At 56.1% G+C, this 128,833-nt stretch overlaps 3 protein-coding genes across 5 annotated transcripts; 1 reads left to right on the forward strand and 2 right to left on the reverse strand.

Moving 5' to 3' along the window:
• Positions 1-8,708: 8,708 nt before the first annotated feature.
• Positions 8,709-75,970, forward strand: TBXA2R (thromboxane A2 receptor). 2 transcript variants are annotated; one of them, XM_054013679.1, is made up of 3 exons: positions 8,709-8,817; positions 70,579-71,595; positions 75,379-75,970. In XM_054013679.1, the coding sequence occupies exons 2-3, from the start codon at positions 70,786-70,788 to the stop codon at positions 75,646-75,648; spliced, it is 1,080 nt and encodes a 359-aa protein (XP_053869654.1). In that variant the 5' UTR covers positions 8,709-8,817; positions 70,579-70,785; the 3' UTR covers positions 75,649-75,970. The 2 variants fall into 2 exon arrangements, with proteins under 2 accessions (XP_053869654.1, XP_053869653.1); XM_054013678.1 differs by lacking the exon at positions 8,709-8,817 and adding an exon at positions 29,716-29,896.
• Positions 75,971-78,681: 2,711 nt separating this feature from the next.
• On the reverse strand, positions 78,682-89,445 carry GIPC3 (GIPC PDZ domain containing family member 3). 2 transcript variants are annotated; one of them, XM_054013695.1, is made up of 7 exons: positions 89,325-89,445; positions 88,245-88,904; positions 86,242-86,427; positions 83,981-84,161; positions 80,821-80,933; positions 79,738-79,819; positions 78,682-79,394 (listed from the first exon to the last, which is right to left on the reverse strand). In XM_054013695.1, exons 2-7 carry the CDS (start codon positions 88,539-88,541, stop codon positions 79,243-79,245), a joined length of 1,011 nt encoding a protein of 336 aa, XP_053869670.1. In that variant the 5' UTR covers positions 88,542-88,904; positions 89,325-89,445; the 3' UTR covers positions 78,682-79,242. The 2 variants fall into 2 exon arrangements, with proteins under 2 accessions (XP_053869670.1, XP_053869669.1); XM_054013694.1 differs by having other exon boundaries at positions 88,245-89,445.
• A 1,836-nt stretch (positions 89,446-91,281) lies between these two features.
• On the reverse strand, positions 91,282-104,017 carry HMG20B (high mobility group 20B). The gene is made up of 10 exons (XM_054013500.1): positions 103,307-104,017; positions 103,057-103,159; positions 100,231-100,336; positions 99,619-99,822; positions 99,057-99,177; positions 98,817-98,869; positions 97,899-97,977; positions 97,010-97,225; positions 96,232-96,364; positions 91,282-95,163 (listed from the first exon to the last, which is right to left on the reverse strand). The coding sequence occupies exons 2-10, from the start codon at positions 103,092-103,094 to the stop codon at positions 95,151-95,153; spliced, it is 963 nt and encodes a 320-aa protein (XP_053869475.1). The 5' UTR covers positions 103,095-103,159; positions 103,307-104,017; the 3' UTR covers positions 91,282-95,150.
• Between the last annotated feature and the right edge of the window lie 24,816 nt (positions 104,018-128,833).

Here is a 128,833-nt window from a genome sequence, read left to right on the forward strand (position 1 = left end):
ACCAACCCTCCTCCGCAAGCAGTTTTGGTTTTGACAAATCGGCATTTTCTGATGGAAAAACATTTAATCCGAAAACTCACCTGCTTTATTTGCAGCCATGATCGCTGGGGGGGGGCGGCACAATTCTCCAGCAAATTCCACCACGGTTTCATCTCTTCCTCTGTAGCAGCCAGAGGCGGGCAGCTGGACTATAGAAGACATGGGCTTTGCTGATGCTCCTCCACTCTCACTCGTGGTCTCAGCTGTAATGAATAGAGGGGATTCTGTATTGAGGTTGCTGGGCAGAGGCAGACCCTGGGTTCTCTCTGTCCCTCCAGCTACCAGCCTGTCCCTGCTCCTTGTCTCCCAATGCACTCAGGGCAGGAGCTGGTGACCACACCCATCCATGCTGCTACCTGGAGCAGATACATGAGACTGTTGAGCAGGAGTGGAGGGTGGGGATTTGGCTGAGAGATGAAAACTGGGGCTCTGAAGATTGCCTTGGGGCACCAGCTTTTCACCATGGTGCTGGGCACATTGCTTCACAGGGCTTCTTGTGCTGAAGGTCAGAGAGGAGATCATCCTAACCCGCCTCTCCCTGAAACGCCCTCTCAGCGGTCACACCCTGGAGATGGGGGGTTGCTCAGGTTGTATTTCAGTCTAGCAGCTCCAGGGTTGATTATCTCACCATGTGTTCACAAGGGCTAGCCCGATGTGTCTACACCTGCAGCGCTGCACCGATGCAACTGTGTTGCTGTAGCGCTTAGTGAAGACGCTACCTACGCTGAAGAGAGGCGGTAGCTATGGCGACGGGAGAAGCCCTCCCATTAACATAGCGCTGTCTACACCGGAGGTTAGATCACAGCATAGTTACACCCCCATACGTTTGTAGTGAAGACTATTCCTATATAGTGTTTGTTGTGTGGTAGCGCCAAGACCTAGACGGGGCTGGATTTGCCCTCACTGGAAGCACCTGGGAATAGATAAAAGATCTTTCAAGGTACAGATGGAAAATGCCCATTAGGTCGCATCTAGTTCATCTGCCAGCTCAGGAGGGTCCCCTACTGCAGTTACCAGCATCTCGTCTGGTTTTAAATGGGGCTTCTCCGCGTACCCTCAGGAGCTCATCCATACGCCTCGTTCATACAGCGGGTCGGAAAACGGAGCTCCCCTTCCACAGAAATTCCATTATTTCTGAATTTTCCTTTGTCCCAAATCAGAACAAAAAGTTGAAATTTACCATGAAATGAAAATTCCAAAATATTTAGTCTTGGAAACATGGAAATGATCTGATTGAAACATTTCATTTCAGTAAAATCAAAACATTTTCTTTTGACTTTTGTTATTTATATTTTATAACATAATATTAAAGGTCAAACATTTTGACAGTTAATTGATTGTAATTAATTATATTATATAACATAGAAGTCAAAAACGAAACATTTGGATCTTGTCAAAATGCTTTGTTTTCAATATTTCCTTTTGAAAATGTTGACCAAATTGATATGTTGCTGTGAAACCCTCTCACATTGAATTGGTGTTTCCTAATGGAAAAACTGCTCCATCAAAAATTGTTCAGCCAGTTCTAATTTTTAGAGACATTTTGCCTCGATGTACCTCTCCCATCGCTTTCCCCTTACTGCTGATTATAACACTTTCTTTAGTAACATAATGAATCTCTCGCCCAGTGGGACACTGATTCCTTGTTGCAACTGATGATCTAACTTGCACCTGTATCCCAGTTTGCGTGGAGGTGGAGCTGTGTCGAGAACATCTTTGGTTAGTCTGGCATTGGGATCTGTCGCTCCTTGGAAACTTTTGTGGGTATAAAAAATGTTTTAAAGGAAAATGCGGGTGCCATAAAACAACATATAACGGGGTGACAAGAGGAGGTGCTGGGGGCCACCTCAGGGCAATTGGCTGCACCTGTACTGGCTTGTAAATATCAAAATGCCTTGGGGGAAAAAAAATCAGCCCTAATTCTTTGTATTTAATCACAAGCTCCTAAGGCCAGGCAGCCTCCATTCAGTCCTCACAGAGACCCAAGAGAAGCAGTGCCCGACCTTTAACACCCAGCTGAGGGGCAAAGAGCCTTCAGTATGGAACACAGAGCCACAGGGGATGTGCCCTTGGAAGGGCTGCCCCAGGCTTCCGGGCTATTACCAGCCGGCTAATGGATTAGCCAAGGTCACAGAGTGAGGCAAGAGGAGACCCAGGAATGTAGCCCAGGAGCTCTGGGGCCAGCTGTGCGGTGCTAACCACTAGCCCATCCTGTGATGCTGAGAGAGCTGCCGAGTGTAACCCCGAAAGCCACATTGCCAGGAGGGGGGAGGGGGGCTTTGAGCAGCTTAATCCCCCATCTGTGGCTAGAGAAAGCCTCTCCCCTGTAGACTCAAGCCAGAGCCCCCCCGGTCCGGGGCCCTTCTCTCTAGCCCCTGAGTTTGCCCTCCAGCACTTCCCTACGTAGCCACCGCCCTGGCGCAGCAGACCTCCCTTGCTACGTCCCCCTGGGCCTCGCTGTCCGGTGTGGCCAGTGCAGGGGACTCAGGGCTGCGGCATTGAGAGCCCCAGTCCCAGGGTCCCTAGGCACAGAGAGCTCCTGCCTCCTTGCACTGTACTGGGCCACGATGCCCTCAGGAGCCAGGGCCCTCGCGCCTTCCCCGCACCCCGCGGGCTCCAGCAGGGGGTGGGGTGAGGCTGCAGGGAGGCCGGCTCAGCAGCTGGGATCTGCACTTGGCTCTCTGGCCAGCCACAGGCAGGGGAGTGGCCCCATCTTGGGCTCTTTCCTGCTGGCTGCCGAGAGAGGCTGGGGCGGCTAATCTCCAGGATGCAGGGCCCTGCGAGCTGGCGGGGCACTTACTCAGCCCTTGCCGCTCCCAAGGCAGCGTGGGGTCATCCTTGGCTCCCAGCCAGTGAGAAGACAATGGCGCAAGCAGGAATAAACCCAGAGTCCTCCCCTCGTCTCCTCCAGCACACGTTCCCCCTCCTTCCACACAGGCCAGGGCGTGTAGATGGGCCCCAGAGACCCTGCCAGAGGGGCTATTTCAGAGCAAGCTGGTGGTGAGGACCCCTTATAAATCAAGGGCGCAGAGTGGCCTAGAGAAAGGGGTGTCATTCCAAAGGCTCAAAGCACTGCACAGATCCACTGTATTGTACTGCTTGATAGACTGCTGGTTCTGGGGTGGAGCACAGCCCCTTTAACACCACACAGCAATGCTGCCTGGTCTCTCCATGCTCAGCTCTTCACACTCTCTTCTTTCCTTCTGGTTAGGCCAAGTGAGCCTCCAGCTCCAGCTGTTACTCCAGCAGCACCTTCCCATGGGTTTTAGCCCCGATCTCAAGCCTGGGCCTGTGGGCCCTGAAGTGAACAGTCGTGCTGTGTGCGTCAGGACCAAACCTTCAATTCCAGCATCTTGCCTGGGTCGTGTAAAGAGAGCTCTGCAGCCGAGCAAGCTCCTGCAACCTGCTAGACGCTGGCCCTTCTGTAGTCAGGCTCTGGAAGAGTGATAACAACTGACCAAAGGAAATGCTTTTCCACATGACATCATTACTCTGCGGAACTCCCTGCCACAGGAAGTCGCTGGGGCCAAGAACTTAGCAAGATTCCAAAAGGGACTGGACATTTCTATGGACAGCGAGACCATCCAGAGTCACCGTAGTCAATGACAACACATGTAGGAGGGATATAAAAGCTGCTTCGGGGCATAAGCTGTTCTCCTACTACCAGCGACCAGGATGAGGCCAAAGGACACTCTCAGCTGGGGTGAACTACCCCCAGCATAGGGAGCGTGTCAGGCCAGGGACAGGGCATGATGAGGATAGGGAGGGGCAGTTGGTGCCACTTTGCAAATTCTCAACTGGTGTGTTCCTTAGGGTGCATCCCAGCCCGCAAGCTACGTAATTTACCCCGGGGCCAGAGCCAGGAAGCTGTAACCTGGCTGTAAGCAGAGCCCATCGTCAGATCTTGGTGCAGGAGAAAATGTGCCCTCCCACACCCCGCCGATTTTAATTAGAGCTTTACCTGTACGATCAGGCCCTTGTTCTGGAAAGACTTTGGGATCTGCTGGGGGGAAAGTCTCTGTCTGGCCCACCTGTTGTCATAGATTCATAGGGACTGTCACGGTGTCTCAGTGGGTCACAACTGAGAATATCAAATTCAGGACAAGCTGCTGAGAAATAGGCCAGACACACCTCAAGGAGCAGGATGGGTCGGGGATTCTGAGGGGGGCAGTCGGGGGGCAGGAAGTGAGTGAGGGTCGGATGGGGGCAGGGCCAGGCTGTTTGGGGAGGCACAGCCTTCCTTACCCTAAAGCTCATTCAGCAGTTGGAGGCTTGCAGACAGCTATTTAACACAATGAGCCAAGCCGTTCTCTTTTCCCTTAGGGCTACCATCCCTTTCACTTCTCAAATGCCAAATTATAGTCTGCATTTCATTTCAGTGCCATAGGGAGAGTCATGTCAGGGGAGGGCAGCTTCATTTCAAATTAGCCGCTTTAGATTAACAGTGATAGAGCAAAGAGAGCCACGGGGGAGGGATCACATGAAAAGAGCAATAGCATACACCACCTACCTCCTTCCCAACCCTACCAAGAGAGACCCCCCCTCCCCTGCATTCCCTGAGGCTCCAGAGGGGTTAATTCAATGGTTCTCAAATTTTTGTACTGGTGACCCCTTTCACATAGCAAACCTATGAGTGTGACCCCCCTTATAAATTAAAAACACTTTTAAAATATATTTAACACTATTATAAATGCTGGAGGCAAAGCGGGGTTTGAGGTGGAGGCTGACAGGTCGCGACTCCCAGTAATAACTTTGTGACCCCCTGAGGGGTCCCAACCCCCAGTTTGAGAACCTCTGGGTTAATTTAATTTTAGCACCCTGTGTCCATTCACATGCATGTGCTATTTTGAGCATTTCAGTTTTCACAACAAAGGCTCATCCCAGATTCTGGAACAAGCTCAAATGCTCAGTTCGTGGAGTATGTACATAGTCTATACTGAAGACAAACCCACAGTAACTGTCTCCAGTTTGTGAGGGACCCCATGGAGACAATCTCTAGGAAACAGATAAATTCATGGAGCTTACGTCCACTCATGGCTATTAGGGTAAGGAATGGTGTCCCTAGCCTCTGTTTGTCAGAGGATGGAGATGGCAGGAGAGAGATCACTTGATCATTGCCTGTTGGCCCACTCCCTCTGGGGCACCTGGCATTGGCCACTGTCGGTAGACAGGATACTGGGCTGGATGGACCTTTGGTCTGACCCAGTATGGCCGTTCTTATGTTCTAATCTAAATGAACCCAAAGTTCTGGAGACAGATATGAGTCAAGGAAGCCAGCAGAGTATCAAAAACCTGGAAAAGTCTCTGACTGGATGGGCTCAGGCATTTGGTCACAAGCTGAGGTGGTTCAAAAGTTTTGCATTTTTTTTAAGCAGAATTTTTTTATTGTTTCTTTAAACAATCAAACACAGCAAGCAGCAAATATTTGGCCACACAGTTCTGAAACCCCAAACCATGTTCAGGTTTTGGCAGACTAATTTCAGCTTTTCAATTAAAAAAACCACAACAAATTTTGAAGGAAAGCAGACATTGTCCGTGATTTTTTCTGCTTTTTAAAAACCCCTAGTTTTCGATCCAAAAAAAGTTTTGATGGAAAATATTTGTCCAACCCTTTTAGTGAGCTTTGGAGCCTTTAAGCACTAGCTGATGCTGAGAACCAGTGATACCTTGTAGAGATGACTTGAAAAGAAGTTTTCTCAAAACTGGGTTTGTGCCGAGATGCGGAAGGTTTTTAAATGTTTATTTTCCCCTGGGCCGCCCGGGGGGAGGGGGGACAAGTAGGGCAATTTGCCCCAGGCCCCACAGGAGCCCCCACGAGAATATAGTATTGCAACTTTTTTTTATGGAAGGGGCCCCCAAAATTGCTTTGCCCCAGGCCCGCTGAATCCTCTGGGCACCCCTGATTGTGTTTGTTGATGGGCCATCACTCGAATACTCCATTCACAATGTGCTGGCTAGACTCCATATAAACTGCCTGGTGGGTGTTACCACAGGAGCAAGCACATTCGAAATACAGGTACATAGTCAATATTCATAACTTCAGATACAAAAATGATACATGCATACAAATAGGATAATCATATTCAGCAAACCATAGCTTTCCACTGACACTTTACATGACATAAAACAGTGTTTGTCAAACTGGGGTCCGCAGACCCCTGGGAGTCCGCGAGGGTGCTGCAGGGGGTCCATGGGCCCCGCTGATCAACTCCTCCCCCGCCCTCCTGTTCCCCGCGTGCAGGAGGCGCTGGGAAGAAGGGGGAGGAGTTGGGATGGGGTGCGCTTGGGGGAGGGGGCAGAATCATGTCTGGAGCCGTCAGCCCCACTGATCAACCCCTCCCCTTCCCTCCCAGCGCCTCCTGCACACTGGGGAACATCTGTTTAGTGGTGTGCAGGAGACACTGGGAAGGAGGGGGAGGAGTGGGGAGGGGGTGGTGTAACGATGCGGTTCTGGCGGACCCAACTGAGAGGGCCAATTCAGGACAAATCGCTTAAAACAAAGCAGTTACAGCCCTAGGCTGGGGTTTTTCCACCTCTAAGGCAAACCAAACCAGCCAGACAAAGAGGACTTTGGTCTCACCCCACTGGCTAACCACAAGTCACACAATCAATTCCCTTAGACACTCCAGTTTCCCAGTATCACCACCAGCGCCACTCGTTATGGGGACAAATTGTTATGAAAACCAATACCCCAGTAAAAGAAAAAAGGTTCTCCTGATCCCAAAGGTCAACATACAAAGCCCCAGACCCAGGTCAACATACAAATCAGATCTTACCCACAAATCACGCTGTTGCCAATCCTTTAGAATCTAAAATCGAAAGGTTTATTCATAAAAGGAAAAAGATAGAGATGAGAGCTAAAACTGGTTAAATGGAATCAATTACATACAGTAATGGCAAAGTTCTTGGTTCAGGCTTGTAGCTGTGATGAAATAAACTGTAGGTTCAAAATCAAGTCTCTGGAGTACATCCACAGCTGGGATGGGTCATCAGTCCTTTGTGTAGTTTCCATTTGTAGCAAAGTCCCTCCAGAGGTAAGAAGCAGGATTGAAGACCAGATGGAGATGAGGCATCAGCCTTTTATAGTCTTTTCCAGGGCTGGCTCCGGCATTTCTGCCGCCCCAAGCAAAAAAAAAAGCCACGATCGTGATCGGCAGCGGCAATTGAAAAAAAAATCCGCGCTCGGCAGTGGCAGTTCAGCGGCAGGTCCTTCGCTCCTAGAGGGAGTGAGGGACCTGCCGCCCCCGAATTGCAGCAGGTGCCGCCCCTCTCCCTTGGCCGCCCCAAGCACCTGCTTGTTAAGCTGGTGCCTGGGGCCGGCCCTGGTAAGAACACCTCTTTGTCTTACTATGGAAAATTACAGCAAAATGGAGTCTGGAGTCACATGGGCCAGTTCCTGCATATTTTGCTGAGTTATAAGGCATATCTGCCTTCTTTCCATGGGTCGGTTGTATAGCTGATGGTCCTTAATGGGCCATCAAGCAGGCTAGGCCGAGCTAACACCAACCTGTCTGGGATGTCTCCCAGAAGCATAGCATAAGTTTGAAATACAGACAGTATAGAGCCAATATTCATAACTTCAACTACAAAACTGATACACACATATAGACAGCATAATCATAACCAGTAAACCATAACCTTGTCTTAGACACCTCATTTGACCCCCTTTATACAAGATTTGGTGCCACTACAGGACTTTGGTTGCAACCATGTTCTATATGGTCCCATTTCAAATCAATAATGTGACAGGCGGAAAAAGGCAGGGAAGAGGAGGGGCAAGGCTGGAGCCAGGGCAGGAAGAGGTGGTGTGGTGCTTTGGGGAAAGGATTGGAGTAGGGGCGGGGTCTAGGGCTGAGAGGGGGAGTTGGGGATCCGTGAAAAATTTTAAATCAAAATGGGGGTTGCTAAAGTTTGCGACCCGCTGATGTATGAGATTTGTTGCAATTACATAACAATGGTAGCAACAATGCTCTACAGGGTCATATTTTAATCATATAACGTCACAGGAATCATTGAGATCATCTGGTCTGACCTGTCTAGCGCAGGTCAGAGACCTGCCCCCTGATCATTCCTAGAGCTGGGCTTTTCAAAGTCATCCAGTCTTGATTTGAGCACTGGTCAGGGAAGGAGAATCTGCCCCGACCCTCCATAAATTGTTCCAATGGTTAATTACCCTCTGTCTTGTTCTGCGTGTGTACAGCACCTGGCACCACGGGGTCCGGCTCCAGGCCCAGGGCTCAGAGGTGCCACTGCAGGATAAATAACTACTAAAGGCACTTTTGCAGTGCAACTGATGATTATCCCCGTCCCTAAAGGCTCAGCCAGCCAATCGCTGCACTCCCTAAGGCTCTGTCCTCATGCCTCTCTGGCTGCTTGTTTGTTAAAACCATCGAGAGGCCATTGAAATCGCACAGCTCAGGGCCACCGGTTTATTTCTGGCCTGCGGAGCAGCTGATTGCCTGCATTTCCGTCTGGCGGGGGTGGGGGGGGGTGTGTGTAAGCTGGGCCTGTGGTTTGTAGGTCAGAGGGAGCGAAAAAGCAAAATGAAACTGCACGTCAAAAACCAAATTCCCACTTGTTGTACAGAACACTGTGCAGCTGTGCAGAGGCCGGAGGCCGGCCTGTATCCTGACAGGCTGCTGCGGGCCTGTGAGGTGGGAAGCGAGTGCCCCTCCCAGGGGATCCCAAAAGCTGGGGGCTGGAGATGTGTCCAGGTTCACGGGCCCAGCACTTCAGCATCTCGTCTTCGGCCTGGATCTAAAGGGCTTCACAAAGGGGGTAAGAAACTGGGCCCCATTTTGGGGATGACGGAAACAGAGGCACAGAGAGAGCGGGGGGAAGGGACCCACCCAGGCCACCCAGCAAGTCAGTGGCAGGGGGGTGGAATAGGTCCCAGGTCACCTGGCTCCCAGTCCTGTGTCCTGGCCCCTGGACAGCTGCTGGCAGAGGGAGGGAGGGAGAGCTATGGAGGCTGGAGTAGCGGCACGTGTGTGTACCCCTCATGTGGGCGCTGTGGCAAAGGACCAAATCAGGGTTTCCAGGCAGTGGATGCCGCTGCACAGCTGAACACGTATGCAGCACTGTAGCTGGAGCTAGAGGCAGATCTCCTTTAGCCACAGCATTCATAGGACTTATCACCCGGGGCGGGGGTGAGCACACTCCCAGGGCTGCTGAGACGCAGGCTTTGCGGCTACGACCAGCTAGCGGCTGCGAGAAGGTGGGGCCCGGCATTATGGGCAGCATGGCTCAAGCTCTTTCCCGCTGAGGATTTCCAAGTGTTTTATAATTATCCATGGCTTGAGCCTCCCCCTAGACCCGTGAGCCAGGTCAGAGCCCTCGTCCCACGTTACAGCTGGGGAAACTGAGGCACGGAGCAGAGCACTGACTTGACCAAGGTCAGCCAGCGGGTCAGTGGCAGTGGCAGGGCTAGAACCAATGGCCTGTGTCTGGGTTGCTCGGCCTGCTGTGCAGTCATTGGCAGCAGTGCAAAGGGAGGGTGTAGAGCCCTCCCCAGTCAGACAGGGAGTGTTTCCAGGCACTTTGCCCTGGTGGAAGTGACAGCCCAGGGGAGCCAGTCTCTCGCAGAGAGGCTCTGAGGGTGCAGTGTAACCAGGAGCACTAACTGCGCTGATGTCAGGGGTGGGGTGGAGGTTATACCAGGGGGAGAACAGAACCAGGCTTAGCAAAAACCGAGAACAAAAGGCTGGTGGCTAATTACCCCAGGAGCAGGGCTGAGAGATTCCTCCAGTCCCTAACGCTGCAAGCCCCCTGCCTGTGCTGCACTGGACAGAGGCGCTGCCTCCCCCGTGCCCGGGAGCTCACTCTTACGCGGGGCGACGGAGGCCGTACGTACTGCCCTGCTGTTCTGTAGGAGCCTGGGAATTACCCTGATGAAAACCCGTTTCTGGTCCGAGGTCACCCAGGCTATGTAAACATGCTGGGAGCCAGGCAGCAGACAGCAGCTCGTCCCCCCGTGCCAGGGCTGCTGGAAATCTCAGTGCTCCCGGATTCATCGAGAGTGAGGCCAGACGGGACCATTCGCTCCGTGGGTCTGAGCTCCTAGCACAGGCCAGGAGATTCCCCCAGCTCTCCCGGGTGGGAAACTGCTGCCCAAAGCCCTGCTGGTGCAGGGACCCTTCTAGACAGGGGCTCAGCACCAAATCTTGGGAACCTGAGCCTGCCCAAATCAGGGACTCGGGCTCCTGGCCCTGGTAGGATGCAGGGAGCTGAGGGGGCCACGACACAGGAGTTACTAAGTTACCCGCTGTGAAATGCCAGTGATTGCACTAACTCCTTTGGCTGCAAGAACCTCCCGCCGGAGGAGGCTTTGATCTAACTCAAGGGGCTCAGGTGGGAACAGGGAGGCAGAAGTTCCAGGAGTCCAGAAGGAACCAGAGTTTTTTGCAGGGGGCAGAAGGGACCCCAAAGTTCTGGTGGATCCAGGCCTCCCATAATTCCCCCTCCCAAGCTGGTTGTAGACTGGATCCAATCTGCAAGGCCCCAAACTCATTATCAGATAAGGGAGGTGGGGCGAGGGCTGTGAGCCAGGGACCGCTGGTGCCCACTGGCAAAGCGTGTGGGTGATCCAGGTTACAGGGGTCCCCTGGGTCTGGGGTTTAGTTCACCAAAGAGTGTCGTGCTGAATGCCTGTGTCACACCGGGCGTTGTGAGCACTGGGACATGCCTGTGCAGTGAATACGTGCGGTGTTCCGGTTCCATACTGAAAACTGGGTTCTTAAGGCCTGTGAACTGGGCCTGGTCACCAGAGGGTGATAAACAGGTTCCTGGCAGGCAGGAGCGTGCACGGGGTGGGGTGGGGTGAGGTGGCGGAGGAGGGGCACAGCCCTCCCCCCCCCATAATCAATAGGGGCATGGAACTCCTCTGGCCATGGGGCTACAGCGGGGAGAGTGAGCTCCTCTGGCCGAGGGGCTGCAGCAGGGGTACAAAACGGGCCCCTCCAAAAGCCATCAAATGTTTATTCCTGCGCACGCCCCTGGGCAGGCAGGTAGGAGCCGCTCAGCTCCCTGGATGGCTGCTTGCAGGCTGAGTGTCGGACCGCACATTGGACGCTGTGACGAAGTGGGACTGTTCTTAATGTTTCCTCTGAATACTGTGTGGGTGCCTCAGTTTCCCCTATGCATTTCTTAAGTCTCTAGGTGGTGGGATAAAGGCCAATGTGCATAAATGGCACTCTGTCTCCTGGCAACTAATGGCCGGGGCCCTTCCCCCCTGCAAAGGGATAGCTAAAGGCGTTTGAGAACAAAGAGATCAGGTGACCTCCTGGCCTGGGAAAGAGACAAAGGCCAGAGAGGAGGGGCTGGAGACTTTCAGTTTGGAGCTGGCTGGGGACGAGGAGTGAGGGCAGATGTGGGTGTCTGGCTCACTACCCCCACAAATGGACCCGGCTGAGGAGCCCTGTTCTCTGTACCTACAAGCTCTGTTTTAGACCGTGTTCCTGTCATCTAATAAACCTCAGTTTTACTGGCTGGCTAAGAGTCACGTCTGACTGCAAAGTGGGGGTGCAGGACCCTGTGGCTTCCCCAGGACCCTGCCTGGGTGGACTCGCTGTGGGAAGTGCACGGTGGGGCAGAGGATGCTAAATGCTCCAAGGTCAGACCCAGGAAGGTGAAGCCGTGTGAGCTTCTTGCCCTGAAGACAGTCTGCTCCAGGGGAGAGGAGGCTCCCCAGAGTCCTGACTGGCTTTGTGGGGAGCAATTCCAGAGCATCGCCCGGGGACTCCGTGACAGATGCCTATTTACTGTCCGAGCAAAATGCTGATCAAGTGATGGGGGTCGCTCCAGGGGCGATTCTCAACAAACCCAGCGGCGGGGGCTGGGGCTGTTCCCCCATTTACACGTAAAGACAGTGATTGTTGGCGCAGAGGGACAGCCAGTTCACTACAGGACGAGCTGCCAGCTGGCCTGGCTCACCACGGGCAATGCGGCTGTTTAACGGTGGCACCAAACCGCTGGGTGAGCCGGTCTGTACGAGGCAGGGGAATGTCGCGTTAGCTGCAGTTGGGCTCTCGAACCGCGGGGGTTTGATTTACTGTGTAACCCGTTTCCATTGATTCTTCTCGGATCTATGCTCTGTGTTAAATGAACGTCGGCCTGCGTGGGCCTGGCCCTTTGGGAGGAGTGGCCCTGGGAGCCCTGCCTGTGTCTGGAGGCCTGGGGGGCGGGTGCTCCAGGGGACGCTTGGGCCTGGAGCCCAGAGCTCGTGCTGCCTGTGGCCGGCGGAGTCGGGGAGCTGACCCCCAGCAGGCGCAGATGAGGCTGCCTTGCGGTCAGGGTGGGTGGGAGCCAGGTGCCTGATCCACTGAGCCCACTCCAGCCCCCTTCATCCAGCCAGACCCAGCTCAGCCCCTCCCCTGCTGGAAGCAATTAAAGGACACGGGGAAAGGGACCGAGACAAGGAGCGGGGTGGGGGCAAAGAGGGACTGAGAGAGGCTGGGCTGGGGGAGTGAAGGGGCGGCGTGTAGGACAGAGAACGGGCGAGGGGGAGAAGGGACCCTCTCTAGTTATGTTACCCAGAAAGTTCCGGTGGCTCCTCTAACCGTTAACCCCCAGCAGCCCCGCCGGGCTCTACACCCGGTTACTGTTATGTGGCCTGATGGCTGCTCACAACAGGGCGGTCAATGAAGAGGGGGGAGGCACGGGGCGGTCAATGAAGAGGGGGGCGGCACGTCTGGCCGTTCGGCGGCGGGGCTGTCACTTCCTCTCGGAGCGAAGGACCTGCCGCCGAATTGCCGCTGTAGAATGAAGTGGGGTAGAGCTGCCGCCGCTTGCAATCACAGCTTTTTTTTTTTTTTTCCTGCTTGGGGCGGCAAAAACGCTAGAGCCGGCCCTGGCTCACAACTCCAAGTGGGGAGTGTGGCTAAGGGGGCTCAGGGCCCCCCCGGACCTGCTGGATGGCTCCCCCTCCAAGTAGTGAACATCAGACCCCAGCCCCAAGGCTGCCCACATGGCCAAGCCCCTGGAGGGTTGGGCCCCTGCATGCCCCAGATACATTCGGGAAGCAGCTGAGTCCACTGGGATCCAACTGCCGGCTGCTTCTCATTAACCCAAGCTGGGGCCAAAACGCCAGCCAAGCACGGAGCCGGGGCAGGCAGAGGGCGAGACCAGGGGCCACAAGGCAAAGCAATAAAGGAGCTTACGTTATAACGGTGGGCAGCTACGCCCCAGAACCCTTCGCACCAACCACCACGGGGCAGCGATGGGAGTTGGGGGAGCCCCAAGGGGAGCAGCGATGGGGGGAGGGCTGAGGGGAGGGGGCAGTGATGGGTTGGGGGACCCCAAGGGGGCAGCGATGGGGGGAGGGCTGAGGGGAGGGAGCAGTGATGGGTTGGGGGACCCCAAGGGGGCAGCGATGTGGGGAGGGCTGAGGGGAGGGAAGCAGCGCTGGCGGTTCGAAAAGCCCCTCAGCCCCCACCCCGTCACCAGAACTGTCCCATGTTCCCTTGGTGCTTGCTGGGACCAGGAGTAACCAGATCAGGGCTAAGTGTGTCTGGCAATTTCCTGTCCCTGGGCTCTGATTACAGGCCCGTCTACAGAGTTGAAAGGCTGGTAAATTAATCAGAGAGTCTCCGAAGTTCTTCGCACTCTTCCTTCCCTGCAGCTGCTGCCCCGCTGCTCTCCACGGGCAGCAGATGCATTGCAGGGGGCTGGCACACAGCGCGCATGGGACAGTGCTTGTGGGAATGTTTAACGTTCCTGCTGCTGCATGCCCCACAACTTTGGGAACTCCATGGAGCCAGGGCAGCCCCGCCGAGCCCCTGGGTACGGACGTGGGCTGCTAGGCCCGGCCACTGCCCCACTGCTATCTGGACGTCTGCCTGTGCTGGGACTTACGCCTCCCAGCTGCTGTGTAGACGTCCACGCAGAGACAAGGAGATGGGCAGAGACTGCATTCAGTATCCCCATGCCAATGGCCAGTGCAGTGTGTTACATAACATGAACCTCTTAAAGGTACAGTTCCCCACCACTCCCATTTCCAGAGCGTCTACGAGCAGCTCCCGAATCCCTCCACTAAGAGCTCCCTTAAGGCCCGTGCCAAGAAGCGTTCTGACTAGCACCGCACGGCTGCAACGTCCGTGTCCTCTACTGATCCCTGCTCCGCACCAGGTACCTGAGAGCCTAGCAGGGGGAGAGGGTAGGGCTGGGGAAGGTGGCTGCAGAGATGTAATGTGAAGACTTTGCTCCGATTAACCCATCAGCACCAGACGTATCAATACGGTGCCTGTTAAACGGCCCAAGAGCTGGCTGACCCCCGGCTCTCTGACAGTAGCTGTCAGCGGGGAATCGTCACTCGCACTGTGAGCTCTTGAGGGGTGGGGCCCATCTTTCTGTGCTGTGTCTGTACAGCACCTCCAGGGTTCTGGTCACTGATTGGCTCCTAGTGCTACTGCAATACCAATAATGACTAATCAGTGACTTGCGGGGGGGTTGTTCTCTGGGGTTCTGATGGGAGAAAATCCCAGGTACTGAAGGGCTCTTCCATCTAGCCGAGGGGCAAAACAAGAAGCTGCTGCCGGATAGATTCCAACTGGGATTAGGGCACAAATGTTTAACAGGGAGGGGGATCAAACTCCCCAGGGCTGTGGTGGATTCCCCGTCGCTTGATGTCTCCAGCCCAGCCTGGCTTCCCCTCCGGAGGGGCTGTAGCCAGGCACAAGCTCGGCTCAGTACAGGGTGCCGTGTAAGGGCCTGTGCTATACACGAGGTCAGACTGGCTGAGTTAATGGTCCCTTCTGCCTTTCACAGCTCTGAACTGGGCGGGGACCATGGAAATACAGCAGGGGGAAGATCCCAGCCTCATGTCCACCGAGTCCAGCTAGCCCTGTTGGCACTCTATTGCCTTCAGCTCAGTTAGGCGAGATATGAACTCAGCCCTCGGTTCTCAGCTCTATCTCTGTTCATCGTCCTGGGGCCCCACAGCCTGCATCGCCTCTCGCTCACCCCAAAGTTGGGAATTGGTCCTGCTTTGAGCAGGGGGTTGGACTAGATGACCTCCTGAGGTCCCTTCCAACCCTGATAGTCTATGATTCTATGATTCTATGAAAGGAAACCAGGAATAGCCCTCTGGAAGCCAATGGAGTCACTCCTGTCCGGGGACAGGTCATCCTATGAGGCAGGCAAGATTTGGGGTGAGAAATTTTCCCCTTCCCCTCGCAGGCCTGTGAAGGCAGGAAGACTCTAGAGCTAAGTCAGGGTGGCAGCGACGTAGGGTGGCCCCCCGTCTGGTTTTCACCAGGACAGTCCGGGTTTCGGCTTGTGTGGACGGGTGCCCAAGCCCTCATGGCCATTTTATTTGCTCAGTGGAAAAGGTGGCAACGCCTAAGTGGAAGGAAGGAGGTAGTGCAGCAGCAGCTGCTGTCTCCAGGGCCAGGCTGTTCCTGTGGCACCTGGCCCTGTGCAGCCTCAGGTGGTGGGCAAGGTGGCCTGTGTCGTGTTGGTGAAGACCCTGTGATCAATGGAAGTAGGGCCTTGGGGGAAAAGGTGTGGCAGGGGCCGGGCCTTGGGGGAAGAGGCGTAGCAGGGGGTCCAGTTACCAGCCATTAGATAGGTGGCGACCCTACAGCGACTGGACGCACAGAGATGGTCTCCTAAGTTCTGAGAAATGTGAGGCCCTAGGACAGTGCTCTCGTGTGAGCCTGTCTATGCACCACTCAGCTCCTCACGTTGGGTCAGCACCTGCTCAGCGCCCTTTGCTTGCCTCATTGCCTGGTCCCTTGCTCTGGTTCTGGTTGGTTTACACACCCATTCAGTTCTGGACGTGCCAGGCCAATTCCAGGCCTTCTGGCTGCCTGTCTGCTCCCTGGCTGGGTGAACCTGGCTCTTGGTACCCCTGTTTTCTCACCCACATGGAAACCAATAAGGCATCAGAATGGAAAGGGTTAATGTGGCCATCCCCCTCCCCCCCCATTTGCAATTCTACACTCCCCCAGATTCTCACTGACACGCAAATGCCCAGACACCCACGTATGCACCCACTTACACGCACACAGGTCAAGGAAAGTGTGAGACCCCTACTGAATGGAGGAGGCAACCTAGTGACAGATGATGTGGAAAAAGCTGAACTACTCAATGCTTTTTTTGCTTCGGTCTTCACAGACAAGGTCAGCTCCCAGACTGCTGCACTGGGCAGCACAGTATGGGGAGGGGGTGACCAGCCCTCTGTGGAGAAAGAAGTGGTTCGGGACTATTTAGAAAAGCTGGACGAGCACAAGTCCATGGGGTCAGATGCAATGCATCCGAGGGTGCTGAGGGAGTTGGCTGATGTGATTGCAGAGCCATTGGCCATTATCTTTGAAAACTTGTGGCAACTGGGGGAGGTCCTGGACGATTGGAAAAAGGCAAATATAGTGCCCATCTTTAAAAAAAGGAAGAAGGAGAATTTGGGGAACTACAGACCAGTCAGCCTCAGCTCTGTCCCAGGAAAAATCATGAAGCAGGTCCTCAAGGAATCCATTTTGAAGCACTTGGAGGAGAGGAAGGTGATCAGAAACAGTCAACATGGATTCACCAAGGGCAAGTCATGCCTGACCAACCTGATTGCCTTCTATGACGAGATAACTGGCTGTGTGGATATGGGGAAAGCGGTGGATGTGATATTCCTTGACTTTAGCAAAGCTTTTGATACGGTCTCTCACAGTATTGTTGCCAGCAAGTTAAAAAGGGATTGGATGAATGGACTGTAAGGTGGACAGAAACCTGGCTAGATCATTGGGCTCAACGGGTAATGATCAACGGTTCGATGTCTGGTTGGCAGCTGGTATCAAGTGGAGTTCCCCAGGGGTCGGTCCTGGAACCGGTTTTGTTCAACATTAATGATCTGGATGATGGGATGGATTGCACCCTCAGCAAGTTCGCGGATGACACTAAACTGTGGGAAGAGGTAGTTATGCTGGAGGATGGAGCTCGGCTGTTCTCAGTGGTGGCAGATGACAGAACAAGGAGCAATGGTCTCAAGTTGCAGTGGGGGAGGTCTAGGTTGGATATTAGGAAACACTATTTCACTAGGAGGGTGGTGAAGCACTGGAAGGGGTTCCCTAGGGAGGTGGTGGAATCTCCATCCTTAGAGGTTTTTAAGGCCCAGCTTGACAAAGCCCTGGCTGGGATGATTTAGTTGGGGTTAGTCCTGCTTTGAGCAGGGGGTTGGACTAGATGACCTCCTGAGGTCTCTTACAACACTGATTCTATGATTCTATGTATCCAACCAGGGCTACACACAAATACACATACACCCACATGTGCAATCTTGGCTACACGCTGCACCTTGTTCAAAACCAGATGCTCTCCCCTCCCCCACCTGCCCCTGGAGAGTCCGCTCTGAACAGCAGGAATCCTAAGGCTGCTGCAAACTCCTCTGCCATGGGGTAACAACTCCATTCCAGAGCCTCACTCCCCCTTTCACCCTGTGCACAAGGGCGAGCTGGCACTGCTGGAGCCAGCGTCCCCACTGCACTGTCTGCACTGGCACCGGCTTCCTCCTGGTCCAGCCAGAAACTCTCCAAAGGCCCCGAATCGTGAGTCCCACAGGCCTTTCCTGCAGGATGGGGAGCAGCCTCCTGGGCCGTTCTGGAACCTAGGCCAGATGCCGCTCTGGGGCGTAATGTTACTGAGGAACCTTGCCATGCCACCGAGCTGAGTGAAGGCAATGCCACGCCCAGCGCCAGTCTGCTCCCCTGCCCAGGGATGGAGCCCTGGAGCCAGTAGGATGTGGGGGCGGTGAGCAGCATGGGGCCGAATCCCTTTGTCAGCAGTGTGCAGTGTATCTGATCGCTCTTGTATCCCCGCTGAGCTCCGCTGCCCGCCCTGGGCCCTGCCTGTTCGCTCCTCTGGCCCTCTTCACTCTCCCCACAGTCCTCTCTGGGCCTCTCAACGCTCCCCTACCGGCTTCTCTGGGCCACTCCAGTCTCCCCTAATGCCTCCTTTGGGCCTTGTGTGTCTGCCTGGGGACCTTCCGCTCACCCTTCGGCTGGGCCAGCTCCATGCCCTGGAGTAAGAGCTGGATCCCTTCCAGTCTCTTCCCAAACAACCCTTTCATCTCGCTAGACTTGACTGCGGATGGGAGGCTCACCAGGGAGCAGCTGGCTCCGGGGCCTGGTGCCAGGATCTCTTCCATCACCGTTAGCGAACGATGCTGGGAATCATTATACACACAGGCTTTGGCTCGAAAACGCTCCTGCTTGGAAACCATTTGTCTGTTTCCAATTTCAGCTTCTGCAGAGTGACCGTGAGGATCCGATGGGGTGTGTGCGGGGGTGGGGGGGCAGTTTCCATATTGTCCTCAGATGGGCAGCATGGAGCATTCAGCGAGGTTGGAACAATAGGAATGATGTGTCCCACAGACACTAACACAGGGGTCGGCCACCTTTCAGAAGTGCTGGGCCGAGTCTTCGTTTAGTCACTCTGATTTAAGGTTTCGTGTGCCAGTCAGACATTTGAACGTTTTTAGAAGGTCTCTTTCTCTAAGTCTAGAATATAGAACTAAACTATTGTTGTATGTAAAGTAAATAAGGTTTTTAAAATATTTATGAAGCTTCATTTAAAATTAAATTAAAATGCAGAGGCCCCCAGACCGCTGGCCAGGACCCGGGCAGTGTGAGTGCCACTGAAAATCAGCTCGCGTGCTGCCTTTGGCACACGTGCCATACGTTGCCTACCCCTGAGCTAACACCACCAGCAGCATGAGGATCTCACAGACACCAGCCCTGGCAGGGTCCCAGTCCCCCAGCAAGGTGGGGAAATAGTATCATACAGGTAACATCCCATGATCACACACAGCCAACCACAGGCACTCAACTCTCTAGCGCCTCCTCTGGGCACTTGACCATGTTCCCCTCCCCAAGCCGCAGCAGAACGCAGGAAGCCTGGCTAGTGGTCCCCTGTCCTCATCACTAGTCACCTCCCTCTCCCTGAGCGGGGGCTAGAACCCAGTATGTCCGGCTTCTAGGCCTGGGCCTTGTCCCTAGGTTACGCATCATCCTGGTTACAAAACTGACCCGCTTTCAAAGTGATCGTGCCTAGCTGCCCTCTCAGTCTGTGCTTCAAAGGAAACTTGCCCAACACCCTCAAAGGTCAGCCTGGGAGCTTCAGTTCCTACCTCTGCTAGGCACTAAAACCATGGACTCAAGAGAGACCCTGCTCCTACGGTGCGTTCACTGCCCACTTCACTGGAAGGGTCTCCTATAGCATGGGTGAACCCCTCATGCTTAACAATTGGTCCCCCCTTGTATTTAAGTCGTGGTGGGCATCTGCTATAGAGCACCAGACCAGGAGGATGAGGTAGACGAGGCTTTCTTCGGACAACTAACAGAAGTTACTAGATCACAGGCCCTGGTTCTCATGGGGGACTTCAGTCACCCAGACATCTGCTGGGAGAGCAATACAGCAGTGCACAGACAATCCAGGAAGTTTTTGGAGACTGTTGGGGACAACTTCCTGGGGAAAGTGCTGGAGGAACCAACTAGGGGCCGTGCTCCTCTTGACCTGCTGCTCACAAACAGGGAAGAATTGGGAGGGGAAGTAGAAGTGGGTGGCAACCTGGGCAGCAGAGACCATGAGATGGTTGAGTTCAGGATCCTGACACAAGGAAGAAAGGAGAGCAGCAGAATACGGACCTTGGACTTCAGAAAAGCGGACTTTGACTCCCTCAGGGAACTGATGGGCAGAATCCCCTGGGAGAGTAACATGAAGGGGAAAGGAGTCCAGGAGAGCTGGCTGTATTTTAAAGAAGGCTTATTGAGGGCGCAGGAACAAACCATCCCGATGTGCAGAAAGAAAAGCAAATATGGCAGGCGACCAGCTTGGCTAAACAGAAATCTTCAGTGAGCTTAAATACAAAAAGGAAGCTTACAAGAAGAGGAAACTTGGACAGATGACTAGGGAGGAGTATAAAAATATTGCTCAAGCATGCAGGGGTGTAATCAGGAAGGACAAGGCACAATTGGAGTTGCAGCTAGCAAGGGATGTGAAGGGTAACAAGAAGGGTTTCTACAGGTATGTTAGCAACAAGAAGAAGGTCAGGGAAAGTGTGGGACCCTTACTGAATGGGGAAGGCAACCTAGTGACCGAGGATGTGGAAAAAGCTGAAGTACTCAATGCTTTTTTTTGCCTCGGTCTTCACAGACAAGGTCAGCTCCCAGACTGCTGCACTGGGCAGCACAGTATGGGGAGGATGTGAGCAGCCCTCAGTGGTGAAAGAACTGGTTAAGGACTATTTAGAAAAGCTGAACATGCACAAGTCCATGGGGCCGGATGCAATGCATCTGAGGGTGCTGAGGGAGTTGGCTGATGTTGGAGCAGGTCCTCAAGGAATCCATTTTGAAGCACTTGGGGAGGGGAAGGTGATCAGGAACAGTCAACATGGATTCACCAAGGGCAAGTCATGCCTGACCAACCTGATTGCCTTCTGTGATGAGATAACCAGCTCTGTGGATACGGGGAAAGCGGTGGACGTGATATACCTTGACTTTAGCAAAGCTTTTGATATGGTCTCCCACAGTATTCTTGCCAGGAAGTTAAAAAAGTATGGATTGGATGAATGGACTATAAGGTGGATAGAAAGCTGGCTAGATCATCGGGCTCAATGGGTAATGATCAATGGCTCGATGTCTAGTTGGCAGCTGGTAGCAAGCGCAGTGCCCCAGGGGTCGGTCGTGGGGCAGGTTTTGTTCAACATCTTCATTAATGATCTGGATGATGGGCTGGATTACACCCTCAGCAAGTTCACAGATGACACTGATCTGGGTGGAGAGGTAGATATGATGGAGGGTAGGGATAGGGTCCAGAGTGATCTAGACAAATTGGAGGATTGGGCCAAAAGAAATCTGATGAGGTTCAACAAGGACAGGTGCAGAGTCCTGCACTTAGGACAGAAGAATCCCATGCACTGCTACAGGCTGGGGACCGACTGGCTAAGCGGCAGTTCTGCAGAAAAGGACCTGGGGATTACGGTGGACAAGAAGTTGGATATGGGTCAGCAGTGTGCCCTTGTTGCCAAGAAGGCCAATGGCATATTGGGCTGCATTAGTAGGAGCATTGCCAGCAGATGGAGGGAAGTGATTATTCCTCTCTATTTGGCACTGGTGAGGCCTCACCTGGAGTATTGGCCTCACCCCCCCACTACAGAAGGGATGTGGACAAATTGGAGAGAATCCAGCGGAGGGCAACGAAAATGATCAGGGGGTTGGGGCACATGACTTATGAGGAGAGGCTGAGGGAATTGGGCTTATTTAGTCTGCAGAAGAGCAGATTGAGGGGGGATTTGATAGTAGCCTTCAACTACCTGAAGGGGGGTTCTGAAGAGGATGGAGCTAGGCTGTTCTCTGTGATGGCAGATGACAGAACAAGGAGTAATGGTCTCAAGTTGCAGTGGGGGAGGTTTAGGTTGGATATTAGGAAACACTATTTCACTAGGAGGTTGGTGAAGCACTGGAATGGGTTACCTAGGGAGGTGGTGGAATCTCCTTCCTTAGAGGTTTTTAAGGCCCGGCTTGACAAAGCCCTGGCTGGGATGATTTAGTTGGGGATTGGTCCTGCTTTGAGCAGGAGGTTGGACTAGATACCTCCTGAGGTCTCTTCCAACCCTGATATTCTATGATTCCGTGATTCTATGTTGGCTCTGGGTTAAAGCCACTACTGGGGAGGCTCGTTGGAATCAGCATCTCAGTCTTTCATGAACCCAGGGATTACTCTTCTGTCTTGTTGGTTCTGGGCTCCCTATGGCTTGTCACTGCAGACACGAGAGTGGCCGAAGGGGAGGGAGATGTGATGAATGAAGCAAGGGATGGGCTGAGGTGATGAATGAACAGACCCTATGGGGGGCAGAGACACCTCTTCGACTTCACTAGAGTTTCTGGGGTGAATTTGAGAGGATTCCAGGCTAGACTCCTCTGCTGGGTTCGCCAAGGGAAGCGAATGGGCTGAGACCTTGCATGGGCGGGAGCTGACCCTGGGCCCCCCCCCGGGCAGGATTTCAGCCCTGAGCATCCAGGATCATCTCGCGAGGGTCTCAAGTCCTGGTGGGCGCTAGGGTTTGGACTCCCTGGGTACGCATTCCGAAGTGACGAGTGATTTCGGGGGACGCAACATGAGAAGCCCTCAAGGGACCTGAGCACCCGCCTAGAGGGAATCAGGCTCCTTTAAGGGGTCACAAGTTGGGCCCCCAAAACCACTAGTCACCTTGGGAACCTGGGCTACTCTGCCTGGACTCCAAACCCATCGCGCTCCCATTCACCCCACCCTGAAGCCAGGTCCCCAGTGTGGGACTGTGGCAGTCAGCTCCTTATTGGTGCCTTCGCCCCCAGGGAGCTGGGCTCTCCCGCAGTTCATCGATGCCCAGGCCAGATGGGACTAGCCTGTCCTTCTGGATTCCCCAGGCCGCCCAGTCATTCCTTGGCCAGCCCAGGGGTCGTGTTGAGCTGGAGCGTATTTTTGTCAGTCAGTCCTCAGGTAAGGATCCCACCTGCCTAGGTGAGTCGTTCCCATGGCTGATCACCCTCCCATGTAAAACAGGCCTTGGATTTCTAGTCTCAACTGATCTAGCGCCAGTTTCCAGCCCCTGGATCTCACTCGGCCTTTGTCTGCTCCGTCAAGGGCCCTTTGCTCTCAGAGATCTTCCCCCAGGTAGGAGCTTAACCTCCTCAGCGCAGGAAACAGCATGTGTGTCTTCAGCCTCCCACCGCGAGGCAGGTTCTCCAGACCCCAAATTGTTCTTGTAGCTCTTCTGAACCCTCCCTGATTTTCCACATCCTCCTCCTCCCATTCAGGAAGGACGGTATTTCAATGGTTTTTAATTAGACATCTGACTTCTACTCTGCCCAGTGACTGAGCGTGTCCACAGTTCTTCCCCTCCGCTGGCTCTGCTCGTCCGCTCCTCCCCTCTGCCTCTCCGCACGGCTCCCTCTGCCCCGCAGTCTCATCATTTGGAGAGGCTGAGTCAGCTGGCCCAGCAGGGCTGGGGACAACGCTGGTTCTGGAGCCAGGCCTGGACGTGGTCTGCGTGGCTAAGCAAGTCTCTCCTGCTGTATGAGGCGGGTTCAGGGACAACTGTGTCCTCTGCTCTGCTAGGGCCTGCTGAAATGCAAACACATCCCCCGGCCATTAGCCAAAGCAGCCCAGCCGCTCCCAGAGCCCACCTGGATCTGTCTCGGATCCCATCGGGGGCCTTGTCTGGTGCAAACCGAACCCGTGGGCTGGGGGGGGTGAACGAGCACTGGGGAATCGTCGGAGGCTACCCTGTGTGAGGGGCTCTTCCTGATGAGCCTGATCCTACACCCCCCTCTCGGCCTGCTCGCCTGTCCCGAGGACAGCAGGGTCAGCCCCACGCAGGTGTGGAAACGGAGGCACGGAGAGGTGAAGCCACAGCGCTGGGACTAGAGCTCGCATCGTCTAGCAGCCCTGCTCCTGCATCTCAGCCGCAGGGCTGCTTGGCCATTCTCCAGCGAGCCCGAGGGGTAGGTGGCCCTGAGCACTTCCCGTTTCATTCCACCCCTGCGGGCGCCTCCCTGCTCGCTGCTTCTCCTCCGGGCCCGGCTGCAGCAGCCAAGGGAGAGCAGCTGGGAGTGCTGGGGGGCACCTGGGACAGACAAGACTTGATGGGAGCAGAGATACCAGGCAGGGATGAGACCAAACTGCGGGGCGAGGGAGCTGTGAGCACTGGGCTAGCCTGGGGGAAGAGGGCTGAGAAGCCCAGGCGACGTGAGAAGGGGTGAGTGGGAGAGCTCGGCCTGACACTGGGGGCGGAGCTGGCCAGGGGTTCGAGCCCCGACCCAGGGGCTGTGAGTTGCTAGTGTCCTGCCAGCTGCCACGGCATCGCAGGCTGCACTGTTCACACGGCCCCCGCTCAGAAGTAACATTTCCAGAGGGGCTGGGCGCCTTCAAAGCAACGGAGATCAAAGGGGCCCATCCATCTGCGCCGGATGCCTTGGCTGTTCCCAGCGCTGGCTTCTGGCGGGGGGCTGCAGAGTGTCAGACCTGACAGATAGGGCTGAGCGGAAACACCCGGGTTGCTAGGCTAGGCCAGATAAATAGGCACAGCATCCAAAGCAGAGTGACCTAGGAGATGGGTTGGCTGCGTCTCCGCCAGCATCAGACCCCCAGGCGCTGCGACTGTGTTGGGAGTCACACGCTGGTCGGGGGAGTGCCGTGGACAGCTTGCAGGGGGTGGAGCTGCAGTAGGCGCCCTCCTAACTTCTGAGCCAGTACTGGGATGTGGCAGTAGGGGGCGCTGTGGAGTCATTCGCTGTGGAGGTGCTGCCCAGATTTGGTCATTAAAGATCCCAGGGCACAAGAACAGCGATGTTACGCCTGGGGTCCTGGCCAAGTTCCCACCAGCCTTGCTATGCACAGCCCCCTGCAGTTTCACTAGCACGCACTGCTCTTCAGCTCCTGGCTTAAGCTGTGATGCTGCTGCTCGACAGCTGACAGGTCCCACCCCAGAGGCAGCTGCATGTCAGTGGTAGGCGCTGTGATTCCCCTGGTTTATAAAACCCCCTGGGGAGGGTGACATTTGCTATCAAATTGGATGCTATCGCTCTAAACCTCCTAGCTATTGGTGTTATTTGCATTACCAGCACCCTCGGCATGAACAGTTGTGCTGGGTTCTGCAGGCTGCTCACAATAGCCCCGGCCTAAGGGGGTGAGGAACACTCAGTCCACAGGCCCCGCGGGAGCCCAGACAGTCAGCGCGTTCTCTGGGAGAGAACTCGTTCCATACCGCGTGGCCCGCTCCGAGCTGCATTGGCCAGCTGAGCCTGTGGGCCTGGCCCCGGGGCTTAGCGCACTCGCCTGGGACGTGGGACACCAGGGTTCACGTCTCTGTTTCATTGCAGACTCTCTGGTGACCTTGGCCAAACCACTTCTGCTCTCACTTCCACAGCTACACAATGGCCCTGCCCTGCTTCATAGGGGGCTGTGGGGCTAAAGGCGGTGGGGTGCTCATATTATAGCCCCAAGGACCCACAGGAATGGAGGCCAAATAAATACGGGTGCAAATCTATTTTCCTTGCCCCTGGTAGTGGCAGCAGCTCATGCCTGCCTGCACGGCCGGCTCCAGGCAGCCAAAAAAAAAAAATAAATAAAAAAAAGAGCCACGATTGCAATCGCGATCTGTGGCGGCAATTCGGCGGAAGGTCCTTCGCTTCGAGCCGGAGTGAGGGACCGTCTGTCGAATTGCCGCCGAACAGCTGGACGTGCCGCCCTTCTCCGGAGTGGCCGCCCCAAGCACCTGCTTGACAAGCTGGTGCCTGGAGCCGGCCCTGCCTGCCTGCCCCCTAGAGTTCAGAGCACCCAGATCTTCATCGTGCTGACCTCAGGGTACTGCCATCCTGCAACCCCCCCGCGGGGAACGTGAGTGTCAGGGCCCAGCTCAGCTCGCGCAATGGGGCCAGAAATAGCAGTGAATGTTCCCACTCGGGCTGGAGCCAGGCGCCGAGCCCCTCCCCTCTCGCCAGATTGCAAAGGCCAAGCTCCAGCCCAAGCAGGCAGGGCTACCCTGCTGTTCTAGCCCCGTAATGCAACCCCGAGGCAGCTGACTGGGCTCTGAACCTCGCTGCCGAGGGGGTTTCTTTTCTTGCAGTGCAGACAAACACCGGGTCGTTTGCTCTTTCTCTAAGAGGGAGAATTCAGTCCCTGGGCTTTAGGACCCAGGGGAAAGTGGTGCAATGCAAGGTATGATCATGGAGGCTAGTGTGTGTGCACGCCACCGCTTGCTAATGGATGGGCCAGAACTGCTGAGCTGTGTGTCACAAACCCTGCACAGCTAAGGGGGATTCTCCGTGAGCCCAGCTAGCTGGGACCTGGGCTTTTTGGAGCAGGAGGATCTGAGCTGTGTTTGAGCTGCTGGGAAGACGCAAACAGCCACAGGGTGTGTGTAAAATTCCCATGCCTGGAAAGCCCTGGCTGCAATGGCTTTCTGCCAGGGCGGTGACAGCAGAGGGACTCTGATGAGAAAGCCCCCAGGTGCATCCCACAAGCTCCATGCCTCGGCGGGTGCAACGCGCAGTGAACGTGGCCAGCAGACGGGGTGGCTTGGTTTGATCTGAGTGTCCTGCCTTGGGCGGAGCCAGGCCTGTGGGTAGCGTGGTTCTCTCCTGGGAAGCGAGCAGCTCCGCTCCCTTTGGGAAAGCAGCGTTTATAACTGTGTCTCCTCTGGGAGTCACTGCCCGGCTAGGAGAGGCTACAGGCCTCGCGTATAGTCCCGGTCCCAGGCAGTCCTGGCCGCTGGGCATTATGCTGCCCTCCGGTGCAGCTTGGACCTGACCCCAGGACGTGCTGGCCAATGCTCAGTCTGTTCCCTGCTCAGCCTGGCTTGGGGCTTCCCAGCTGCAGTGACCTGGCTGCTGACAGCTCTGGCTGGCCGAGTCATCTGCCTGTCATCCACGGGCGGCCTGGAACCAGCCTGCAGGGACCGTGGTGTTGACCAGTGCTAGGGGTGGACACCCCCGCCCCGTGGCAATGGAATTCACCACATCGTAAACAAGTGACTAACCCAGATTAAGATGCCCAGTGCTGCTCAATGGAGATTTCAGAAGAAGAAAAATGGGGGCGGGGAGGGAGGGCGGAGGCGAGGAGGGAAGGTTTCAGCGAAGCCCTTTTGCTGGTAAATCAAAGTGATGGTGAATTATAAATACGAGGGTGAGACTAGATACAGTGTTAACCTGCCTACTGAGCCATCGTCCAGCATCTCTCTACTTCACCCTCGTCACCTGCCTTTCTGTCCGGGCTGTTCTAGCCAGCTGCCCATCTGACACTGCCCAGCGAGCTGCTGGCACCTATTCCCTTGTCCCCCCAGGCTCCAGACAGGGGAGCTGAGGCTGGGTTTGTCTGGGATTGTGGCTAACGCCCAGCAGGGCAACCCTGAAGAGCTGGGCTCTCTCCCCAGCTGGCTGGGTGACCTGGGGTAGATCAGTGTCTCAGGCCTGCTCAGCACTTAGAACTTAGCGGGACGTTGCTCCGGGGTGTGAAACGCCCGCACCCCTCAGCATCGCCGACCTAACCCAGTGTCAGCACGGCCAGGCCGACGGCCACGTCCTTCCCTTGCTCCGGGAGGTGGGGTTACTTCCGCCGCAGAAGGCCCCCTCTGCCAGGGCCCGTGGGGCTCCAGCTCTGCTCCGTGAGGCACTCGGGTGCTAGTGGGCTCCGACCTGCCACCCAGTCACCCCCTAATGGGGCCAGACCTAGAAGCTCAACTCAGAGGACAGCCAGCGCTCCGGAGTCCTGACTGAGTCTCCGCATGTATTCAAACCGAGCGCAGGAAATTGTCCACGCAGCTGGGATCCCCCTGCTTAGGGCTGCTTCCCTTGCGGGGCTCCTGCTGCCTGCCCCTGCCTGCCCTGTGGTCTCCTGGGATCTGGCCAGGTCGTCCTGGGCGTGCCATCATTACACATGGGGATACCTTGGAGCTATGCCACCATAGCCCCGTCATGCAGACAGGCAGCAGCACCAGCTATAAAGCGGGAAGAGCGACACCTCTCACTGACAGAGCTTTTGTAAGACTCAGTTAATTCCTGTTTGTTAAGTGTTTTGAGATCCTTGGGTAGCAACAGACAGGCAATGTATTTATATAACAACTGAACCAGACATACCCAGAGCTAGTGTGTGTGTGTGTGGGGGTGTGTGTGTGTAGGTGTGGGGAGCCGATGTGTGGGGGTGGCACGGGGTGTGTGTGTGTGAGTGGGGTGTGCGTGGGGTGTGTGGGGGTGGGGTGTGTGTGTAGGAGGGGGGGGGCGGGGTGTGTGTGTGTGTAGGAGGTGTGGGGGGGCTGGTGGTGTGTGTGTGTGTGTAGGTGTGGGGTGGTAGTGTGGGTGGGTGGCATGGTGTGTGTGTGAGTGGGGCGTGCGTGGAGTGTGTGTGTGTGTAGGTGTGGGGGGGTGGGGGTGGCGTGGGGGGGTAGCATGGGGTGTGTGGGTATGTGGGGTGTGGGTGGCGTGGGGTGTGTGGGTGGGGGTGTGTGGGGTGTAGGGGGGTGTGGGTGGCGTGGGGTGTGTGGGGGGGGTGTATGGGGTGTAGGGATGTGTGCAGGGTGTGTGGGGGGGCTGTAGGTGTGTGTGGGGTGTGTGGGTGGCATGGGCTGTGTGAGTGGGGTGTGCGTGGAGTGTGTGTGTGTGTGTAGGATGTGTGGGAGGGTGGTGTGGGGTGTGGGGTGTGGGGGTGTCGGGTATAGGGGTGTGTGCAGGGTGTGTGGGGGGCTGGAGGTGTAGGGGTGTGCAGGGTGTGTGGGTGGCATGGGGTGTGTGTGTGTGAGTGGTTGGGTGGGGGTGTCTGGCTGTCCAGATTCACATGTGTGCAGTGTGCATTTGGGGTGTGGTGTGGGGGTGGTGTGGGGTGTGTGTGCGTGAGTGGTTGGGTGGGGGTTTCTGGCTGTCCAGATACACATGTGTGCAGTGTGCGTTTGGGGTGTGGTGTGGGGGTGGTGTGGGGTGTGTGTGGGGGTGTGTGTGTGTGGGGTGTAGGGGTGTGTGCAGGGGCTGGGGGTGTAGGGCTGTGCAGGGTGTGTGGGTGGCATGGGGTGTGTGTGTGTGAGTGGTTGGGTGGGGGTGTCTGGCTGTCCAGACACACACATGTGCAGTGTGCGTTTGGGGTGTGGACACACAGGTGGATCAGAAGCCAGACAGGTCTGTCCCCAGACATGGCCATTCCGAACAGGTTCAGCTGAGCCTCCAGCCAGCTGTCTCTTCTCCATCGGTGTGGAATCCGTTCTGATGTCACTGAACGTCCCGGGCTGTGCAGCGCCTTATACAGAGCAACCTCTCTTCTCCCAGGGAAGGAATTAATCACAGCGCCAATTGCTTGTGCAGAAGGGTGGCTGCGTAATTAATGATCCTTAACCTGCTGAAGTCATTGGCAAAACTCCCCTTGGCTTCAGTGCGAGCAGGAGCAGGCCCTTGCTCGTTTGTTTTCAACGGGGCAGGACGTGGGGGACAGGAACCAGGACTCCTGGCTTCTGTTCTCAGCTCTGCCAATGACTCACTTTGTGACTTCAGACAAGTCACCCAGGGCCCAAATCGGCAGCCTTTAATCATCTGAATGATCCTTACTCAAGAGTTGCAGAATCAGGCTCTCAGCTGCTCTGTGCCTCAGTTTCCCCTCTGCACAATGGGGTTAACGATACTTCCCCATTCCATGGGGGGGGGGTTGTCTCAGTGATTGGTAAGTGCTTTGAGATCCCTGGGGCTTTGGAAGGCAGTACTTCGCTATGATTCCTTGGTTCCTTAATTGCTTTCACTAGCTGCTTTTGCTGGGGGGCGGTGAGGGGAAATGAATGCCTCCCTTCCGTTTTGCAGGATGAGGCTTTTCAGTCTATGTAGTGCACTCTGTTTCCATCCCACCCCCTGTTGTGCTGCAGATGGGCAACTATTTATGGTCTTGTGATGCTTGCTAGACGGTGCCTTTCTGAGTCATTTCCTCGCTCCTCGACCCCCAGGACCCTCCACTAGGGTCTGCCCAGTGGTCCAGGTTCCTTTTTCCTGTAGGCGGTGGCATGTCACCACTGCGGGACAGCCCCAAGAGTGCGACTGAGCCTTCCCATGCACCTCCCTGCTTTGCTTGGTCCACCGCTTCAGTTCCCATCCTCAGCTCCATCGCTGACCCCTGACCCCCGTCTGCCTCTCTCGCTCGCTCGCTCGCTCGGGGGAAAGGAGCCAAGACAGCAGTTAAAAAGCTGCAGCCTCTCTTGGTCTGTCTCTCCTCCCCTCTGCACAGTCATTTCTCTCCCCCCCCACACATCTGTGCTTCCATCAGCTGGGAAAGAGGTTCTTCAGCCAGCCACCCGTCAAGCAGGAGCGCCTCTCCTTTGTGGCACCGCACCCCTTCTTTCCAGGGATCCCCCTAGGACCTAGCACTGCCAAAGGTATGTGGAAAATATAATTGATTGGCACAGCGCTTTGCAAAGGAAAAAGGGCTTAGTTTAAAAAGAAACTTTAATTGTGAGTTACAGCCATGGCGTGTTAATTTCACTCAGTTTAGAAGTTAACAACAGATGTTTGTGGGGGGGAAATATAGATAGAAACCAAGTCTGTTTGAGATCAGAGACTGAACCCAAGTGTCCGTGTGTGTGTATGCATCCCCTGCCTGGCATCCCTTCCTCACCAGCTGTAAAGATCTTCCACTTTTTCCTTTTATGGAAAAGATAAAAAAATAAATAGGAATTCAGCCTCTTTCGATCGCTGCCCGCCTGGCTATCAGCAGGGTCACTCTGTCAGAGGCTGGGATGAAATCGTCTGAACTGACTGGGTTTGGGGGAAGTGGCTTGTGACCAGCCCATTTGGGCTGTGTGTGTAGCTAGTTTCACGCAAGCTAGCTGTATCTGTCTATCTGGAGATGGACTCAAGTGAGTGGTTTGGGTCTGGAGCCAATTCCAGACTTCCAGACTTCCACCAAGTTCCGATGTGCTTTGTTCTGGCCCCTCTCTCCACGGAATCAAACAATTGAAGAGGAAAAGACCTATTCACGGTTATTCCCTATGACACGTTCCCTTGAGCTTTGCCAGCCTTTGTTATAAAAGTCCCGCCACTCCAAATCCACAGTGATCGCAGCCTCAGGACAGATATCCTGGTATCAAGCCTGAATTTTCCTTTGCTTAACTTCAGCCTGCAGCCCTGAGTGTGAGCTGATCCCTCTCTAGCCTCAGCGCTTACAACCTTCAAATACTTGCAGGCTGTTATCATGTCCCTTGGAGTCGTCTCTTAGCCAAACCATAAACATTTCGCTTTTGTAATCTCTCATCGTCCGTCAGCCCTCCAGCCCCATAAGCAGTTTTGTTGCTCTCCTCTGTGCTCGCCCCTGGATCTAGGCGGCAAGATGCCCTTGGCCGAGTATGTCCAGTTAAGGGGGCTGAGACTTTCTCTCGGGTTCTGAGGTCAGCAGTTACCAGCCGAGCGGAGCGAAAGGGGCTGGTTTGTACCAGTGGAAGCTGGCGACCCAGGGCAGGCTTTGAAGTGGGCGAGGTGGCTCATTGCAGGCAGGCACTTAGCTATGCCCCATGGAGGACGATGCACAGAGGGTGCTCGGGGGAGGTCGATGTGGCTGCTGTCTGTGCTGTGCTTCGATGCGGCTGCTTGAAGGCCATGAAGCTCGTGGGACCAGCCGCTGCCCTCGGGTGTATCCCTGGGATGAGCAGAATTTGGCTCAGACCAATGCACGTGAGCAGGACACCAGCTGCTCTGCCTGGCTTACAAGCGGCAGCGAGTGCTGTGCTGCTCTGAGCCCACAGGGCCGGCTCACCCACGTAGCCCAGCGTGGTCGCTCGTGTGTGTAGCTTCTCTCTCATGTGCCTCTAAGGACGGAGCCACGAGCTGCGGAGGGAGAGATGGCCCAGGCTGGCGGGACGCCGGATTCCAGCATGTGTCAGATTCTGCAATGGCCAGGGCTAAAGGACCCTGGAGATGAGTGCAAATCAGAGCCCCGAGCCAGGCCCCTGCTGCTTGTACGGCAGGTTTGGCACTCGGCAGTTCAGAGACAGGCTGCACAAGAACCTGGGGCCGAAGCCCCTGGGTCTGTGGCTCGGCCCCTCCCTGTTCAGCACATGGCCCCCAAACGCTGGTTCTATCTCCTGCCCTGGCCAGGCAGATCCTGCTGAGGCTGTGCCACGCTGGGCTGTCACGGCCGGTGTGGACTCCTCGTGGGAGCAGGACTCCAGCCCATGGCAAGGGGAGGGGATGTCAAGTTGGCCCTCCCTTTGTGCCTTTATTTTTGGCTTGGCAGTGTAGGGCAGTGGTCAGAGCAGGACTGCTCTGGGGGGTGTCCCCTGCCCCTCTGGTGAGACCCCTGCCAGTGCCTTCCCTCCCCATAGTGAGGGCCCGCGTCCCACTCCCCTCTTAGCCACCAGGGCCCAAAGACACGTGCAGGGCAGGAGCCCACGAGACATTTCCCCAGGGCTTGTGGAGAAAATGCCCCCAGGCCCACCTGCAGAGAGCTGGGGACAGAGAGCTCTATGAAGCCCCATCGTGGGTGTATACTTGGCGCTGGCTGGCCAAGCCCTGGAGAACACTGCAGGGGAGAGGCCTGGGAGAAGGGGCCAGCCCAGCCCAGCCTCTCCCCCACTTGGCTTGTTGCTCCTTAGCTAGGACCTTTGCAGGGGCCAGGGGCCACATTCTCCTGTCGGTCACACTGGCATTGGCCTGGAGCACGTGCACTGGCTCCGCTCCTGCTTTGTACCTGTGGAAACGAGAGCAGAATCCGGCCCAAGATACGCTGTCCCTTGAGGTCATCTGCCCGTGGAGCCTCCTGAAGTCACCAGCAACATTGCAAGGGACAATGAGGCACAAGAGAAACGTCCAGAAACCCCGGCAGAGCTCTAGGTTTTTGTGTCGGTCGGTGCCCGTCCCCATGGCAGCTGAGTAATAATAAATGGAGATATCCTATCTCCTAGAACAGGAAGGAACCTTGAAAGGTCATTGAGTCCAGCCCCCTGCCTTCACTAGCAGGACCAAGTACTGATTTTGCCCCAGATCCCTAAGTGGCCCCCCTCAAGGATTGAACTCACAACCCTGGGTTTAGCAGGCCAATGCTCAAACCACTGAGCTATCCCTCCCCCCTCCGCTGAGTTATAGTGCCAGTGGAGCCAGTAGAACCGCAGCACGAGGTGTCCAATGCACCCAACTGATGCCTTTATTGGAAGAAAAGTGATTTAGAAAAACAGATGGTGGCTGATAAAACAAACCCGAGTCTGTGAAAGCCAAAGGAGTTAACGCCAGCTGCAGCAGCGCTGTGAAAATTCACCCTGGCTCTGCGTTTTATTGATGTTAGAAAAACCTGGAGCCCCAGCCGCAAAGCGCCCGCACCTCTGCGCTGGGCTGCCGAGCACTTCAGGATCCAGAGAGTCACACTCTGCTCTCGGGGCCCCTGTTCCTGCAACCGGCTCTGCGCAGGTGGAGCCTCGTGTCCGTGGCATGGATCTGACGCCAAGAGCCGGACAGAGTTTGTATTGTCTCTGCCAGCCCGCAGTGAAGCACAGCTTAGGGCAGCCTGTGAGGTCCCAGCTGCAACGAATTTGTTTTTGCTGCTGGCAATTTGCATGGACCGCATTACAACGAGCGGGCTTAATTATGTTCCAGGCGGGCGTGGGGGGGTTCCTAGTAACCCCAGCTAACCAGGCGGAACCATGCATTTGCGATAGATTTCCATTACACTGGTCTACAATGTTTGAGAAGTCGTCTGCTTCAGAGATCAAATGTGCTATTTATTATGTATTTTGATGTGCTGAATTCAAATATGACAATTAAAACAACTGACTGGCTACTGTTTCTAAGATATTTAAGTTTTTACATTTTATGTCTATGTATATTGTGTAGATAGTAGAGTTTTAATCATAAATTGTAAACCTAGGTCTTTTCATGGGTTTATGGTTGCTTTACATGATAATATTTCACCTGTCCTGTTTATGTAACACTTTAAAAATCAGCAAAAGGGTTATATAAATAAAATTTATTATGAAACAAAATGCAAAAAACTATTATGTACATAGTTTAGTCCTATTCAGTGTCTACTCGGCGCTTCTTGGCTTGTCTCTTGTATTCATTAAATTCATCTCTTGTCACTGTCCAGCAATAGTCTGCAAGCATTGATGGGCTCCATTTGCCCTGATAGCGTTTCTCCATTGTTGCAATGTCCTGGTGAAATCACTCACCGTGCTCGTCGCTCACTGCTCCGCAGTTCGGTGGAAAAAAATCTAGATGAGAGTGCAAAAAATGTATCTTTAGTGACATGTTGCAACCAAGGCTTTTGTATGCCTTGAGGAGGTTTTCCACCAACAACCTGTAGTTGTCTGCCTTGTTGTTTCTGAGAAAATTTATTGCCACTAACTGGAAGGCTTTCCATGCCGTCTTTTCCTTGCCACGCAGTGCATGGTCAAATGCATCATCTCAAAGACGTTCACGAATCTGAGGACCAACAAAGACACCTTCCTTTATCTTAGCTTCACTTAACCTTGGAAATTTTCCACGGAGGTACTTGAAAGCTGCTTGTGTTTTGTCAATGGCCTTGACAAAGTTCTTCATCAGACCCAGCTTGATGTGTAAGGGTGGTAACAAAATCTTCCTTGATTCAACAAGTGGTGGATGCTGAACACTTTTCCTCCCAGGCTCCAATGACTGTCGGAGTGGCCAATCTTTCTTGATGTAGTGGGAATCTCTTTCATGACTATCCCATTCGCAGAGAAAACAGCACTACTTTGTGTATCCAGTCTGCAGACCAAGCAAGAGAGTAACAACCTTCAAATCGCCACAAAGCTGCCACTGATGTTGGTCATAGTTTATGCACCTCAAAAGTTGTTTCATGTTGTCATAGGTTTCCTTCATATGGACTGCATGACCAACTGGAATTGATGGCAAAACATTGCCATTACGCAGTAAAACAGCTTTAAGACTCATCTTCGATGAATCAATGAACAGTCTCCACTCATCTGGATCGTGAACGATGTTGAGGGCTGCCATCACACCATCGATGTTGTTGCAGGCTACAAGTTCACCTTCCATGAAGAAGAATGGGACAAGATCCTTTTGACGGTCACGGAACATGGAAACCCTAACATCACCTGCCAGGAGATTCCACTGCTGTAGTCTGGAGCCCAACAGCTTCGCCTTACTCTTGGGTAGTTCCAAATCCCTGACAAGGTCATTCAGTTCACCTTGTGTTATGAGGTGTGGTCAGAGGAGGAGGATGGGAGAAAATGTGGGTCCTGTGACATTGATGGTTCAGGACCAGAAGTTTCATCCTCTTCCTTGTCTGACTCAAGTGAGAATGATTCTGGTGCATCAGGAACCGGCAGTCCTTCTCCGTGGGGTACTGGGCGTATAGCTGATGGAATGTTTGGATAATGCACAGTCCACTTTTTCTTCTTTGACACACCTTTCCCAACTGGAGGCACCGTGCAGAAGTAACAATTGCTGGTATGATCTGTTGGCTCTCTCCAAATCATTGGCACTGCAAAAGGCATAGATTTCCTTTTCCTGTTCAACCACTGGCGAAGATTTGTTGCACAAGTGTTGCAGCATATGTGTGGGGCCCACCTCTTGTTCTGATCTCCAATTTTGCAGCCAAAATAAAGGTGATAGGCTTTCTTAACCATAGTGGTTATACTGCGCTTTTGTGATGCAAAAGTCACTTCACCACAAACATAGCAGAAGTTATCTGCACTGTTCACACAAGTACGAGGCATCTCTGCTCACTTTGGCTAAACAGAAATGTGTCCCTTTGCAAAATCAAACACTGACAAATAAGAGAGCACGACACAGTATGATTTCTAGAGCTGATATAGGGCAATTTGTTCAGCAGAGTGATGTAAGCTTTGTTATGATTGCATCATCCATGACTTCTAGGAATAACATGATGCAATTCATATCACGTATGATGCAATACCAGCTTCAGATTGCATCATTCATTGTTTTGCCTTAAAAGCAAGTACTGTCCAAACCCAGTCATAGGTTTATTCATAGATCCAGTCAAAGATGTATTTTAGTCATTTCTGGTTTAAATTGAGATCCCTTCCCTTTAGAACTCACTTATCCTCCGCCATTCCCAAGTCAAGGGTCGTATATACTGACCCAATAGCATATCTTGAAAACTAGAGCCAATCAACAATTTGAAGCATCATTTTCGTTCTCAGTGACCCGGAATTAGTAAAGTTTGACTACATTCATTTCAGAAGCATTTTGGCTGTAGAGCAGTGTTACCAGTCACAATAACAATCCTTCCCAATGCGTCTCCAGGCCCTTTGCACGGGCTGTCTGGAGCTTGCGCCCAGGGTGAGGCAACGATGGGTTAACCAATGTAAATCACTAGTGCCCGGGGGACACGGAGCTCCGTCGGGGCACTGCAGGGCTGAGCGGTTCTGGTCTAGCCTCGGTCACTCTGAGGGGCCATGGGGCCTGCTCAGCCACCTCCTAACCCAGACTGCTGGGGCGGAGAGAGCTGGTTCTCATTCCGTACTCAGGCCCACGTGAGGAAACCAGCCATGGTGCAGCCAGCAGGGTGCAGGGAATGACACTCCGTCGGCATGCGGAGGGACAGCAGGGGAGTGAGACGGCTCCCACGGGGGCAGGGCTGGCCTACCCCACGCAGGGTTACGCGACCCACTTGTCATTGTCTGGTCCAGAGCCAGGGGCTGGCTGCTCTGAAGCATGAGGCCCTCTCTGCCATGGGCCTCGGCGTCAGGCCCAGGTTTTCCACCTCCCAGTGTCACCTCTGGGGCCTCAGCTCCCAGTCTGTGAAATGGGGCTACGGATCCTGTCTGCACCTGGCCGGGCTGTTAAGAGTGTCAGCAGTTTGGGGGCAGGGCTGTGTGCTCGTGCGGTGCTGTACCAGGTGGCTGGAGGGGCTGGGGCTAGCCAGCCCTGACCACTAAAGAGGCACACCTGGGTTGGATCAGGGAGTCCCCAAATGGGCAGCAGGTGGAAGCCCAGGAAGTTGGTAGAGAGTCTTCCCCAGGTGAGGAAAGGCTCCTGCAGGGAAGCTGCAGACCAGGGGTTGCCGTAGGCAGGGAGATTGGGGAGGAGGAAGGGAAGCCTTGGCTGGGATTTGTGACTCTTATTTGTAGTTAATTTTCTATTAAAAGCCTAGTCCCCAAGGAGGGGTATTTTTGACCAAGGGAAGTTTTATTTAAACAGTCCAAGAAGGGAAACTGAGGCCGGCTGCCTGTAGCATGACCCATGGCCATGATGGGGTGCATGGGAGGTGGCCGACTCCAGTTACAAGTGCCCAGCACAATGGAATTTGAATCTCCACTGGTGGCTACGCTGCTACTGAGGGGGGCAGGCGGGTTTGTACCTGGGCGTCTAACCCCCGGTGCCGTCACCACACTGCTCTCTGTAGCTGCTAGCAGGAGCAGAGCTAGCGTGTGTCCGGCTCCCCTCGCTGGGAATGGCACGTCCTGGTAGGCAGAGGGAGACTGGGCCAGGTCGACACTTAAACATTTTGCCAGCTAAAAAACCTCCCACCTCTGACCAACATAGCCCTGCTGGCAAAGCCCTGGTGTGGACCCAGTTACACCAGCAAAAAGGACTTGTGCTGGGATCACTTGTTCTGTTTGGGAACTGGTCTAAGCCGTGCCACAGATGCCCTCTCCACGGGCAGGGTTTGCCAGGCTAGCACCGGACCCTGTTTAGTGTAGACAAGGCGTTGTAAACACCTGAACTAAACATCCCGATCTCTGCCCCAGCTCATTGCATGGTCGCTGTGCTCCCATTCTTGGGGTGACCACTCACTGCTGTAAGTGTGTGGGCAGGCCCACACAGATGTATAGTTCATGTATATTATTTGGGTTAAGTCACATAGGCTGAAGTCACTGGAGATCTTGGACAAGAGTGTGCAATGTCCAATCTGTCTCTCTTTCCTCAGGCTCTTCCCAGAAAATGTGAGCAGTGGGGAGCCCCCAGAAAAGCCCCTGCTAGGTGCTAATCAGGGATGACAATAAACTGTGACTTGTTTATGGGCTGCGGCTGGCAGAAAGAGGGATGTGGGCCTGCAGAATTTCTCTGTCGGAGTGACACAAACTCCAAGTTCAGGTCCTGCTCTTTTTCTTTTTTAAGCTCTGAAGCAATGAGGGCAGGAAGTGAGCTTGTGGTGGAGAAAACCAAACAAACAAAAACCAAGAGGCTTAAGAGGACACGATCCGTTTAAATAGCATGGGCCCGATTTCCCTCACACCCAGACACAGCTATAGTCACACGGATTTCCCAGCTCTGACTCCTGACTTACGCCAGAGTGCGGGAGATCAGAATCAAGCCCATAATTCTGCTGCAAACATATTTCTCCCCCCAGGGTACTAGCACCTAGCAATTCAAATGGGCAGAATTTTTAAAATGTCAGTTACCTTCTCCCTGGTCCAGCTGTTTGTTTTTGCATTTGCAGGTGAGCTACCTGTCAGTTTCACTTTTGTGTATGGTTCGTTTCACTTTTCGGCTCTCCGAGCTGTACTACTTGGCTTGTAAATACCACAGGGGAAGGTTTGTTTGTTGAACAATAACCATTGCCATAAAAAACAACCATTTCTGTTTGAGCTTCGCTGTCTCTTAGATTCTTTCCAAAATGCAGATTTCAAACCACGTTGGCCTTGACCATGTGCTACTAACTTAGGGACCAGTGGAAAATCATAGTGCCCTGTCAAAACCTGCTAAACCCTGTATGCTGTGAGTGTGTGGGCAGGCTCACACAGATGTATAGTTCATGTATATTGTTTGGGTTAAGTCCCATAGACTGAAGTCACTGCTCTTCCAGGAAGTCAGTGCCTGCTTGTCAAACCAGTCTCCTGGCCTGCAAGGCCCCAGATCTAGTGAGAAGACAATAGGCAGAGCGCGCACAAGGAGTTTGGACGGAGTGGCAGTTCCTTCTGGTAAATGCCATGGCTGGTTTTGAACCTTGCCCTGGAATTGCCGCGGGAGCAGTTGCAAGCAGCAATAAAACGCTGACTGTAACCCTGGTTTAGTTTCGTATTAGAAGGGCTCTAGGATCCTGGGCCTTGTCCGAGGCTCTGGGAAAGCAGCCACCGAGGCTCAGTAATTAGCAGGTGGGAGGCGCTAAAGGCTTTGGCTTTGGTGGCTGTTTCGGAGGCAGCCGGAGGTCCCAGCAGAGCCCGTGAGCACGGGGGTGTCCGGGCGGAGTAGGATCTGCACCTCCCGGTAAGTGTCCTTTCTTTGCTTGGCCTTGCACTTTGCGGGGTTGTGTTGGGGGCTAGACCCCACGGCTGGGTTAGGGGCAGTCACGGACTGCCAGGGTGGAACTGCGGCAGGCAGGAGCAGTTAAAGAACAACCGTCAAACAAGCAGCCACGCTCTGACGGTCGAACGGGGGTCGCCAGGGTCTCCGAGCGAGGCTTCGGAGTAGGGGCCTCGGCGCCAGGCTTCAGGAGACCAAGCTCAGGTCCAGGATGTAAGCGGGTGCGCGGAGCGAAGAAGGCCGGTGTTCAGTGCTGCTATGGTCCTTCTCGAGCGACTTGGGGGGTCCCAGATGGAGCGAGCACGGGGGGGTCCCAGATGGAGCGAGTACGGGGGGGGGGTCCCACATGGAGCGACCCGGGGGGTCCCACATGGAGTGAGCACAGGGGGAGTGCCACATGGAGCGAGCCCGGGTGGGGATCCCACATGGAGCAAGCCGGGGGGTCCCACATGGAACAAGCCGGGGGGGTCCCACATGGAGTGAGCACGGGCGGGGGGCGATCCCACATGGAGCGAGCCGGGGGGGGGGTCCCACATGGAGCAAGCCGGGGGGTCCCACATGGAACAAGCCGGGGGGGTCCCACATGGAGCGAGCACGGGCGGGGGGCGATCCCACATGGAGCGAGCCGGGGGGGGTCCCACATGGAGCGAGCCGGGGGGTCCCACATGGAGCGAGCATGGGGGTGGTACCACATGGAGCGAGCCAGGGGGTCCCACATGGAGCGAGCACGGGGGCGTTTGCACTGTGTGGGCCGGGCACGGCAGGGAGGGTGGCTCCGTTAACAGTCGGGTCGACTATGGGATTGAAATCTGGAAAATAGTAAAACCCTTTAACCGGAATAACTAGCAGCCCACAAAAGCTATCCAGCCCTGCTCTGTGCGGGGTTAAAGCCCAGTCTAACTGCGCAGCGTGGAGACCAGCTGCAGACTAGCCGCGGCCACCTGGCTTATGTAAGTACCTGGTGCCAGCAGCTCGGGGACCTCAGAGCCAGGGGCAGCATCGGGAGGTCAGAGCTGCTGGCCTGGGGGAGCAGAGACTCCGGGCTCCTTATTGACCTGGCACAGGAGGAGCGGGGTCACCCCAGGACTAACTTCCCCGATTCTCCCGCTGGGGAAGCCAGTCTCCTGACGAACGGGGCTTAAATTTATCCGGCATCGGGGAACGTTCCGCGGAAGGGGGAGCGTCTGCAGAAGGGATGGGCTCCCCCTGAGTCTGAGTGGAACTGGACTGCTGGCACATGACGTCCCTCAGAGTGGGGAGGAATGTTTGATCCAGGAGCTGGTGGAAGGGTGGCAGGAGCTGAGGAGCTCACAGGTCGGAAGGGTGTCTGGGCAGCCAGTTAAAGGTGTGGTGCAAAGTGCACCTGAACCAGAGCAGGAACAGATACCAACGCAGAGGTCAAAAGTCTGTCACCTCAGCAGGGTGTCAGACCAAAGGGGTAAATAAAAACTGGCACCTGGTCAAAACTAAACCCTAGAAAAGTCTGTGTGCAAATGCAAGGAATGTAAAAGCAAACCCTGGAATGCCTGGGAGCGGACTCGGCCCATGGCAGAGATGTGGCAGAATGACAAAAAGCCAGGCAGGAAGTCACAGTCAGTTTGCAGCCAGGAATGCTCAGGCGAGCTCAGCATTGCCCAGGTGTCCAAGGCAGGACCGAGGTTTTTAAGGGCAGGTTGGACAAGCTCCTGTAGGGATGCTCTAAGCCTCAGCGTGGGGGGATGGACGAGATGACCTCTCGCCATCTCTTCCAGACGGGCATTTCTATGAAGACCAATGGGCTAGGCAGGGTAATACCTGGTTACAAGCCAGAGGAAGCCAGAGAGGTGGGGGCGCAGTGCTGAAGCATAAAGAGAGGAATTCTGAGCGGAGAGGCCTGCACAGGAGACAACTGCCCAGCTGTAGGAATGTGTCACTACATCAGTGGGGCCGCACGACCGGGCTCCAAATCAAGGAACGGAAACTAGGGACAAGGCAGCAAAACAATAGTAATGGGGGACTTCAGCGACCTGCCCACAAACTGGTCACCCAGCCCCAGGGAACGGGGCGAGAGAAACTAATCTTGACACTTTCAGTGATTCCGTCGTGGAGCAGCGAGTGCCAGAGCGAGAGAGGAGCGGCTCTGCTTGGTGACGCCGAGGTAACTGACAGGAGCTAATTCAAGAAGTGACAGGAGCTGAACCACTCAGGACCAGAGACCACGATATAATTAGTCAACATCCCCGGGGCGGGGACGAGCCACACGGTGAACTTGAGAAAGGGCGAAGGGCCCAAAGCTGAAAGTAACGGAGTCACATCCCTAGAGGTGGCCTGGATGCTCCGTAGAGTCTCAGCAGACACGTGTCCCACCCAACCACCAGGAAGCCGGGCAGGCAAGAAGCCAACCAACAGAACTACATGGCAGGGTCAAGAGCATATTTCAGGCAAACAGAAATCCTGCCAGATTCGGACACCTGTCCCCAGGAGTCCACTAATCAGGAGCACAAAGTACAGCAGACGATAGGAGGGGGGAAATCAGAGGGGCCAACATGGAGTCTGAAGAGCAAATAGGTAAAGGTGTAAAAGCCAGCCACAAGCAAGTCTTTAAGTCTATCAGAAGCAGGAAGGCTGGGAAAGAACGGGTGAGCCTGCTGGATCACCAGAAGTTAATGGGAGCAATCAAGGGAGATAAGGATGTTGCTGAGAAGCCGAATGATTTCCTTGCATCAGTCTTCACTGCTGAGATGTCATGGGAATTCCTACCCCGGGGCTGATCTCTGGCCACTGCGAGAGAGCTGCTGGAGCACACGGATCATTTAAAATGCAATACGGGACCAGACCCCGATGGGCCAGCCAGAGGTTCTGAAGGAACCTAGGTACGAGGTAGCTGAGCTGCTGACCAAACCGGGAAATCACTTATTCAAAACACCTGCTGTTCCAGAGACTTGGAGGGAGCAAATCTTGGACTTGTATTTTGAAAAGGCTCCGGGTGCTCCATATAGACCCGTCAGCCTCACCTCTCAGCTGAAAAGCCAGTTAAAACCAGAATGACAAAACATTGTGGAGATCAGGCCAGGATAGGGTCAAACCAGGAGGGGTTCAGCTAAGGAAAATTGTCTCTCACTGATATCGTAGAATTCTTTGCCCATGTTGGTACAGTAGTGGGTAAAGAAGAACCAACTGACCATAACTTATTTATACTTCCAAATAAAGCTTGTTTAGCTGCTAAAGAAGCTAAGTCACCAGCTGGCAGGAGGCAACATTGTCACGGATCAAAAACTGGTTCAGTCAGAAAACAAAGACTAGGATTCAATGGTGAATTTTCATCATGGCCGGAGGGGAACGGCAGGACCCACAGGAGTTGTGCACTAGGTCGGAATATCCAGTATGTTTGTTAGTGATGTGGAAAGGGGGGAGGAGCAGTGCGGGGGGGGGGGGGGGGAATCTGCCCAGGACAAACAGTAATTTAGGTGAGTCAGGACCAGAGAACACGGTGAGGGAACTTCTGAGAGGAGGGAAACAGGCCACACAAGTACCTAGGGAGGTGGTGGAATCTCCATCCTTAGAGGTGTTTAAGGTCAGGCTGGACAAGGCCCTGGCTGGGATGATTTAGTTGGGGATTGGTCCTGCTTTGAGCAGGGGGTTGGACTAGATACCTCCTGAGGTCCCTTCCAACCCTGAGATTCTATGATTCTAATTACAAATGAAATTCAGAGTCACAAATGCAAAGCAATGCAGATTACAGGGGGGAAATAGCCTACCCGTGCTCCATACAGGGTGCAAATGAGCTGTGTCAGCTCAAGAAAAGGGAGTCAGTGTAGACAGCTCAGGGGGGACTCCTGCTCAATGCACAGCTGCAGTCAAAAGAGCGAGCAGAGTGTGAGGCTGCATAAGGGAATAATACCGAGAATTTTCTAAGGCCTTTATGTAAATCAATGGTGCGGCCGCGCCTGGGCACTGGTGCAATGCTGGTCACTGCGGCTCACAGGGGTATAGCAGAACGAGAGGGGTTCAGACAAGGGTGAGGAGAATAAGCAGCAGCTTGGAAAAACTCTCCTTGGAGACGGATGAGAGGGGACGTGAGAAAAGTGTGTAAATAATGCCTGCTCTAGACAGGGGCGCTCAGGAGCCTCTGTTCTCCTTCCCTCCCATAACACAAGAACAAAGGGACATTCAATGAAATGAAAAGGTGGGAAATTCCAAACCAATCAAAGGAAATACTGTCTCAGTGAGTGGTTAAACTGGGGAACTCACAGCCACAAGAAGATGTTGCGGCCAAGAACTTAACAAGATTCAAAAAGAGATTGGACATTGGGTGAAAGTGATCATGACAGGATAGATTTCATGATTCAAAAGAAAGAAAGGCATGAGAACAGCAGAATGTCTTTGTCCTCTGGGAGCCCTGCTTGCCCCCCCCCCCCCACAGGTTCTTGGCTACCTGCTCCCAACAGGCTGCTGTGCCTGGGCTCCCCCCTCACCGCTAGGAGCCCTGCTTCCCTCTGGCTCCCCACTCCAAGCATGGCTGCCGGTTGCAGGGAGCTCCCAGAGCTGTCCCAGTGCAGCTGCTCTGAGCAGAGACAACAGCAGACAAGGATGTCAATTCCACGGCTGGTAGGCTCTGTGCTGTGAAATTCAGCTGGATCAGGACTCACAGCAGGGACTGTCACCCTGGGGCAGATAGGGGGGGGCTCTAGTGACTGGCAGTGCCCCACACTCGGCTCTCAGTGCCCCATGATGCCCCACGGCAGTCGATGCAAGCGCTCCTGTGCGGCTGCGCTCCACTGGCAGGAGGACAGTAGGATGGATACCAATGGCCGATTGAATGACTGCAGTGGCTGTAGGTTGACCTAAATCACGTCAACCTAGTTTTGTAGTGTCGAGAAGCCCGAAGGCACGTAATGAGTCGCACCGAGCAAGGAAGACAAAGGCAGTGAGAAGAGGTTATTTAAATACATGAGAATGAAGAGAAAGAGGAAGGAAAGTGCAGGTCCTCTCCTTAGTGGGGAATGGGATCTATTAACTGATGACATCAAGATGGCTGACGTGTTTAATGCCTATTTTGCGTCAGTCATCACTATAAAGGTTAATGGTGACCAGATACTCAGCACAATTAATATTAACAACCACGGGGAAGGAACGCAAACCAAACTAAGGAGAGGACAGGTTAAAGAATATTTAGATACATTCAATGTATTCAAGTCGGCATGCTCTGATTAAATTCATCTCACTTTACTTAAGGAACTAGCTGAAGCAATCTCAGAACCGTTGGCAATTAACCTGGAGGATAGATGAGGTCCCAGAGGACCGGAGAAGGGCAAACACAATCCTTACCTTTAAAAGGGGACCAGAGAGAATCCGGGGAATTATGGACCAGTCCGCCTGACGTCAGTGTCTGGAAAGATACTGGGATAAATTAGTGAACCATCAGTTTGTCAGCACCTAGCGGATAACAGAGTTATAAGGAATAGACAGCATGACAGAGCAGCCTAGTTTCCTTCTTCAACAGGGTCACTGGCTGGGGGGAAGCAGTAGATGTGCTAGGTCTGGATTTTATAGGGCTTTTGACCCAGACCCACATGATATTCTCATAAGCAAACTAGGGAAACACAGGCTACAAGAAATATCTATAACGTGGGGGCACAATTGGTTGAAAGACTGTAATCAAAGTGAACCCTTGATAACTAATCTATCAGCCTAGGAGGGCGGATATAGTGGAGTCCTGCAGCAGTCAGTCCTGAGTCTGGGACAAGTCAGTATTTTCATTAATGACTTGGCTAATGGAGTGGAGAGTGTGCCGTGCAGATGACACCCTGCTGGGAGGTACTTTGGGGGACAGGATTAGAATTCAAAATGACCCTGACAAATTAGATCATTGGTCTGAATTCAACACAATGAAATTCCATGACGACAAGTGCAAAGTGCCCTTAGCAAGGACAACTCGGGCACACAACTACAGAATGGGCAGTGACTGGCAAGGGGGTTGCACAGCTGGACCGATCTGGGGCTTAGAGTGGATCCCAAATGGAACGAGCCAACACCGGGGGCAGTTGCACAATTACCTGCCATAGGTAAGACCTGGGAGGTAATTGTCCCGCTCTGCTCGGCACTGGTAAGGCCTCAGCTGGAGAACTGCGTCCAGTTCTGGGTGCTGCACTTTAGGAAGGATGAGGACAAATTGGAGAGAGTCCAGAGGAAAGCAACCCAAATGAGAAAAGGGTTAGAAACCCTGAGCTATGAGGAAAGATTCAAAAGCTGGGCACGTTTAGTCTTGAGAAAAGACTGGGGGCCGGGGCGATGGTGGTGGTGGGGGAACAACCCGATAACTGTCTTCAAGCATGCTAAGGGCTGTTATAGGGAAGACGGTGATCAAGTGTTCTCCATGTCCCTTTAAGGCAGGACAAGAAGCAATGGGCTTCGTCTGCAGCAAGGGAGTTCTAGGTTAGATCTCAGGAAAAACTTCCCAACTGTCAGGGTAGTGAAGCTCTGGAACGGGCTCCGCAGGGAGATGGTGGGGTCCCCGTCATTGGAGGTTTTTAAGACCAGGTTACTTGGTCCTGGCTCAGCGCAGGGGGCTGGACTCAGTGGCCTCTTGAGGTCCCTCCCAGCCCCACATTTCAATGGCTCTGTGCTTTCCAAGACTCTGAAGACTATCCACAGTGATCATAATTCATTGAACGTCGTACGTCAGGATCTCAGCCGATCTCTCAGTAGGAGAGCGCGGGGTGAGACCTGTTGGGGCAGGGGGAGGGAAGGCACTGCAGTTTGTCCCACATCTGCTCCTAGGGGTTCTTACATCTTCCTCTGAAGCAGCTGGTGTGGGACGCTGGCACTGCAGTGGGGCAGGGTGTGGGGGGCAGCGTGTTCTGCCCCATGCTCTCAAGCTGTCAATCTTTCCCCAGCATGTAATTCACTTTCAAACATAGACAACTCGCTTCCCAGCCCGACAGTCTGACGGGAGATGGGAGGCAGACTTCCCAGAGAAAGATGGGACCTTTCTGTGGCATGTGTTTTCCCAGGCTGGAGCAGCTCCTGGCATCCGGAACGAAAACAGTGAATTCCTAGCGTTCAGCCCCGGAGCCAACAGGACTCCTGGGTGCACTGCAGAGCGTCGGGATGGGACGAGCCCTGCAAAGAAAATAGGGACTCGAGCAATATCATTTGGATCCAGTTCTCCAAGGCCCCAGAGGTGGGAGGGGTTTGGGCCCTGGGTTCTGGCCCCGCTCTGATTTAGCAGGGAAATGGTCTCCCTTGGTGGAGCACAATTCTGGTGAGGCTCCAGGCTAGTGAATTCCTTTGCCATGAATATTGATGGGGTTAAAGATGCCGCAGGAATTTCAGCATGTAACTTACCAATAAGGCCAGTATGTGCAGCATGTGCCATCCCTGGGAGTAATCAAATTCCAGCATCCCCAATGGGCAACAAGGCGCCATGCCCAGCTAGCCACGTGCGATTGCTTCAGGCTGGCCTGGATTGGGGGTGGGGGGCAGAGGGCAGCTTACTTGTCAGGGGATGGCGTTTGCAGCACATCTGCCCTTCTCCAGCTCCCTTTCATGCAAGGAGCTCAACACATTTTACAAGGCAGTATCCTTATCCCCGCTGCACAGCTGGGGAAACTGAGGCACGGGGCAGGCCCATGCATTGCTCCAAGCTCATGGTAGAGGCGGGAGTGAAACCCAGGAGTCCGGATCATCGTCCTGCCTGCCTCGGTGCACCCGTAACCTGCTCACGCGTCAGCAGAATGTTTGCTGCTGTGAGCGAGACTGTGAGTAAGGGTTTGCGTTAGGTTGCGAGGGAGGCTCGTGTGTTGTGTGAATGGGGCAGGCGGTCCCTCGTGCTGATGTGGGTCCGGCCCTGGCAGTGTAGATTGGCAGGTGGGCGTTTGGGTGAAGTGAAGAGGGGTCCCAGCATGAGGTATTTCCTTGCTGGTGAGGGTTGGTCGTGGGGGGGGGGGGAGGGGGGGGCTGTCCTGCTTTCTTGATCCCTTTTTGTTTGTGTATCAACCAGTCATATCATACACGGGACTTTTCAGTAATAATCCCCCATGGCTCTAGTGTAGCACTCTCCATGTCAGTGTCCAAACGCTCCTGTACAGAGGGGCATCATGCCAAACACTCAGACACCGGCCGACAAGTCGCAGAAGCCGGGTTCCATCTCCAGTTCAGCTTCAGATGGGCTGTGGGATGACAGCCAAGTCATTGCCCCGCTCTGTGCCTCAGTTTCCCCACCTCTAAAATGGGGCTAATGGCACTGAGCGCCTCTCAGCACAGTATCTGAGCACCTCAGAGGCTTTAACAACCCCTCTGTGAGGCAGGGCAGGGCTATTTGCCCCATTTTACAATGGAGACCAAGGCACAGGGAGATTAAGTGACTTGCCCAAGGGCACATAGGAAGTTTGTGGCAGAGCTGGGAATTGAACCCCACTTTCTTGCTTCCCAAACCAGCTCCCAAATCCCTGGACCATCCTTCCTCTTCTAGGGAGGCCCACGGATGAAAAGGAGTGAGCACGGTCAGCCCATCGCCCTGCAGGTGCATTGCATGTCTCTGTGAATGGTGTGACTCTCCAGCCAGCTGCGGTGGTGCTGGGGTTTCCAGGATGTACACAGCGAGCGGGTGCGGTGGGCTGCAGCTCGCACGCGTGTGTGTCCCTAGCCTTATCTTTCAAACAACATCAACTGAAAGTTCTGTGGCTGAAACCCTGCATGGTGCCACAGCATCACCAGACTTCACAGCATGAGACGGTTTCCTCTCAGCACTGTTCTAACGTCTCTGCCCTGCACACTGGACTTTTTTTCCTATAAACTTTTTTATTACTTTTAAAAAAAAGTCAGAGAGAAAAAACAAGCAGAACAAAATACACAGAAGCGGCTCATAACGCCGTAACCAGGTGCTACCTAACCTTAGCTATAGTTTAAACATTCAGTTATACACAATATGAGTGGTTAAAATACAAATCAATGATTGGTATTACACAATTTACAAACACACACATTTGGCTTATAAAAATCCAGCCAGGTAAAGAAAAAATATTCAAATAAGATGTGACATTATAAACCTTGGGGGAGGATCCTGTAACCCCCACATTCCTCATTTATATATAATTGATATTGCATATAAAGCAGGCCATGTGAGGTATCAGGGAAGAGGTTCTGATCGGCTGAAACCCATTGTTCTGTCGAATTTGTACATCTTTGGTGCATATGAAGTTATAAGATTGTGTGGTATGGTTGGCCCTAAAACATGCAGGAAGTTGGGGAATCAGGTTAGATAGAAGCTAAAGATATAGGGAAATAAGGGAAGTAACCAATGCCGGGCAGGTGTCAAAACAATCATCACCAGCCATTGTCCAGCAAGGGAGTTACAATTCAATGACACCTGCATGAAGCCACACCACGCGAATTGCTCAGCCTTGCCTGGGGACTCAGCAATGTCCCCCAGACATGGGACTGAGGGTATAAAACAGAACACGGGGCCTGCCCCCACCTACGCTGCACACAACAAGGACACTGAGAAGACTTCAGGCTCCAACAGAGGAGACTGGCCCAGGTTTCAAGGGTGAAATCTGTGTACTACGACCTGCAATATCCAGTGGGGTGAGAAAAACGGCTTCATCTAGATGTTGCCCAGTCTAACAGGGTTGAGAGGCTAACATTTTATTTTATTTTGGTTATTTTGGTAACTAACTCTGACTTTTTGGCTATCACTTAATATAACTTAAAATCTATCTTTGGTCGTCAATACATTTGTTTAACTGTTTATCTTTACCAGTGAGTTTGCCTGAAGTGTTTGGTAATCTGCTCTGGTTTGCAAAGGCGGGTGAGTATCCACTTTCCATTGATGAAGTGGTGAACCAATTAATAAATACCGCAAGGCGGTATATTCCTGGGGTACCGTGCTGGGAGCTGGGGGGATTTGGCTCTGTTGCCTTTCTCTGTGTGATTCATGAGTGGCTCTGGGAGCATTCATGCAATCTAGCTGGGTGTGGGGCTCCACATGCTGTTGTGGTGAATGATCACAGCGCCTGGAGGGTTTGGTGCTGCTCACTAGCAAGGCATTGTGCGAGACAGCGCAGGCTGGAGAGAGTTCAGGGGGCACAGCGGTCCCACAGTCCCAGGCTACACCCCGGGGATCCCATTACAGAGGTGCAGCGAGCAGGGGGAAATACACAGCTTGTTGTACTGAGCAAGATTTGCACTTCATACACTAGTGTAAAGATTTTAAGTGAGGCTTTAAGTGTGGTGGCTAAGGACGGTCAGGAGGAGGCTACCGGTTTGTTATTTTCTGTTTGATTCTATCGGGGGAAGGAAGTAGAAACAGAAAAGCAAATGAGTGAAAGCTGTGAAGTCATTGTGAAGATGGAGCTTTTAAGACTGCAGGTTGCAGAAAAAGAAAGCGAGCACCAGAGACTATTGGAACTGAAAGAGCTGATGAGAAAGGAGAAACAGGAAGAAAGAGAGTGGGAGGAGAGAGAGAGAAAGCTAAAACACCAGCTGGACCTGCTAGAGAAGCAGAACCAGAGCCCAGCGATTCCCATCACTCTGAAATCCGCAATTGGGACCATTTCTGTCTGCATACAATGAGGCAGACGATGTTGCTGAATATCTGAGCACTGTTGAAAGGCCGTGTGCAGTGCATGAAATCCCTGATGCCGAGAAAGCCCCTACCCTGAGTGCAAAATGAACTGGTAAAGCTCGAAATGTATTCAATGAAATGCCTATTGAGGATGCTTTAGACTAGTGTAAATTCAAAACCACTGTTTTGCAAAGGTTTCAGATTACGCCTGAAACCTCTAGAGTTACATTTAGGAATCTCAAGAGGGATATTGGTCTGAGTAATGGGGAATATGGGAACAAAATGAAAGATTTGATGGGAAAGTGGGTGAGGGGCAAAGATGTTACAGGCTTTGAGGGACTGTTTGATCTTGTGGCTCAAGAGGATTTCCTAGGCCGATGTAAAGCCGTGTCTACGGGACAAAGATGTAACGTCTGGGGATGAGACGGTGACTCTAGCTGCTGCCTTTGAACAGACCCAGGCATCTATTGAAAGCAAACCGTCAAAATGGGAGTTTAAAGGTAGTGGGAAAGGAGGATCCCATTTTATTCCTAGCAAGAAGGAGGGTGGCTGGGAGGCTGGGTACTCACCTCCCCAAACCATTCCTCTAACTACATCCCAAATCTCCTGTGAAAACAGAGGAACCCAAAAGGTGCTATCGGTGTAATTCCACTGATCACCTGAGCAATAAATGCCCTGTGCTGGGAGGAAGCAGGCAAAGAATAGCTCATGTTAGCTCTGCTGGCCTCAACACAGAAACCCCCCAGGCAATCGAAACCTGTCATATTGGTTCTGTGAGGTTAGCCTCTGCAGAACCAGATATGGAGCACATTAAGGTTGTCAAAATTGATGGCAGGGAATACTTGGGGCAGAGGGATACAGGGGCCCAGATCTCTCTGGTTAAGCAGCGTGGTCCCAAAGGCCAGTGTGTTACTGGCCAAATGGCAGAGATCGTGGGGTGGGCGAAAGCAGATTCCTCGTACCACTAGCTAAAATCCATGTGGTGTGGGAAGGGTTGGAAAGTGTTGTGACTGTGGGGGTGATGGAACACCTCCTAGTCAACCTGCTCCTTGGTAATGATTTTTTCCGTGTCACTCAGGTTAAAGTATTTGCCTGCAGCAGGAGGGAGGTCTATGCTGGGACCCCCGAGGGAAAGGGGAAGGTCTCACGAACTGCTGAGGGAATGGGAGAGAATCTCCCTGATTCCTCTGCAGCAGGGGGAAGCCACAGGCTTCCAGGTGGGAGGGTGGAGGCAACACCACGTCAGGAAGGGATGAGGGTGTAATGCCTGCCAGAGAGAGAACTGACCCAGTTGTTAGCTGCAGCAGTTTGCAGCCGAACCAGAGACAGATCCCGCGCTAGGGAGCAGAGAGAAATGTGTCCTAGAGGGGAGCCCAGACAAGGGTGATGGAATCTCAGAAACCACTGAGGTGGGTGAGGATTCCTGTGCCTCTAACACAGGGAAGCAGGGTGCTTCCAAGTATGGGAGGGGCTGAGGCTAGCTCCTTTCCCACAGGGGCAGGAGAGGTGTTGTCAGTGACTAAGGAAACTGTCCCAGGTGTTAGCTGGCAGAGTTCTGCAGCTGAACAAGGGACGGACTCCTTCTCAGGGAGCACAGAGATGTGTCTTAGAGGGGGGCCCAGAGGAGGAAACGGGGGAAGGAATAGTGGGGGTACAGGAATGTCTCCTCAGTGATCATTTGGGAGAGGATGCCCAGGGCAGAATGGCTGGGTCAACAACTGTGCACCCAGGCACTCAGCCCATGACCCAGGTTTTGAGGGGGAACTGTGTAACCGACCTCCTGGCAGGGAGCCGTCACACAGCTGACTGCTCCAGGACAGAGAAAGGGGTGGCAGAGGTTACCCCAATCCAGGCCCCGGTTTTGCAGGATGCTATTTCTGAGAAGTTTTCGGAAAGTAACTGTCTCTTTAAATCAAGATGCAGCTCCAAGGCCTGTGATAACAGAGGCGTTGAGACCAGGAAATGGCCAGGTGGTGGTTTGTGAGAAAGTAAATGAGCCGACTGACAGAGAGGGGGGGCGTTTCCCCCCAGGCTGCTGGGACACAGGGAGCAGTGATGGGAAAGCTGCTGGGAAAAGATGCATCTGATCAAAGGGTAAACACTCCAAGCCCAGAGAGCACAGATCACAGCCCTCTAGGGCCGCGGGTCTCAAACTTTTGTACTGGGGACGCCTGTGTTATATTCCTGAGTGCGACCCCCCTTATACATTAAAAACACTTCTTAATATATTTAACACCATTATAAATGCTGGAGGTAAAGCGGGGTTTGGGGTGGAGGCTGACAGCTCACGACCCCCCATATAATAACCTCACAACCCCCTGAGGGGTCCTGAGCCCCAGTTTGAGAACCCCTGCTCTAGGGGGCAGGACTCAGTGCTGGGAGGGGGGAACACAGGGTAACCCCAAAAAGGGAGCTGGATTTTTTGCCTATGTACAGTCCTGGGGTTGGAGACAGCTCCCCAAAGGGCCAGCCAATGTGCAGGATCCCCCAGGCCCCTCTCTTGCCGGACCCTGAAGTACCAAAATCCCAGAAACTAGATTAAATTAAGAGCTCACACAGAAGGGGACACTGGAGAGAAAGAAAAGCCAGTGACTGATTACATGGGAGAGAGTCAAAGGACACCACGGGAAATGAACGAACCAACCTCAAACCAGGCCGTCTGAACAGAGGGCACGGTGTCATAAAGACACTTGTAAACCCATCTGAGATAAAAAATTTTGTATTAATGCTAAGTTTTGAGATAAGAATTTTGATACTGATGTTAAACCTTCTGATAATGCTACTTCTCAGTTAATACCTGTAAACAGACATAGAGCTTAGCACAGCAGAGAAACCATAATAAACCCCAGGGATCCTGTCACATAAGACACAGAGGAGAAGCTAAATTCTGAGCAGGGGGCTAGAACTGGACAGGAAGGAAGTAGGTAGTAGGGTTACCATGTGTCCGGATCTTCCCGGACACATCCGTCCGGGAGGAATTTCCAAAAAGCCGAACGTGTCTGGGAAAATAGGGAGGCATGGTAAGGGGACCCCGAGTGCGAGTGGCTGCAGCAAAGCCAAAACTAACAACTCCCCCAATCTGCCGGGGCACGGAGGCAGTGGCGGCATCCGAGCACGCAGCCGCCTCCTCCCCGGGCTCCAACTTTCCCGGCTCCCACCGCTCTCCACCGCGGCGGGGGCCGAAGCAACTTCCCCAGCGCAGCAGCAGCCGGAACCCGGGGGGCGGGAGGGAGGAGGGGGAATGCGGGGTGCTCAGGGGAGGGGCAGAGTTGGGGTGGGGACTTTGGGGAAGGGGTTGGAATGGGGGCGGGGAAGGGGCAGAGTTGGGGCGGGGCCGGGAAGGGGCGGAGTTGGGCTGGGGGCAGGGAAGGGGTGGAGTTGGGGCGGGGCTGGGGCCCCCAAGGAGTGTCCTCTTTTTTCACTGTTTAAATATGGCAACCCCTAGTAGGTAGAGAAGAGGGGGTGGGGTGGGGGGGTCATTCAAATACTTCCAGGAAAGCACCCCTCATCTCGGAGAATTTGTCTGGAGTGTCTCTGTACGATTCTTTCCAGGCTGGCCAAGCTCACGACGGCCGTGCTCCGCTCTTTGATTGTTGGGTTTCCAGTTTTGAAGTACCTGTATTTTACCCATTCTCGGTGCTCTGCTTAGACTAATACATGGAACAGCTTTTCAGCTTCCCTTTAACATCCCGCGGGGTTCAGATAACCTGGTTAACATCCCGTGGGGTTCAGATAACCTGGTTAACATCCCGCGGGGTTCAGATAACCCGGTTAACATCCCGCAGGGTTCAGATAACCCGGTTAACATCCCGCAGGGTTCAGATAACCCGGTTAACATCCCGCAGGGTTCAGATGACCTGGTTAACATCCCGCGGGGTTCAGATAACCCGGTTAACATCCCACGGGGTTCAGATAACCCGGTTAACATCCTGCAGGGTTCAGATAACCCGGTTAACATCCCGCGGAGTTCAGATGACCCGGTTAACATCCCGCAGGGTTCAGATAACCCGGTTAACATCCCGCGGAGTTCAGATGACCCGGTTAACATCCCGCGGAGTTCAGATGACCTGGTTAACATCCCTAAGGGTTCAGATAACTTGGTTAACATCCCACAGGGTTCAGATGACCTGGTTAACATCCCACAGGGTTCAGATAACCCGGTTAACATCCCGCAGGGTTCAGATGACCTGGTTAACATCCCACAGGGTTCAGATGACCTGGTTAACATCCCTAAGGGTTCAGATGACCTGGTTAACATCCCGCGGGCTTCAGATGACCTGGTTAGCCTGTAACACAATGTTATGAGAGAGGAAAAACTTAACCGGCCCCTTCGTTCTGCCTCAAAGCCCGGGGTCTAGGAGTCTCCCACAGCAATGGGTTAAGTTAGCCCCTGCCGGGTCACTGCGCCGTTTGTCTGACTCATCAGCACCTGTGTGAACGGTTGGGGGGGAATGCGTCTGCCAGAGACGGGGTTCTCAACCTTTCTCCTTAAGAGGCCCCCCAACATGCTATAGAAACGCCACGGCCCAGCGGGGGGAGCGAGGGGGGGCTCCAGGAGCCTGCCCCATGGGGCTGGAGGGGGGTTCGGGAGCCCTGCGGGGGTGCTGAGGTTCAGGGCTCCGAGCAGCCCTGCTTGGTGGACCCCCTGAAACAGCTCACAGACCCGCAGTGGGCTGCGGCCCCCGGTTGAGAACTGCTGCTCCGTGCCATAGGATTTTCTGCTGGATTAATCTGAGCCGGAGGCCCAAGGAGCAATGGCTGAATTTGTTTCCATTGCTTAGCAGAAAATAATCAGCATAGTTCCTCCTGCCGTTTCTTTGTAGGGGATCCGGTTTCGGTTCGGATTTGCTGGCCCAGTGCATGCGTAGTGTGGCCACAGGTCCTGGCAATCAGGGAACTCCTGGAGAAGTGGGAGCAGTTGAGGGGGTCGGGGGCCCCTCAGTGCGGTTCCGGGGCAGGGGAGAGGGCTGATGGGGTTCAGCTGGGCCAGCCGTGGGGTGGAGTTTCAGCTCCATGGAAGGTGAGTGGGTCGCAGGAGGTGAGGGAGAGGAGGATCAGGCCCCACGTATTTCCAGGGGAGCGTTGCAAAGTCAGTGATGCGAGGGGCAGAACTGCTGGTCCGGAGGAGGATGTTTCCAGGTGTCACGGAGCTGCAGGGCCTTGCACTGGCAGTGCTGAGATGGTGCGGAGGGCCAGCATGGAGGCTGGGGGTAGAAATGGAGAGAGACTGGGGTGGGGCTTCTCCTCCTGTTCCAGGGGCCCTAAGGCTGCAAGGGGCTGGCAGAGAATCCCCCGGGTGCATGCACTGAGCTACAGCCCCCCCTGCCCCCGCCATCTTGGGCTCTGTGTCAGCATCCGCTCGAACGTGGACCCAGGCTGGAGGCAGGCCTGTACTTGGCTGGGTGGATTGTACCAGTTGCGTGTGTGAAAGCAGAAGCTGATTGTGGTGATCTGCAGCTGCACTGAACTGGGGGAGAGCAGGGTGGGATGGGAACACGAGAGGCCGTGAGGAGCACGTCAGCCAGCTGGTGGTGAGCTAATCGCCTGGATCAGAATGCAGCTGGATCTGGATTTCGCGACGTTCTCTCGGGTTCAGTCCGGCCATGGAGATGGCTTGGAGGACCCGCGAGGTCCTTCTCCTCTCTAACTCCCTGCCAGGCTCTGCACTGGCCCCTGTCTCCCCAATGGGCTGAGACAAAGCCCCTCTGATCTCTGCAGCTGCATTTTGGGATGGTCAAAATCTGGTTCAGAGATTTGTGGCTTGGGCCAGTCTCTGGTTCGGACGACTGGGGCCTGCTTCTCCATTGCCTGGTCCCAAAGACTGCACAAGACGCAGGGCTCAGAGAGCACATGGCACTAGTGAACCAGAAAATCACTTCCTTTGCCCTGGGGCCAGGTGCCGGGCAGGGGAAAATCGGGGGCCAGGCATTCTCTCCAAATGAGCTTTCCCGAGTAAATGCTAATTAAGAGCCTCCGGTCCCGGCCCGACTTCGTAGCCGGATCCTTCAGGTGGAGCTGGCTGGAGGTGTATGCGGGGAGCAAGGCAGCTCGTGCCCTGGGGGCCAGGTGAACGACGGGCTAGGATGCTGGACGGGGATAGACGCGACTCAGTGTGACAATGTGCTACGCGCCCGCTCAGCCTGCAGTTCTGGTGACAGAATAGGAGTGGGCCCTCCACGCCGTGCACTGTCGGGGGTGGCAGCCACACGCAGACGGGGGGACAAACGGCTGAAACGTGGAACCCCGCGTGCTGTTGCGTGACTCCCCGCAATTGATGGAGGATAAAGGTTTTGAACTGGAGACTCCGTGGGTAGGGCTGTTTTCTCACTGGGAGAATTCAATCAGTTTCTTGTTAAAGAAAATTAGAAAAACAAAGGCTATCACACGCAGCCATGACACGCACCCCCCAGCATCACCTTCAACTTCAACTTCCCAGCTTGGACTGTTACCACGTGAATTACAGAGTATTTGCCAGCCTTGCTGGGGGCCAGCCCTCAGGGGTGACTTACAACATGCGTTGCCAAGTGGGGTGAGCGCCTATTTGCTAGACATCAATAAAATACTGGAGCTCAGAAATCCTGGGCTCTACTGCAGGGTCTCAGAGCAGCATGTGGTGTGGTGGTTAGATAGGGCCTGACCACAGCACCTATCTCTGGCATGCTCCGGCTGAAAGGCTCTGCTTGGAGGGACGTTGTGCAATCGCCTTGTCCTTGTACAGGGGGGTGGTGGCTGATCCTCGTGTGTGGGCTCGTGCTCGTAAACAGGAGCTGTGAAGTGAAGGAAATACAAGCAGTGCTCAGGAGAGGGGACCCTGTGCTCTCCGCGCTTCCAACCCAGCAGCCCTCCCTGAGGCTCCATGTGGGGGGCTGTGTCCGGCTCTGGGCAACAGTCAAAATGCAGAACATCCCACAAAGTCTGGTACACTCTGGGTTCCTTTCCCCTCTTCGCCTCCAAGGCAGAGCTAGAAACCCAGAGCAGCCCCCCACCTGGGTGGGGTCTGGGACTCTCCGACGTGCTCAGTGCTGCCGCGCCTAGCAGACGAACTCCCATTTTCCACAAGGATTCCACGCAGGACCCTGGGTACTCACCCGTCATCCCGCTCGCTGGGGCTGGGGCCAGACGGGAGGTAGAGAATGGAGAATTGTCCCTTCCCCGCTGGCTCCCCCAGCAGACGCAAAGCGACACTCGGCTCTGACGATGGCCGGGCCAGTGGGGACCTCAGCCCACTGCTTGGGGTGCAAAAACCTGCTAGTGCTACTGCTGCCCCCCCCCCCGTCTCTTTCACCCCCTCGTGTGTCTTGTCCTAGACCAAGACTGAGCTCCCTGGGTAGGGCTCCCTTTGCGCGGGGTCTTTGTACAGCTCCTTGCACAAAGACCCCGCGCAAAGGGAGCCCTACCCAGGGAGGCCCTGAGCTAGGACTGTACTCGCGATGCCGATGCAAACCCCTTGGGGCGGGTGCCAGACTGACACCTGGAGTGAAAATGAAGCAACTGGTGTCAGCTCAGAGCTGGAAGGCAGGATGGAAACCAGCGAAAAGGCACCAACGTGAGCCGAAACCGAACAGTGACTGTCCGTCCGTGGAGAATACGGCCAGCGGGCTCCCAGCTCTGAGCCGAAGCAGGACGTTCAGGCTGATTCCCCGAGCCGAAAGGAAATGCCCATGCCCTGCCTGTCCTGTGATTCTTGGGACCTTATTCCAAAAAGTCATGGAGTTTTAGTCAGTTACAGGGGACTGGACATGAACCACAGAGCATCAGCATCAAGACAGACACATGGAGTTAGATACATGACCTCTGAAAATCAGGAGAGGAGCCCCCATGCCCTGGGCTGGCACGTCGGGGTGTAAACGCTGGGCTGGGGTAGGTGCCCCATGCCCGCGCTGGCACGTTGGCGCGTGGACGCTGTCCTGGGGTCGGTGCCCCGTGCCCTGGGCTGGCACATTGGCACGTGAACACTAGGCTGTGGTCGGTGCCCCTTGCCCGGGCTGGCACGTTGGGGTGTGGACGCTGGCCTGGGGTCGATGCCCCATGCCTGGGCTGGCACACTGGGGTGTGGACGCTAGGCTGGGGTCAGTGCCCCATGCCTGGGCTGGCACGTTGGGCTGTGGACACTCAGCTGGGGTTGGTGCCTCATGCCCAGGCTGACACATTGGGGTGTGGACGCTCAGCTGGGGTCGGTGCCTCCTACCCAGGCTGGCACATTGGCACGTGGATGCTGGGCTGTGGTCGGTGCCCCAGGCCCGGGCTGGCACGTTGGGGACGCTGGGATGGGGTCGGTGCCCCATGCCCAGGCTGGCACATTGGCAAGTGGACGCTCGGCTGTGGTCGGTGCCCCGGGCTCAGGCTGGCATGTTGGCAAGTGGACACTGGGCTGGGGTTAGTGCCCCATGTCCAGGCTGGCATGTTGGGGTGTGGACGCTGGGCTGGGGTCGGTGCCCCATGCCTGGGCTGGCACGTTGGGGTGTGGATGCTTGGCTGGGGTCGGTGCCCCATGCCCGGGCTGGCACATTGGGGTGTGGATGCTTGGCTGGGGTCGGTGCCCCATGCCCGGGCTGGCACGTTGGGGTGTGGATGCTTGGCTGGGGTCGGTGCCCCATGCCCGGGCTGGCACGTTGGGGTGTGGATGCTTGGCTGGGGTCGGTGCCCCATGCCCGGGCTGGCACGTTGGGGTGTGGATGCTTGGCTGGGGTCGGTGCCCCATGCCCGGGCTGGCACGTTGGGGTGTGGATGCTTGGCTGGGGTCGGTGCCCCATGCCCGGGCTGGCACATTGGGGTGTGGATGCTGGGCTGGGGTCGGTGCCCCATGCCCGGGCTGGCACATTGGGGTGTGCAGATTAAGATGGGAAATGCAGCACAGGAGGGTGGCATGTTTTGACCTGCCTGCATGTGCCCGTGTGGTCCCAGCCAGGCTGTGGTCGCTCACAGAGGCCACGTGGGTGCCTGGCCTAATGGATCTGGGGATACTTCAGCCCTGAGGCAGCATTTGAACTAATCCCGGTTTATGATCAAGGCCGTGAGGAGATTAGCGAGATCGTCCTGCTCTAAACAACAGCAGCCTCCTTAGGCAGCCGCTTGCCCCTTGTCATCAGCACCCGGAGAGCTGGGGACACTGGGGGAGGGGAGGCGGGCAAGGATTATGGCGTGGCTCCAGGTGGGAGCTGTCCAGGGGTCCTGGCGCCCCCAGGGGCAGCCCAAAGGGAGAGCCGTCGGGGTTTGGCTTTCACTAAGGTTAGATAAGCAATAATCACTGTAAGTAGCTCTTCTCAAGCACCACTGGTCCCAGGATCGCAAAGCACTTTTCAGGGGGATTCCTGATCCCATTGTGGGGATGGGGAAACTGAGGCACGGAGCCAGGAACAACTTTCCCAAAGTCACCCAGTGAGTCAGCAGCTGCGCTCCTTGCTCCTGCAGTGCCAGCCGCCCACAGCAGGAGGCAAGGCGTGGGCCGGGGGAAGCTCCCAGCTGCTGCACTCAGCCTCTCCCGGCAGGCGTCATCTCAAAAGGGGGCCAGGGCTCAGCCTTCAGCCTGGATTCCTCACATTCCCCAGCCGTGAGCCAGATGACGACTTTCAGCATCGACCTCCCTCCAAAGCGATTGGCAGCCCAGCGCCCTGGGCCGTTCGTGGTGGGGCCGCGCCAGGCTGACAAATTCCAGACGGGGCTGCTGGGGAATCGGAGCTGCGCTAATGAGGTGCTGCATCCTCGCCACGAGACGTTTGGGCACCTGATCCCTGAGCCTGGTTTCTACCCTGTGAGCGCCTGGACCAGCCCCGGAGACGGGGGCTCCTCAGCGAATGGGAATCCCTCGCTGGGGCATTAACGACCATCTCTCGCCAGCAGCCACAGCAGGTCTTTGCTCCCTGAGCAGCGCGTTCTCAGACGCGGGGACCCCGGTTGTGGGCCCCGAAGTTCAGCTGCACAAACACTGAGGGAAGGGCGGGAGACTCCAGAGGTGGCTGCTGGAATCAAAGCGCCGGTCCCTGCCTGTGGGACCCAGCCGGGCTGGTGGGGGCCCAGGGAGGGGCCAGCCCAATGCCTGGCGTTTGCTCCATCAAGGCCCCTTGCCTGACCTTGGGGTCTAGCTCCCAGGTAGATTTGGCTTTGGAAATCGCTCTAAATCCCTGTTGTTCGTCGTATCGATGTGCATAGCGGCAGCACCCAGACGGGCACAGCGGGAGGGGCCGCGTGGCGAGCGCCCCGCTGAAGCCCTGGCCACCCCCCTTCTCTCTCTCTCCCCTCTAGCCGGGGCACATCTGCAGCGCAGGGAGTCGCCCTGCACTCTGGCTCTGGCCGCGCCGCAGGGTTTTTTTTTGCTTGGGGCGGCCAGAAAGCCGGAGCTGGCCCTGAGGAGCTGTGAGCACTTTTAAAATGACGCTCATCAGTTCTGACCCCTCACGTGCCCAGGGAAATTCCCAGTGCTGATCGGCTGCAGTTTAGAGCTGGGCACAGGGAATTAAGAGTCTTGCTTAATGAACAGAATGAATCCGTGCCGGAGTAGAGAATAGAACCCAGGCATCCAGACCCCCGGTCCGCTCTGCTCTAACCATTAACCCCACTGCCCCTCAGTCCCACTTTGTGTCCTTTCCCCGACATTCCCGGGTGGGGATTTGGAGCTGGGGTCATAGGTCACCCGCTCTTTGCACAGGTAGAAGTTCCAGGCCTGGATTTCAAACCCCTCCTGCTCAGGGGCGTTCGCCCTGCGAGAGACGCGAAGCCTGTTTCTGAGCCGGCTGCCAGCGGCCTTTCGCCCAAGTATGGCAGCTCAGAACTAGGCCCGGGAAGTTGGGCTTTGAGATGCCAGGGCAGGGCCATTATTTCACAGGATCATCCCGGGGCAGACACGTGGGGTTGTGGTCAAATTGCGGCTGTCTTTGCAGCTGCAGCTGTGCGAAATTTGTTGAACAACATTTTTTTCTGGGGAAAAATGCAGCTTCGGTGACTCTGAAATATTTCACGGCTTCATGTCGAACCCGCCAAATCGTTTATGTTGGAAACCCCCCCCCCGATTCGAACAAATGGAAATGTTTCGATTTTTTTATTCAAAAGCTTTTCCCTTGAATCGTTTTTAAATGCTCAACTTGTAAACAAAACGTTTCCCTTGAGCCAAAAGGGGTTGAAAATGTTTTGCTTTGTTAAAAAATGTTGTTTTTGTTTTGACCTCAAACAACTTTGCCCATTTTTTTGAAAAATCCATTTTGTCCAGCCCTCAGCCGCTGCCCACCCTCCTGCCCACAATCTGCTCCCTTCTGGCTCCAGAGGGGCTGTTTCTCCCCCTGACTTCAATGGGGCATGGCGCGGGGCGGCGTCCCTGGGCACACGCGGCACCTGGCTGGATTCAGCCCCTGCCTTTCCTGGAAGGATTTATTACAACAGCAACAGGATTTATTTACCTTCCTGATGGGGAAGGGGGGCGGCATGAATGGAAGCAGATGCTGCTCAATTTAAGGCGGATGCGGCTGAATATGGTCAAAAGCCGGCTCCACTCCCGCCCCCACGGGGCCTGCTGTGTTGCAATCGCTGAGCCACGGAGGGTCACCAAGTGCAGGATGAGCTCAGGGTCCGGGCTGACACGGGGGCCCCTTGAAACGGGCAGGACAGTTGGCACGGTGGTAGCGTTTTCTGTCCCCTTTGCCCAGCATCTCGAATGAACCAGCCCCGGCTCTTTAGCTCCGGCTCTGCTGTGAGCGATGCGGCAGCGGGGCAGTGTGAGGACCCTCGTCAGGAAGAGGTGGTCGCGCTGCGTCTCCAGCGGGAATCAGCTGCTTTGTGCCCACGTGGAATTCCCCTTGCGGGGCACTTGGATGCAGCAGCCTCCTTCCTTCTTCACTAGGCAGCCGTGCAGCGTGGCCGTTCCAGCCCAGAGGTGGCTGCATGGCCAGGGTGCGCGGAGTGAATCCGGCAGGTGCAGACGGTGTCGGGGGTGTGCACCGAGCAGGGTGGGAGCCAGTGATGGTAGGAAAACCTGGGTCAATGTGGCCTCTAAACACCACCGAGGATCTGAAAAATCTGAACCAGCGTCATGGCCCAGAAAACAGGTCCCTGGGCCAGGGATCCTGCACTTTGGGGAGAAGCTGCTTCCAAAGATACAGAACCAATGGCCTCCCCAGGCGCCGTTCTGCTCTCCGGCCCCAGGGTAACCCCTCTGGGTGCAGCAGGGGGAGTCCTGATTTACCGCAGACCCCGGTCCTGCAGGAGGAGTCGGCTACCACAGGAGCTCGGCTGGGGTTCTGCACACGGCCCTTTGAAAGGCTCTGCAAAGCCAGGCTGCCACTGCGCCTTCGCTCGGTGCAGAGAGGAGACGCCCACACTGCGCTCTCTCCCCTCGCGACTTTCCTGTTCTCCTCCCTCCTCGGTCTGCAATGATACGATCGTTCGGACGGGAAGCATCTCTTGGCTCTTTGTTTATGAAATGACAGCCCGGGCCTGGGGCAGCCAGAATATGATGCTCAGACTCATTGGTGTAGGACGGTCAGAAAGATTCATGTATCCGGCAGAACGGCCTTCAGAACAGAGCTCTCCCCAGGAAAGCGGCTTCCAACGCCAACCCAGCCTGCCACTATCAGATCATTGGCTTTGAGAGACATGGAGGGGGGGCTGCTGGGCGCAGCAGGACCTGATGAGCCCTGGATTGCCCTGTAAAGGGACACTGGGGTCTTACTGCCAGCCTGAGTTTGACTCTGTTCAAGGACAGATTTACAAGACTGGGGTCAAAACTGAAACCTCACAGCTGCAGATTAAAAACCCACTTAATGAAACTGATTGAAGAGGGAGGATTTGCAGGATGTAACGTAGGGCTTGTCTACACCAGAAACAATGGGTTTAAACTGCAGCAAGGGAGGTCTAGATTGGACATTAGGAAAAAGTTCCTAACTGTCAGGGTGGTTAAACACTGGAACAAATTGCCTAGGGAGGTTGTGGAATCTCCGTCTCTGGAGATATTTAAGAGTAGGTTAGATAAATGTCTATTAGGGATGGTCTAGGCAGTATTTGGTCCTGCCATGCGGGCAGGGGACTGGACTCGATGACCTCTCGAGGTCCCTTCCAGTCCTATAATCTATGAATCTATGAATCTAATCTACATGGGGAAATTGAGCAGAATCGCTCCCTGTAACGAGACGCGGATTCCAGAAGCGGGTTAAGCTAAACCAAAAAAAGGCACTCGGTCTGCAGCATGAGTGTGTCCACATAGGGAGCTATTCTGGATTTGCTCTAGCGGTTTAAATTCGAACCCTACCCTAATGCGGATTAATTTCCCCAGGTTCCTGAATGGGATTTTAAAATAGGGACAAATTCGGGGAGCCAGCAAAGATTTCTGCCCAGTTAGTTTCTCTCCATCCTCTTATCCAGCCTTTTAGCTTGGATTGAGCTCCGGGCTCTCCCAATGACTGCATGGTCTTGGGCAAGTCACTGGCCTGCTCTCTGCCTCGGTTTCCCCATCAGTCCTTATACGTGACTTCCTAGGTCACAGGACTTTGCCAATGGATGTTCATAAGGAGTTTTAAAGGCCTTGTGAAAGCGCAGGCAGCGCTCTCCAGCACGTTAACTGGTCAGCCCCGCCAGGGCTGGTCCTGGACCACGTCAGGAGAGTCGGTGGCGGACCCCAGGTGCTGCAGCAGGGCTCTCTGAGCCTCCCAGCTGGTACCAGGTTATTGTGGTTGAGCCCAGCAGACCAGAGGCGTGAAGCAGCTGCCCTCCTCCAGCGAAGAGCCTGAGGGAAGCCGGGTCACAGGCCACGGGGCTTGGGAACCAGAGCAGGGTAGGACCTGGGTTCTCTTCCCCTCCTGTGCTGGGTCTGGCCTAGTGCAATCGCAGGGAGCTGGGCTTGGCCCGAGCAGCGCCCGGCACCACTGCTCTGGGTCCATGGACGGGTCCCACGCCAGAGCCCTGCTGCTCTCGAGCACCCGGGCCTGGGTTGTGTCAGTCGCGCCCCAGCCCCCAGCTCCCAGCCCACGCTAGAGCTGGCGGGCGCGCGGGGGAGGGGTCCAGCCCCTGCAGACGGAAGGTCTCTGCCCACACAGGCAGGCGGCCAAGTGTGACGCTTGCCATGGCCTTGAGCCAAACCCCAAGGGCTAGACTGGACCCATGCGGGGGAGGGGACCTGCTGGCTGAGGGGCCGTCCCCGGCTGGACTCCTCGAACCCAGGGCACTGGCTGAGGATCCAGCCACACCTCCCCGGGAGTCATCGACGCCTGGGTAAGGAGAGGGGTAAAGAGGAGCAAGGACCCTCCGGATCGGGCCCAGGTTTTCAGCCCGTCTTTGCAGGTGTCTCCTGGCGGCAGCTCTTGCCTACAGCCACGGCTCCAGTGCTGGGCAGGGAGGGGCTGCGGCCACACCCCTCTTCTCTGGCCCGTGGCCCCTACGCGGGGCGCTGCTGCACCTGCTACCCACAGGCCAGACCCCCCCCAGCTCCTGGGTCCGTGCCAAGGGCTGCAGCCTGCTGGAGACTTGCCACCCCAATCGCTCTGGCGGGCGCCCCTCACCGTGGTGTCTAGGGGCTAGACACCTCCCAGGTATTCGAATCCTGAGTAGAAGATAGAGCCTGGCTCCGATCTCGGCTCCTGTCGGGCTCCTAGCTTTGCCAGGCTTCAGGTGCCAATGGCTGAGCTCTGCATGGCCCTTGCTCAGCCCAAGCCCACGCGTCCGAGGCTTGGTCGCAGCGCTCTGGGAACTCGGGCCTGGTGCGACGTGCAGGGTGCAGTTTGGTGTGGCCATGGCGTTCGATCGGTTCCTGGCAGGTGAGCTGACCTGCTCCTAACAGACCCTAAAATCCCTCTCCCGATAGATCCCCCTGGAGGATTGGACGTCCCACGCTGACACCCCCCACCCCGGACACCCTCAGCCACACCCCTCTGCCTGCAGCTGCCCGGGCGTTGGCCCTTCTGGCTACACCCTGTCGCCCCTTTCTGGGACATGGGCTCACTTCCTAAGGAGGCAAATGAGGTCCCGGGACGGGCGCAGGAGCTCGGCCGGAATCCAGGCGTCCATCACGGCGAGCGGCCTGGATTATTTAGGGCTGTTTGACAGCAGATGAGCTGAAAACAAGTTTCTTTAAACAATGCACCAATGGGGATTAGTGCAATCGTGTAAACATGCCCAAATGACTTTCCTTTGTGGAACGTGTTGCGTGTGCGGGGTGTGGTGGGGCTGCTAATGCAAACCAGCTGCTCGGCGTCTCCCGGAGAATCGCCATCTTCCCGGGCATGAGCATGCGGTGCCGGGTCGGTGCCTGTGACGAACTGGGACTGTTCTTGCTGGGGTGTGTGAATGCTGACAAGCTAGTGTGACTAGGATGGTCTGCATCGGGGGATGGGAGTCTGCCCGAGGGAACATACCTGAGCTTGTAACATGAGAACCCAGGAAGGGGTTAGAGGCCAGGTGACTCCGGGGCCCGGGAAACTGAACAAAGGCTGTGGGAGGGGTCGCTGAAGGGAGAGTGCTGGAAGCAGGCTGGAGAGATGGCTGGGAGGCAGAGATGGCTCTGACCCCCCAAAGGGGGGTGGGCTGGGATGCCCTGGGACCCCAAGATGGACCTAACTGAGGGGGGCCCTGTTGTCTGTGCCTGCAAGACCTGTCTTGGACTGTATTCCTGTCATCCAAATAAACCTTCTGCTTTACTGGCTGGCTGAGAGTCATGATGAATCGCAGGAAGCCGGGGGTGCAGGGCCCTGAGTCCCCCAATACTCCGTGACAACTGGTGGGAGCGGTGGGATCTACCGCACCCCGTGGACGGCGCTTCCTGCAGTAAGTGACTGGGGAGCAGTAAAACGAAGGGGGATTGACGGGGACCAGGCGTGCTGAAGAGTGAGAGAGAGACGGTTATTACCCCTGGGAGTGTGTGACCAGCGAGAAGGACCTTTGCAGTAACAGGGTCCCCCGGGGGGATCGCAGCGAGTGGTCCCAGGGGCGGAGGAGTCTGCAGCTCGACCCTGGCAGAGAGGTGGTGACCTCGAGAAGGGCTGGCACACTAGGGGGCCCCCTGGGAACTGTGGGGAGCTGTGAGCACACAGGCCGGTGAGTGGCCAGCAGGAAGATGTATGCCAAGCGGCTTAAGAGCGACCTGGTGGAGCTGTGCAAGCAGAGGGGGCTGCGCATTGGGAGGCTCACCAAAGAACAGCTCATTGCCCGGCTGGAGGCGGAAGATCGCGCGAATGAACTGATCCCTGTGTCTCGGGGAAGCAGCCTGGCAAATGCAGCGCAGGCACCAGTGTCTGTCCCAGCTGGGAGTGGTCAGCCGGCTGCTGAGGGCTTCCCGAGACCCCTCCTTCCTATGCCTAGGGGAAGGGTGGGGAGGAGCCCAGCAAATACCGAAGGCGCCGTGACCCTCCCGGCCAGCAGGGGATCCTCCCGGCGAAGCTCGCCGGCCAGCAGAGGATCCTCCCGGCGACGTTCGGCATCCGTGGAGCGGAATTGGCTGGAATGGGAGAAAGAGCTAAAACTGAGAGAGCTGGAGGATCGTGAACAACAGAGACAGCATGAACGGGAGGAGAAAGAGAGACAGCATCAGCGTGAAGAGAGACAGAGACAGCATGAACGGGAGGAGAATGAGAGACAGCGTCAGCATGAACTGGAACTGGCGAGACTGAAGGGCAGCGGACCCCCAGCTGCGGTGAGTGAGGGGGGACCCAGGACTGCACGGAGCTTTGATAAGTGCATCCTGGCCCCACGCAAGGAGGGGGAGGACATGGATGACTTCCTGGAGGCTTTTGAGACGGCCTGCGAGCTGCACCGGGTTGATCCCGTGGACAGACTCCGGGTCCTTACCCCCTTACTGGACCCCAAAGCCGTGGCATTGTACCGCCAACTGGAAGAGGCAGAGAAAGGGGACTACGAACTATTCAAAAAGGCCCTGCTACGTGAGTTTGGGCTGACTCCTGAGATGTACCGGGAAAGGTTCCGGAGTCAGGATAAAACCCCTGAGATCTCATATCTGCAACTAGCCGCCCGCATGGAGAGATACGCCAGCAAGTGGGCTGATGGGGCCCAGACGAAGGAGGACCTGGTCAAACTGCTGGTACTGGAGCAACTGTATGAGCGGTGCCCATCTGACCTGAGGCTGTGGTTGGTGGACAGAAAGCCAGAGAACCCGCGACATGCAGGCCGGCTGGCCGATGAGTTTGTAAAGAGCCGGTCAGGGGGTGGCAGGGAGGAGCCCCAAAGGAACAGGCCCGCCGCGATGCAGAGAGAGAGTCACCCTGGGACCTCCCAAAGGGGGAATATGGGGAATCCCCTCCCACGGGGAATGCCCAGCGTCAGGGACAACCGACCGGCTCGAGGGGACCCACAGGACATGAGCTGCTATTACTGCGGCCGAAGAGGCCACGTTCGGGCCCAGTGCCCCAAGCTCAAGGACAGACTGAGCAGACCGAACCCGCACAGGGTTAACTTGGTAGAGGCCCAGACGGACGAGGGGCAGGCTTCTCACGCAAGAGGGGCTGGCAGCTTATCAACTGCTCAAGAGAGAGAAGGGCCCCAGGCCAGCTCCTCTAGGGGGCTGGATGCCCCAGACTCAGGGTTTTTGGTTTATACGGTGGGCGCGGGGCTGTCCCTCCGGAGAGAGTACCTTGTTCCCCTGGAGGTGGATGGGAGGAAGGTCAATGGATACTGGGATACGGGCGCAGAGATGACGCTGGCCCGGCCCGAGGTGGTGGCCCCAGATCAGGTGGTGCCCAACACCTACCTGACCCTGACGGGGGTGGGCGGAACACCAGTCAAAGTGCCCGTGGCAAGGGTACACCTGAAGTGGGGGGCCAAGGAGGGCTCCAAGGATGTGGGGGTACACCCGTATTTGCCCACTGAGGTATTGATGGGGGGGGACCTGGAGAACTGGCCAAGCAACCCCCAAAAGGCACTGGTTGTGACCCGCAGTCAGAGCCGGCGAGGGGCACTGCACCCTGGCCTTGGGGGGGTGCCTTGCCTGAGGCGCAGGACCCTAACCTGGTGGGGAGGGAACGCCCAGGGACACGGCTCAGGGAGGCTGCAGCTTCAGACCCAGCCGGCGAGAAAGAGCAGGTGGCCATCCCTGTCCCAGCTGCTGAGTTCCAGGCCGAGTTACAGAGAGATCTCTCCTTGCGGAAGATAAGGGACCTGGCCGACCTCAATGCGGTACAGACCATGGGACAAGGTGGCCGGAAAAGGTTCCTGTGGGAGAAGGGGTTCCTGTACCGAGAATGGGCTCCCCCAGGGAAAATGGAGTCAGGGGGGATCAGGAGGCAGCTGGTGGTACCCCAGAAGTATCGCCGCCAGCTGCTGGGCCGGGCCCATGACATTCCCCTCTCAGGGCATCAGGGAACCTGGCGTACCCAGCAGAGGCTGCTACGGAGCTTTTACTGGCCTGGGGTCTTTGTTACTGTCCAACAGTACTGCGGATCCTGTGACCCCTGTCAGAGGGGGAGGAAGGCCTGGGACAAGGGGAAAACAGCTTTAGGACCCTTGCCCAGCATAAAGGATCCTTTCCGGAGGGTGGCCAAGGTTAAAAGGGCGGCTCTAAACCAAGAGAGCCCAAAGCACAGACCTCCAGACTGGAGCGCTGGGAGAAGGCCACAGCCCAGTTGGAGCCCCAGAGGTATGGGGGTGGGGAAAGGGCACAGGCTGCATAAACCTTCCCACATGCGAACTGCGAGCGCCATCAAGCACCCCCGACCTAAGGGGGGGCGTGAAACTGGAGGGGCCTGGTGTAATTCTCACCAAGGAATGGGAGGGATGCGGGGGCATCCATGGGAACGGGGGTAGGTTCGAACTTCCCCGGGTCACTGGCTAAAGTGACCCCGCTCAGTTCGGTCTCGAAGGGGGGAGAGATGTGACGAACTGGGACTGTTCCTGCTGGGGTGTGTGAATGCTGACAGGCGAGTGTGGCTAGGATGGTCTGCATCGGGGGATGGGAGTCTGCCCGAGGGAACATACCTGAGCTTGTAACATGAGAACCCAGGAAGGGGTTAGAGGCCAGGTGACTCCGGGGCCCGGGAAACTGAACAAAGGCTGTGGGAGGGGTCGCTGAAGGGAGAGTGCTGGAAGCAGGCTGGAGAGATGGCTGGGAGGCAGAGATTGCTCTGACCTCCCAAGGGGGGCTGGGATGCCTGGGACCCCCAGATGGACCTAACTGAGGGGGGCCCTGTTGTCTGTGCCTGCAAGACCTGTCTTGGACTGTATTCCTGTCATCCAAATAAACCTTCTGCTTTACTGGCTGGCTGAGAGTCATGGTGAATCGCAGGAAGCCGGGGGTGCAGGGCCCTGAGTCCCCCAATACTCCGTGACAGTGCCCCAGCAGCGCAGGGCCCCTCTCTGGATCTCCTTCTCCAGGAGGCTGCCCAAGAGGGCCAATGGTCTCCAGGCTGCTGAGACAAAGGGACTAGGACTAGACTGAGACACCCTCCTCCAAACTCATCCCCAAGCGGCCTATTGGTGCAGGATTGGAACCAGCAACCTCGAGGGGAAAGCCACCGTATGCCTGTACTTACAGTCAGTGCCCCGAGCCAGCCAGGTCCCGCTTTGCAATGTTTTTTCCTGAAAAGGACAGATGCTCAGAACTCGCTCGTTCCAGCTGTAGCTCCCAAGGGCCTGTTATCCCTTTCTGATCCGACTGGCTAGCCAACAGTCAGGGTCCTTTAGGAGGGGAAATTGATGATGAAGGCTGGTGCTTCTTTTGTGGAATCCTGTTTATTTACAAGGGGATGTACAAAGCCCAGTTTCCCTGCACACTGCAGGAATCAAACAGCGGGCGACCATTTCTTTGGTCACAGTTCCAAGCCCCTCTTAGCCAACACTCTGCCCAAAAGCTCCCTCTTGGCTTTTTGCCTGGGCCTTTTTGCTCCTCCGTGTGTTTCTGCTGCTTCTCTCTCACACATGCCGGCAACTTAATCAGTCTCCCACTCCTGTGTTTTGTTATCTGACCCCTGGGAAGCCCCTGGTGCGCCTCCTACTCCAGCCTTCCATGTGCCTGTGCTTTGGGTTGTCGCTCTGAATGCTTCATAAAGGAGCGTAATTGTTTCTTACCTTTCTCCTGAACGAAGGCAGCTGTTATGCCCACCAGTTTCAAGGAGTTTGCCCCCAACTACCAGCCTAAGAGGCCTTTACAATGGCAGCCCAGTACCATCTCCGCTGAACGTGCCTGGAGCGAGGCCACACCAGGGAACCCAGCCCCAGGCTGTGTGCAGCTGCTATTGCGGGAGCAGCTACAGCCAGCCGAGGATGGAGCCCCTGTGTGCCAGGCGCTGCACGGACAGAGTATTAGCTCGAGCTGGCCCCGGCATTGAAACAGACCCGACCGGCCTGGGGCGGGGCAAGGGGCGTGACAGGGAAGCCGAGCGATGGTTGCAAATGTCATGCTAGTGCCGGGATTTTGGGGGTGGGGGTCACTAGACGGGGAGGAAAGGAGGGATCAGGGCCTTGGCGGGGCTGGGGGGAGGGAGGGAAGGCAGGGCAGGGAGTCGGCGCCAGCAGCCAGTGAGCACAGGGACAGGCGGCCAGTTGAAGCCGCAGGATGGATGGCATCACCTGTGCCCAAGGGTCCCTGCTGCAGAATCTACTTGTAGGGCTGCTCTGCGGGGCAGCCCTCTGGGCTTGCTTTCTTCCCCAGCTCCCCCGGCTGGGGACTCCTGGGGGTGGGGAAAGATGGTGCCTCCTTGTAGCTGGAGAAGGTGGCACTCGCCGGGCAGACGCTGCTGTTAGGCTCCAGCCCAAGGCTGCTGGCAGTTGCCCACGGCAGCGAGCGCGACTCAGAGCACTGATCCGCAGGCTGTCTGGAGTGACCCCAAACAGGAGCCATCCCCTGCGCTCCCAGCCCACTCCCCACCTTCCCCAGCGCAACAGCCTCGCCCCTCCCACGCCCTCAGGGCATCGGGGTACCAACGGGCACAGAGACGGGCTGCGGCTAAGGTTGCACAGCGAGCGAGTGCCAACGTGTGGAAGAGAACCCAGGAGTCCTGACTGGCCCCTAAACCCAACCTCTCCTCTCCGGGGCCCCCTAGCACGGGGCTCTGTAATGCACTGGCTGAGTGAGGTGGAGACCCAGCTAGTGGCTGGTCCCGCTAGACAATAAGAGCCTACTACTTCTGCCAGCGAAGGAGCTGTTCCGTGAGCTCGAGTGGCAGAGGCGTGTGCTTTTGGTGCCAAAGATCCTGCTGCCGGCGCTTGACTGGGAGGTTCGTGACACTTCTACCCGATGTGGGGTATCGCCCTAATGGTGCCCCGGGGACTGAGCCCCAGCCCTTGGCATCTAACAGAACAAGCTGGCGCTCTGGGAGTCACTGCATAGGCCAGCGGGAGCATGTGGGGAGGTGCTGGGAGCTGCTGGCCGGGTGAGCCAGGCGTGACACTGACTTGTCCCCTTTCTCCCCAAAGGGCTGGCGGAGCAACCTGGGCACCTCCTGCTGCTTCTCTGGCGAGCGAGTGAGCTGGTAGGAGTGACGCTGGTGCGGGGCAGTGCCCAGCCCCCAGGAGAAGGCCCCACCAGGCTGCGGCGCCGTGGAGCCCAGCTGTAGGGAAGCCTGAGGCTGGACTGCAGAGGTGTTGTGTGTGTTGGGGGAGCCGCCCTGCCAGTGGCCAGCGATGGAGGCCAATGGCAGCCTGGCCGGCGAGCTGGGCTCGTGCTTCCGCAGCACCAACTTCAGCACCAGCCTCAGCACCAACCTCAGCGAGAAGCTGATTGTCTCGCGCTGGTTCTCCACCGCCTTCGGCGGCATTGGCCTTGCCTCCAACCTGTTTGCCCTCTGCGTGCTGGTCAGCTCCTCCCGGAAGATGCACAGCCGCGCCCGCTCCTCCTTCCTCATCTTCCTCTCCGGCCTGGTGGTGACAGACTTCCTGGGCCTGCTGGTGACCGGGACCATCATCATCTCCTACCACTTCACCAAGTTCAGCTGGATGGTGGTCGATCCCGCCTGCTACCTCTGCAACTTCCTGGGCCTCTCCATGGTCTTCTTCGGCCAGTGCCCGCTGCTGCTGGGCGCCACCATGGCCGGGGAGCGCTTCTTCGGCATCAACCGCCCCTTCTCCCGCTCCACCAGCATGTCCAAGCGCCGAGCCTGGTTTATGGTAGGCATGGTCTGGGCCTTCTCCTTCTCCCTGGGATTTCTGCCCATCCTGGGCCTGGGGGACTACACCCTGCAGTTCCCCAACTCCTGGTGCTTCATCACTCTGCTGCATGACGCCAAGAACGTCACCTTCTGCCTGATCTTCGCCCTGCTGGGCATCCTGGCCGTCGGCCTCTCCTTCCTCTTCAACACGGTCAGTGTGGTGACACTGTGCCGGGTCTACCACGACCGCGAGTCGGTGCAGAGGCGGCGGGACAGCGAGGTGGAGATGATGGTGCAGCTGGTGGGCATTATGATCATTGCCACCGTCTGCTGGTTACCCCTGCTGGTAAGGCCCCCACCCAGTGTCGGCTTCGTAACTGGGTCACGGGTGCATTCACCTGCTGAACGCTGCCCAGCCGTCCGAGTCCCCAGCCCCTGCCACGCTGGGCCCCCCAGCTGTTGGCTTCTAGCTGGCATTCGTTGCCCATGGTCCAGGATGCAAAGGGATCAGCAGGGGCCTTTATGGCCTTATTTTAGCATTCCAGTCAATCCCGACCTGCAGCCCCCATTAGCCCAGCCTTGGGCCCCCCCCAGCTCTGCCGGTGCCCCTCAATCCCGACCTGCAGCCCCTGTTAGCCCAGCCTTGCCCCCCCCCAGCTCTGCCGGTGCCCCTCAATCCCGACCTGCAGCCCCCGTTAGCCCAGCCTTGGGCCCCCCCAGCTCTGCCAGTGCCCCTCAATCCCGACCTGCAGCCCTCCATTAGCCCAGCCTTGGCCCCCCCAGCTCTGCCAGTGCCCCTCAATCCTGACCCGCAGCCCCTGCTAGCCCAGCCCAGGGCTCCCCGCACACCAGCTCTGCCAGAGCCCCACAATCCCGACCCGCAGCCCCTGCTAGTTAAGTCCTGAGTCTACGTGGCAACAAAACCCCAGGGGCAGCACTTCTCAGAGCCTGGGGCACACGACTCGGGCCTGTGGGGCTGACTCACTCAGGCTAAAACCAGCCACGTGGATGTTCCCGCTGGGCTGGAGCTGGGTTGTGAGCCCCTCCTCACCCCTGGGTTTCAGAGCCAGGCTCCGGCCTGAGCCCAAATGACTCGGCCCCGCGACAGGTGCCCGGCTGGTGCTGAGCCTCGGTGCCACGCGAGGTGTGTGTGTGTGGGGGGGGTTGCAGTGGGGGGGGGTTGGGTGTTGCAGTGTGTGTGGGGGACTGCAGTGTGTGTATGTGTGTGTGCTGCAGTGTGCGTGAGGGTGGGTTGCAGTGTGTGGGGGTGGGGTTGCAGTGCGTGTGGGGGGGTTGCAGTGTGCGTGTGGGGGGGCTGCAGTGGGAGGGTTCGCAGTGTGTGAGGGGGTTGCAGTGTGAGGGGGTTGCAGTGTGTAGGGGGGGTTGCAGAGTGTGTGTGAGGGGGTTGCAGTGTGTGGGGGGGGTTGCAGTGTGTGTGTGGGGGGGGTTGCAGTGTGTGGGGGGGTTGCAGTGTGTGGGGGCAAACCGCAGTGGGGGGGTTCGCAGTGTGTGAGGGGGTTGCAGTGTGTGTGTGTGTGGGGTCTGCAGTGTGTGTGTGTGAGAGGGTTGCAGTGTGTGTGGGGGGGTGCAGTGTGGCGGGTTTGCAGTGTGTGGGGGGTTGCAGTGGGGAGGGTCGCAGTGTGTGTGGGGGGAGGGTTGCAATGTGTGTGTTGGGGGGTTGCAGTGAGGGGGGTTGTAGTGAGGGGGGAGGGTTGCAGTGTGTGTGGGGGGTTGCAGTGTGGCGGGTTTGCAGTGTGTGGGGGGTTGCAGTGGGGGGGGTTGCAGTGGGGAGGGTTGCAGTGTGTGTGGGGGGGAGGGTTGCAATGTGTGTGTTGGGGGGTTGCAGTGAGGGGGGAGGGTTGCAGTGTGTGTGGGGGGAGGGTTGCAGTGTGGACGAATCCTTGGAGTTCTGCTCAGCACAATGCCCTGGGTGCTCCCCCCCAGCCGCTGGTGCCCCTCAGCCCGGCCTGCTCTTCCCAGGGCTCCCCCCCCCCCTTGCCCGGCCTCCCTGTGGCTTGGCCCCCATCAGCCCTGAGCTGGGTCCCCCCAGTACAGACAAGCAATAATCAGCATCAGGATCTGGCTTCCCTCCTCCGCCCCCCCCATCCTCACAGCCGCTCCCTGGACTTTAGCTCCCCTCTCCTCACTGGAATGCACCACCTCTGCCCCACCTCCCACCCCGTCCTGTCCCCCCGCGGCCTCCCCCCGGCCTCTCTGACCCCGTCCTGTCTCCCCCCACCCCCCCCAGCCTCTCTGACCCCGTTCCCCAGCCTGCTGCTCCCTCCCTGTCTGCCCAACAGCCGCTCCCTTAGCCTGACCTCACTGACCCCCCCGCACACGCCCCACCCCCTCCCGACCTGACAGACCCCCCCCACCCCGCTCCAGCACCCCCGCTCCCGCCTGCCCTATCCCACCCCATATGGACAAAGCTGAGCACCTGATGGTCCCTCCCAGGCTGTTCCCAGCCCCTCCCTCAGCCCACAATGTGGGGGGGTCACCTCCCCTCCCCCACGCTTCACAGCCAGGCTGCAGCCTTCACCCCATTTCCCCCCGACTCCTCTGTGCCTGCCTGCGTTACAGCAACACCCCCTTCCCCCGCTGCAGCCACAGTCGCTAGACTCCCCTCCTGCCCCCCCAGTGAAACCCCCCCCCTTTGACACTTTTAGTCCCTGCATAGCCCCCCCAGCCCCAGACTGGGCCATTTGCCTCCCAGTCCCCAGCCGTGCCGGCCTTGAGATCCCCACAGCGTAGCCCACCCCCTCCACCAGCCCCCTGCTCTGGGTGCCTGCCCACCCACCACAGCTGGTACTTGATTTATAACTGCCCAGCCTCCTTGGCCGCTGTGCCCCCCGCCTGGTGTGCTCTGACCCACTGCCCTGCACTGTGCCCTGCCTACCCCCATCTCCCCCATCCCGCTCCGGCTGTGCCCTGCCAGCCCCATCCGACTAGGTGCCCCCCGCCTGCTGTGCTCTGCTCCATCTCCGCCCCTAGTGTTCCCTGCCTACCCCCATCTGACACCCCCCCACACTGTGCCCTGCCTACCCCCATCCTACCCCCCTGTTCCCTGGTGTGCCCTGCCTGCCCTGTCCGGCTAGGTGCCCCTCCTACACAGTGTGCCCTGCCTACCCCCATCTCCTGCCCCACCTGGTGAGGCACACCCCACCCCATGTGCCTCAGCCCCTCAGGCAGGCTCCCCCATGTAGAGGGGGAAACTGAGGAACAGGGCGGCTAGGGGCTCGTCCATGGAGGCTGGCAGAGCAGGGTCCCAATGCGCCTGAGGCCCAGCCCTATGCACTAGTCACAAAGCCGCCCTCGTGTCGGTGAGCGGCACCGCACTGGGCAGGACCCGATCCTGGGGGGGGGGGGGGCGGCTCTGTGCACAACCGGAACAGAACTAAATAATAAATCCAACCCCAGGGGGCGCCAGCGTCCCCAGCCACAGCCCCACGGAATGGTAATGGAGGGGTTGGATGGCTCTAGATGGCCCCTTCGCCCCATGCAGGGACCCCCGGCTGGGAGCCAGAGCCAGAGAGCCCAGGGTCTGGGCACACCCAGCAGACGCCCCTTGGGAGTCCTTGGCCAGACAGACAGACGCTGCGGGGCCGTAGGCGGATGGGGGGGGATGGCCAGACAGACAGATGCTGCGCGGCTGTAGGCGGATGTGGGGATGGACAGACAGACACTGCGTGACCCCCTGTGGTGGGATGGACAGATGGACAGACGCTGCGCAGCCATTGGCGGATGGCAGGGATGGACAGACACTGTGTGACCCCCTGTGGTGGGATGGACAGAGGGACAGACGCTGCGTGGCCATAGGCGGATGGGGGGATGGACAGACAGACAGATGCTGCGCGGCTGTAGGCGGATGGGGAGGATGGACAGACAGACAGACACTGCGTGACCCCCTGTGGTGGGATGGACAGATGCTGTGCGGCCGTAGGGGGGATGGACAGACAGACAGACACTGCGTGACCCCCCTGTGGTGGGATGGACAGACAGACAGACGCTGTGTGGCCCCAGGCAGGTGGCAGGACATGGGCCATGGGGCATGACATAGCCGTGGTTGCAGGACCACTGAGACCCTCTGCCCGCACCTATTCCTCCCCGTAACCTCTCCCCTCCCCCCCAGATATTTATCATCCAGACGGTCCTGCAGGAGCCCGCCCCCGACTTGCTGCCCCGCCAGATCCCGCGGCAGACCGAGGAGATGCTGCTGATCTACCTGCGCATGGTCACCTGGAACCAGATCCTGGACCCCTGGGTCTACATCCTCTTCCGCAGGGCCGTGCTGAAGCGCATCTACCCCAGCCTCAAGACACGGCCCTCCATCGTCTCCCTCTACCCCATGCTCAACACCTCGCTGCGCCGCAAGCTCACCCAGGAGTCCGTGCTGCAGTAGCGGGGGCATCTGGGCGGGCAGCGAGCAATGGGCCCAGAGTGGGCACTGCCAGGGCCACCTGCTCAGGGGGCACGAGGGAGAGATGGGCCCCAGCCTGGACTCAGCCTGCCCCAGGGACAGACGGCTTGGGTTGGCACCTGAACTGATGTTGCCTCCAATCTCTGGGCCTGGCCTGCCTGGCAGCAGGGAGCTGTGGGGCTGAGTTCCCTGCCTGACCCCTGCCAGGAAGCATGAGGTTGGATGCCTGAGCCGTGGGCTGGCAGAATGGGGCTCTCAGCACCAGCTCCAAAAGCCACACCCCATCCTGGATGGTGCCAGCACCCATGGCCCATGGCACTCCTGGGGTGGGTGCTGAGAGCCCTGGGATGGAGATTCCCTCCCTGACTCTTGGCTTTACAACTTGGGCAGAAAAACCTCATTTAAAACCCCACAATCCTTGGAGTAGGAGCCGCCCCCTCCCACTGTGCACCCCAGCTGCACCCACCGCCAGTGTTCCTCCCCCCTGGCCCCGGACTGCAAGTGCACCCACTGGTGCGTCGCTCACAGGCTCACCCCGGCTTCGCTCACGGTGTCTGCAGAGATGCTGTGTCTGGTGCCAGATGGGCCGGGGGTCACGGCTGGAATTTCCTGCCTGGGCCTTGGCTGGGTGTCGGACTCGGCCCCACGGACGACAGCCCCCGCTGCTGCTTGGAAGGGAGTCATTGTCCCTGCAGCCTGGGGTGAGGGCAGGAGAGGGATGGGGTGGGCAGGAAGGAGACAGGGCTATCTAGAGGGGCAGGACAGGGATGGGGGCTGTCCAGGGGGCAGGAAGGGGACAGGCTGGCTGGGGGACAGGGGTTGTCTCGGGGTGCAGGGGGGCACAGAAAGGTGGAAGGTTGGCTGGGGGAGAGGGACGGGGTCTGTCCAGGGGCAGGGGGCTGTTGGGGGCAGGAAGGGGATAGGCTGGCTGGGGGATGGGGGCTGTCTCGGGGCACAGGGGGGCACAGAAAGGGGGAAGGGTGGCTGGGGGGGCAGGACAGGGATGGGGGCTGTCCGGGAGCAGGAAGGGGACACGCTGGCTGGGGGACAGGGGCTGTCTCGGGGCACAGGGGGGCACAGAAAGGGGGAAGGTTGGCTGGGGGGGGGGCAGGACAGTGATGGGGGCTGTCCAGGGGCAGGAAGGAGACAGGCTGGCTGTGGGAGGGGGACTGACCAGGGGCAGGGGGCTGTTCGGGGGCAGGAAAGGGACAAGCTGGCTGGGGGACGGAGGCTGTCTCGGGGCGCAGGGGGGCACAGAAAGGGGGAAGGTTGGCTGGGGGAGGGGGACGGGGGGCTGTCCAGGGGCAAGGGGCTGTTGGGGGCAGGAAGGGGACAGGCTGGCTGGGGGAGGGGGATTGACCAGGGGCAGGGGGCTGTTAGGGGGCAGGAAAGGGACAGGCTGGCTAGGGGACGGGGGCTGTCTCGGGACACAGAAAGGGGGAAGGTTGGCTGGGGGAGGGGGACGGGGGGCTGTCCAGGGGCAGGGGGCTGTTGGGGGCAGGAAGGGGACAGGCTGGCTGGGGGAGGGGGATTGACCAGGGGCAGGGAGCTGTTAGGGGGCAGGAAAGGGACAGGCTGGCTAGGGGACGGGGGCTGTCTCGGGACACAGAAAGGGGGAAGGTTGGCTGGGAGGCAGGCGATCACACCGGACCGTGGCACCCCAGCACAATCCGCATGCTCATTCCAGCAATAAAAGCCTGGTTGGTTCCGCTCTCGGCGCCTGGCTCTGCCCAGGGAAGGGGCGAGGTGAACACCTGGGAGTGAGTTTGTTTTTAACACAGGCTCCGGGCCCTGGGAGACTCTGTGGCCGACTGGAGAGCTGCCGGGCAGGCCCAGCCCTGGCACGCCGCATGGGGAAGGGGCTTTAATTCACACCCCTTAAAGCTCGTTGAGGTTGGCTTGTCAGCATTAACACGGGGGAGGAGAGAGCTCCTGGCCCCCCAGCCCAGGCACTCCGCAGCCCTTCCCCCACCTGACAGGATTTAACTAACTTGGGGGCTTGTGCTTTGGATTTGGGGCCCTTTAGGCCGTTCACCTTCCACGTTTCCCACTGTTTCCCCCACAACTACAAGAGCCAGAAACTGACCTTTTTTGTTTGCTTTTAATGAACGCCCAGATTGTCCCACGATCCCGGGACTCCAGGAGTTGGGGCTCTGAGAACCTCGTCACATATCACGAGACGTGAGCTCACATGGCGACTCCTCCCCGCTCCGGGCTCTGAGGAGCCCATGCCCGTCTCTCTCCCATCAGCTGCCGCTCTCATCTCAGCCTCCCCTGAGCAGCGTGCGGCCAGGGCAGCCCTTCGCCCTCATGGCCTCCCTTGAGGCTGCCACCCAGAACGGTCCCTGCCCGGCGAGGAGCCCGGCTGAGCCCAGCAAGCCGGCTCCACGGGGCTGGCCCACGCCAGCAGTTGAGGTGGGGTCTGACCCGCACCCCTAGTGGGGTGGGCGCTGGAGCCCGACTGGCCCTGCAGCCGCAGGTCTCCACAAGAGAGACCCCCCACATCAGGCCTGCGGAGCCGGCATCACCACCACGATCTGCTGGGGGGGCTGAGTCCCCTCTCTCCCCCGATTGCCCCCCATGCTGGCCGGGGCTGGCTGCTGCCTTCACGCCGCTCCCCACCTCCGCAGGGCCTCAGACGACGGCAACAGCCGCTGACCCAGGACCCTGGGCCCCTTCGGCGCTGGACAGCCAGAAAGTGCTTCGAGGGCTCCCTGACCCAGCCCTGTGAATGGCCGGGGGTCCCACTGCTGCCCCCCGGCCCAGTCTGGGGCACAGCCTGGGCTTGCCGTGGGTCCAGGGGTGGTGGGCAAAGGACCCCCACAGAGATGCTTGGCCGTGCAGCGGCCAACAAGCCCAATGGGGGAGGTTGCTGCACTGACCCAGCTGCCCCCAGAGCTGGGCCCTTGCCCCCCTCACCCCCAGAGCCAGGCCCCTGCCCCCAGGGTCCCCAGAGCTGGGCCCTGGCCCCCAGAGCCGGGCCCCTGCCCACCTCAGCCCCCAGAGCAGGCCTCTGCCCCCCTCGCCCACTGGCTGCGGGTGGGGGAAGTCATCGCGCAAAGGGAGAGGAAAAGGTCAGAGTCACACCAGCCCCACGTCCCCACATGAGTCCTGGCCTGTCCCCCACTCCCCAGGGTTCCCCCAACTGCCCCCTGGGTTCAGCCCCAGCCCTGGCTGCTATGCAGGGGGCAGAAGAGGGAGGCAGCGATGGACGGTGGCTCCAGGGGAGGGACCCACTGAGGCCCTGAGGAGCTGCCAGCTCTTGGGCTCATAGCCAGGATGGGCACCACGGCCTGGACTAGCCCTGAGCCTGCAGGGACTGCCCTTCCCCTCCCCCCGGGCCCACCACCCCATCTAACTGGGGCCTGAGGCAGATCCCCTGGGTTCCTTGGAGGGGCCCTCGCCAGCCCGTGCCCAGCTCGGTGTGGGGCTTCTCTGGGGTAGGAGCTGGGCCCAGCCAGCCAATGCGGGCACCGCAGGGCTCCCCCCCAGAGCAGGAGGACGGGGGCTGCAGCTGGGACAGTAGGGAGCGCATGGCTGGGGGGCAGGCGTCACAGGCCAAGTGCTCAGCCCCCCCTATTTCCTGCCCCCCTTGGCTCCACTGATGGCGGCCCAGACCTCAGCCACGAACTCGCTCGGGAACGCGAACTCGCCCAGCACTGAGTCCAGGCTCTTGGCAAACTCCGCGGGGCTCAGGCACTCCCGGGCCACCTCCACCATGGTTGAGGCTATGGAGAGAGGACAGAGCTCAGCCGGGGGGTCAGGGCTATGGGCCGGACTCTCACACCCCGGGACAGGCCCAGGGGCCAAGGGACCTGCTGGGAAGGGCAATGAAGCACTGGCCCAGCCTGGCCTCCCTCGTGTGACCAGAGCTCAGCCCCTGGCCTCCCGCCCCCGTCACCAGGACCCAGCCCCTGGCTTCCCCCCATCACCGGGGCCCAGCCCTGGCACTCCCCCATGCCAGCCCTTGCCCTCCCCAGGACCCTGGACCTGCCCTCCCCTCCTCCCTGGGGCCTGGAACCTGCTCTCCCCCGCAATCCGCCCCCCACCCCGGGGCCCAGCCCTGCTCACCCAACTCCACGTCCCGGATGCCCATGTAGCTCTCCAGCAGGTCGTCCACCCTCCGGGCAGCCTCCTCCTCCCAGGCGCTGGGCTGTGGACAGGGGCCAGGTCAGCAGAGTCACCGTTGGCTCAACCATCTCCGCCCCTAATCGCTGCAGGGAGCTGGATCGGAGGCCCTGGGCCAGGCCCGGTGACAGCCCTGGGCTCCATGGGAGGGGCCTTCGTGGACTGGGGCACAGCCCCCATGGGCACAGGGGCTGGCAGAGGGGAGTCCACTGGGGCGGGAGGGGCCTTGGCCAGATGGACCCTACTGTGCATCAAGGGGATTCCCTGGCCCAACTCGGACCAGCTTTTTGCTCCTTGCTAGTTTCAGACCCCCCCACGGGGTCACCTCCCCCACCCCCGGCGACAGGATGCTGCCCAGGATCGGGGCCCCTGGCATGGAGAGTGGCTGCACTGGTCAGGCCCTGAACTCCGCCCCCCCAGGCGGATAGCGGGAGGCCTGGACAGGAAACGGCCCCTTTGCAGCACCAGGGTGGGGTGGGGAGCAGGTACCCGCCACCCAGCCCTGCCTGGCCAGTGAGTACACACGCGTGACTGTGTGCGCACATCCAGGTGCATGCGTGACTAGGGGCATCTCTGGGGCCGTGCACATTTGCACACGACTATGTCCCCCCTGGCATGGGCCATGGGCGGTGACTGCGTGTACAGCACCGTGCGCGCATGGGACCGACTGCACCCACCTGTGTGAGCACGTGTCATGTGTGCACATGCAATGTGTAGTCACTGGCACCCATGCCCAGGTCCCTGGCTCCCTCACCCTGCAGGTCCTGGAGCTGCCTCCTCTCGCTAGGACGCCTGGGTCCTTGGGCAGAGCTCCGGTGAATAGCGATTCCAGGAGCTCCCCACAGGGAGCCAGAGCTGGGGGGCTGGGCCAGGGGGCGGGAGTGGCAGCAGCCTGTGTTGGGGAATAGCAGTGTGAGCCCCCCCTCACGCCCACAGGCCCCTGGGGATTTCGCTCCTTACACGTATCCTCCCCTTCGCCTCCCCGCCCGATTCAGTCATGGGGAGGGGATACACCCCCCAACTTACCACCTCCTCCAGGCTGGCGGTGCCCCGGGCACGCAGCCGCAAGGTCTCCTTGCCACTGGCCACCTTGCCCTCGCCCGGGCACTTGCTGCTCTTGGTCCTCTGCCCGATCATATCTGGGACACAGACGGGGGGTGAGGGGGCTGTTCAGAGCGGGTACCAGGGTGGGCACAGGGTCCTGGTGTCTTTCCCTAGTGCCAGGGCACCATGCCCTGGGGAGCAAAGACCCAGCTCCACCCGGGACACCGCCTGGGGGCCAGGCAAGCCCTGGGCAATGGGCACCGGCCCAACACCCCCCATCCTCCCGCACAGGAAGTCCCAGGAAGTGACTGACCTCTGGCAGTGGGTGGGGGTGGATCTGCCCGCTGGGGTCTATCACACTCTGGGGCACAGAAAGGGGCTCTGTCAATTGGCCTACCCAGGGAGAACAGCCTAAGCTCCATTGAACATCGCCCCAAAACGAGAGCACAGAGTCCTTCTCTCGGCATCGCTGGAATGCAGCCACCTCTGGGGTGGAACGTGGCAGCTGATCACAGCAGCACATCGTCAAGGGCTGCATGAGGACCAAGTATCCCTTGGATGCCTGCAGCCTGGGGGTGATAAGGGGCAGTGTGGAAGGCAGTAATGGGGGGTAAATCAGTGTCGGGAGACGTGGGCTGTGGTGGGCTGCAGGCTGTGGGGAGGCATGGGGGATGTGGGAGGGGCAGTTGGGTGTTGGAGGGCAGTGGGAAGGATTAAAAGCTGCAGCGAGGCTGAGAACAGCATTAACTCGTTCTAGCGATAGCTCAACCAGTGCAGGCAGCCCCGGCCCCAAGGGGGTGCACAGTCGCAGTGGGTGGAAGCAGAAAGGCCCTGAGCTGGTCCCAGGCCTGAATTAATGGGATCCGAGCTCCCTTCCCCAATTAACACAATTAATTCCTACCTCAAACTAGGGTTGCCCACTTTCTAATCACTGAAAACTAAACATCTTTGCCCGCCCCCTGCCCTGAGGCCCCGCCCCTGCCCCAAGGCCCCGCCCCCACTCCCACTCCCTCCATCCTTCTTCCCTCCATCGCTCACTCTCCCCCACTCTCACTCACTCGCTCATTTTCACCGGGCTGGGGCAGGGTTGCAGGAGGGGGTGAGGGCTCTGGCTGTGGGTGCAGGCTCTGGGGTGGGGCTGAGGGGTTTGGAGTGTGGGAGGGGGCTCTGGGCTGGGGCAGGGGGTTGGGGTGCAGGCTCTGGGCAGCACTTCCCTGGGGCGGCTCCCGGAAGTGGCTGGCATGTCCGGCTCCTAGGTGAAGGGATGGCCAGGGATCTCTGCCTACGGCCAATGGAGCACTCAGGGCGGGGGCAGCACATGGAGCCCCCGTGGCTGCCCCTGCGCCTAGGAGCCAGACATGCCGGCCACTTCCAGGAGCTGCGTGGAGCCAGGGCAGGCAGGGAGCCTGCCAGCCCCGTGCCAACCGGACTTTTAATGGCCTGGTCAGCAGTGCTGACCGGAGCCGCCTGGGTCCCTTTTCGACTGGGCGTTCTGGTCGAAACCCGGATGCCTGGCAATCCTACCTCAAACCAGGGGCCAATGGCCGGGCCCAGCCCCAGGGGAGTCACTCAGCCCCCAGCAGCGCCCCCGGAGGCAGCAAGTCACAGCGTCGGGTACAGGGCCTGCTAGGCTTCAGCACCGGGCCCAGCCACGCCCCCTGGTGGGAGACACTGACATGGGCTGCCCGACGTTCCCCAGGGGAGCAGGAGAGAGGGGGCGGGTGGAGGCCGGTGGGGAGGAGCGGGGAATGGAAGAACCCCAGGGCTAGGCCACGGCTTCCTGGTGACCCAGCCCAGCGACCTGGCTTCCAATGCTGGGATTGCAGCTCCACACGCATGTGCATGTGCACACACCGGTGCACACGTGGGCATACACACACGGGCACGCGGAACTGCACTGATCTCGGAACAGCCCGAGCAGGTCCAGGCCGTGGCTCTGGGGCAATCGGGTCGGTCGCACCCCTTGCAGGAGGGGCTACCCAGGGCGACAGGCTCCCCCGGAGGAGAGACAGGGACTCGCTCACCCAGCAGCCTCTAGGCCAGGCCTGGCCTGAGGAGTCCCAAGGGCCCTACGGCGCCCCCAAGGGGCTGGGTTGGGTCCCTTTGGAAGCTCCTCACTGGAGGGGGCAGAGGATCCTGCGGGGGTCGCGGGAACACACCCAATGCCAGGGTGGAGCGGAAGGTGACACAGGCCAGGGCCGAGAGGCACTGCTAGAGCTGGGTTGGAGACCCAAGGCTGGAGCGGACAGGAGGGGCTGAGGGTCGGGATTGAGGAGCGCCGGCAGAGCTGCGGAGGAGCGGTTTGGCTGGCCCAGGCGGCAGCTGTTTAATGTTCTCTGTACCATTCGTTGGGAGATGGGCTGCAGGGGCTAAGGGCTTTCCCACCTCTAGCATCACTGGTCCTACAAACCCAGGCCAGCTGTAGGATGGACTCATGGGGCAGACACTCTGGGCTGGGACCCAGGATCAGGCCATAGACTCGCTGTGACCTCAGACCACATCCCCTCCCTGCACCCATCTGACAATGGAGAGGCTGCCGCCACAGTCCTAAAGCCTGCCACAGTAATGCCCCTCACTCCCGACCTGCAGCCCCTGCCAGCCCAGCCCTGGGCCCCCCACAGCTCTGCCGGTGCCCCTCACTCCTGACCCGCAGCCCCTGCCAGCCCAGCCCTGGGCTCCCCCCACCCCACAGCTCTGCCGGTGCCCCTCACTCCTGACCCACAGCCTCCTGCCAGCCTAGCCCTGGGCTCCCCCCACCCCACAGCTCTGCCCTGCCCCTCACTCCCGACCTGCAGCCCCCTGCCAGCCCAGCCCTGGGGCCCCCACAGCTCTGCCGGTGCCCCTCACTCCCGACACGCAGCCCCCTGCCAGCCCAGCCCTGGGCTCCCCCCACAGCTCTGCCGGTGCCCCTCACTCCCGACCCGCAGCCTGGGGTCTCTACTGATGAGTGATTCCCAGTTATTCTGAACACTGGTTCTGTGATAAGGGCAAATCTGCAGCCAATTGTGATGCTCAGGCAGCCGGTTTAACCCCCATCCGCTGGGTCAGAGGCCGGGGACAGCAAACACTTGACCCTGCGGCCGCAGAGTGTCTGTGTGCGTGCGTGCATGTGTGTGTGCTTGTGCGCGTGTGTGTAACTCACCAAACGCCCGTTTGGGCTGCACCAGCCGCAGGGTGAAGGGCCGGGCCCTGGGCAGCTCCCGCAGCATCTTGGCAACTTCGTAGTGGCGGCAGCCCACGATGCTCTGGTCGTTGATGGCCTCGATGCTGTCGCCCACGCGCACGGTCTGGACGCGGTTCATGATGCTCCCGTCCTTGATCCTCTGCAGCACGGGACACGCCGGTCAGCGGGGGTGTGTGTGCGAGGACATGCCCAGGGGGTCAGCGGGGGGGAGGGAGCGGTGCGAGGACACGGCCGGGGGGGGCAGCGAGGGGTCGTGGCAGATCGGGGGGACAGACACAGCCGGGCTGAGCTGCTCCTGGTCCTTACAAACAGGGCTGCCCAGAGGATTCAGGGGGCCTGGGGCAAAGCAATTTTGGGGGCCCCTTCCATAAAAAAAGTTGCAATACTATAGAATACTATATTCTCGTGGGGGCCCCTGTGGGGCCCGCAGCAAATTGCCCCACTTGCCCGCCCCGGGCGGCCCTGCTTACACATCGGGGGGCCACACAGGCGCCTCCCAGCCCTCAGGGGTGGTGCTGCTGGGCAGGGGGTGACCTAGATCTGCCCCCTGGGGCGGGGGCTGGGGGGTGACCACAGCAGTGGGTGTTTCTCCAGCGCCGCCTGGAACCACCGGGGGAAGTCACCGCCCGGCCGGGAACGTGGCTGATGGGCTCGGCTCTGGGTCCGGGCAGCACCCGGTGCCGTGGGGCTGGCTGGGATCTGGGGCCCCGGGCCGGCCCTGTCCCTATGTAAGCCTAGGCTGGACTGGAGAGACCCAGCCCCTGGGAAGGGCAATGGGGGGACTCCCCTCCCCTCTCCTCCCTCCTCTGCAGGGGGAAGGGCCGTGTCCAGCTGAGCAAAGCTTCAGGCTACTTTCCCGGGGGGAGGAGTATTTGCCTCCCTCCCCCCAGCTCCAGGACTCTGTGGGGAGAGGGGCAATCCGCAGGGCTCTGATTGACCCCCCCAGGCTCTCACACAGAAAGCAGCTCCCTGGGTATTTTTGTTTTCAGCTGAGGTTCCCTGGTTCCTCAGGCATCGCCCTGCTGGTCCCCCCCAGCCCAATCTCCCAGCACCGGCATCAGGGAAGGTGCGAGAATCCCTGCAGGCAACCCGACCCCTACAGTAACCTGTCCTGGGGCCAGGTCCCTCCTGACCCCCCAGCTAGAGGCTGGCTCATGCCCTGAAGCAGGGAGGAGGCTGCAGGTTGAGAACCGCTGCTCTGTAGCCATCTCCACACCCTTTTCTGAGTCCTGCCAAGCGCTTGGCCTCCCTGGTATCTTGTGGCAGTGAGTTCCACAGGCATCACCTTGGATCAGTTTCAAATGTTCTGCTTTTCCATGTCATTGGACGACCCCTGCTCTCACCCCATGAGAGGGGGAGATCAGAGGCCCCCACTCTGCCTTCTCTAGAGCAGCCCTGCTCTCAGAGCCTCTCAGCAGTGCGCTCTCAGCCACCTCCTCCAACAAGGCTCTCTCTGGTGCCATTTCTTCCATGTCCCCACTCATCCCCATCTGACTCCGTGTGCTGGGAGATTCCCTACTGTGTGCAATGAATGGGACAGTTACATTGTGTGGGGAGGTGATTTTAATGACAATAAATATCTGTAAACTCTCTGCTCCCGACTCAGCAGTCCCAGGGCCGAACTGCATGAGCCGCCCCATGGGCCATCTCCTGGAAACCAGCCTTCCGCGCCCCCTGGCCCCGCCCTGGACTGTCTGACCTGAAAAGTCCCCGTGCTCCCCCCCAAGTTTTAACTTTTCAGCAACAAATAGAAAACAGAAATATTTTGATTGAGAAACGCCACCTGGTGCCTCATGGGAGTTGCAGTTCAGTGATTGTTGCTCCCACCCTCCTCTAGGCACCGGCTTGCCCGGTTGGACTACTACTTCCATGATGCACCAGGCTCTTCCCAGTTGGTGAGGCATCATGGGCGTCAGGGTCACAATGCATCATGGGAGCTAGAGTCCAGCTGGGGAGTAAGGCGAATGGGAACATGAAACATCCAAACTACGGCTCCCAGGAGGCACCATGGCAGGGTTCCCAACTCCAGACAGTTTGGGTGTCGGGGATTTTTTAAACAGACTGGAGGTTTCTCACAAGAAGCCGACAGCCACTTTTCACCAAAACCCCAATTTTCCATTAAAAAAACCCAAACCCCTCCTGATGGATAATTCTTGGCTGTCCCTGGCACGATTTCCCCTCCACCACTGCGGCCCCTCCAGCCCATGGCCCTCACCCACCTTGATGAAGGCATAGCCCGCCCCGTTGTCGGTGATGGTCAGCCCCAGCGCATCCTCCGTCTTGGTCACCTCCACCTCCTTGGTCTCGCCCCGCACATGTGCGAAGATGAAATCCTCCAGGCCGATCTGGCCCCCCAACAGCTTCTGCATGTCCACCTTGTGGGTGTTGAGGGTGCAGAAGAGGATCTGCCAGAGAGCAGCTCCCTCACCGTTCTGCCCACCGGGGTGGGGAGCTTGGAACACACTCTGCTCGACAGCTCAGCAGGGCAACGGCTGGCATACACCAGAGGGGCACAGAGCACCCAGAACCATGGTGCCCCCACCCGCGTGTGGGAAATTACCTCTTTTTGCCCATTTTGAGTTGCAGACCTTGGAATTCTGCTCTTTGCCTGGGGGGGGGGGGGAACAAGCTGGTCCTGGGGCTTATTTGATCTATTTTTGTGCATTGATGATCACGTGAAAGGCGTTTGCCTCGAGAAAAGGGAAATGGGCCAATCGGAGAAGCGAGCCTTGCGTTTGTGGGAGACGTTCCCGTTCCCAACTGCAGCTGCTTGTGAAAACGGAGGCCCACGACCACACGCGACAAGCCCAGATCATTACTGAGCAGCACCCTGAGCCAAACGCCTTTCGGGTGATCATCACCGTGCAAAACTAAACGAATAACCCACAGAACTGAGCTGTCCCCACGCAGCCTTCACGGGAACTCCAGGGTCTGCAACTCAGAGTGGGCAAAACTAGGTGCATTTTCAAACCACAGACATGATGGGGTTTTGTTGTTTTGTTATGATAGAAGCAGGTTGGCTGTCGGTTAATTAACCAGACTGGATTCAGTACATTCCCTGACTCTGACAGATCAGGCAAATTTCTTAGTTGCTCTGTGCCTCAGTGTCTCCATCTGTAAAATGGGGATAACCATCCTTCCCCGTCGGGTTTGTTTGGATTTCACACTCTTCGGAGACAGGGCCTGGCTGACTGTGTTTGTGCAGTGCCCAGCACAATCAGGGCCTGGGTTCGGTTGGGGTCTCTAGGATGCACTAAAGAATAACTAGGGTGAATTTCTGAGACATGGACCTGGTGTCTCCCGTACACTATGCTGCCAGAGCCACAGCTGAGATCGCAAGCTTGACCCCGACAAGATGGAGGGGCAGGGGCAGGCTCCCAGAGGGCACCCGCAGCAGCACGGGTTCCTGCGGCCCTGTCCAGGAGTAGTGAACTAAGCGTGAACAGGAACAACACAAGGGCGCTAAGGGGCAGTCCCAGCTCTGCCCACACGAGAGCGACACCCATTTCCTGCAAGCGTCTGAGCAGCATCAGAGGGTAACAAGTGAGAGTCACAACTCGCCTGGGCTGGAGCGAAGGCGAGAGGTCCACCCAATCGGTGGAATAACGTGCCTCTCCTAGCGCCATTCAGCTCAGAACACCCAGCCCCATAGGGTAGGCAGACAGCCACTGCATAGATAAACCTGGGCCAACTGGTCCTGATTGTTCCTTAGCCAAGGGGACTGACCATCCAGAGTCTTATCACCCGTACTGATTACGCAGCTTCTAGGTGTAGCTCTTTGGAAAGGTGGGAAAGATGGGGAAGTTGAGGCGCCGAGGGGAGCCGTGTCTTGCCCAGGGTCACAGAGAGAGTCACGGTGGAGCTGGGACTAGAGCCCACAGGAGGCTTGGTAATGACCGTACAGGAACGGCAGGGACCAGACGGACCCTGGCGCATTGCTGATTACCCGGGGCCTGGAAGGCAGCCCAGGCCCAGGCAGATGCTCCATGGCGTCCTGCAGCTGTAACCAGAGAGCTTGGCGTTAACCCTCTGGTGACCAGCGCCAGCAGCTGGAACGTGCAGGGCTCCAAAGGCAAACAGCAGACCCCCCCCCCCCCCCAGATCGAGGGCAGTGGGGAGCCTCGGCACTGGCGCAGGTGCGTCAGGCTCAGGTACCCTGGCGCTTCGGCTGGGTTAGGCCCTGCCCCTGCTCACCCCACCCCCCACGCTGCTCCTGCCTCACCTCGGTGGGAGAGATGTCGAAGACCTCGGCGATTTTGGCATACAGCTCCTTCACGTTGGTGAAGCCCTCGATCTTGCCCGTGGGGCTGCCATGGGCGAGCTGCGTGTGGAAGATCAGCCTGGGCCGGATCCGCGGGGAGGGCTGCGAGCAGGCAGCGGGGGCACCATCCCCAACTCTCCCCACTTCAGGCGAGGCCTCTGTGGCCCCCTGCTCTGGGGACACCCCGTTCTCCATGGACTTCTCCTCCTCCTCCTCCTCGCCAGCCTTCTTGCTTCGCCGGCCTGATCTCCGCAGCATCGTGGCGCCCTGCTTTCAGGGCCACAATGGTAGCTGCCCCTCCTGAATTATAGATGGCTCCAGCTCCCAGCCCAGCGAATCTGATCCCGGAGCGCAGGTAATTTGAGGAGTGTCAGATGAGCTCCCCTCCCTGCAGGCAGGGCTCCAAGCTGCAGGGACCTGGGGGTGGGAAGAGCCAGCAAGCAAACCCCCAGGAAGAGCAGCTTTGCTGAGGGGTTACGGGGGCCACAGGGATTTGGCTGTTCGGCCAGGAGAGAGACCCTATAAAAACAGCACCTTCTGAAGCACTGACGACGGGTCACCGCCAGGGACTGAACCAGCAATTTGGGGATGTATGTGCACAAGGCAGCAGCAGTCACACACCTGGAGGGGAAGGGGAACAAAGGACCATGCTAGGCTCCCAGGGGTTACATACTTCCCCTGGCCAGGGGCACTGCAGCCCGAGCCCCGGACACGGGCAGCTGTTCAAACCCCACTGCCAGCCCCGTTCCTGGCCAGGAAATGCACAGGCAGCGCTGGGCCCCGAAGCAGCCTCCACTCCTGGTGCTCCAGCCAGGCCAGGCCGGAGGCAGAAGCAGACTCCTAAGCCTCTCACAGGGACCAGCCCCTGGGGGGTGTCCCCGACCCCTGGCCAATGTTAGCAGGAGCAGTGTGTGAAAGCGAGGGCTTTGGAGGAGTTTTGTAAACAACCCCCCTCCCAGCTGGTTTCAGCCCACGCGGTGCCCTGCCCCAAAGGGGACTTTGCCTGAAGTGCTTGGCAGAGCGGCGGGTTTGGCTTTTCACCTCAGAAGCATGGAAAAGCTGCACTGATCGCAAGGTGGAAGTTATCTGCATCAGACGGCAGCGTCTCCGGTCCAGCGCTGGGGTTTCCTCTCGGCTGGGAGAGCAGCAGCTGAGCTCTTTGCAAAACCCAGACCAAGGAAATCGAAACAAGAACTTTGAGTTTGGGGGGGGTGTGTTAATAAGGTAAATACTTCACACGGCTGCGCTGTGCCTCTTCATGCCAGACCTGCTGCCTTGGCTGATACCACCCAGCCCTTAGCCCTGCAGGAACTGCTCCATCTTGTGCACCAGCAAAAGGGACAGCCGGGGTCCTACAGCAGAACCAGCATTGCTGGGGCTGCTGAGGGAGGCAGGGGAACCCAGCTTGACTTTCAGATCCTTGGGGGAGTTGGGGAGAAAATAAAAAGGCTCTTCTGCCATGTGAGTTGAGTGGCATTGATTTGGAATCGTGGAGACACCCATCCATTGTCCCAAGGGGACATTTGTGTTGCATCACCAGGATAGCCACTTAGACGGGGTCCCCGCCTGCCAGGGAAGCTTTAGTCATTTACTCGTTCTCCAGATTCCCCACATGCAAAATGGGCAGTGCGAGGCCTAATCCACTCGGGGAGCATGGAACTACTGCAGGAGTGAACTCCCATGAACAGCGGTGGCAGAACTGGGCGCTGGTTACTGGTTCTGAGACACTTGGAAGCTCTATGGATCCATGTACTAAGGGGCACTTGTCTCTGCTCTAGAATCACATGCTGCTCACACACACTCCACTTCCCTCATCCTGATCTTGTCCAGCAGCCAGGTCTCTAATCTCAAGTCATGTGTCTTGCCCAAGGTCTCACAGCCAAGGAGGGGTCCAGATCTGCCAATTCCCAGTCCTGGGCTTTAGCCACAAAACCCTCCAGCCTCTGCGATGGTCATCTTCAAAGCCCTTCGCAAACATGGTGTGACGAACTGGGCCTGTTCTCACGGTGGTCTGTGAATGCTGACAGGGGAGTGTTCTGGGATAGTCTGCATTGCAGGATGGGATCTGCCCTAGGGCGCATACCTGAGTGTGTAACATGAGAACCCAGGAAGGGGTTGAAGGGGAGGCGACTCCTTAGCCCGGGAAACTGAACAAAGGCTGTGGGAGGGGTCGCTGAAGGCAGAGTGCTGGAAGCAGGAGGGAGAGAGGGCTGTGGGGCAGAGATGGCTCTGACCTCCCAAGGGGGGCTGGGCTGGGATGCCCGGGGACCCCAAGATGGACCTAACTGACGGGGTCCCTGTTGTCTGTGCCTGCAAGACCTGTCTTGGACTGTATTCCTGTCATCCAAATAAACCTTCTGCTTTACTGGCTGGCTGAGAGTCATGGTGAATCGCAGGAAGCCGGGGGTGCAGGGCCCTGAGTCCCCCAATACTCCGTGACACATGGTCATTCACCTCAGAAGCTAGACACATGCTAGGGCTATTGGCAGCTAGCTCAGAGCAAGCACTGCTAAGAACAACTGGCTTCTTTCTGGGTATGCACCAGCCCTTCCAAAGAAACCCTTGGTGCCCAGCTCTGGGGCTAGAGATAACGGCAGCCACAGAGGAGCAGCTCAGGAACGGGGGCTGGAGTGGGACCGGAGCAAAAGGGCAGCTCTTCGTTCTGTCTGTAATGTAGAGCAGGCCCCCGCCTCCCAGGTTCGCACTGCGCCAAAGGAGGATAGCTAGGGGCTGCCGAAGACAGCGAGGGGTTCGGTTGTTCCAGTAGCCAGGTGTCACTCTGTGACAAAGCGGGCACCACGGCGGTGCTGCTACAGCCACCCACCTAGGGTGACCAGATGTCCCCATTTTTGGGTCTTTTTCTTATATAGGCTCCTATGACCCCTCACGCTGACCCGATTTTCACACTTGCTGTCTGGTCACCCTACACCCACCCAACACACTTCGCCCACGATCCCACCCCTCCCCCTGAACCACTTTCACTCAGGGAAACACAGGGTCTCTCCCCCAATTTTATTTGTATGAAACGTCTGCCTGGCCGTTCCCAGGCACCGCAGGCTGCGGCCGCGACATGGAGACGCGTACATAAACCAGAGCAGTTCTCGCTGTCGCTCCACAGCAGACAGAGCATTAGCCCCAAGGGAGAGGCGACTGCTCATTGGAAATGGCGCTTTGTTACGCAGTGCTAGTAAGAAAATAAGTCTCTCTAATTACATGATCGAGATCAGTGACTAACCCCACTTACCGGGGGACACTGAGTTAAGACACAGAGCTCCCCGAGCTCCGCAGAACAGGGATGGGCGCTGCAGGTACAAGGGCAGCTCCTGCACAAGGGGAACTTTTAAGCCACTGCCCTTACTCAGGTGACGTAAAATGAGAGGCACTGAAAATGATGCTCAGCGGGCCCCAGTGGGTGCAGCTCCCAGAGCACGCTCAGCACAGGGGAGGGGGTAGCTAGGTGCCCCCACAGCCGGCTGCTGAGACTGGGGAATCTGGCCTCACACCTCCTCGGGAGGTAGGAAAGGGAGCCGCTCTCCCCTGCACTGCTGGAGGAACGCAAGGTGGAGAGAGCGGTATGATGTGCCCAAGGTCTGTGGCAGAGCTGGGAGTTTACCCAGAGCTCCCAGGGCCCAGCCCCTTGACCACAAGGGCACGGCCCCTTGTAACTGAGCAACTGTTCTCAGCCAAGCAAGACCTGCTAGTCCAGGGGTTTGCAACCTTCTCTCATTTATGGACCCCTACAAAATTTCGAATGGAGGTGCAGGCTCCTTTGGAAATCTTACAGTCTGAGGGCCCCTGGCTGAAAAGCACTGGGCTATGGTAACGGCACCCTTTCGTGGACCCCTTAGGGTACGTCTATCCTTACCCCGGGTCCGGCGTTAAGCAATCGATCTTCTGGGATCGATTTATCGCGTCTTGTCTAGATGCGATAAATCAATCCCGGAAGTGCTCGCCGTCGACACCGGTACTCCTGCTCCGCGAGAGGAGTTCGCGAAGTCGACGGGGGAGCCTGCCTGCCGCATGTGGACCCGCGGTCAGTACCTTGTAGTTCGAACTAAGGTACTTCGACTTCAGCTACGTTATTCACGTAGCTGAAGTTTGAATGGGGGGGTTAGTGTGGACCAGACCTTAGACAGTCGGCAGCTCCCCAGGGGTCCACGGAGCACAGGCTGAAAAGCACCGTGCTACTGGCTGAGCAGGGCTGGGGCTGGGGCCATGGTGGCAGACAGGCGTTTCCAAGTGGGAGCACACACAGATGGTACATCCCCAGGGAAGGAGGGATCCTGCCACACGTGCCTGCAGTGCACAGCGCGCACCGTATTCCTCCCACAGACACCTAGCCCTCCTTGCAGAGGAAGCTGCTGCTCTCTGTGACCGGTGCTGGCAGTGCCTGGTGCTAGAAGCTGCAGGCAAGTTGCCAGCACTGCCCTTGGCACTGCAGTTTGGTCCCTACTCTGCCCACCAAAATGCCTGGAGAGGTGCTGTGATCGGATCTAAAACCCTCAGCCCACAGCGTCACGCTCCAGCGCCATCTCTCACGGGCCAGACCAACAGAAGGAGGCTCCAGGAGGGAACTGAGCGACTCTTCGCTGCTCACCCGGAGGTTCGGTCACAGTCAACTTCTTTGTAAAAACAAATGAATTGCGTGAGACGGGCCAGGCCCCCTGCCCCCGGCTGCGAGGACGTTTGGAGCCAGACCATGTCTCTAGCCTTTATGGCTAATTGGCAAGTGTTAAGTGGTGAGCCCATGTCTGCACTGCAATTAACAGCCCGTGGCTGGCCAGGGCCAGCTGACTTGTGCTTGCAGGGCTTGGGCTAAGGGACTTTCGGGCTCAGTGCTCTGGGACCCTCCCACCTCGAACGTCTGCACCACAATTACACAGCCCTGTAGCCCAGGCCCTGTGAGCCCAAAGCAGCTGGCATGGTCCAGCCGCAGGTTTGAACTGCAGTGTAGACGTGCCCCCAGTGGCATCTCTGGCGTGATGTCTGCAGGATTGGCCAGGATGGAGTGGGGCTCCCACCCCTGCCCACGCCCAGAGAATGGCGCCCTCCTGCCAGGGCACAGCTCTCCACCACACTGCCTCACCTTCCCTGAGCGCCGGGCACCTAAATGGGTGCTGTCTCCCCACCCTCAGCAGCCTTTGCCCCTCACGACCCCTGGGGGCTCAGCACAGGATGGCAGGGAATTGAACACGATAACCCTGGAGACGTCGTGGGATAGGCCTACACTACAGAGGAACGCAGGTGATCTGCACCCAGGCTGGCCCAGCCAGGGCGAGCAGCACCTGACTTGTTTCTATGCCTGCGTCAGCATGGCACTCGCCTGGGTGGCACTAGGACTTCAGGGGCTCTTCCCAGTGAATTGTGGGAGAACTTGTCTGTCCTCCTGGGCACACAGGGGAACTGTGGGAAGGCGCTGGAGGACTATCAGCACTGAGTGATTTAGCCTGCGCCCTCACTGCAAAGTGGGCGGGTTCCCAGCCGAGTGAAAGTGGCACCCGGGCCAGCTAGCCAGGGTTGAGAGCACCACCCAACTCAGGGGAAGGGTTGTGTGCGGACAGGAGGGGGTTGAGGTTCCACGGGGTAAGTGCCTGGGTTAACTCAGCAGTGAACACAGACCCTAAGATTAGACAAGGGCCCATCTATGCCATAGACCCAAATGCAGGCAGGGACCTGTTCCAGGCAGCAGGACTGTAACCAGACTGACCAGGCTGGGCCTGCCACAGGTCTGACCCAGTTGGTCCCATCCACACTACAAACATGCCCCATAGCTACTAAGGCAGAGGACACCATGCTGAGAACCAGGGAGCGGGCCTGACCCCAGACATGGCTTCCCCAGGCCCCCGCAGGCAGGGCTCAGCAGGGCTAGGAAGGGCCAGCCCCATAATACTCAGCCATGCTATTTTAGGGATAGGGGAGCAGAGCTCCCTCCCCACCACACAGTGCTTGAGTCTACAGCCAGCCTGAAACAATTGCTCCAAGAGGGGTGAACAGCCCCCTTCACATCAGTTGGTTAACCCTGAAACCTAATGATGGTAGTTTAAATGCCAACACTGATCCATTTCACTGCTGATAGCTTGGGCTGTGTTTACACTAGACATTTTTTGTGTGTGGGGGGGAAGAGGGAACCCATCTATTTTTGCCTGAACACTGATGCAGTTCTAGGGGAAGTTGCGCTAACATGGGCAGGACAGTGGCCTTATCATTGCTGTGTCCTCTTCTGCTCAGTGCAGGTCTAGATGACACAGGGGTAAGGACAGCTGTGCCTGGTCTACACCAGGACCCTCCCAGCGACGAGCGCTTCTGCCCTGCCTTGGCAAAACAGACTTCTCTGCCACCTTGACAACTGGAGGGTGGGACCAGCCCGAGACACGCCTGATTTACTGTCACAGTGAGCGGCCGAGGGCAGCTTCTGGTCAGCTTTAAGGCTGTGTGGTTTAATTTAACGCAGCTGCTCCAGGATTTCCAGCATCGCTGGAGAATCGAGGGCCAGCTCGCAATGGGGCACGCGGAGCCTGCAGCGCATGCAGTCACGCCTCCGGGGCGCGGCCCTGAGCCCCAGCCCTGGCAGTCAGCGAGCCGGGGGCGCAGGAGGAGCCGAGAAGTGACCCCGCAAGCTGCCTTGCTGTCCCTGCTTGGCGGCCTGCCCCCCAAGGCCTCACGGGGGCCTGGCCCACAGTTCTCAGCTGCACGGAAGGACCAAGAGTTACTCAACCCGCTCAAAGCCCTTCTCCAGCAAAGATGTGTGCAAGGCGGAGGTGCTGAGCCGCAAGGCTCCAGCGGATTCCAGGTGTCAGGGCGGGTGGGAGGAGGTGGCTGAGGGTCCCAGTCCTTGTCAGCGCTGGGCCGCAGGACACGCCAGGCCTTTCATAAGTGTTCACTAAAAACAGGAAGGAAAAACACGGCTTGCTTAGGCACTCTCGGCTCATTCAGCAGCTCGGGGGGTGGGGGAGCAGTGGTGTGGGGCCGGAGGGGCTGTTCCTCCCCAGAACAGGCAGTGCCCAATTCACTGCCACACGAGCCTGCCTCCAGCCCACCCTGGGGATGCCCCCGAGGGAGACAGGGGGATTTCGGTCTCCATGAGACTGCCCACATGGGCGACAGTTCACCCCAGGGGCAGATGCTGCAATGCAGACACCTGCCCCAGGAAATTGAGCCAGAGCCAGCAGCCCACTTCACACGAGTCACCGGGCAGCTGTGGGGCAGCGGCCAGGCAGGGCCGGCTCCAGCCAGCGAGCAGGAGCTCAGGACAGCTCTAGCGGTCAGCGTGCCACTCCCTGTGCCCCACGTCAGTGAGACGGGGAAGAGCGGGGAGGGACCCCAGGACATACCCCCACCCCACAGTTGCCATTTAAAATGGGGGCCTCCCCTGGCCACGTGGGCCCCAAAATGTGGAGTTCCAAGCCCACGCATGGACCCTTCCAGTCACAGGTCTGCTCAGCCCTGAGCTGGCCTGTGGGTGCCCTGGGGGCGTCTGGGCTGTTCTAACTGCGTCCCAGGAAGGGGTGGTTGGCTGCGAGGGGCTGTCAGAACAGGCTTGGGGCCCAGGCAAAGCACAGCCATGCAGCAAAGATCCCCCCGCAGCCCCTGGCACCAGGGGTTTCCCAACCGGCACCACCACACCGGGGTGTGACACGCTGTGGGGGACCCACATGCCTCCCTCATCCCCCCGGAATGGTCCAGGGAGAAGCCAAGCATCAGGGCAGCCTGGGTCAATCCCACCACATCCTCCTCTTGCCTGATGAGATCTGACTCTCCCCCCCTCTCCCTCCCCTCCCCGGCACCAATTCTGGCCTCAGCCACAGAGTTCTGGGTACTGAGCACCTGCCAGGATCAGCCCACAGCTGCCACGACCAATGCCCAGGCCAGGCGGGTGCCAGCCCCACCAGTCACCGAACCCTGCAAACCCCCGCCCTCAGGCCTGGCAGGGAAGAGCCCCCCCGCTCACCTGGCTATCCGGGAGAGGATCTCCTTGATGCGCACGACCAGCTTCTCGTGCTGGAGCGGGTTGCTCTCGATGGCGCTGTGCAGTTTGGCCATGTAGAAATCCAGGGTGCCCAGCGTGGGGGTCTCTCCGGTGCCTGGGGACAGGGGCCTGGTTAGCAAAGCGCTGGAGCCCGGCTGGACCCGAGCCCAATGCCCCCAGAGGCCAGCTGCAGCGATGCCCGGGCAGCCCTGTAGGGGTCAGGACTGGCACTCCATGGAGGGGGTCAGGATGCCTTGTCCGTGGTCCTTTCCAGGGCGTTTCTAGCTGGGCGGTGGGCTCAGCTCTGAGGCCCAACCCCTTCGTCCCCTGCAACCTCTGGGTCCAACCCCAGCTGGCCCTTCACCCCCGGAGTGAGTTTACCACACGTGGGCATGTTGGGGAGACCCCCACGGCAAGGCCGCGTCTGCTCTGCCAAAGACACTTTCTCCACCCTCTGCCCCCACCTGCCGGCTGCGTGCTGAGCCAGCCACACTCCAGCCTAGGCGGGGCTACACTGTCACGGTGCCAAAGAGACTCCTTTCTTCAGTGCCACCACAGGGTGCTTTGAGATGAGAGAGAAAAGGAGGGAGATTTCTGAGGCCCCATCCCCCCCCCCCCCCCCCCCCCACGTGCAGAGTATCAGACCCCCTGGGCACCCCCTTCTAGTGACAGCCCAGCCGACAGCCAGCGGACTGCTCAGGGAGGGGATCTCTGTAGACTGTGTTCCCATGATCCTCCTCTCTCTGCCTCCTGGGCTCACCTGGGATGGGGAGAGAAGCGAAGCTGGTGGTCAGGGCCTGCCGGACAGACTGGAGCTGCTGCTGCAAGGCCAGCGTCTGCCTCTCCTCCAGTGCCAGCTCCTGCTCCAGCTTCTCCTTGGCGCAGCTCATGCTCTCCGTGTGCTTCTGCAGGATGGCGTTCTGCTCCTCAAACTCCGTGTTCATCTTCCGCAAGCGCCGCAGCTCGGCCTCCCGCGCTGCCCCACCGCAGACAGGAGGGAGGGTCAGTGCAGAGGTTGGGGGAGAGGCCAGCTCCCCCCAGCTTGACACAGGCCTGGGGCTAACGCAGGGCTCACACAGCAGTACCATCAGCGACTTCGGTTGCAGCAGAGCCCAGAGGCCCCAGCCAGGATCAGGGCCCCATGGCGCTAGATGCTGCCCGTGTTCTCGGCCCATCAGCCCCCGCAACTGGCCCCTGCTGGGCCAACTGAGGTGGAAGTCAATTCCGGGCAGGATGCTGGGATCAGCGACTCTGTTCCAGGGCTGCCTGGCACCCTGCCGTGACGCTGACAGGATCAGCAGGTGCAGGCCAAGACCACAGGCTGCGACTCCCCCACCCTGAACTCGCCTTGGGGCATTAGGGGTTGCATGTGCCTTGCTGGGAAGGATCAGGCATTGCCCAGCCACATGGGCCAGGGTGGGATCAGCTACGGCAAGCCCCAGGGGTCTATTTACATCAGGGATCCTGGGCCCGCCCCCCGCTGGGAGGGGAGAGCACTGGGCACCATGGTCTCTAGCCTCCCCCTCCCCTGGCCTGCGCTGTGTCACTGATAGTATTCTAGGGAGCCTCACTGCACTCGGCGCTGTGCAAACACAATGCAGGACGGTCACTGCCCCACAAGTTAACCCCCCCCCCTCCAGGCTCAGTACCTTTGTTCTGGTCCAAGAACTCCTCGGTGAAGATGGGCACGTCAAACGTGGAGAAGCCGTCCCCGCCGCAGTCCCCGCCCTGGCCGGGAGCAGATGCAGGTTAACGGCCAGTGACCAGGACAGGTCGACTCTAGCCCGAGGGATGAACTTCCCTTTGCCTGGGCTGGATTCCTGCCTCCCCTGGGGTCCACACACACGGCCCCTGCTCTGCTTCAGCTCAAGGATGGGGGAGGCAGTGAGGCCTGCCAGTCCCAACACATGGCCCAGGGGAGCTGGTGGGTCCCGCATGGGCCGGGCAATAGTCCCGGGCTCCCCCCAACAGGCCGGGCCAAGCCATAGTCCCCAGCCGTGGCAGCCTGAAGGGTATTTTAAAGGATGCACAATAATTCCGCCCCCAGCTGTTACAGGCTCAGCTCCACATGCCACACCTGAGCAGTTCTGTCTAATCCCAGTCTGCAGCCAAACCCCCCTCATGCCCCTCTGCTAGGGCGGGGTCACATGCAGCAAGTCTGCCAATGGCCTGAAGGACATTAGGGAGGTGTCTGGGGACAGACAGGCAGCCCCTGCCACGGTCAGTGAGTGTTTGGGCAGGGGGGGGACAGGCATGGACTGAGCAAGCAGCATCATCAGGGGGGAGGGAGGGGCAGGACACATCAGTGAGCGAAGGGCCATACAGCACGAGCCGGACACGCCTCACACCAGCCTAGTGAGCCCTGCACGGAGTCAGGCCCCACTTCACCACTGCCACCCGCCCAGCCCGTGGCAGCCCTGGCAGGGCCCATGCAGCTCGACAGGATTTACCACCTCATGCTCTACGAGGGGCTCCGTGCTCCTCTGCTTCACTTCCCCAGCTGGCACCTGGCACCCAGCCCCTCTCCTGGGCACTGCCCACCCTCACAGAGCCGCCAGGGGCCTTACCTTGTGCGGGTGCCCGTTCAGCAGAATGTTCACAGACACAGAACCAGCATCCTCTGGGGGCACAAAGAGGTCAGAGGTTACTCACCTCATCCTGCTGTGCCAGACCCACCCTGCCAGCCACAGAGGGGGACGCTCCCAGCCCCTTCCCCACCCCAGTGTCAGTGGGGCGCAGGGCAGAGCGCACCATGCTGTGCTCAGGGGCCCTGCCAAAGCCCAGCCCCACACGCCCCCAGCACCAACCTTTCTTGATCTTCTTCTCCTGGATCTTCTCTGTGCACATCTTGTAGGCCTCCGACTGCTGGTATTCCCGCAGCTCCTTCATGTACTGCTGTTTCTCGCGCTCCGCCTCGTCCAGGTACCGCTGAAACCACCCGGGGTGAGGTGGGCACGCCCCACGGAGCAGGGAAGGGGGGCGAGGTGCAGCCCTAAACCCCACCCCAGAGCCTGGATCCCAGCGAGTGGCCCAGCAAGTATTCCAGGGCGTGACTCCAGGAGTTAGGGCCCTGCTCCCCTGGATGCCAATGGCAGCTGAATCAGGTAGCCACAAGTTCTGGCTGACACCCCGGCCTCGCTGAGGTTGTATGCCCTGCAATTATGGAAGGGAACGGACCCCAGACCCACAGCACAACAGCCAATTAGGGTACGTCCCGCAGACCCCGGTCCAGATGCAGCCTATCCTACTCGAGGTGCAATCCTCAGCTGGCCCAACAGCCTGAGCGTGGCTGTGACCCAGGTCCTAGCTGGATGTGGCTGGGCTAACGCGAGTGTGTCACCTCTGGACGCCCCCCACCTCCCGCAGTACCTGCTTGTCCGTGGGCTGCAGTTTGCTCCATTCGGCTCCCAGCATCTTGGTGATCTCTGGGAAGGGCAGGTCGGGATGCTGCATGCGGATCTGCTCGCGGCGTTCGTTCAGGAAGCGGACGTAGCCGGTCACTGGGGCCTTGGGGCCATTGGGCAGGATCTTCTTCCTCTTCTTCCCTTTGGGCCAGCCCCTCTTCTTCACTGGCTGTCGCCCCGCGGCAGGGGAGGGGAAGAAACCAATCAGCACGCTGGACTGGAGCTCACTAAGTGACTGTGTCCACAGGGGGAAGGGAGGGACAAAGCGCCGTGCAGCCCCCTGCAGTTAGCCCTCCCGAGGCCAGGACTCCTGGCCTCTCTTCCCAGCCCCGTGCTGCAGCCACAAGCCCCTGCACCACCTGCGGCAGCCTGGCACACTGCACGGCTAGGCTAGGACTACTGCAGGGTAAGCAAATGCATTTCTATGGCACAAAACCCCAGCAAAGCAGCTCCCTGCAGCGCTGTTAACCCAGCTGTCCCAGCCCCGCGCGGCTGCCGTCGAGCCAGCAGGAGAGCCTGGACGAGCCACAGGGATCCTGTGCCCAGGGCGGGCCGGGAAAGCAGAAGAGGGGCTCACCTCCTCCTCGCCATGGGGCTTCTCGCTGCTGGTCCGGGGAATTTCCCCCTTCTCCTGCTTGATGGCGACCAGGAAGTTTCCATGCTGGCCTTTGCCGGTGGCATGTCTGCAACCAGAGAGCTCGTGTCACACTGTGGGGAAGGAAAAGGCTGAAGCACAACTGCAGAGACGCTACTGGGATGGCATTGCTGGTGCACACCGCGACGCCCTTCAGCGCCTCCTGCTGGGAGGGGCTGGGAATGCAGGAGCCCTGAGCTCCCCATGCAGCCAGCACTCTCCACAGCCCTTCACAAGGGCGACTCCTACCGGGAGAAGCTGGGATTGAGGTAGCTGATGGCGACACCCTCCCAATGCCAGAGCTCCCACGCCCTTCCCCACAGCAGCCCTTGCTGGGACCAGCTAGCACTGTAATAACTAAGGGGCGCAACAAACCCCACCAAGACCAGCATGGCCCAGGGTAATTTGGGGCACTCTTGCACACAGGTTACAGCCCAAATCACGCCCTCTGCTGGCAGGTCAAGCAGCTGCAGAGAAGAGTCAGAACGAGAAGGGTTCTCACATGACTGAGAACTGGATCTAAAGTTATACTCCTCTGGGCACCAAGTCCAAGGGCCATCCATCAGTCCTTGTACCCAGCGCATCCACTACTCTATGGCTGGAGACAACATTCCACCCTCCCTGGCACAGTATGGAGAGAAGGAAAGGGCTGGTGCTGGTGCATCATACAGGAGAGCTTTGCCTGCATCTGGAGCATCTTACACACGCCACAGTCCAAGGCAGAACAGCAAACTAGGGCCCAGCTCCCGCAATCAGATATGCCCCCACAGAACCCCAGCGGTGCTCCACCCGAACAAGTCCAGTTACAGGATCAGGATGAGTGAAGGCAGGAATTAGAAATCCATGACAAATGCAAAAACGGGGAAGTAAATAGCAGCAGATATAACTCAGCAGTTATGAAGTACAGAAAATTAATAAGGCAAGCTAAAGACATCGGGGAAAAATCCATGGCTGGCAAGGCTAAGGACAATAAGAAGGAATTTTTTTTTAAGTATAAGAAATCCTAGCAAAAGTACAGTCCCATTACTAGATGGAGAAAATAAAACTGTTCATGATGATGCAGAAAAGGTTCTGCATTTGGAAAGAGGCAGTATGGTATCGTGTATCATGTGAGCATGATGAAGTACTTTTGAGTCCATTAGTAACTAAGGAGGATGTTAAACAACATCTGCTAGGGATACGTATTTTTAAATAAGCAGGCCTGGCGAACTTGCACCTAAGAATCTTAAAAGAGCTGACTGAGAAGATCTTGGAGGAGATGTTAATTTTTAGTACGTCTTGGAATACCAGGGAAGTTCCAGAAGACTGGAAAAGAGCGAACTTTGTACCAATATTCCAAATGTGCAAGTGGGCTGACTCAGATAACGACAGGCCTGTTAACCTGACATCAATCCTGTGCAAAATAACGGAAAATACCAAATGATTCAATTGATAAAGATTTGGTGGATGGGAGCTTAATTAAGGCCAGTCAGGATGGGTTTATGGAAAACAGGTCCAGCCAGCAAGCCTGATTTCATTCTTTGAGATTACAAGCTTGGCCGATAAAGGTAACGGTGTAGATGTAACAGACTTTGGTAAGGTATTTGAGTTACTACTGCATGATATTCTGATTGAGAAAGTAGTAGGCTCCACTCTCTAAAGCAATAAATGGATTAAGAACTGGCTAAGTGACAGATCTCAAACGGTAGTTACTAATGGGGAATCATCATCAAATAGGGCTGTTTCTAGTGGGGTTTCAGAGGGACTGGTACTAGGCTTGATGGTAGTCAACACGTTCATCAATGATCTGGAATGAAATATAAAACCAGCACCGATAAAGTTTGCGCATGACACCAAGACCGGCAGAGTGGTAACTTTAGGGAGAGGACAGGGCAGTCATACAGAGTGATCTGGAGCGCCTGGTAAGCAGGGCCCAGTCAAACAAAACACATTTTAATACAACCAAATGCAAAGTTATTCATCTAGGAACAAAGAAAGCAGTGTTTCCAAAAGGGTTTAGGGGTCATAATGGAGAAGCAACTCAACATGAGCTCCCAGTACGACACTAAGACAACAAGATCTTTGATGCGCTCCTTGGATGTACAAACAGGGAGTAGCGAGCAGGAGCAGGGAGTTGATTTTACCTCTGTATGTGGCACTGGTGAGACCGACACTGGAACTCTGCGTCCAGTTCTGGGGTCCACATTTTAAAAAGGCTCTTGAAAAATTGGAGAAGGTGCAGAAACGAGCCACAAAAATGATCTAGAAAAATGCCTTGCAGTGGAAGACTTAAAGAGCTCAATTGGTTTAGTTCATCGAGATCAAGAGCTGACTTGATAACAGCCTGGGGTGAAAATCCCAGGGACTAACGGGCCGTTTAATCTGGCAAAGAGGAGCAGACCAAGAACCAATGGCTGGAAACTGAAGCCAGGCAAATTCAAATTAGACCCAACATTTTAACAGTGAGGGTGATTAACCATTGGAACAAACTACCAAGGGAACCTCCACTTGTTGATGTCCTCAGATGAAGGCTGGCTGCCTTTCTGGAAGATGCATTAGCCAAACAAGCTATTGGGCTCAATCCAGGAGTAACTGGGTGAAGGTCTCTGGCCCTTGCTGTGCAGGAGGTCAGACTAGATTATCTAATGGTCCCATCAGGCTTGAGCTCTATGAATCTATTACCTAGATTTGATTGCTGTCAGGCACTACGGGGCCTGTCAGCATCACCGTGACCACAACAACAGTCGGCCTGTTGCTGTCTGCTAAGGGGAAAGAACCTGCAATACTTACAAGATCCCAGCGGCCAGCTGTTTTGCACCATGCGACATGACCAATTTCTGCAGACACCAGCTAAGAGCACCAGGAAATGCTCAGGCAACTCAGACCAGGCCACCTGTAACGTGCAATCAAGTTTCATTATGGACATTTCAGCAACTGGGCAGCAGGGAGAAAGGTTATTGGAAACTGGAGGTAGCAAACCTCAAACCCAGCAGCAACTAAGCAAGCTACAATCCAGCCGAAATAAGGCCCCAGTGCCCACCTGGCACATCCCACTCAAGAGGAAGTATTGTCTCCTGCTCTGATGGCTCAGGACTCCTGGGTTCTATTCACAGCTCACATACTAGGTCATTGTGTGACCCTGGTCAAATAACTTCCCTTATCACCTCTAGAAGCAAAATGATAAATGTGCAAAACAAAACAAGGTTATTTAAATTGCAACATTAACACTGCACCGAAAAGAAAAGATATTCAAGAGATACAATAATTTAAAGCAACATTGGCACAGCACTTCATACTTAACAGTCTGAATAGCAGCTGCTTTTCTGTGCAGGCCAGGAGAGTGGATGTTGCTTGGGGAATTTCCCAATTGAGTTATTTCAATTTATATAATAAAAGATGCTCATATGAAGCTCTAGGTGCCCTGATCCACAACCCTACTAAAGTTCAAAAGCGTAACACTATAATGTGAATTACAATCTACACTCTCAGAGTGCTTCATGGGCTTCTGCAACCTGGGGAAACTGGGGCACAGAGGCAGGGAATGACTTGTGCAAGGTCACCCAGTGAGTCAGTGGCTAAGGCAGAAACAGAATCCAGGCCTCCTGGCTTCCAGGCCCTGCACTGAGCATGGGACACAAGCGATCACTGCAACAGGAGAGTCACAGAGACACCCAGGAAAGGGGAACTGGGGCAGAGAGGGGCGGGATGGGGAGCTCTGCCCCCCCTTCTTATAGCCCTTTATTGACTAACAAGGTCAGACTAGGGGAAGAGCGCCCAGCACTGGCCCCCCTCCCTGCACCATCTGCAGCAGCTCCTTCCCTGGGGCTCCCTTATAGCCCCCCAACCCAGAACCCCCACGCCCCTGTTCCCCTCCAATCCCCCAGCACCCCCACCTCCTCCAATCGCACAGCCCCCCACCTCCTCCCCCGCCCTCTCCCACTCCAGCCCCTCGCCCCCCACCTCCTCCAATCCCACAGCCCCCACCTCCTCCCCCGCCCTCTCCCACTCCAGCCCCTCGCCCCCCACCTCCTCCAATCCCACAGCCCCCACCTCCTCCCCCGCCCTCTCCCACTCCAGCCCCTCGCCCCCCACCTCCTCCAATCCCACAGCCCCCACCTCCTCCCCCGCCCTCTCCCACTCCAGCCCCTCGCCCACCTCCTCCCCCGCCCCAGCCCCCTGCCCCCACCTCCTCCAATCCCACAGCCCCCCGCCCCCCACTCCAGCCCCTCTACCTCCCCCACCTCCTCCCCCGCCCTCTCCCACTCCAGCTCCCCGCACCCCCACCTCCAGCCTCCCGGACCCCAGCCCCCCGCACCTCCCCAAACTTCCCTGGCTCAGCAACCCCGTCTCTCAGTCTCAACCACCCTTCCTTGCACCCTCCGTCCCGCCCACCATCGTTATGCTAATGAGCTACCCACCGCTAGGACTCGGATTGGCCATCCTGGAGGCAATATGCAGATAAGACAGGCGGTGATTGGCCAGGGCGGCCTCCGTCAAAGGCAGAGGGCGGGGCTATGGCAGTGCGCTCTGGCTGCGTCAAGTTCGGCTGCGCGCGAGAGGGGCCCCAACCAATCAGAAATCGGTTTCCGGAGCCTCAGCGAAAGGAGGGTCTTAAAGGGCCAGTTACCAAATGTAATCAACTCCCCTCCCCCTTCCCCTGCACAAGCCCCAGGCAGAGTCTGTGACCCCCCCACACACCCCAGACAGTCTGTGACCTATATCCCCTAGCCCCCCCACCCCAACACACACACCCAGCCCTCCCACTCCCCCCCCCCAGGCAAGTTCTGTACCCCCCCCACACACACCCAGCTCTCCCACCCCCCCACAGGCAAGTTCTGTACCCCCACACACACACACACCCAGCTCTCCCACCCCCCCACAGGCAAGTTCTGTACCCCCCCCCACACACACACCCAGCCCTCCCACCCCCCACAGGCAAGTTCTGTACCCCCCCACCAACACACACACACAGCCCTCCCACTCCCCCCCCACACAGGCAAGGTCTGTACCTCCCCCATCCCGCAGCCAGCGTTTTACTCCCCCCCCCCACCCAACATTAGGGTTACCATATTTCAGCGAGCAAAAAAGAGGACGGGAGGAGCCCCGCCCCTGCCCCTCCCACTTCCCGCCCCCCCTGACCTCCCAACCCTCCCCCCCGTTCCTTGTCCCCTGACTACCCCCTCCTGGGACCCCTGCCCCTAACTGCCCCCCAGGACTATCTAAGCCTCCCTGCCTCTTGTCCCCTGACTGCCCCAACCTTTATCCACACCCCCACCCCCAGACAGACCCCTGGGACTCCCACGCCCCATCCAACCACTCCCCACCCCCTGACAGCCCCCCCCAGAACTCCCAACCCATCTAAACCCCTCTGCTCCCTGTCCCCTGACTGCTCCGATCCCTCTCCCCACCCCTGCCCCCTGACAGCTCCCCCCCAGAACTCCCAGCCCCCTACCCCCCCCACTCCTTGTCCCCTGACTGCCCCCTCCTGGGACCCCTGCTCCTAACTGCCCTCCAGAACCCCACCCCCTACCTAAGACTCCCTGTTCCTTGTCCCCTAACTGCCCCCTCCTAAGACCCCCCCCAACTGCCCACCAGGACCCTACCCCCTACCTGTACCCTGACTGCCCAAAACTTTCTCCACTCCCCCCAAAAAGCCCCCCCCCGTTTCTTGACTGCCCCCTCCAGAACCTCCCTGCCCCTTCTCCTGCCCCCCCTTACCCTGCTGCTCAGAACAGGGTGTTGGGCTCTGTGCGAGCCGGACACGTGGCTGAGCTCCCCAGCACAACAAAACCCGGTCCCTGGCCCTGCACAACAAAACCCGGTCCCAGGTCCGGACCGGGTTGCAGGGGAGAGCTGCCCTTGTATCAGCACAAAGTGCTCTCGCTCCCGTTTTGCTACCCTGCATGGCAGAAACTGCTCCCAGTTGCAAAAGGGGAGGGCTGCACTTTGTGCTGAGACACTTGCTCAGAATGCAGGGCGGAGCTCCTCTCCAGCTGCTCCGGAGTCCAGCCCGGGACTTTCCTGCAGCCCTCCCAGCCACTCGCTCTGCTGTGCCGGGGGAGGGGGAAATCCCGGACATTGTGAGTGCTTTACAAATTCCCCCCGGACGCTATTTTTAGCACAAAAAGGAGGACATGTCCGGGTAAATCCGGACGAATGGTAACCCTACCCAACATACCCCAGACAGACTCTCTAGCCACCCCCAGCCAGGCCCCCCCAACCTCCCCATCAGGGCTCCCAACCCCCAATACGCCTCCCCCATACAGCCAGGATCCCCTAAACTTGAAGAGACACAAAACTTGCTTGGTTCTGGCCAAGCCTCCAGCATTTTGTGAACCTGCCTCAAATCGCACATGGCGGTCTGCCATTTTGGGCCTTAGCTGAGAGTCAAAGGAGCCCCAGAAAAGTTAAGTCAGGGTGTGCAAACCCCCGGGGTGGGAAACGGGCAGCATAGGCTCCCTGGCCTCCCCAAGAACCAGCACAACGTCAATACCCAATGGCCGCAGTGGATCTGGCTCCAGGGCTGTTTTTAAAACCATCTTCAAGGCACAGATACAAAATAGATTCACTTGGTCAACGTCTCTTGCCATGCTAGTAACACGACAATGCCCCAGCCCAGATGTGATGCTTCCCAGGAGGACTTAGGGCTGGGAGGCTCCTTGCTACCACCTCCCCTTAGAGTGAGGAAGCTACCTCAGTGCCTGGTGGGGGTCAGTTCCCCAACTCTCTCTCTCCCCAAGTTAGTGACGCACATTCCAACCCCCTGTGCTCTCCAAGCGTCTCCCTGGAGCGGCCAGCACCTGGTTCACTGGACACTCACAGTATTCACAGAGTCACTGCTTCCAAAGAAACAGTTTCGCCTCGGATCACCAGCTTCGCCTTGGATCACCGCTCCGCTTAACACACAGCGCTCAGATCTGTTTATAGCAGGGATCAGCAACCTTTGGCACGCGGTCCATCAGGGAAATTCTCTGGCGGGCTGGGTGAGTTTGTTTACCTGCCGTGTCCGCAGGTTCGGCCAATCGCCGCTCCAGGACAATGGGGGCTGCAGGAAGCGGTGCGGGCCGAGGGATGTGCTGGCCGCCCTTCCTGCAGCCCCCGTTGGCCTGGAGCAGCGAACCAGGGCCAGTGGGAGCTGCGATCGGCCGAACCTGTGGACGTGGCAGTTAAACAAACTGGCCCGGCCTGCCAGGGGCTTACCCTGACGGGTGGCATGCCAAAGGTTGCCAATGCCTGGTTTATAGTGAAAGCAGGCCCAGGTTTACTGAACAGCCCATGACTCAGGCAGTAGCAAGTAGAAATATTGGAAACAAATGGTTACATGTAAACCAAAATACTAACAAGCATCCTAGAGTCTTGACCTCCTGAACAAGATACTTTCATAGCCTGTGGAATATTGCTCACCCGCATTTTCCAGCCAGGCTGGCTGTGACCCTCCTTTCATAACACAAACACCTGTTGATTCGCTTCCTAGATTGAGGAGCCTCCAGATATACCTGAACAATCCTGTGTCTTTACTCATAAAGAGGATACCCCTGCTGTTTGGTTTCTCCTGTGACGTTCCTCTCTTGTAGATTTCAGAATCTTTTCTTCTGCCTAGACCTACACTGTGAGGTGTACAACAGACTATACGCACATGAGCAGACTGGGAGGTGCGCCTCTGTTACGTCCTGCCTGAAAGGAACATGTCTGAGACACATCACCTTCTGGTGATCTGCCTTAATTTTCAACATAGATACTAGGGCTGTCGATTAACCACAGTTAACTTACGCGATCAATTCAAAAAAATTAATCACGATTAATTGTTGTTTTAATCGCACTGTTAAACAATAGAATACCAATTGAAATTTATTAAATATTTTGGATGTTTTTCTACATTTTCATATATATTGTATTCTGTGTTGTAATTGAAATCAAAGTGTATATTATTTTTTATTACAAATATTTGCACTGTAAAAATGATAAACAAAAGAAATAGTATTTTTCAATTCACCCTAAGTACTGTAGTACAATCTCTTTGTCATGAAAGTGCAATTTACAAATGTGGAATTTTTTTTTGTTACATAACTGCACTCAAAAACAAAACAATGTAAAACGTCAGAGCCTACAAGTCCACTCAGTCCTACTTCTTGTTCAGCCAATCACTCAGACAAACAAGTTTGTTTACATTTACGGGAGATAATGCCGCCCGCTTCTTATTTACAATGTCACCTGAAAGTGGGAACTGGCATTTGCATGGCACTTTTGTAGCTGGCGTTGCAAGGTATTTACATGCCAGATATGCTAAACATTCATATGCCCCTTCATGCTTCGGCCACCATTCCACAGGACATGCTTCCATGCTGATGACGCTCTTTAGAAAAAAATGTGTTAATTAAATTTGTGACTGAACTCCTTGGGGGAGAATTGTATGTCCCCAGCTCTGTTTTACCCACTTACTGCCATATATTTCATGTCATAGCAGTCTCAGATGATGACCCAGCACATGTTGTTCATTCTAAGAACACTTGCACTGCAGATCTGACAAAACATAAAGAAGGTACCAATGTGAGATTTCTAATGATAGCTACAGCACTCGACCCAAGGTTTAAGAATCTGAAGTGTCTTCCAAAATCTGAGAGGGACGAGGTATGGAGCATGCTTTCAGAAGTCTTAAAAGAGCAACACTCCAATGCAGAAACTACAGAACCTGAACCACCAAAAAAGAAAATCAACTTTCTGCAGGTGGCATCTGACTCAGTTAATGAAAATGAACATGCTTCAGTCCGCATTGCTTTGGATTATTATTGAGCAGAATCTGTCATCAGCATGGACGCATGTCCCTTGGAATGGTGGTTGAAGCATGAAGGGACATATGAATCTTTAGTGCATCTGGCATGTAAATATCTTGCGAAGCTGGCTACAACAGTGCCATGCAAATGCCCGTTCTCACTTTCAGGTGACATTGTAAACAAGAAGTGAGCAGCCTTATCTCCTACAAATGTAAACAAACTTGTTTCTCTGAGTGATTGGCTGAACAGGAAGTAGGACTGAGTGGACTTATAGGCTCTAAAATTTTACATTGTTTTGTTTTTGAATGCAGTTTTTTTTATGTAATTCTACATTTGTAAGTTCAACTTTCATGATAAAGAGATTGCACTACAGTACTTGTATAAGGTGAATTGAAATATACGATTTCTTTTGTTTTTTTACAGTGCAAATACTTGTAATAAAATATAAATATAAAGTGAGCACTGTACACTTTGTATTCTGTGTTGTAATTGAAAATGTAGAAAACATACAAAATATTTAAATAAATTGTATTCTATTATTGTTTAACAGTGTGATTAATCGTGATTATTTTTTTAATCGCTTGACAGCTCTAATAGATACATAACTTCTTATATAGCAGCCGTACATACATTTCACAATGATTATGATGTGTGGGCTACTGGATCTCAGTAGAGATCTCACATGCCATCCTTTAGTGACCTGTTATGCATATGTCTGACCCAGGCACCCCTGTAGAACCCCATGCACTCCCTGTGCCCTCTACCCATTGGCATTGAGATCCCTGGATGACTTATGCCCACCTCCAGGCTCCCTCAGGCCCCCTTTCCTGCCCCCCCATCCTGGCTGTTGAAATTGACATATTAGACTATAAAATTTGGTTGTATCCCCTCCTTTGAACTGAGCCTGGATTCTTTGATCTTGCCTGGATGAGAGATGCTCTGCTGAAATCCTCCGGGATGCTTTACAAGTCGGGATGTGTATGTTCTGACATCCACAAAGCCTTTCCAAGGATAAATGGATACAGTCGCAGCTGAAAGAAGCGATGGAAACCAACTCCTGGATTTTTAAAACCTCCAGTCAGGTTAAATTCTGTGCTTAGCTCTTACTGTGATAAACACTATATGCAAACCTAAGCTAGATCTGAATAACTCATCATGAGCCTTCACAAAATTTGGCTCAGAATATTCCGAAATATTGAGGCTGCCCAGAACTAGATCCAGGCTCAGGGGGTTGTGACAGCTCTAGTTTGACCACAATGATATTTAAATCCATTACTAGTTGCTGGAAGGCTTTTACCTTTGTCAACACAAGTGCTTGGTTTAACTCTGCAGATCGCAGCCCTTGGCACTTTATAGCAGTTCGCATTTCCAAGGGCTGCACACTATCAATTCATTAATAAAGCTGACAAGGCTTGCTGGAGAAACAACTATTAAGTGCAAAAATATTTGGCATAAGAGTTACATGTCATTCTATTTAAAGATTCACTCGGTACTATTTTTTTCTTTATCATTACAAGCCATATATTGCTTTCCAGGGTACTAAACATGCTTTCTCTGTATATATATTGTTCCCCTTTTGAGTCAAGTGGGTAACCAAAGTTCAGGGCCTTCTACGTAGTTTCGGCTGGAAGAGGAAATTGATACGGGAGTCAGGTGTTCCTTTGGTGCAATCCTGTTTCTTTACAAAGATCATGCCCAGAGCCTTGTTTCCCTGAACACAGCAGGAGGCAGTTTCTTTCCTCCCAGCCCTTTGCAGTCAGCACTCCACTCAAAACTCCTCTCAGCTTTTCTCAGAGCTGCACTTCCAGCAGTTGTTCAGCCTGAGTCTGGCTTTATGCTCCTACTGTTCTCCCTAATGGTCCACTGACTTGTTCCCAGCTAGCCAGCCAGACTGATTGCATTCTGTCTGGTGGGTGTTCCCCAGGTAGTATAGACATATAGTTAATATTCCTAACTTTAGATACAAAAATGATACATACATACACATAGGAAAATCATATCCAGCAAATCATAACCTTTCCAATGATACCTCACATGACCTATCTTGCATAAAATACATTACAATGATATTACTATGACATAATCATATTATAACAATATTTCTATGGAGAATATGGGGCATCGTGTCACAGCCTAAGTTCCCTGTAAGCTGCGCGGCCACGTGGCTTCACAGCAGCCTATTAAGCGCTGTGCAGGTGCTCAAGGAACCTGCCCAGCAGGGACCTGCCACGGCCGGGAGAGGGGCGCCCCTACCCTGGCCCCAACTCAGCCCCAGACTTGCTGCAGCCAGGGGAGGGGTGCCACTCCCTCGGCCCTAATCCAGCCCCAGACCTGCCGCAGCTGAAGGAGAGGCACCTATCCCATGGCCCCAGCCCCAGAGCTGCCGCGCCGGGAAGAGGTGCCTCTCCCTCCCAGCCCAAGTGCTTGTGCGAGGAGAGAGAGGTGAGGGGTAGTTCTCTCTCCCAACTGTAATCCCTGGGCAGCCTGCACCCCAAGACCCTCATCCCTGGTCCCACCCCAGAACCTGCACCCCCAGCCGGAGCCCTCAGCCCCTGCACCCCAACCTTCTGCCCCAGCCCTGAGCCCCCTCCCACACGCCGAAGCCCTCGGCCCCATGCCCACCACATGAATTGTGTTATGTGCACCATTATGGAGGTGATGTGTCACATAACAAAATTCATTCCGCACGCGGGTGGGAAAAATGGGAACACTGGGCACAGTCGCCATCGAGGGAACAGCACAAAGAACAGGCGAGGGCCTGTCAGGGCTGATTCCCCACTCTGCCACTTCGAGTGCAGAAGGTGGGGGCCCATAAGGATTCTAAAAATTAATACTGGCCATTCCAGGCCGGTATTAAACTCCCAAGGTTACAGCTTCTCTCTGACCTTGGATGGGTAGATGCTGCCACCACCCAAGTGCAGAACCCCTTTGAGAGCCCAGGAAGGTGCACTTGGGAATTCCTTCCTGTGGGGTCCCCTCAAGCCCTTTCACCCCTCTCTGGGGAAGAGCTGAGAAAGAAAAACAAAGGAAATCAGCTGTTGCCACCAGCTAATTAAACAACATGCGCACAAACCTCTTAGGACACAAAAATCCAATTCTGTTTTTTAAAAAGGTAAATTTTATTAATAAAAAAAAGAAAGAAAATACATCTGGGAACTCTGGCTACTGCTAGATTTTAAAAGAGCAACTACAAGGATTAAGCACTAAGAATAGCCTTCTTGAGGTCCAGCTTAAAGGTTACAAGCAAAACAAAAGCACCTGGAGTTAGCACAGAGGCATCCACAAGCCATAAAGAAATAAAAGGGACAAACTTAATCGCATCTTTCTAGACATTTCCTGATCTACTTACGTATCTGGGGGTTTAGATGAGTAGTTTCTAGGTATGATACTGATGATTTTTTCATACCTTGCCCAAGCTTCTTAAAGCATAGCTCTGCCTGTCTGCATTTCCCCAGGAGAACATCAACAGACAGACAAAAGGGGAGTGTTTTTTCAATTTTAAAAAGTTCTAGCCTTCCCATTGGCTCTTTTGGCCAGGTGCCCACTCCCTTCCTTTTACCTGTGCATAGCAGTGAGACTTTTTAACCCTTTACAGGTAGAGCAATTAGAGAACAGCTACTAAGAGGGATTTTATAGCTGCTGGCTGGCTGGGTGTCCATAAAAGGGAGCTCCCCCCCTTATATGTCACCCTCCTCCCCAAATCACAGATGGTGCTGGCCAGCCTGGTTCAGGTTGGGTCCACAGTGGCTGGGATTTCTTCCTAGAGGTTTAGGGAAACAGAGTTAATAAGATACATACACCTCTAATTTTACTACTAATTACATGAAGAACTAAACAGTATTTTCCACATGTTAAGGACTACAATGACTTAGAACACAGGGACATTTTTACCTGGCTGATTCTGGGAAACCTTCCCGGGAGAGAGCATCAGCCACTTTGTTAGAGGCTCCTGAAATGTGTTGTACTTCAGAATCAAAGTCTTGAAGAGTTAAACTCCACCAAATAAGTTTTTTGTTAGTCTCTTTGACCATGTGAAGCCACTTCCATGCAGCATGGTCAGTCTGCAGGTAGAAACGCCGTCCCCAAATGTATGGGCGTAGCTTCTCCAGAGCATACACAATGGCGTAACATTCTTTTTCTGAGACTGACCAGTGGCTTTCCCTCTCAGAAAGTTTTTTGCTGAGGAACACGACAGGATGGAATTGTTGATCTGGTCCTTCCTGCATTAAAACTGCTCCTACACCACCCTCAGCCGCATCTGTGGTTACGACAAAAGGTTGGTCGAAGTCCAGCGCCCTTAATACAGGGTCAGATGTGAGAGACACCTTAAGCTGGTTAAAGGCTTTTTGATACTTCTCGTTCCATTGAACTGCATTTGGCTCTTTTTTCCAGGTTAGGTCAGTCAGCAGGACGGCGATTTGGCTGTAGTGTGGTACAAATCATCTGTAATAGCCAGCCAAGCCCAAGAAGGATTGGACCTGTTTCTTTGACTTAGGGAAAGGCCAATTTTGAATAGCATTTACTTTAGCCTGTAGGGGGTTGATAGTTCCTTGACCCACCTGGTGTCCAAGGTACGTTACCTGTTGAGGCCTAATTGACACTTTTTGGCCTTATGGTTAATCCTGCCTCCCTTATGCACTGGAAGACAGCTTGGCGGTGTTCCAGGTGTTCTGCCCATGAATCTGAGAATATGGCCACATCATCAAGGTAGGCGACTGCAAATTCCCCAAATCCAGCCAGAAAGTTATCCACCAGTCTCTGGAAGGTGGCAGGTGCATTTCGCAGTCTGAAAGGGAGCACATTACATTTACACAGCTCTACATGGGTGATGAAGGCTGACCTTTCCTTGGCTGGGTCATCTAACGGCACTTGCCAGTACCCCTTAGTTAAATTTAAGGTGGAGACTAATTGGGCACTTCCCAGTTTCTCCAATAGCTTATTTGTGCGTGGCATTGGATAGTTCTCTGGGTGAGTTACAGCATTTAGCTTATGGTAGTCTATGCAAAAGTGGATTTCCCCATCTGTTTGGGAACCAGAACCACTGGAGATGCCCAGGCACTCTCAGAGGGGCGGATTACACCCATCTGTAACATGTCCTTGATCTCCCTTGAACTTTAGGGTACAAATGTAGGGGCCTGCATGAAAACTTCTAAGCTTAACTACCAGCTTAGCTCTGGTTCCGCTGCCACCATTTCCCAATTTTTCCCTCCCTGGGAAGCCCTGAGAAACCTTCACCAATTCCCTGGTGAATACAGATCCAAACCCCTTGGATTTTAAAACAAGGAGAAATTAACCATCCCCCCTCCTTCCTCCCACCAACTCCTGGTGAATCAAGATCCAAACCCCTTGGATCTTAAAACAAGGAAAAATCAATCAGGTTCTTAAAAAGAAGGCTTTTAATTAAAGAAAAAAAGTAAAAATCATCTCTGTAAAATCAGTATGGAAATTAACCTTACAGGGTAATCAAACTTAAAGAGCTCAGAGGACTCCCCTCTAGTGTCAGGTTCAAAGTACAGCAAACAAAGATAAACACTCTAGTAAAAGGTACATTTACAAGTTGAGAAAAACAAAGGAAAACTAACACGCCTTGCCTGGCTATTTACTTACAAGTTTGAAATAGGAGAGACTTGTTTAGAAAGATGTGGAGAACCTGGATTGATGTCTGGTCCCTCTCAGTCCCGAGAACGAACACACTCCCAAACAAAGAACACACACAAAAGCTTTCCCCCCTCCAAGATTTGAAAGTATCTTGTCTCCTTATTGGTCCTTTAGGTCAGATGCCAGCCAGGTTACCTGAGCTTCTTAACCCTTTACAGGGAAAAGGATTTTGGAGTCTCTGGCCAGGAGGGGTTTTATAGCACTGTACACAGGACAGCTGTTACCCTTCCCTTTATAGTTATGACACCCTTTCTATCGCAGTTTTGGCTTGAGGAGCCATCCGGTAGGGTTGGCCTCTAATTGGGTGAGCATCACCTGCGTCAATGGAGAGGTGCGCCCGTTCTGTCCATCCTGGGGTGGCTGAAAACATTGGCGTGAAGCTGGTGCACAGCTCCTGGATTTGCTGTCACTGCTTACACCCAAGGCTCACCTCTTCTGTGCCACCGTTGCTTTTCCCTTCATAGTAGACTCCTTTAGGTCACTCAGCATCATCTCTCTCCTGGGCTGTAAACTGGAGAACCTTGATTTCTCGGAAATAAAAGGGCTTTAGAGAATTAACATGGTATACTTTAGGTTTTAGGGTAGGGTCTGAGAATGCTATGAGGTAATTAACAGCTCCCAGGTGCTCTCCGACCATAAATGGTGCTTCCATCTTATTGGCTTGGAGCGCTTTCAGGACCATGACTTGGTCACCTACTCCGAAGCAACGCTCTCTGGCATGTTTATCATACCAGGCCTTGTTGCTCTTGTTGAGCATCCTGTAGGTTTTCTCGAGCAAGGGCTGGAGAGTCTTTGAGGGTGTTTTCAGGTTGGTTACAAAGTTCAAAATGTCAGTTCCTGGAGAAGATGTAACCCCCGCCCATTGCTGCTTCACCAACTGTAATGGCCCCTTAACTTCGTGGCCATAAACGAGTTCAAAGGGTGAAAACCCCAAACTGGGATGTGGTATAGCCCTGTAGGCAAAGAGCAACTGCTGCAACACTAGGTCCCAATCATTGGCGTTCTTATTCATGAATTTATGTATCATGGCCCCCAAAGTTCCACTGAACGTCTCCACTAGGCCATTCGTTTGATGATGGTAAGGGGCGGCAACCAAGTGGTTCATCCCAGGAGCTTCCCAAAGATGTTTCATGGTCCCTGCCAAGAAGTTAGTTCTGAATCCATAAGGATGTCAGAGGGCCAATCTACCCTGGCAAAAATGTCTGCCAATGCCTGGCTCATGCTTTTAGCCCTAGTGTTGCTTAGAGCTACTGCTTCCGGCCATTGGGTAGCAAAATCCATGAAAGTCAGTATATACAGCTTTCCTCTGGGTGTCTTCTTAGGGAAAGGACCCGGAATATCCACAGCTACATGCTGAAGAAGCTTACAAGAAGTGGAAGATTGACCAAATGACCAGGGAGGAGTATAAAAATATTGCTCAGGCATGCAGGAGTGAAATCAGGAAGGCCAAATCACACTTGGAGTTGCAGCTAGCAAGAGATGTTAAGAGTAACAAGGGTTTCTTCAGGTATGTTAGCAACAAGAAGAAAGTCAAGGAAAGTGTGGGCCCCTTACTGAATGAGGGAGGCAACCTAGTGACAGAGGATGTGGAAAAAGCTAATGTACTCAATGCTTTTTTTGCCTCTGTCTTCACAAACAAGGTCAGCTCCCAGACCGCTGCACTGGGCAGCACAATATAGGGAGAAGGTGACCAGCCCTCTGTGGAGAAAGAAGTGGTTCGGGACTATTTAGAAAAACTGGACGTGCACAAGTCCATGGGGCCGGATGCGCTGCATCCGAGGATGCTAAAGGAGTTGGCGGATGAGATTACAGAGCCATTGGCCATTATCTTTGAAAACTCATGGCAATCTGGGGAAATCCCGGATGCCTGGAAAAAGGCTAATGTAGTGCCCATCTTTAAAAAAGGGAAGAAGGAGGATCCGGGGAACTACAGGCCAGTCAGCCTCACCTCAGTCCCTGGAAAAATCATGGAGCAGGTCCTCAAGGAATCAATTCTGAAGCACTTCAAGGAGAGGAAAGTGATCAGGAACAGTCAGCATGGATTCACCAAGGGGAAGTCGTGCCTGACTAACCTAATTGCCTTCTATGAGGAGATAACTGGGTTTGTGGATGAAGGGAAAGCAGTGGATGTGTTATTCCTTGACTTTAGCAAAGCTTTTGATACGGTCTCCCACAGTATTCTTGCCGGCAAGTTAAAGAAGTATGGGCTGGATGAATGGACTATAAGGTGGATAGAAAGCTGGCTAGATTGTCGGGCTCAACGGGTAGTGATCAACAGCTCCGTGTCTAGTTGGCAGCCGGAATCAAGCAGAGTGCCCCAAGGGTCAGTCCTGGGGCCGGTTTTGTTCTATATCTTCATTAATGATCTGGAGGATGGCGTGGACTGCACTCTCAGCAAGTTTGCAGATGACAATAAACTGGGAGGAGTGGTACATACGCTGGAGGGTAGGGATAGGATACAGAGGGACCTAGACAAATTAGAGGACTGGGCCAAAAGAAATCTGATGAGGTTCAACAAGGACAAGTGCAGAGTCCTGCACTTAGGGCGGAAGAATCCCATTCACTGCTACAGACTAGGGACCGAATGGCTAGGAAGCAGTTCTGCAGAAAAGGACCTACGGGCTACAGTGGACGAGAAGCTGGATATGAGTCGACAGTGTGCCCTTGTTGCCAAGAAGACTAACGGCATTTTGGGCTGTATAAGTAGGGGCATTGCCAGCAGATCGAGGGACGTGATCATTCCCCTCTATTCGGCATTGGTGAGGTCTCATCTGGAGTACTGTGTCCAGTTTTGGGCCCCACACTAAAAAAAGGATGTGGAAAAATTGGAAAGAGTCCAGCGGAGGGCAACAAAAATGATTAGGGGTCTGGAGCACATGACTTATGAGGAGAGGCTGAGGGAACTGGGATTGTTTAGTCTGCAGAAGAGAAGAATGAGGGGGGATTTGATAGCTGCTTTCAACTACCTGAAAGGGGGTTCCAAAGAGGATGGATCTAGACTGTTCTCAGTGGTACCAGATGACAGAACAAGAAGTAATGGTCTCAAGTTGCAGTGGGGGAGGTCTAGGTTGGATATTAGGAAACACTATTTCACTAGGAGGGTGGTGAAGCACTGGAATGGGTTCCCTCGGGAGGTGGTGGAATCTCCTTCCTTAGAGGTTTTTACAGTCAGGCCTTACAAAGACCAGGCTGGGATGATTTAGTTGGAGACTGATCCTGCTTTGAGCAGGGGGTTGGACTAGATACCTCCTGAGGTCCCTTCTGTCACGGACTCACAGATTGTGCCCACTCTTGGCCCCGTGCGGTCCGTGGGGTGTGCCCCTTTTAGTGAGACAGCCCTTCTCGGGGCTCCACTCTCTCTCGGGGTCAGGCTCCTCCACCTCCTGGATCCGCACCTCTCTGAGTCTTAGCACGTCTGTCCCTGCCGTGGGCCCCTTCAGGGAGTCCCCTTGCTCTGGACCCCCGGGGCCTCCACCCCCGAAGGGGTTGATGCCACCCTGTTCTCTAGACCGGAGTGACTCTCAGGCACCATGAAACAGGAGGGTTTATTGAGAGTTGAACACAGCACAGGAAACTCTCTGACCCTCAGCCCTGGCCTTCCTCAGCACAGCACATCCCAGTCTCTCTGCATCCAGGTGGGCTCTGCCTGCTCCCCCTCTCCAGCCCAGAGCCCCCTCTGCTCGCAGCTGGGCATCTGAGATCACCGGCCCCAGGCCCCGCCTCTGTCCATTGTCTTCTCTCCAGGTAAACAGGGTTGTAAATCAGTGCCTCCTCTCCTCTCTTCTGTCCTCTGGCTGGAACTGGCTGGTTAGGTCACTGGGTCCTCACTCTGCAGCCCATTGTCCGCCCACTGGCCAGAACCGGCTGCGTCTCCTCTGCTGGGCCTCTGGGTCACCAGGTCGCCAGGTCACCGGCCGCTGGGGTATCCATCCTCCCGGCCATCTGCTGGGTCCCCACGTCCTCTCTCCAGTCCTCTGCAAAACACACTCCCTCTCCCCTCACCTTGTTAAACCAGTAACACCCAGGGAAACTGAGTCCCACCCCCTACACATGCAAACCGTTGAAACTCCACAGAAAACAAGAAAACCCCCCACTTCGTCACACTTTCCAACCCTGATATTCTATGATTCTATGATTCTATGAAATGGAACCTCAATTATAGGGAGTGGCTGGAGAGGGGACTTGATCTGGTCTTGGGGTTTTCCCACCCTCTGGCACACATCACAAGACCGGACACAGGTAGAAATGTCCTTGCCCATTCCCTCCCAGTGGAATGACTTTCCCAAACGGTCTTTGGTCTTATTTACCCCAGCATGGCCACTAGGGTGATCGTGGGCTAAGCTCAAGAGCGTTTCCCTATACTTAGTTGGAACTACCAACTGTCTCTGAGGATGCCAGTCCTCCTTGTGCCCACCAGAAAGGGTTACTTTGTATAACAGTCCTCCTTCTACAACAACCCTGGACCTATCGGAAGAGCTGAGAGGCAGTGGGTCACTCCGTGCCACCGTCCAAGCTCCCTGGAGGCTTTCATCTGCTTCCTGCTCTGCCTGGAACTGCTCCCTTGATGCTGGAGACATCAGCTCCTCGCTGCATTGTGGACTTGGGCTTGGTCCCACTGGAAGCGATGCAGGTGATGTGGTTGTCTCTGTCGACTGTGAACCGCTCTCCGCTGGTGCACTAGGTTGTATTTCAGGCTCCGGTTTTGCTTCTTGCGCCGGTTTAGCTGCCGCTGCAGGTGCAGGCTCTGTGGCGCCCTTTGGTGCTGGCTCCCCTGACTCTGGTGCGGTTGCAAGCACGGGCTCTGGTGCTGACTGCTCCGCCGGTTCCGATCCTTGGGCTGGTTCTGGCTGGGTCCCAGGAAGTGGATCTACAACCGCTGCCAAAGACTCTGGTCTGAGGTCTGGTTCCACCACCTCTGGCTGGGTCCCCGGGCCTGTGGTATCAGGGGACACAGAGTGGGTCCTTGTAAGAGGCTCAGGAATGGGGTTATGTGTGGAGGCCTGTTTAGTCTGGCTGCGGGAGACCATCCCCATCCTTTTCGTTAGCCTCGCGTGGTTGGCTAAGTCTTCTCCCAGCAGCATGGGAATGGGATAATCGTCAGACTGCAAAAGTCCATAATCCTGACCAGTCCTTGTACTGGACAGGCAACTTGGCTGTAGACAAGTTAAAAGAGTTGGCCTTGAAGGGTTGCACTGTCACGTGGGCCTCTGGGTTGATGAATTTGGGTCCACCAGGGACTGATGGATAGGTGACACCTGTGCTCCAGTGTCTCTCCACGCTGTAATCTTCCTCCCGCCCACACTCACAGTTTCCTTTCCCTCTGGGGGTATTTGCGAGGCCTCTGGGCCTGAAGGCTCTCGGTGGGACCCTGGGGTGATGAGTTGCAGTCGGCTGGTGCTCTTGGGACAGTTGGTCTTCACATGCCCCAGCTCATTACATTTAAAGCATCGCCCAGCTGACTGTGGGCTGGGGCAAGGTAGGTGTGTGGTTGGAGAGTAGGGTGGTGGGACAAGACGGCATCTGGGGTCTCCCTGGCTGTGTGGAAGGCTCCTCCTTGTAAGGTGTGGCCTTGGGCTGACCCCAATGGTGCGGTGTCGTCTCGGGTTGCCCCTTCTAGTATCCGTACCAACTGCTACTAGCTTTCTTCTTCTCTGCCACTTCCATCCATTTGGCTCCGATTACAGTTCTGGGCTTCCCATCTAGGATGTACCTTTCTATTTCTTCAGGAACACCCTCTAAGAACTGCTCCATTTGCATAAGGAGAGACAGATCTTCCAGGGACTTAACATTTGCTCCTTATATCCAGGCATCCCAATTTTTTACAATGTGATAGGCGTGTCGGGAAAATGCCACATCTGGCTTCCACCTTAGGACGCTGAACTGCCGATGGGCATGCTCGGGTGTTAGTCCCATCCTAATTCTGGTCTTTTGTTTAAAAAGTTCGTACTTGTTCATGTGTTCTTTAGGCATTTCAGCTGCCACCTCTGCTAAGGTTCCACTGAGTTGTGGCCTCAGCTCCACCATATATTGGCCTGGAGGGAGGTTGTATCCAAAGCAGGATCTTTCAAAATTTTCTAAGAAGGCTTCTGTATCATCGCCTACCTTGTATGTGGGGAATTTCTTGGAATTGGGAGCGGTACCTGAAGGAGGACTGTTAGGGCTACCTGGCTGACTCAGTGTAGTAGTAGGATTTTATGTTTGTATTTTGTATGATTTAAAATAAAAAATAATGAGATAATAATGTAGCATGTGTTAGATGTATTGGTGTATAATTTGATCATATCCTGCCAGCCACCATTTTTGAATAGCAGAAAGGAATGGCCTAATGGGCCATTTATTAAAGATGCATCAGCGGGAATCTGTGTCTGGGCTGATTTCAAGGCAGTAACAGACGTTTTGAGGTCACTATTTTGTTGTAGGTTTAGCATTTTAAAATAAGTAAAAAAAATGCCATGATTGTTTTCTTTTGCATTGCAACTTGATGTTCCTGTTCAAAATGTTCTGTGCACATTAATTCTGTTTTGTGTGTGAATGAGGAATGTGTGTGTAAAGAGATAAGTGTGAAGGCCATCGCTGAGCCAGACGTACAAGGGAGGAACCAGAAACAGACGCAAGGGTGCCAGGAGGCTGCAACACAACCCTATTGAAATGTCAAAGGAGGGCAAATAAAAATAAAACAGGCACCAATCAATGGGGATAAAATAGCTGTGATAAAGAATGAGGACAATTTAAAAAAACAAGCACTTGTCATTGTCAAACAATTGATTACAGCATAATGGTGCAAAATTCATTGGTCCCAATGAAGGAAAATCACTGTATAAACAGGGGGCCTTGCCATGAAACTTTGGGTTCGTCCTGCCAAGACTTCCCTGGAGCATCGAGTGGTGACCGACGGAACCCAGCTCCTCCCTACCCGTGTGTGACGAAGTGGGACTGTTCTTAATGTGGTCTTTGAATACTGAGTGGGGAGTGTTGGCCGGGGAAGGTGGCAGGAGAGTTTTGCTGGGACTGTCTGCATGGGGGATGGGAGACTCTCCTTGAGGGACGATACCTGAGCATGTAACGTGAGAACCCAGGAGGGGGTTGGAGGCCAGGTGACACCTCTGCCTGGGAAACTGGACAAAGGCTGGGGGAGGAGCAGGGGGGAGGCTGAGTGAGACAGCTGGAGGGAGTTTCAGTTTGGAGCTGGCTGGGGAAATGGAGGGGAGCCCAGATGGGGCTCTGGCCTCCCAATGGGGCTCTGGCCTCCCTGCCCCACCCCCCAAGATGGACCTGACTGAGGGGGTCCTGTTGTCTGTACCTGCCAGACCTGTCTTGGACTGTGTTCCTGTCGTCTAAATAAACCTTCTGCTTTACTGGCTGGCAAAGAGTCCTGGTGAATCGCAGGAAGCCGGGGGTGCAGGGCCTTGTCTCTCCCCCACACTCCGTGACACTGTGATCAACCAAGCTGGCCACTAGATTGATCCGGACTCTGGCCTGGTAACTATAACATTGACTGGCAGGACAGTGTATGTGTGTGTGTGGTGTAATTGAATGTAGATGCTAATTGTTGTATCTTCAATAAATGCGACGTATTGCCTTTTCCCCTGAAAGAGATCCTGTGTGCTTCTTATAAGCATAACATTTTTGGTGGAGAATAATACCAGCTTAGCCCTTTCCAGCTCTAAGCGCTTCACCTCCATTTCCGCTTCCAAGCGCTTCGCCTCTCTCCTCTCCTCCCCCTCCAAGCGCTTCTCCTCCGCTTCCGCCTCCAAGCGCTTCATCTGTAGGAAGAAATTCCTATCTTCCGCAGCTAGAACTCAGCCTGGGTTAAGGGCATCCCTCCATCCTGGCACCTGGATCTCGGCTTGGGGAGGGCTGATCCTTCCCTGCGGGGAAATCTCCGGTCCCCGATCCCCTCCCTGCATTTCTGTCATGGAGCTGGATGTCTGGGCGTGATCTGGGTCTGGCTTCTCCGTGGCATGCTGCTCTGGGAAGATTGGTTGCTCTAGGATTTCGGTGCCCGACCACAACCTCATGCACAGGGTGCCCTACTCTAGCCCAGCTATTTCGTTGCCACGAAGCTAGAAAAAAAAATAATAAACTGCTTGTTGGACTCCCTGGCTTTGCAGGCTGAACCCTTTGCATGCCTGTTCCCCCTCAGCCAGCAAAAGAAAGAAGAAGAAAAAACTCCCTGGCTTTGCGTGCTGCCAAAAGGAAAAATGTGTCCGTTGAAAATCCTGAGGTCTGTGCCTCTGGTTCAAAATGATCCCACCGCTCTACCACCATGTCAGGGCTGATTCCCCACTCTGGCACTTCGAGTGCAGAAGGTGGGGGCCCGCGAGGATTCTAAAAATTAATACTGGCCACTCCAGGCTTGTATTAAACTTCCAAGGTTACAGCTTCTCTCTGACCTTGGATGGGTAGATGCTGCCACCACCCAAGTGCAGAACCCCTTTGAGAGCCCAGGAAGGTGCACTTGGGAATTCCTTCCTGTTGGGTACCCTCAAGCCCTTTTCCCCGCCCCCCGGGAAGAGCTGAGAAAGAAAAACAAAGGAAATCAGCTGTTGCCACCAGCTAATTAAACAACATGCGCACAAACCTCTTAGGACACAAAAATCCAATCCTGTTCTTTAAAAAGGTAAATTTTATTAATAAAAAAAAGAAAGAAAATACATCTGGGAACTCTGGCTACTGCTAGATTTTAAAAGAGCAACTACAAGGATTAAGCACCAAGAATAACTTTCTTGAGGTCCAGCTGAAAGATTACAAGCAAAACAAAAGCAGCTGGGGTTAGCACAGAGGCGTCCACAAGCCATAAAGAAATAAAAGGGACAAACCTAATCGCGTCTTCCTAGACATTTCCTGATCTACTTACATAGCTGGGGGTTTAAACGAGTAGTTTCTAGGTATGATACTGATGACTTTTTCATAGCTGGCCCAAACTTCTTAAAGCATAGCTCTGCCCTGTCTGCGTCTCCCCGGGAGAACATCAACAGACAGACAAAAGGGGAGTGTTTTTTCAATTTTATAAAGTTCTAGCCTTCTCATTGGCTCTTTTGGCCAGGTGCCCACTCCCTTCCTTTTACCTGTGCATAGCAGTGAGACTTTTTAACCTTTACAGGTAGAGCAAGTAGAGAACAGCTACTAAGAGGGATTTTATAGCTGCTGGGTGTCCATAAAAGAGAGCTTCCCCCCTAGGGTGACCAGATGAGATGACGAAAATATCGGGACATCGGTGGGGGGTGTCACTCTATCTCCCCTCCCCCGCTTCATTTATCACAGGGCCCATGGAGGGGAAATAATTAACCCCCCGATCCCGTCCTGCCCAGCCCATCGGGCCAGAGGAGTCTGCGCGTATGAGGTAGAAGGGATTGAAGCTTCCCACATCTCTTGGGAGGCCCCCTCAGCGGCTTGTCTCGCCTGCACAGCCTCATCTCACTTTGACCTCGTGGGCCCTCCCTCGCTACTCGTCCCTTTCGGCCACGACTCTTCGTCCTCATCACCCCACCCCCGCCTGGTCCCTCGTGACCACCTTCACCTCCTCCCAGCAATCTGGGAACTCCCCTCCTCCTCCACCACCGCACGGTCCCTCACGGTCCTGCCTTCTCCTGTGTCGCCGTGCTGTCCCTCGTGGTCCCATCAGTTCTTCCTCCACCACTGCACGGTCCCTCACAGTCCTGCCTTCTCCCGTGTCGCCGTGCTGTCCCTCGTGGTCCCTCCCGTTAGGCAAACCTGCAGACAAACCAGGCTGCTCACTCAACTGCCATGACTCACTCCGGACGGTGCCATCACGGAGCTGTGAGCACGGGTGTGTACCTGGCATGGTTCAGCCCCTCCCCCGACACTTGCCCCTTCTGCAGCGAGAGGAAGACTGTGGCGCATGCCTATCTCAAGTGCGCCAGGCTGCAGCCCCTTTTCCGGCTCCTCCGGAACCTTCTCCTCCGGCTCTGGCTGCACTTCTCCCTGCACTCCTGATCTGTGCACACCGCTCCGTGGCCCCACGAAGTCAGGAGAAACCCCTCGTCTCATAGACTCATAGACTCATAGACTTTAAGGTCAGAAGGGACCATTATGATCATCTGGTCTGACCCCCTGCATGCTGCAGGCCACAAAACCGTCCCTACCCTTCCCTTGACTCTGCTGATGAAGTCCCCAAATCCTGTGTCTTGGTGACTTCAATTGGCAGAGAACCCTCCTGCTAGCGATCCCTGCCCCATGCTGCGGAGGAAGGTGAAAAACCTCCAGGGCCTCAGCCAATCTACCCTGGAGGAAAATTCCTTCCCGACCCCAAATATGGCGATCAGTAGAACCCCGAGCATGTAGGCAAGAGTCTCCAGCCTGACCCTTGTTAGCCATTATACTATTTACCTGCTATTGCTCGGTATTCCTCAGCTAATATGTTTTACCATTAAACCATTCCCTCCATAAACTTATCTAATTTAATCTTAAAAGTCCCTCGCCCCCACCGTTTCCCTCGGAAGGCTGTTCCAAAACTTCACCCCTCTGATGGTTAGAAACCTTCGTCTAATTTCAAGCCTAAACTTCCCCACTGCCAGTTTATATCCATTCGTTCTCGGGTCCACATTAGTACTAAGCTGGAATAATTCCTCTCCCTCCCTGGTATTTATCCCTCTGATATATTTAAAGAGAGCAATCATATCCCCCCTCAGCCTTCGTTTTGTCAGACTAAACAACCCGAGCTCCTCTAGTCTCCTTTCATACGACAGGTTTTCCATTCCTCTGATCATCCTAGTGGCCCTTCTCTGCACCCGTTCCAATTTGAGTTCATCTTTTTTTCGTCATCTTCCTCCTGGCCCTGGTACCCACCATACCAGGAGGAGGAAGCGGGATGGGGGGGAGGGAGGGCTCTGCAATTGTGGGGCCTATTTCCGATCCCTCCTCAGGTCACGTCTCCGGGCGGAATTCTACCGGCTCCCTGGACGCCTTCGAGGAGCAGTGGGTGCTGTCCGGGGTTCTCTGCTCCGTGTCCCCCTCTGGCTCCCTGATTTTATACTGTGACTCTCATTCCCATCCCTGTTTCTCATTTGCTCCTCCCACCCCCCAATTTTTTGATGCCTGGGTCTGATAGCTCCACCCTTAAGCTGGGGGCGGAGGCTTTAGATGTGAGCAGACTTATGCCCACCCATCCCCAGCACTTCAATAGGTGTCATGACTAAGGTAAGTTTTCGTCATGGCAGGGTCCCTTTGACACCCGGGGCAGCTGGGAGCTGCAGGGGCCCCCAGCTGCCACCCGTGACTGGGCAGCTGTGGGGAGTACATGACTTCCGTGATCTCCGTGACATAATCGTAGCCTGAGCCATGACTCAGCCTCCGACAGAGCAGCTCACTCACTCAGCCGTCACGGGGCTGCAGCCTGTCTCTGGGCAGACAGTTCTGATGACTGCCAGGCTCAGGTATTTCCACACCCCACCTGAGCTGCAGATCAGTTTGTGCAACAGGCCGACCCGGCCAGGAGCCTCCTGCTGCCTCGTGGTTCCAGGTTCCCTAGGCTGCCAGCCTGCCCTCAATCCAGTTCCTGTCTCTGCTCCAGCCTTGTCCGTGCCCAGCCTCCGACCCCCAGACTTCGACCTTCAGCCTGCATCCGGACTCTGGCTTGTCTACGGGCTCTGCTCTCGGTTCTGACCCCGGCCTGCCCCTGGACCCTGGTTCCCGCTCTGCCCTCGGCCCAGTCCTGACCCTATGTCCAGCGCCGACCTCTGCTCCAACCACCAGGCCTGACTACCTGGGGCCAGCACTCAACACCTCCTGTCGCCACATGATCCCTCCTTGTCCTCCACCCACTGCTGTACCCCTTGACCCCACTCTTACCTCTCAACTTCTGCCCTGTCTCCCCCACATAGACACACACTCCTATCCTCCTGCCCTCTGCTCTTGGCTCTGTCCCCAGTACTTGCTCATGATCCACCCACCCTGCCCCCCTTCCTATCCTCCTCCATTCCTGAGCATCTCCCACACCTCCCCCTCCCCCTCTCTGCCTCCTGCTCCTAGCCCCCTCTTGCCCCAGTCAGCTGTTCCTCCTGTTCCTTGAGCTCCTGCCTCACGGCTCTTCCCCACCCCTCTGCATTAGAGTCTGGCAGATTCCTCCTTCCCTGCCATGCTGCCTGGGGGCAGCAGGGGTAGGGGCATGGAGGGCACAGAACAGCCTCCCGGTCTCAGCTCCAGTGCCCAGGCCCCGAGCACCAATTGCAGAGAAAGCCCAGCTCAGCCCTTGCATCTCTGGGCTGAAACATGCTCAGTCGCTCTGTGATCTCTCCTCCACATGATCCCCCATTGTCCCTCCTCCTCCAGCCCATTCACAGCTGGTCCCAGTGGGAGCTCGGGGCGGGTGGAGCATGCCCAGTGCGGATGGAACCATCAGAGACTTTGGCTGCCCAACTCTAACACGGATCTACTGAGCATGTGCAAACTGAGATTATTCAGAGGTTTAGGGCTTGTCCAGATTTGAGCACGTTTTCACAAGAAATTTATCATGACAACCCCCTTACAAATGTCAGGGTCCTGCCCCAAAGCATGGGGGCGCTAGAGCTTCTCAACAAAACTGATAATTTTTTTTAACATAGCCAAAAACAACTTATTGTTCCTGAATTTCATTGTCAGAAATGGCTGAACTGTTTGAGCTGAAACTTTCCAGAAAAATTCAGCCAGAGGCAAACACCCAGCATAGGAAATTTCAGCCCAAATGATTTATGTTTGGCACCTGAAAATGGGATCTTATAATGGGAAATAGAAACATCGTTACCTGTGCTGCGTAGAATATATAAATGAGTGTCACCTGGTTCAAATACTACCTACCACTCATGCAGTGCTTCCACTTCAACACGCTTAATGAACAGCTGCTAATAAACGCCCCCACTAACCCCATTGGGTAGGTAAGCGTCATTCCTACTCTACTTTTCAGATGGGAAGCCGAGGCTAGTGGTTAGCATTTACAAGCTATGATCAGAGGGTACACACGCACTAGGAGGGAAGGAGGAAGGCGAGAATTTAGGCTGAAGATCAGCAAAAATGTCATGCCCATGAGCTGTATGAAGCTGTCGAACAGTCATCTCCCAAGGGAGGCAGAGGAGACTCATCAGCTGAGACTTAACCGATGCTCGAAGATGCACCACAGGGCAGACTCCTGCCCTGACCTGAGGCAGGTGAACAGACGAATCTTTTCCATCTCTAATCTCGATGGGCCTCAAGCTTTTTCTCATTTCTTTGGCTTAGATCCCAGTGTAGGATCAGTTTAATATCCATTGCCTCTTCCTTCTGGGGCGGTGACAGGGGCTGTGAGCAGGGCCGTCCTTAGCCATAGGCAGAACAGGCAACCGCCTAGGGCACCACGCTACCTGGGGGCACCGCTCTGCCCTGAGCCCGGACAGACGGGAAGCAGTGGAGCATTTAACAGCAGGGCTGCTGGGTCCTAGAGAGAGCCGAATGCAGCACAGTCTGAGGGAGGGGATTGGCTGCTGGGGTCTCTGGGAAGGGAAGGGGAGGGGTGGGGGAAGGAACTCACCTGTGAGTGTGACTCTTTCCCCCGGCGGGAGGTGAGGCAGGCTCGGCAGCTCTGGCACCAGTATCCTTTGTTGTCCCCAGGGCCGGCTCCAGGGTTTCTGCCGCCCCAAGCGGCAAAAAAAAAAAAAAAAAAGCCGCGGCAGCACGATTGCGCCATTCCACTCTTCGGTGGCAATTGGGTGGCAGGTCCTTCGCTCTGAGAGGGACTGAGGGACCCGCCACCGAATTACTGCGCTGCAGACCCAGACGTGCTGCCCCAATAGCGGCTGGAGTGCCGCCCTTTGGTATTGGCAGCCTCAAGAACCTGCTTCTTTAGCTGGTGCCTGGAGAGCCGGCCCTGTTTCCCGCTTATTCTGTAGCTACATCTGTCATGCTTCCCCACTCCTTCACAATTCTGCAGTGCAATGTCCTTTGTTCCTCTTGCTTTTACCCATAATGGCTGTTCAGTAAAACCACTTTTCCCTGGCTGATGGAATTGATCTGCAAAGGGATTTATTAAATGCAGCATTTGTCAGAGCTGTTTTTTAAAAGATATTTAAACCCACTTGCTTTACTCAAAGGGAATATTTGTGCTTAGGCTTGTGCATCCAGTGTGCCTTCTTGGTGGCTAGTGTAAGAGGTAATAAGATCACAATTAT

The sequence above is a fragment of the Malaclemys terrapin genome, chromosome 24 (assembly GCF_027887155.1).
Source record: "Malaclemys terrapin pileata isolate rMalTer1 chromosome 24, rMalTer1.hap1, whole genome shotgun sequence".
Lineage (NCBI taxonomy): Eukaryota > Metazoa > Chordata > Testudines > Emydidae > Malaclemys > Malaclemys terrapin.

Bases quoted from the DNA above. Each gene is read 5' to 3' on its own strand.
- TBXA2R (XM_054013679.1), top strand. From the start codon at position 70,786: ATGGAGGCCAATGGCAGCCTGGCCGGCGAGCTGGGCTCGTGCTTCCGC. The intron at 71,596-75,378 runs GTAAGGCCCCCA...CCTCCCCCCCAG, and splicing joins TCTGCTGGTTACCCCTGCTG to ATATTTATCATCCAGACGGT.
- GIPC3 (XM_054013695.1), bottom strand. From the start codon at position 88,541: ATGCTGCGGAGATCAGGCCGGCGAAGCAAGAAGGCTGGCGAGGAGGAG. The intron at 80,934-83,980 runs GTGAGTTACACA...TCTGTGTCCCAG, and splicing joins GCAGCCCAAACGGGCGTTTG to ATATGATCGGGCAGAGGACC. The intron at 79,820-80,820 runs GTAAGTTGGGGG...CCCTGTCCACAG, and splicing joins CCGCCAGCCTGGAGGAGGTG to CCCAGCGCCTGGGAGGAGGA.
- HMG20B (XM_054013500.1), bottom strand. From the start codon at position 103,094: ATGTCGCATGGTGCAAAACAGCTGGCCGCTGGGATCTT. The intron at 100,337-103,056 runs GTAAGTATTGCA...CTCTGGTTGCAG, and splicing joins CAGCTGGCCGCTGGGATCTT to ACATGCCACCGGCAAAGGCC. The intron at 98,870-99,056 runs GTTGGTGCTGGG...TTGTGCCCCCAG, and splicing joins GGAGAAGAAGATCAAGAAAG to AGGATGCTGGTTCTGTGTCT.